The 139,793-nt window shown below is 35.5% G+C and overlaps 2 protein-coding genes across 3 annotated transcripts; both read left to right on the top strand.

The window, feature by feature from the left end:
* The first annotated feature begins 23,241 nt into the window (after positions 1-23,241).
* LOC138712577 (glutathione S-transferase 1-1-like) lies at positions 23,242-60,374 on the top strand. The gene is made up of 6 exons (XM_069844525.1): positions 23,242-23,398; positions 40,406-40,562; positions 42,997-43,055; positions 47,218-47,359; positions 59,680-59,844; positions 59,938-60,374. The coding sequence occupies exons 2-6, from the start codon at positions 40,422-40,424 to the stop codon at positions 60,079-60,081; spliced, it is 651 nt and encodes a 216-aa protein (XP_069700626.1). The 5' UTR covers positions 23,242-23,398; positions 40,406-40,421; the 3' UTR covers positions 60,082-60,374.
* A 9,208-nt stretch (positions 60,375-69,582) lies between these two features.
* Positions 69,583-91,442, top strand: LOC138712574 (glutathione S-transferase 1-1-like). 2 transcript variants are annotated; one of them, XM_069844522.1, is made up of 6 exons: positions 69,583-69,629; positions 75,783-75,931; positions 76,886-76,944; positions 77,023-77,164; positions 84,073-84,240; positions 90,077-91,442. In XM_069844522.1, exons 2-6 carry the CDS (start codon positions 75,791-75,793, stop codon positions 90,221-90,223), a joined length of 657 nt encoding a protein of 218 aa, XP_069700623.1. In that variant the 5' UTR covers positions 69,583-69,629; positions 75,783-75,790; the 3' UTR covers positions 90,224-91,442. The 2 variants fall into 2 exon arrangements, with proteins under 2 accessions (XP_069700623.1, XP_069700622.1); XM_069844521.1 differs by lacking the exon at positions 69,583-69,629 and adding an exon at positions 69,700-70,159.
* Positions 91,443-139,793: the final 48,351 nt, after the last annotated feature.

Here is a 139,793-nt window from a genome sequence, read left to right as displayed (position 1 = left end):
TCTAATTCCCAATATGCGCATTCAATTTTAAGAGAGCAGTGTATTATGATAATAAATGATAAGGACAATTCTAGTTTCGTTCTTTAAATATGCAGAAATTTGATCTGAACAAATGTAAAATTGTAAAATTTCTTTTCTGAATGAATCATATTTCCAATAAGTGATATTATTACATATCGCCCCTATGACAGGTAAGCAGGTGTAATTTTTAAGCAATCACGACAACGTAATCCAAACCAAGTTAGATAAAGCCATTAAATCCGGATAAACATGTCACGCGTGTTTATCTTCTGCCGTTCGTTTCTTATCAGTTACGGCGCTACCGCCTACGTATGTTTTCAGAGAAAATTACACAATGTAACATATCTTCTGCGTTTTCTGGAAGTTTCTAAGCGTATGGGTAAATATTATATGTAGGAATTGCAAATCACATTGTATGCCGAAATGTTTACAACGATCCACTAATTGGAATCCGGTGTGACTTGCTGAAAACCCGAGTTCGGATCCCGGTGTCCGCTCCACCGATCCTTCATCATATGATAACCGGGATTCCTGCACGGAAATATCATATGTACTTTGGTACATCGCAATAATAAGATAATAGGCCTACTTGTCGGCAATTTATTCCAATTTGTATGCAGAATAATCATTGCAGTTAAAAGCGTCGTTACATAAAATAATTCTACATGAAAAAAACTTCTAATGTGTATTCCTAAAATATTCTTGCTACATAACATTTTGACAGTATTTGTCTGCTTTTGGTGAGTACATTGCCATAATAGCAGCGTTTCCTTGCTGACAGTTATTGTTTATCTATCTTTCAGTAAACTTTAAAATATTGGTCAGAAAACATTGTGTTAATATTAAGGGAAGACTCCACTGAAAATCATGAAAATTTTTCCAGATTTCTTTTTAGCTATTTCACTTATTCAGAATTTATATTTTCATACCCCAAATGGATTCAGCTCAATTCTGATTAAAAATACTCGTATGTTTACACTTTTTAAATTAAGGCTGGAAGGGGGCGTGGAATTTAAAGAGCTGTCAAAATTGTTTTTCATCGAAGAATTCTTCTTTAAAATTTCTGATTACAAACCTAGTAACTTTTTGTTGGCTCCCTGAAGTTACTAGATGAATGTAGCGGAGGAGAATATTAATTTACATAAATATTCATTTTATTTTCAAATCTATTTTTCTGTGTTCATTTTTGTTGATTCAACACCAACTTTCTTATGCCAAATATTAATCAATCTGGATGAAATTTTTACTGCAAGTATTTATGAGGTAGCTGCATGTTTCTATGCATTTATTTTGTGAGAAATGCCGCTAGTTTATTTTATTAATATTTTTCTTAAGAAAAATAATAATAAAATAAACTAGCAGCATCCAGACAGAGACAGACATACAAACAAAAATTTCAAAAGAGCGATTTTCGGTTTCAGGATGGTTAATTATACATGTTAACACCAATTATTTTTGAAAAATCGAAAATTACCGGAAAAATTTTGGCTACAGATTTATTATTAGTATAGATGATGACAGGTAACTGAAAAGGGAGGCAAGATAGGTAGGTGTAGAGGTGTGAAGGACTTGGAAAGGGAGAACAAGTGAATGAAAATGTCTACGTTCGTTAAGCCGTAGCCAGTTTAGAGTTTGGAAGGATGGGGTAATGTGGTCAGCACGACGGACATCGCAGACGAAGCGAACACAAGAATTATGAACACGTAATTTTTGCGACTGGTTGACATTGAGGTCAGTCAGTAGAAAATCACAATAATCAAAGTGAGGCATTATTAGTGTTTCCACTAGTATTTTTTCAGTGATAGCGGGAGAAATTTTCGAATGCTGTTTAAGGAATGTAGCATGGAAAGTACTTTTTTTGATAATATGAATTACTTGGTTATTCCAGTTTAAATGTGTATCGAAGTAAATTCCAAGGGTTTTAACACAGGGAGCAAAAGGGATTATTGTGCCGTTTAACTTGACTGGAAGAGCAGGAGTAATGTTGCATAATAGACGTTGATGTCCCACTAGGATTGCTTGTGATTTTCTTGCATTGAGAGTCAAACCAAAATTTCTGGCTCATATCTCATCCGAGAGACAAATTATTCAACATTCTTATTAAGAAACTAGCCGTACCCGTGCGCTCCGCTGCACCCGTTAGAAATAAATATAAAGTAATTACATAATTAAAATAGGACATTTAATCCAGGGAACATTCGTGTTTGATAGAAGGATAAATCGCTTAATATGTTACTTAATTTAAATTGCATCCAAATAATTAAAATGCGATCATTTTGATCCAGAGACACTCATTTGGTGCAATGACAATTCCTTTAACATGTTTCTTAATTTTTATTACATGCAACCATAGTTTAATGAAGATTGACATCATTTAGATTTAATGTGTAAATTTTATTTTACTTGTTATAGGTTTCCATTGAATTATGGTAATAACTTAATTTTAACCCTTGTTTTCTACGTATTCAGTAAATGGCGCTTGGCCCACTATGGTTCTGAACCCTTCAAATAACTTATATTATATTACATTATATTATATTATATTATATTATATTATATTATATCAGAAGTTACTGTAATAACATTATAGCATTATGTCCATTTAGAGAAACTACACTTTCCAATGGTGAAATAATAATTAATTATACAAATCGGTTAATTTAGCTTCCGATATTGCTTCATACAAACACAGAAGCATTCTCTGTAGGCTATCTTTCAAAGCTTTCGATTGTTGCTGTCCAAGGCCCCTTATAGACGAAGTCATTTGTTTTTTAATTCATTACACGGCCTTAGATGGCAGTTATTTTAATTTTAAAACTCATTTATCTCATTAAATATCAGTCCTATAAAAATTTTTCAAGGAATAAAACTTATCGCAAATTATTTTTAAAGAAACTTTTGTTATGTAACATTTTTCACAAAAATCAATAATAAGCGAGATATTTCGATTTATTTAATTCAGGCCCCCTTATAACCTCCCTTTTAAATAAAGTATTTTGAATGCCATATAGCCTAAAATCTAAGTTACAACGAACTTAATTTATATTCCAATTTTCATCGAAATACGTTCAGCCATTATCGCGTGAAAAGGTAACAAACATACAGACAGACATACAAACAAAAATTTCAAAAAAGCGTTTTTCGGTTTCAGGGTGGTTAATTATATATGTTAGGACCAAATATTTTTGGAAAATCGAAAAGTACCAGAAAAATTTCGGCTACAGATTTATTATTAGTATAGATTGTGAAAAGGCTAGACAGATCAGATAGAAACAGTTCTTTCTCTTAATTTAATAGGCACGAATAATACGTTCAATATTATATTTTGATTTGTGAGGCGCTATTCTCGTGGTTTACGTGCTGTGTATCATTGCCTTCATGTAATTTCACAATGAACTTTTAACTGCTGATAATACCTACTAACAACCATTTCCTCTTTGAGCTGGAAGTAAGATGGTAATCCCTACATTTTACCACAGGATGATACAGCGTTATTAATTTCACAATTCCTACGAGACTACATGCTGCAAAGCAAATGCTTTTTCCAGCGCACATTGTCTGCGATGTCATCTTCATTTAAAGAATGAAGACTACTCTGAGATTTAATAATTTATAAAATATGGAACCACATTTTGATTCTTCATTAAGATGACACGGAATTACCCATCTTCACAATGTTAAACTTTGTCTTACACGCATTGTATACTTCACCTGACATAATTAAGACCATAAAATCCAGACGTTTGAGATGCGCAGGACATGGGCGAATCCAGAAATGCATATAGAGTGTTAGTTGGGAAGCCGGAGGGAAAAAGACCTTTAGGGAGGCCGAGACGTAGATGGGAAGATAACATTAAAATGGATTTGAGGGAGGTAGGATATGATGGTAGAGACTGGATTAATCTTGCTCAGGATAGGGACCGATGGCGGGCTTATGTGAGGGCGGCAATGAACCTCCGGGTTCCTTAAAAGCCAGTAAGTAAGTAACTATGTCTTACATAAGGAACTTCTGTAGAAGCTAATATATCACAGCTCATGAACATATTATGCTGAAACAGTAGTTTTTCTTTATTTTCTTACTGAGAAATAATTTTTCTCAATTCTTATATTTTTTCCAGTACTTTACCCCCTGTGATCGGGACTCGAATACGGATTACCAGCGTAGAAAGCCTACGCTCCATTCCTTCGGCTAAGAAAATGAAATACGGTAACCGTTATAAATTCTGACAACTTTGTTTACTTGTTTTGTTCCAACAGAGGCTAAACTTGGAAACTGTGATTGTTTTTCTTGTTGTTTATCGTAAATGAAAGCTCTTGATTAACAGGCTCATCCGCTGCAGATGTAATGTAATGAGATCATCACTGAAAAAAATGTTCAGAGTTAATCGGCCACTCATGGTTGGCGTTACATAAGCTTTTATTTGGAATGAATTAGCATAAAATATTGGTCATCGTCTTTCAAGAGCATGACCCGTTTCAACAGTAACAGATACTATTCACAATAATTAAAGAGCACCTCGACTATTCCACTATTGTGATACTGTGCTTAAGCATAAAAAAATAAGAAATTATCATTATTAACATAATTATCATCAACATTAACAAGAATTAGATCTATTCAATGTGTTTGCTCACCCTCCAGACAAAATTTGTTGTTCCAGAGTCTTTTCGAGCGTCCACATGTCCCCCGTCTATTCTATTTTTGGTACTAACACCAATTCGTGATTTCAGTTAATCCTGTATTTCGAAATGGCACTATCTTTCATGTTAAGATAGGCCTACCATAGTTTTCTCATCTATTTTCTTTTTCTATACTTCAATCGTGTACAATTCTCTTCCTTTTTTTCTTACTTTACAATTCCCTGGGACCGTTTACAGAAAGAAAACACAATTTCACTGAACGATTTTTCGGAACAAATAAGCAATCGTTGAGCAATTTTTCGACATATTTCCCACCGGTATCAACAGAGAGGTGCAGACGGCTGTCACACACTGGTTCCGATCTTCTAGGACACAGGAATACAAAAGTTGATCCCACGGTATGACAAATGTCTTATTTTCAGTGGGGAATATGTTAAAAAAATAGCTAAAAAAATTGCTGTACCTGTTCCAATAAAACTTTCCATGAAATTGTTTTCTTTCTGTAAACGGCCCCAGAGAAACTTACTTTCTGTAAGGACCTCGTAGTTTCGTTCGAGTGGCCAAAATTTGTATAAGCACATGTTTTGAGATTAGGCTATTAACTAACTTTTTTTTTATCTGTTTGCTTGTTAGACCATATTTTTAAGGGAATGTTTGAAGTTGTATTCTTTCTATAGGCCTACATTGCAATCGGCTCTTAAGTTTCGTTGTGTTTTTTTTTTTTAATTCACTGATTCCACCCTTAACTCGGTTTATACTGTGATTGATAAATCTGGTCGCTTCCATTTTATCCAGTGACATCCATCCCAGTATTCCGCTCAGGATCTACAGGGGTAATTTTCAACATATACAATTTTCGTAAACACGCAGAAATTTTGGAATGGTTACTCTTTGTACTCGTAAAATTTAAGAAATGTTTCTCGCAGTACTACAGTATAGCCTACCTATTATGTTATAGTTTTGTTTACATTGTCAGCGACATTTCATTTCTCTGAATAAGAATGGAGTTCAGAATTATGCGAGTTCATTGGCTGTGGTAAGCTCTTCCATAGGTCTGGGGAATTACAACTTCCTCCATGAGGTTTCTCTAATCTCAAGAAACCACACTGCAAGTCATCGCTCTTTTGTTTCAGGATGTTGTCCTATCATACAGAAGAGAGGAGTGAGTTTCCGAGCAGTGGTGCATACAGGGGGTGGCCCTGGGGAGGGGAATTTCCTCTTCGCATTGTAGGATATCTTCCCCTGAGATTTGAAACATTTTTTAAATACAAACTTAATTTGTACAATATTAGGCCTACAATGCAACTTCACATGAATTTTCAGTAACTGGAATAAATTCCGTTTTGTAGGTTTATAGGTAGTTTTCTTGAAGATTGGTGATCTACCGACCGATCTTCATTTGTTGAAATTTAAACCGTCTAAATTTTCAATCTTGTTTCTTACTGTTAAGAAGACAGGTGCGCTATAGTTTTATTGGCATAATTTTCAGTATTAGTTTCGTTTAGAAAATATAATAATCTTGTTTACTGTAAAAGTTATAGCATATACAGAGTGTTTCCGAGGTGGTGTTACACACTTTCAGGAATGATGGCGAAGGGCACACGTATCAATTTGAGATAAGGAACCATGGTCCGAAAATGACAGAGTCGAAAGTTATAAGCAAAAATAGTTGTGTGGAAATGGAATTGTAATTTGGAACCACTTGCCCTCCTTCCCTTAACTTTTGGAACAGTCGTTGAAAAATGTTATGGGCTGGATGTCTCCTACGTGGGTGCTTGCCCCGATACAATCTGTGAGCTTGTCTACTGTTCCTATTGGCTCATCCGTATTCGGAAATCAAGTCTGCTTATTCCGCACTCTTGTACTCCTCTATTTCACTAGGACTGATCGACTGGACACTGCAACTTGTACACATACATTGCTGTCTACAGACGTGCATATCAGGACCGACCATGTCCGTTACACATCACGCTATCTGCATTGCTTTAGTGTAGTTTCCTGTCCCCATCCCTCAGACAGCGCACTGAATGGAATACTGTAAGCAGACAACGTTAGCAACGTCAGATGAATACAGTATGTGTAACATATACAGAGGAATAAAATTATTTCATTTCCACACAACTATTTTTGCTTGTAACTTTCGACTCGGTCATTTCCGGACCAGGGTTCTTTATCTCAAATTGATACATGTGCCCTTTGCCATCATCCCTGAAAGTTTGTAACACTACCTCGGAAACACCCTGTAGAGAGTGAACCGTAAATAATGTCTTTAATTTCAGAGGATTATTCTGTGAGATATTTCAAATAAAAAAGTCTCATACAGTTTTGCTCGTTTTTGTTTCCTTTTCGAGATAAAAATGGTTTTATATGAAACATTTCATAGTGTGTTTTGGGAAAGCCATTGATTTAATTCCCAATACGCTTAGTCAATTTAAGATAGCAGTGTATTATTATAATAAATGACTGAAATAATTTTAGTTTTCGGATCAAATTTCTACACATTTAAGGTCAAAACTAGAAACTATAAGAAAATTCTCAGCTCACTTTAAGTGGAAGTAAAATCTGTGAACCGGTAATTCCACCTGTGTTACCTTAATCTGGTGCTGATTAAATGGATAAAACGGTTGTTATAAAGATTCGATTGAAAAAAAAACTGCAATAGAACAGAGCGTTGTCACGGATATTGCGAATGCAGATTGTTGAAACTTGTATAAATATTTTAACACTGGAACATTTTCAGGATATTGAACCCGAGAATCTCAGATCAAATGACAGAAATGCTCACCATTTTCCCACCGACAGTCTGTTCATACTTGTCTCGAGCTTGGAGGGAGTTGTTACGTTAGTCAAACTTGTGTATAGACCGTCCGGACAGACTAGCAACCTTGAACTTCTCTGGATACATTCCACTAAGGTCATTTGCTCCAGCCTTGTTTATCAAATGAATGAGAAATTGTTCTCGGAGACAAAGCTCTACGCTGGAAAGTATGTTACACAGAATATGTTGCACGGGTGATGAATTCCCTGTTCTAGTTCCACACACAAATGAAAAAGTTGTTAAGGCCCATTCACAATGAAAATTAAACATAACCGTAACATAAACACAGAATAATTTCAAAGGCATATTGGTTCCGTTAAGTTCAATGTTAATTTAAAAATGAGTTCTATCCAGTCAATACTTAACATAAACACAATAAAACATGTTATAACAACATTTACACAGATTTTAAAAACAAACGTTTTCGCCAGTTTTGATTGGCATCTTCAGGTCGTGTAGGTCGAATGGAACATGTTATAAAAAGTGAACACTTGGTATACCTATGACGTTAAAAACCAAAGTTACAACTGTAATATCACTTAAAAACAGAGAATAGAATGTAGCAAAAAGCCTCCACGATGTGTGTACAATCACAGTGTTGAAAGAGGAGTGTGTGAAAGAGGAGTATTGTTTTAGAAGATTTAAATAGGCCTAATACTTAAATGCTTCTAAATATTCTTTCAGTCTATCCTTACAATTTACAGGATTTTTCCTGCTCTCCATAACGGCCACATGACCGACCTGTTCGTAGCATCTTCAAATCTATCTTGAAAACTGTATCTGCAATGACAGAAGAGTTTTGCTGTTTCCTTGGTTCACACACGCCTCTTTCAACACAGTGATTCTACACACATCGTGGAGGCTTTTTGCTATATTCTATTCTCTGTTTTTAAGTGATATTACAGTTGTAACTTTGGTTTTTAACGTCATATACCAAGTGTTCACTTTTTATAACATGTTCCATTCGACCTACACGACCTGAAGATGCCAATCAAAATTGGCGAAAACGTTTGTTTTTAAATCTGTGTGAATGTTATTATAACATGTTTTATTGTGTTTATGTTAAGTATTGACTGAATAGAACTCATTTTTCAATAAACACAGAAGTTTGCGGCCAGGCTACCAAATGGGATCATTCGCAATGATTCACATAAACACTGACATTAACATTGCCGTAAGACGTTAACATGGAAGTTTGCAAACTCCAAATTTTCATGCTTATGCTTACGTGATTTGCAAACAGAACACAATCGTGGAGCGCTGAAGTATACGACAGAATATGAGGAAATGGCGTCGTTGTTATGTTTCCATGGTTACCAAGTATGTTTGCGGTTATGTTTATGTTCCCATCGTGAATGATGGTATATGATGGTATGACTTCTTGATTTTACCGTAACGTTTACATTCTTAAGTTAACGCTTACGTTATGTTTAATTTTCATTGTGAATGAGCCTTTAGAAGTTTAACTGGTCTAGCCACACAAAGTCAGCGCTACTGTTTCATTAGGGCTTATGTATGTGGAACAATGGAGAGTTAACAATTATAGGCAAAGTCAGAGAAAGCGTAGTCTTCTGTTTAATTGCATTGATTATGATGTTTTAATAGACTACTGATGCTATAACTTGCTATAAAGTATAAACTGTCGTCGGTGAGCAAATAACGCCGAAATATTTAATAACTTCACAATTATTAAAAAAATAATTGTGGTTACCATAGGGTGAAGTACTAGTAAAAAATTCTTCAGTAATTTTGCCATTTTACTAGGCCTATTAATAACCTTACACTTTGAAGAATTAAGTTTTAAACCAATGGAAGCCAAGCTGTTAACAGCAAGGTTCAAAATCATCTGGGCAGAACTTTCGTCTTTACTAAAGACCGAGATATCTTACGTGAAGACCAAAGCAGATAAACCCCCCAATTCAGGGTGGATTTTAAATCACAGTTCAGGTGTTAATTGTGACACAGTTCGTCAATGCTAAACTTTCCCAGGCTATGGACTTGTCTTCTATAGCCTACATCTCCTACAGCTTGAAACACATTAATAGAAATAGACCAGATTCTTAGTAACTGAAATATGCTCTAAGTTTCTATTTAAAGATGTTCCGGTAATGTAGTGCTCTCTTGCTACAAGTCATGTTCCATTTCATGGGCAATGGAGCCGCACTAACAGCTGTCCGAAGTGTTGTTGGTTACATTAGTTGATTAGAAACTGCTTGTTCATGTCACTGAGAATAAAACGTGATTTGTATTCTGAGGACTGTAATAACTAGGGAACGGAATTTGGAGTAGTAAAAGCTAGTATTGGCATCTACACAGCCATTTGTTTACAACTCTTTATACCAAGTCCTCCCCTCCATGACATACTCACAGCTCTCTGCACGTCAACAACAGGTGAACGGGACAGTTGTCGCATAAGAACGTCAACATGCAGGTTTGCAGTTCAGAGTATGAAGTGTAGGTACAATGCCGAAAGTGAAACCAGCTAACAATACAAAATTGAAAGACTAGCCTATATTTGTAAAAGCTCCAGTTCGAGTATCAAAATTCAGGAAACAATTCCCGATGATGCCGCTGCGATTCAAATACTGCTAAATGATATAACAATCTAAAAAGAAGTCATGGATATTAAGTCAATTTTTTTATATTTACCGGATGCCATTATTTGGTTAGAAAAGTCAGGAGTAGAACTAGTTGAGCAAATAAATATTATAAGGACTATTGTAAATAAACTGAGTGCAGTAGAAGGTGAAGTAGGAAACCGTGTTGGTGAAAAAATGAACAGAGTTTGATTAAAAATGATAGGTATAGTATTCTTAGTCGGATTTCAGATATACTAACAAAGACGTGTCCCAATGACGCCATTCAACATGTGAATTTAATTGACGTATTTTGTTTCAAGTACTCTCCAATTGTCTCTGCAGATGTAGAGCGGAGTTTTTCCATATTAAAAAATTTCCTTTCTTGCAACAGAGCAAAGTAGTATTTTGAAAATTTGAAAATGATATTTACAATTTATTAGGGGGAAAAAATAAAGTAACAAGCTTTAAATTGGCATTATTAGTAAGTTATTAATTAAAAGTAACTTTAAACTACAGTATTGTTTAAGAGGAGGTGATGGGTGAAATTTCTTTTTCTACATTTTTCAAGCTACGGCCTTCATTTTTTGTACACATAATCATGGTGTGATAGGTAATGATGTGGTGAAGTTTCATTTCTCTGAGTCAGCTTCTGAGTTATTAATAAAAATATTTTGTAAAATTTGCATGTTACTCAGTTTTTCAGTAAAATGTGTGAAATTTTTCTTGAAAGACAGTGGCATATTTAGAAAAACATTACATATTAATTTTCCTGTATGGACTGGAAGGTCCGGGGTTCGATCCCAGGTAGTGACAGGATTTTTTCTCGTTGCCAAACTTTCAGAACGGCCCCAAGGTTCACTCAGCCTTCTATAAAATTGAGTACCGGGTCTTTCCCGGGGGTAAAAGGCGGTCAGAGCGTGGTGCCGACCACACCACCTCATTCTAGTGCCGAGGTCATGGAAAGCATGGGGCTCTACCTCCATGCCCCCCAAGTGCCTTCATGGCATGTTACGGTTACGGGGATACCTTTTTACAATTTATTATAACAAGGCACAGCAGGAATAATTGTTTCATCAACAAAACATAGCATTAATTGAAAATCCATTTCGTTTGGTTCTACATTTTGTTCAACATTTAATTATACTGTATTATGCTATATTGTAAATATTGTAGTATATTGTATATATTGTAAATACTGTAGTATTCGTTGTATACATATTACCATATTTCATAATATTGTAAATAAAGGTTTTAATTTAACACGCTCCTGACAGAAAAACATACATATTCAGAGGCGAGTTCCATACAGAAGACAACTGTCTATCAGGCATCAATATTGCCACTGACACGCGAGGATGCAGAGATTGATATTTAATTATGTATATTTGCAATGTTGTTTATTGGTGTCTTATGCGTTGGCAAGAAAAAGACATGTAGTTCAAAATGAAATGCAGATTATGTATGTAGACCACTATATGTTATTAAACTATAACATTTGTTTATTCTGAAATACGTTTACAACACGTTGCGTGTAAGTTTCTATGAAGTGGACTGTACTCGTCCATGCAGCTCGCTTGACAGTGACTGAGCTACGAATATCTATACTACGTTTCACCATTCGTTATAATACTCCAAATCCCTTTCCCTGGTAATAACTGTAGGAAACGTTACAACCTTGCCTCTATGTGGTACGCCGTGCCATTGTGTACGAGACCACTGCTTTCGTTCGGAAAGATGCAGCCTCTCCATCCGTGGCGGGGATCAAATTCATATCGAAAGACAGAAGTTGCAGGTATCATGTCGTGGCAGAGAAAGAATCGTCTCCAATACTTCGGAAAGAAAGTGGGATGCAAGAAAGGAAAAGGAAAGAAGCGTAGAAAGAGGAAGAGAGAAAGACAAAGGAGCAAGTAAGCAAAAATTGTCAGTGGGCAAGTCTTTGAGTGAGTGCATGGATATAATAATGGATATATGAATCGGGTATGTCAGATTCCATGATGTTACATGAATTATATGAACGAAAAATAAAACAAAATAAAATAAAAGGAGGAAAAGTGAGAATATACGTAAAGAAAAGCAGTTAATTATAAATAGTAAGAGATAATGAAAATGGAACAAAATATTAATAACTAGCCGTACCCGTGCGCTCCGCTGCACCCGTTAGAAATAAATATAAAGTAATTACATAATTAAAATAGGGCACTTGATCCAGGGAACATTCGTGTTTGATAGAAGGATAAATCGTTTAATATGTTACTTAATTTAAATTGTATTTAAAATATTAAAATGCTATCATTTTGATCCAGAGATCACTCATTTGGTGCAATGACAATTCCTTTAACATGTTTCTTAATTGTTATTACCAATTATTTTTGGAAAAGCGAAAATTAACAGAAAAATTTTGGCTACAGATTTATTATTATGTTTATATTATATTATGAAAAAGTGTGTTGATAACGGATGTACTCGAATTAGAAAGTTTTTGATTTGTTGTGGGAGCTCTTGAATCTCAGGAGGAACAACTTTTACAACAGCGCAACATAATCTGCTTGGCTCATTACCCAATTTTTTTGCATTGCATTTATGCATATGTATTTTAACACGATTCAATTGAGCATAGTTAAAATTTGAATTATAAAATAATGGATTGCTAAGCTAACGTACTATTACTGCATACTAAATCAATACACTCTCGTTCGTTAATTCTCTGAGATAAAAATGAATATGTTCATAAACATTATTATAAGAAATACAGGAAATGAATATACAGAATAATCTATCAAGTTTTCTGTGCATAAGAAGCTATTTTAATCTTACCTGTCCTCAATTCAATCACAAGTTACTGTAATAACATTATAGCATTATGTCCGTCCAGAGAAACTACACTTTCCAATGATGAAATAATAATTATTTATACAAATCGGTTAATTTAGCTTCATACAAACACAGAAACATTGTCTGTAGGCTATGTTTCATAGCTTTCGATTGTTGTGTCCAAGGCCCCCTTCTAGACGAAGTCATTTGTTTTTTATTTCAATACACCGCCTTAGATGGCAGTTATTTTAATTTTAAAAATCATTTATCACATTAAATATCAGTCCTATCAAAATTTTTCAGAGAGTAAAACTTATCAGAAATCATTTTTAAAGAAACTTTTGTTATGTAACATATTCCACAAAAATCAATAATAAGCGAGATATTTCGATTTATTTAATTCAGGCCCCCTTATAACCCCCCTTTTAAATAACGTATTTTGAATGCCATATAGCCTATAATCTAAGTTAAAACGAACTTAATTTATATTCCAATTTTTATCGAAATCCGTTCAGCCATTATCGCGTGAAAAGGTAACAAACATACAGACAGACATACAAACAAAAATTTCAAAAAAGCGATTTTCGGTTTCAGGATGGTTAATTATATATGTTAGGACCAATTATTTTTGGAAAATCGAAAATTACCAGAAAAATTTCGGCTACAGATTTATTATTAGTATAGATAGATACTGTAGCGTGGAAATTTTGCTCTCCTCTCTGAGTTTAAGATAAAATAAATAACTGAATAGTAGAGATCTACTAAGGAAATAATGTGAGAACTATATCTTAATATTAAATTATTCCACTTTTATTAACGCATAAGAAATAAAATACGAGCTAGTTAAGTGCTTTGTTCAAATTAAATTAAGTTGTTATCTTTTGCTACAATAGTGATTCTTACGTATTATAAATAGAAGTAGGCCTACTGTATTTTTGTTAACTTAAATTAAAATTTCTGTTATCAGACCGAAAAATTGAACGTCAGCGATCTAGGCCGCTGGAGTCGTCATGACAACCTTTAACATAATTAGGCAACATTGTTTCATTATGTTTATCAGGCGTCGGTGAGCATAAGAGAATTGACTGACTATGCCTTTTATAACTATATTTACTTTTACTTTATTTTATTTCATACAATTTAGAGAACTTTTACTAAAAACTATTGTATGCACCACGTACTCAAAACCTTTAGCGGACTCATCCCGTATTTTGGACTTGATTTCTGCCTTGTCCAAAAACAGTTAATTCGTCTGTTAAAACTTTATTTTGCGTACTTGATACATGAATAGCTATTATCAATAAAATTGTGTACGTTAATTTGTTTGCACCTACGTCATAGACTATGAATAGCAAATACATACATATTAACTTAAAATGAAATTGTATAAACAAAAGCCGCCCTAAATAAGGGTTCGATAGATCGGCCTACTAATCAATTCATAAAGAATAATAAGTAAACAAAACAATTTTGTGACACTTGGAAAGGAAAAAAAAAAACATTAAGATAAGAAAACGTAGGAAATCATTTACAATAAAAATTTTGTTGGGTACAAATGATTACTAATTATAGCTAAGGATGATTTTAACACGTGAGGTCCTATGGCATCAATCTTTGCATCAGAAATTTTATATTGTTTAAGTTGATTTAAAGTTTCACGTGGGATCGTGCCACGGGCACCGAACATGAGCCCAAAAACTGTCCAATGTGTAATGCGGTATTGTGCTCCAAGACGCTGACAACAAGGCTCATAGGTGACTTGTTTTTCACGACACACCTCTTGTGGCTGTTGCTCATGCATCTCAAAACGGATTGTGGGATCAAGAATGACACCCTTATCCTTCTGCCGATCAATTATGATGATATCAGCACGTCTAGTAGAGCCATCAGAAGAGACGCAACCAACCTCCTCATAAACCTCATAGGAAGCATTTTGACGGATTGAAGCTGCGATGAGAGAACGAACCGTATTATGTCTGTTGATTCGGAGCAATTCTCCATGATGGCAGAAACCCAAGACGTGAGGAAGCGTTTCTTGCTCGTTGCATCTTCTGCAACGGGTTGAGTCAAGAGTTCTACCAGGGAGAGTACGTACAGGTATTGATTACAGTTCATCTTAATGGCTTGCGTCCACTGACTGCTCGAAAGTCCCTTTTTGGTTGAGATCCACGAATTACCTTTCTTCCAGTGAGAATAGAAAACAACTCCCAAACCTTTACTTTTAAATTTGCTCCATTGATGAAAAGAATTTTCACGTAATGCTTTTCTTAGTTTTTGAGAAGAAATACGTTCAGAGCAATCGAAGGTAATTGGTAATTGTTTGATGCAATGTTCAATTTCGTTTGGAAGATTTCGAGTGGCTGCTACATGAGGGTTGTCAACGTGTAAAAGTATAAGTATAAGTAGGATAGGAAGTTAAAACTAGGCGTATGTATGGAAACTTGTAATGCACTGTAAAGTGGGATAAACTTGACCGTAAAATAAATAGCCTAAAAATTAAATCAGCCCTATTTGTAACTTAAAATAATGAAAAACACTTTAAAAATGGGGAGAAAATGAGATTTAAAAGTATGTTCACTGGATCTGATTTTCTTTTTAATGGTCAAGTTTACGGTAAGGAAAATGGTTCATTTCAGAGGGGAAGTACACCACGCGAGATACCCTATAAGATCTTCTCTAAAATAGTCTTGCTCACCCCCATAAGTAAAAAACTGAAAATATATATACAAACAAAAATTGAATAAAGGATCAATAACACATATAAGAGAAGAAAGGAAAACGCAAGAAAGTAAGTAAAAACAAAGAAAGTGCAAATAATAATTAAAGAAGGATTAACCACAGGAAGAATAAGAAAAATTAAGGCACAAATAAAAGTGAGGAGTTCGACAAGGCTACAGTATATCACCACTCTTTCTTAAAAGTATTATATATATTGAAGAAATTACCCTATGCAATGGATGCAAAAGCTAAAATTTATTCATATGATTTTAATAAAAATAAAAATATAATAGTACTAATAATTACTTTTCTTTGGATAACTATGGCCTTCGTCTTACTTGCATTTATCTTCATCCCATACTGCTCACAGCTGTCACTTAGCTCCAGTAGCATAGGCCTATCCCTTAGTATCATCTCCTCTTCTGCTAACAACGCCATATCATCAGCAAATCTTATGCACTTTATTCTTCTTCCTCCTACCATCATCCCTTCTATGTTCTGAAAACAATTTTTCACTAAATCCTCCAAGTAAATATTGAATAGGGTAGATGATAAAGGGCAGCCTTGACGTACGCCTCCTCCTATTCCAATTCCTTCTAACATTTTTTTCTTATCATGATTGACTCGATATAAAGATTACTTAATAGTCTCTTCTCTTCCCAATATACAGAAGAGAAGGCGAGACCTGGCATGTGAGCTGTGCGATAGGGGGAAGAATGACTCATCAGAAAGAGAGTTTATTTCATGATGGTCAATAATGTACGAATTACCGACACGGGAGTTCATCTTAGACTAAAATCTATTTCCCCCTCCATACCCATTGATGATATAGCCAGGACACATGAAAGTTACAGGACAGATGTTCCTTCTCTACTATATAAAAGAAGAGAGTGTATTCTAAACAATGCAGCCTGGCAGAAGACCTTAAATTTTCATTAATAAGAAATAGTAATATGCGTTATAAGAGCGGTATGTTGACGTAGTTGAGCTTTTTTAATTTCCGAGAACATGAAAACAAACATACCGCTCGTGTATCGTACATTATTTTGTGCGAAGATCGTTTATTACATACCTGAAAGAGGAATTTCTAATTAGTTGCAATGAAATCTCCATCTTGGTTTCTGTTCAATGACGGCAACTTTGGAAAGCAAATATATCCATCTTCAACATTGTTCCTATAAAATGTTTTCTGTGTTAACTATACTGCAGCAGGCCGTGATATACGTCTGTCTTTTTTTTCTCTCAGTCTATGATGAGTCTGGAATCTTGTTGATTTTTTCACGGCTTCCTTAATGTTACTTGCATTACAAATGCAGTAACTTTTGTGCGAGATCGTGCGTATTTGCTTGTTTTCTGCACAGAACCAATACGCGGTAAGTGTGAAATACCACATTCAGTATTCCCAACGTAACACACATAACAATTTCCCTCTTCTTACCGCTTAAGCGCGACATTCATTTTACTGCTTTAGGCTTTTAACATATTATTTTTAGAGACGTTTAGCATAGTAATAATTATAAATTGGAAACTTACCACTGCAATTTCACCTAAATTGCAATGTTAATTATTGTTTTTAAATATTTACAAAAATTAAGTAAAGTCTACTACTCCACGAAACTTATTGCATTCCTGATACAAGTAACATTAAGGAAGCCATGAAAAAATCAACGAGATTCCAGATGCCGATGTTATTACTGCAATATGTTATATAGATAATATTGTTAAAATATTAAAATGAAAAATAAATCATTACATAACCTTACCGTTTGTTTTAAGTTCGCATTTATAGACTGGGGGAAAAAAAAGACAGACGTATATCACGGCCTGCTGGAGTATAGTAAACACAGAAAACATTTTACAGCAACAATGTTGAAGAAAGATATTTTGGTGTTCCGAAGTTGGCGTCCTTAAACAGAAACCAACATGGAGATTTCAGTGCAACTAATTAGAAATTACTCTTTCAGGTATGTAATAAACGATCTTCGCACAAAATAATGTACGATACATGAGCGGTATGTTTGTTTTCATGTTCTCGGAAATTAAAAAAGCTCAACTACGTTTCGCTTTTTCCTCGACCATGAAAACGTCAACATACCGCTCTTGTAACGCATATTACTATTGTGCGAAGATCGTTTATTACATATCTGAAAGAGGAATTTCTAATTAGTTGCAATGAAATCTCCATCTTGGTTTCTGTTCAATGACGGCAACCTTGGAAAACAAATATATCTATCTTCAACATTGTTCCTATAAAATGTTTTCTGTGTTAACTATACTGCAGCAGGCCGTGATATACGACTGTCTTTTTTTCCCCCTCAGTCTATGATGAGTCTGGAATCTTGTTGATTTTTTTCACGGCTTCCTTAATGTTACTTGCATTACAAATGCAGTAACTTTTGTGGTGTTGTAGAGTTTACTTAATTTTTGCAAATATTTAAAAACAATAATTAACAGTGCAATTTAGGTGAAATTGCAGTGGTAAGTTTCCAATTTATAATTATTGCTATATTGATCGTCTTTAAAAATAATATGTTAAAAGTCTAAAGCAGTAAAATGAATATGACGCTTAAGCGGTAAGAATAGGGAAATTGTTGTGTGTGTTACGTTGGGAATACTGAATGTGGTATTTCACACTTACCGCGTATTGGTTTTGTGCGGAAACCAAGCAAATACGCACGATCTCACACAAACGTATATTGCAGTAATGATTGATAGCAAGCAGGCACCGGTACTTCAAAAGTTTGTGTCTTCATTTCTCATTAGTCATTATGTTTTCAGCACAAGTGGCTACCAGATGTGAAGCTCCTAATTATGCGCAATGCATAGCAACACGATATAGTTACGAAACGTTTAGGCCTATCTCGCCATGAACACGATCATGAAAATTTTCCGAGTACGACGACGTACGGAATGACATAATACTGGATCTGGAGCAATGGGCTTCCGTGGAGGCTGACCCCGTAACGAGAGAAGTGAGAACGGAAGGGTATGCGTCATGCAAGGCACGGATATAGGCTACGACCGAGGTATGTGGAGGTCGAGCGGAATTGCCGAGTCATTGTGGCAGTTTGGGGTTCTTTCACAAGATTTCACAACAGAGCAGCCAGTGCTTGTCATCGTGTTATCGGTTATGTTAGCAATGTTATTCTCGTTTCGTGAACATGCAATAAACAGCATCGCCGATAACTGAAAATATATACAGTATACTATTGTCGATTAATTTCGAGTGTAAATTATTAATTACAAATAATGCATACAGAGTGATGCAAAACTTGCAGGAAATAGAGAACGACCTACTGAACTTATTGAGTAATTTTCCAATAATTAAAGCATTCGTCTATTATTCAGTTTTTATCCTTCATTCGTTAGTTCATTCCTTCTTCCGTTTGTTCATTTATTTATTCCTTTATTCGTTCATTCATTCCTTCGGACTTTTGTTCGTCCATTTCTTCAAACGTTTGTTCATTCATTCATTCACTCCTTTCGTTTGTTCATCCTTTACAGTAGCGGCCGGTGATCGAAATCCTCGGTGAGGCCAGATGCAACTAGTTTTAAGTGCCTCCGATAGGAAAGGTTTGTTTATGATATTAATTATTATTGTTATTATATTATTAATATCATTATTACTGTATTATTATTATTACTATTATTAGTCTATTCTTATTACTATCAATGAAAAATAATAATTTCACTCACCAAATAAGCTATTATGCTCTGAGTTTCAGTGATTCTTTCAGTGTGATGAAGCATCCCATATTATGTGGTTAAAATTCCCCTTTCTTTCTTTTCTTTTTATTTTTTTTCCTTTGACAGCAGCAAACAAGGCCAAGAGAAGTTTATTTTGCATCACATTACCACATAACCATTTATGTTGCCCATACCAGGATGCAACAGAAACTCGCGTTTTAAGATTATCTGTGAGAAAAATTATCAGCGATGTCGTAGGTAACTCGGTAGTCTCTCTCTTTATTTAAAACTTCCTTTCTTTCAGTATTATTTCTTCTCGAAAAAGGACACTCTAATAATGAATTAACTGCACCAGCATTATTTCTCTCATTTGTTTCTGTTTATATTTTCCCAAAATACATAACAACATTGGCCCAGATTCACTACTGTACTTCCAAGTACAATAGTAGTACACCCTCGCTTATGTCATAAACTGAGACATAAGGGGAGAGAATCGAGTGGGTCTCTGCCTGCCAAAGAGCTGGAATTTTGTTATTTATGGCCTATTTAGGAAGGCAAGTCACCACTGCTATTCCAACCCCACTCTACCCTTGAGGCCGGCCCATGGATGGTACGAGTGAAACCTGACCAGGCCAGACGAATTGTGCCTCAGCTACAATGTTTTAAGCGCAAACTCAAAGTCCGCGAAAGGACATGAAATGCATTAGCCAGACCCGGCACGAACGATTCTGGCCTCAGGAACAAATTTTACTGCAAAGCAGGTCTATATACATCAAAGTCTTCAAATGCTTCTACAGCGATATATGCTTCATTCAAATAACTAATACATTATATAAAAATACAAAATTTGATTTCAGTTAAGCCAAGTGACTGAGGCCCGGCCTCACTTGCCTCAGTCAATCAGCCGCCACTGTTCCTTTATTCGTTCGTTCGGGCTTTTGTTCGTCCATTTCTTGAATCGTTTGTTCATTCAATCATTCACTCCTTTCGTTTGTTCATTTATTTATTCCTTTATTCGTTCATTTGAAAAGCAAAGATCTTTGCCTACCTTCGACAAATTCTAATGTAACGTCTCATGCCCACTGTAGCAACTAATGTAGCTAATACCTGTAGCATGGGAGAGAGAAAAATTTCTCCGTTGTGTATTCTAACCTCCTATCTTCCTATCTTCCTGACAAACGTTTTCGAGAGTCTATACCCCAGTAAAAATTCGTCCTGAGGTAATTTTTCGAAATCATTAATCATATAGGCCACACCTCTTTCTCAAAGACGTACTGTACATCAAAAGGTCAGACAGCTGTCCTGGATCTTCAGCGTAATTTACACCAGCCACAATTCAAGTTTTAAAAATTCTGTTAAGGTATCAACACAGGAAATGCTGATGTTAATTTAACAAACAGTTTAATAAATTGTTAAAACTAATAACATTGTTCATCAAACAGGTTTTGTATTAATTTTATAGTTATATTGTTATAAAAGTTTGTTACATTTTAACACCTGTTGGCGAAACCGGCAAATAGAGCTCTGTGACCATAATGTTGAAGACAATGCGATCAATCAGCCAGTCTGCAATTACAGCTTGATCCATGGCTGTGATAATAGTTCTATTCTGGTATCGAAATTAATAACACTGCCAGAACTGTCAACAGGATGCAGGAAAGCTCATAATGTTAAAGATAAAGAACTCCTACAGCTACGCATCACAAGTACGATAGGGACGGTGTGAAATAAATGTTCTTCATTCAACGGACAGCTGGAGACAGGTGTCCAAATCCCGATGTGTGCAAGTCAAAATGTTGGTAGGCACACGGCTTCCGCCCTCTTTAATCGCCCCACAATTTCTCTGTCAACACTCACTACCACCCCATAGTAGTAATTATATAACTTAGAGAGAGAGAGAGAGAGAGAGAGAGAGAGAGAGAGCAGTTGTTCTGTTTTAATTGCAAATATGTCTATTTGAAAGAAGCTTCAGTTATGAAATAAGTTATCTGGGAATAAGTATCGATCATCATCTGAAATGGTATTCCCATGTTTCTTGCCTATGCAGCAGATTACGTAAAACAATTTTATTTATAAATTCTTCATTGTTTGTCGTATCTTACTCCTAAGTATTTTACGTACAGTTTACTAAGTTCTTTTTCATTCCACCATCCACATCACTTCAATCTCGCCAAAAAATTGTATTTTTGTAAAATCTTGATTTGTTCCACATATTACAACTTCAATGCCAAGGTAAGATCTATTAAATACAATAAAATGTAATAGAAAAAGGAAGAAATATGTCATTATTTGAAGGGTAGAACTTAAGTTCTTTAAGGTTATATGTAAGTGAACGGCCACAATTATTGTCAGAAAATGCAGGCTCTAAATTTGTAAAATTTTATAAGGAAATGAACTCACAATTGGACAAAAATTACAAGATACAACAACAAGACTTATTATAACTTAAATATCTGATAAAAGTATAAAAAAAGTTACTAATAATATTTTTAAGAATTCACTTTTACTTCAAATTAAATTTTCCAAAATCTTAAAATTTTCATAACTCCACAGCCATTAGAGATAGAATATTGTACACTGATTTAACAAGAATTTATGCAAAAGGTAGACTACAATAATGCCCATTTCTTTGAAAATAGAAAAATTAGGTCACAAAACATTATGCAAATTTTAATATATTCTATATAGGTCAAATAAAACATTAATTGTATTAAGATAAACAACTCTACATGTCTGAGAGTAGTCTGCTTTTCAGAAATAAGTGTTTATTACATGCAGAAAAAATATTAAAGATGTCAGAGAGACCATAACAATGTTATGGTTACCAAATGATGTAACTGCAGAATTTTTTTTCATACTCTAATAAAACTGGTTTGAAAAATATTATTAATAACCTTTTTTAATACTTTTATCAGATATTTAAGTTCTAATAAATCTTGTTGTGGTACCTTGTAATTTTTGTGACTTCATTTTCTTATAAAATTTTAGAAATTTACAGCCTAATTTTCCGATAATATTTGTGGTCGTTCACGTACATACACTCTTAAATTTTCTAGGCATAATTAGTAAACAATGTACAACAGTTAGGGTCTATAACTTATTTTAAAAGTTCAAAAATAAAAGTTCATAAGAGTAGGCCTATAGGTGTCAATTTTCAAAGAAATGGCACTATAGGTGGAAATTCAATCTAAGGCTACGTAAAATGAATAAACTTTAAAAGAATCTCTCCTAACTTAAAATTTGGTGCATTTAATTCATCACCAATCTACACATGATTAAACGTTATAGTCTAATACTAAGGTTACATTTTAGGTTATTTGGAAGGGGTGCTGAATGGGGTGCGGGGATTACATAAGGGATGCGCAAGCCCCCTTCGCACCCCACTGTCGCCGCCCCTGCATGACCCGTAACTCAGTACTTGATTTATTGCAGTTGCATTCTAGTACTGAATAGAGGAATAAATAATGAACGAAACATAAAAATGAGTTCTGGGTCTAAAAGCCTGACTCTCAGGGATTGGATAGCTACCCATATTAGCTGTGCACGGACGAAATGCACCGTGAAACAGGTTGCAGCATTCTTGAAGAGAAGGCCAAGCGGAAACTAGACAATAATTATCATTATTACATTACAAGGCCGACTTGAATAGAATATGGCAACAGCTTATTTTTCTTTTCTCCTTTTTTTCCCGCTCGCAATCTCCACTGCGTCTGTGCTGGCTGCTCGTGATTGGTCGGGCAATTTGCCCCGCCTCCCGACACGTCTAGCAACGTTACTAACTTTTCAAGAAATATGATACAAAATCATTAATAACTATTAATTTAAAATATTTCAAAACTTGATTAAATATTTTTAATAAATGAAATCAACTCGAGAATTATGCGTACAAATAAATATATAGACAAAATTACTTGTTTTCTTTTTTTGTAATTTTTAGGACGTGCGAGAAATGTTTTTATGCAGAGAGTTCTAGGGGAAAGCGTCTGCACTCTGGGGCTTGTCAGAAAACTACGAAGTCATCGTGATCGCGGAGTATATACGAGTTGATTTTCATTTAAATTCGTTCAGTTACAGCCGGAACTTCCAGTTGAAGTGTAGCTTTAAGTGCATTCGCCGCCTAACCGTAAGTAAGATCTACATGATTAGCATTAATTCATTCTTCATTTTTTTTTGTGCAGCAACGTTGTCACATTATGCTAAACTACTTCTCAGGCAATTTCAATACAATCAGTCGACTTCATACGTCGGCATTATGGTAATAGCATGGACGCGTTAAATATGTACCGAAGTCTGTTATGTTATTACTTATTATGGTCGGCTAATCGCATTTCACTGCAGTATGACGCGTGAGTGATATGTAAGAAAAAGAAAACATTTAAATCTAAATATGAAGATATAGAATATTGTCAAATAGCGAAAGAAAGCTCTGTATTTCTAGTAAACAGGCTGTAAAAGCAAAATTTGACACTCCATGCCGATCATGTTTCTAAATAAAAAAGTCATTACAGTTTGTCGTAATCTCAGTGATCCGTCCACAATTACCTGCAATTTACGAGTCCAGTATTTTAGTAAAATTAGTACTAGAAACAACAGGAACATCAGTGTACATTATCTTTAGAAAGATCAATATTTGACTATATTTCCTTGGCTACGCTTTTATTTATTTAAATTTACTTATTTGAGGAATTAACAAAATGGTTTATTAATGCTAGTAACCAATCCAGATATTCTCTTTTGTCATTTGGTCTGTTTTTTTTTTAACTGAAAGTTATAATTGATAAAACAGTTATAATTAGGCTATATTATTACCGGTTATTCTGTATGGTTGTGAAACATGCACTCTCACTCTGAGAGAGGAACACAAGTTAAGGATGTTCGAGATTAAGGTGCTTAGGAAAATAATTGGAGCTAAGAGGAATGAAGTTACAGGAGAATGGAGAAATTTACGCAACGCAGAACTGCACGCATTGTATTCTTCACCTGACCTGACATAATTAGGAACATTAAATCCAGACGTTTAAGATGGGCAGGGCGTGTAGCAAGTATGGACTAATTCAGAAATGTGTATAAAATGTTAGTTGGGAGACCTGAGAGAGAAAAAAAATCCTTTGGAGAGGCCGAGACGTGGAAGAATAATATTAAAATGGATTTGAGGGAGGTGGGATATGAAGGTAGATTGATCTTGCTCAGGATAGGGACCGATGGCGGGAGTCTATGTGAGGGCGACAATGAACCTCTGTGTTCTCTAAAAGCCATTTGTAAGCAAGTAAGCAACACCTGTTCTGAAAACATGTGAATCTTAAAAAAAGCTTGTTGTAGATCTACCCATTTTATTCAATTATTTTCCAAAACATCTCTATCACTCGTAATAATTTCGGTACCTATACTGTTTATATTCTATATATACTTAAACATATTTGGTTTATATTCAAAATTGTCTTCCATTAATTCCTACAACTTTATAAGTAGAATTGTATTTCAAGCCTGGCGGTGACAGGATACTACTTTTTCTAGGCCGGCCGGCGAAGCCAGGACATACTCATGATTTTCATATTACCGTAAAATTTTGCATTTATAGGAAGTAATTTTTTTATTCGTATTTAAACAATTTCATAATGAGGTCTACTCCGCAGACCTAACGACCTCTTTATCTAGATTCGTATTTTCTGCTGACATTCCCACAAGTATTCCTGCGGAAATGGTGACTATAATGATGAAGACGATGAAAACTACTAGTGGTACTACCGAAATCCCAGAGCCAAGGAACTTTTTTATTTAGAAATACACCCCTGTATATAGGGGTGATATTTAGACTGTGCAATATTATCCAGGGAGTTGCTTTCAAGACATCTAATGTGGATTATTTGGACAGAGAGAATAATGTGGTTTCTCTTTGACCACTTTGCAAAACGCCGAGTTCCAAATCGTTGTCAGTAGACAGTCTACCTTATGTTTCTCCCATGTCCATGTTCTCTGAATTTCGCTTCTATTCTGCTCACAGTTAACTGAGAAATAAATGGCCGATTCGGTTGAGTTTCATTAAAACGTATGGGTACCTCTTCTTTTGTACGTTTTCTGTCACCAAATCCTATCATCATCATCATCATCATCATCATCATCATCATCATCATCATCATCATCATCATCATCATCTTGCCCCTTCCCCTCTGAAGAAAAAAATGAAATGCTCCTGTGTGCTTCGCTGTACACACAACACGCATCATCAGAGTCTCAAATCTCTCATTTTCTGTTAAGAATATCTAATATTATGCTGATTTCATATATATATATATATATATATATATATATATATATATATACACAAATAAAAACAAATTTTAATTACCAATCTTGATTAAAATATTAATTTGTTAACCTCTGACTTGATACTACGAGGAAATCTGAAACAGGGAATTCTTTAACACGGTAGGGCAAAGTTCAATGAAAAAGTAAAATCCCCCCCCCCCAAATTAAACAAAATGACAGCAGCTAAAAAATCAAAAGACTATATAAATCATAATTTCTGCCAGAAAATCCGTTACCCGTCAAAGCCATTCTCTTCCCGTCCGCTACGTTGAAATTCCGTCAGTTTTGACGGAATTTCCATCCAATTGGCAACACTGCTAGTCAAGGCCTTCCCATTCATATCAACACTACGACGTCTATAAATAAAACAGTTTATCTGTATCTTGGCCTATGGCAGAATTCGTTAGGTGAGATAGAACAGATCGTTTCAATGGTAAACATAAATTCCTTAAGATTAAAGGTAAGCGTTCACTACATCGTATCGCACTGATCGGACGAATCGGAAAAAGACAATCTTTGCTGTAATAATTGTTATGTAACCGCATTCACTACATCGTATCGCACGCATCGGCTCTCGGCAAATCCGTCCACGTTATCGGATGAGCAACTATTCCGATGCGTGCGATCCTTGCCTTCTTTAATAAATCAATTTTAATTGCTCAACTGTTACTATTATGTTGTGCCATGTTCAGTTTCGCGCCAAAATGGCGGACGGAAAACTTATTTCGCTTGTACAAAATTGCGAAGAATTATATAATTTGAGGCGTTCCCATTACAGTAATCAAGTCGTTTCTTACATATACATTATGTAACCGATATCTCTTTCGTTTCTTCCTCTTCAATTAAGACGTATGAAGCAATTACAAATTCTTATTCGCTAACACTCATAATTAATAGACCTAACCTCAAACTCCTCTGTTTTCAGCAATGTCAATTCGTTCGACGTCATGTCTTAAACAGCTATAGGGAATCCGATGAGGCGATGAGATGGAGCCGTTACAGTGAACGCACTGCACTTAAAATATCCATTGTGTGCGATTCGTACGAGGAGTAGGCCTACGATACGATGTAGTGAACGCTTACCTTAAGGGAACGTAATTTACATATAAGCTACAACATGTACAGGGACATCATTTTATTTTTACTTCAATTTTTATTGTACCTGAGTTTTTGAATGTACTTCACTCCCACCCCCTCTACTAGTAAACTTCCAACCGTTCTCCAAACATAACGAGGCCGCGTATGCAGTATTGAGTTACTGAGTATAGTACATTCCAGGAATATGTTCGCGTTTTCCAGTGACGAAACAGCTTTCAATATTGAATCATAATTTCGCACAGATACTGTCGTCCGTTTGCCTACGTCGCATCCCGGTTTCCCCCACCAGCTTCTGTTCGCCCCTCTGTAAAGTCTAGTAGCTGGGCTGTCTTAGCTCTTTTCTGAAAACATTAGTTTCTGTTAGGAATTGGACGTCTACGTAATATTATATCAACTGTTTAAAATAACTTAAATAAAAGGGCCTCAATAAATAATTGTCACGTGATTTCCCCCCTCTCTACGACCGTGCGACAAAACCACTTGAACGGACAGTAGATAGCATTTCTGAGTAATTTTATCTTTTTGGATCGGGCAGAAGTGAAGATTAAATTTACAGTACGTAAGGTACTTTTATAGAGTAGGTATAGAATTATTTCAAGATGAGTTACTCGTACGAAGGACGAAACTGATAATTGGAATTAGGTACAATAGTCTATAGTGTGATAATATGCACAAAAGAACTGAAGCCTGTATCGAAATGAACAGCCACCATTTTAAAAAATGTGTTTAAATATCCATATTATGATTATTTTTCAATTTAACTTCTTTCTCTATATTGTACGCTTATGTGCTGTAACAGTACAATATACACTACATAATTAAGACGTCCGAATGGATAACTCAGTTCGTGAGTAAAAACACACATTGTTAATACTAACTGTATTTTGATTAAACAAAAACCTAATCAAAATTATCAAACTCAAAATTGCGATATTTCCTAGTTTACGTAAATGGATGAACTACTTTTCTTCCCTCCTATACCTAGTAAAGTGATGTGTTTGTGTTTTACGCCAGTCGAACTCCAGTCTTAGAAGGGGGAGCAAGCGGAGTTTCCGGTTGTAGACCTTTAATCCAAAGGTATAGCCAGGTTAATATTAAAAATATTAGTAAAAATAAAATGATGTCCCTGTACATAAAGAATAGAAATCGTAGCTTGAACGAGGCGAAAACGCAGACATTCAGTATCCTCTAAAAACAATATTCAGATTATTTAATAGATTCAATGAAACAGGTTCTGTAAATGACTGAAAAGATGACAAAAGCGCCGTGTTCTTAAAGAGGAAAAAGTGCATGAAGTTGGTGCGGCATCAGAGCTCAGCCCACGCAAGTCTCTGAGACGTTTAGCACAGCAGACAGGGATTTCTAAAGCATCTGCGGAAGTGACACAAAATTATTGAATATATTATTATAATGTACCGAGGTACATAAGATATTTCCATGCAGATATTCTGCGTCATCATACGATGAAAGAGTAATGGAACGGAGAAAAATTCTCTCCGGCGCCGGGATTTGAACCCGGGTTTTCAGCTCTACGTGCTGACGCTTTATCCACTAAGCCACACCGGATTCCACCCCGGCGTCGGAAGAATCGTCTCAGTTTTAATTTCCAACTCTTGGGCTCCCTCTAGTGGCCGCCCTCTGCACTACGTCATAGATATCTATGAACCTAGGATCGAAGTCCACACATGTGCTGAGGTGCACAAGAGGGAACCCAAAGTTGGAACTTAAAACTGAGACGATTCTTCCGACGCCGGGGTGGAATCCGGTGTGGCTTAGTGGATAAAGCGTCAGCACGTAGAGCTGAAAACCCGGGTTCAAATCCCGGCGCCGGAGAGAATTTTTCTCCGTTCCATTACTCTTTCATCGTAAAATTATTGAAACTAAACCATACAGAATTCCATCATGTCATGAATTAAAGGCCCAAGATTACAATAACACACTTAGTTTTTGTAATTGGGTGTTAGAAAAAGTAAAAATGCAGAATTTGAATTACAATTTGTTGAGAAGGTGTGAAATATGCGTACAAGAAAAGGAACATCACATAAACCATTTTCTGTGAGCATGGGGAGTACCAAATGATGATGTGTTATCTATACCTAAGTTTTAATGTATTATTGTACCATCTCATCATTACAAATATTCCGCTAGATGGCAGTAGTGTGTTATGATCAGTGTTCTCTTGTTACCAGTTTGAACTCTATGGGGGATTAAGTACTAGTCAAGAAAGCTTTGTTGATTCAGTTTCTTTTTTATTAAAATTAGTTGCATTTCACTTCAATTAGCAATACCTATATATTAAACAATCTCTGATACGAGACTATCCATAATCTCATACAGCAGAAGCTATAACAGAACCTAAATAATATAAACAAGATAATTATAGAAAAAATTTAATTAAGGATGATGAAATAAACATGAATCATTTCAAAAGATACAATTATTGAAAGTCCAATGTTGGCAAACAAAGAAACAAATGCTAGGGAGGTGATAAAAAACCAATGCTAGGGAGATGATAAAATTACTGTAGGATAAGCAGCAGCGATTGGTTGAAACAAGTCGTTTTATTGGTCAAAAGTAGTATAACATAGTAAAAGTGTAATAGTCACGATGAAAATATCGTTAAATGTCAAAAAGCAACTTGGTCTCTGCGCAAAGAGCGTTTAGAGATTGATTACACTAGCCGACAGTGAAGATGTAACTGCGATGAAATAAGTGTTTGTGAACTATATCGACCACGCTGTTGCGAAAACGACAATCAAAAACTCGAATTAGCTCTCGTTTCCTAGTTAAAGGAGGGTGCATTTAATTATATTTAATTATAACACTGGCCAAAAAAAAAAAAAGTTTCCTGTACTTCATGAGTCAATTCTTACTAATTTTGGATTGAGAAAAACGAATATGACAATGAAAATTTTTTCTTAGCTCTAGTTTCTGTGATACACAATAGGTGGATGTATTTCAGTCTAACGGATTAAGATAAAACAATACATTTTAATTACATACGCCAACAACATTGAAAGTGCATTTGCATTTTTTAAAATGGCAGTTATATTCTAAGAGTTCTAAATTGATGGAAGAATACCTGGCAGATGGTTGGGTCTGAAGAGAATCATGTGGTGGCTTCATGAGATCATCGTCTTTTTGCTTGCCTCTTGTAAGTGAGTTCCGGAGCATCCCTACACAAAGACCAGCAGTAATCCGCAAGCATTGTTTCATTCAAACAGCCCTGATATCTTTGTTACATAACAGAAATATCCTGATAGAATCTTTCTCCGTGTTCATCACTGACGGCTCCACAACTAGGAGGGAAAAAGTCTAGGTGGAAATGGAGAAAATGGATTTTAAGGGACGTGTTGCATCCGAATTGATGGTATTTTTGCAGGAGCATTGTCACCAACTGAGTGTAGTTATCATTTCTTTTGTTGCCTAAAGTCCATGAATAGCTCACTTGAATGCTTCCCAAGCTTCCTTTCCTTTCCTTTCCCCTCCAAAACTTGATCAAATGCAGGATCCTTTACAAGTTCTCGAATTTGTGGCCCGACAAAAATACCTTCCTTAACTTTGGCATCACTTAATTTCGGAAATTTCTCTCTTATGTACTTAAAAGCCTGTCCTTCTTGGTTCATACTTTGACCAAATTCTTCATCAAACCCAGCTTAATATGCAGGGGTGGAAGAACATCTTTTGGGTCCACGAGTGGCTCGGCACCGACATTTTTCTCGCTAGGATTAAGATTTCTTGCAGGCCAGTCTGCTTGAATATAATGTGATTTCCTGTCCCTGCTGTCCCACATACATAAAAAGCAGCAATAGTTGCATTCCTAAGACTACTGGTTATTTTAGAGTTTATAAGTTGGCAATGTATTAAATTGACCATATTTTCAGTGCTCAATGTGATTAACTCCATAGTTCAGTAAAAAGCCCACAAAATTCTTCTTGGCTACATCACAGACTTAAGTATGCGTATTCAACTTTAACCTTGAATATCTCAAAATCTTTGGAAAAGGAGTTAATCATGTTGACTTCTGAATGCCTCAGTTATTAAACTTTCCTGTAAAACTGAAACGTATTGTTTATAACATTTAATATTAGCTTATTTAGGCTATATGTACTATATTTAATACAATTTACTCTTTTCTACTTTTTCAAGCTTCCGAAGATGGCTTGAATGCACCGGAATGCTATTCGAATTTAAAATTTTGATTGCTGGTTGCCGACATGGAGGGGTTGAACTCCAAAGTAACTGGCAGCAGTGTTTCCAACTGGACGGAAATTTCGTCAGTTCCGTCAAAACTGACGGAATTTCAATGTATCGGATGGGAAAAGAATGGCTTCGACGGGTGACGGATTTTCTGGCGGAAATTACGATTTACATCATCTTTTGACTTTTGTAACTGCTGTCATTTTTAATTGTTTAATTTTTTAGGGAACCCAGCACATCAACTGCAGAACTAGAGGCAGATGATGTGGATGAATTATTATTATTATTTTAATTAAGATTGGTAAGAAAGTGGCGTTAATATTTTTTTTCATTTTTAAATAGATATATTAAGTGGGTCTTATTTCTTTTTAATTTTAACGGATTCTGACGGATTTCCAGGTGTTAGACTGACAGGAATACAATTTATGTGTTGGGAACACTGATTGGCAGATTCTGCAGCATGAACTTCATACTGCTCCATTAGTGAATAGATCAACAAAATTTTAACGACTTTTTGGAAGTAAATTTCCCATATTGTAGCACACTCTCATTTTCAGCCACGAGCCGCCACTGACACCAAGGTAAATACATGCAATAAGCTTATATAGGCAATAATGTATAGTTATCATAACTTCAAAACGAGAGCTAATCTTGCATTTTCCCTATCATTTTCGTTATCAGCACACCCGAAAACATAAAGATTAGCTGTTTTCATTTCGGTTACACAAAAAAAGTAAAATTTTGTTGGCTAGTGTTATTAGGCCTATTTATTTAGTCTATTAATTTATTTAGTTAACTTATTGTATTCCATTTTTACTTATTGATTTGTTATTTATTTATTTATTCGTATATTTATTTACATATTTATTTATTTATTTATTTATTTACTTATACTTAGCACTTACAGGACCGTTAAAGGTTAAAACCAATAATTGCGTTCTTAGTGAGTTGCATGGTAGATGTATTCACGGCCACTTCAACCTCTATCAATATTCTAGACTCCGTTTGGTGTTCCGTTGCGTGTTGTGTCTACGGCGAAGCACACAGGAGCGTCATTTCATTTTTTTCTTCAGAGGGGAAGGGGCAAGATTTTTAGGGAAGATCTAATAGACTACATCGCGTGACGTACTCCCTCCCTATTTCCTCTGAAATGACATAATTTCCATTACTGTCAACTTGACCATAGGAAAAAAGTGTGATTTCAAATGCGTGAACATGTTTAAGTTCATTATCTTTTCTCCATTTCAGTATATTTTATGATTTGAAGTCGCAAATAGGGCTGATGTCATGGTTCATTCTTTTATGGTCAAGTTTAACCCACTTTACATTACATTTCCAGTTTTCACACACAGACCTAGTTTTAACTTCTTATCATACTTGGATAATAGGCCTACGTAATTTACATATACTTGCTGTTAATATGATGTAGGTAAACATACAGTTTTATTGATAAAGACATAATTTAAATTTCAGTGAACAGTATAATTTTATTTAAAATATGGAAACAACCATTAATGCAGCAAAGGGTAACACCTTCATTCCATTTGAGTAAGATCATGAACTAAGTCGTATTTAACACCTTCATTCCATTTGAGTAAGATCATGAACTAAGTCGTATTTAACACCTTCATTCCATTTGAGTAAGATCATGAACTAAGTCGTAAACGTATGTAACACTTACGTTTCATTTGAACAAGATCATGAACTAAGTCGTAAACGTATTTAACACCTACGTTTCATTTGAGCAAGATCATGAACTAAGTCGTATTTAACACCTTCGTTCCATTTGAGCAAGATCATGAACTAAGTCGTACTTAACACCTTCATTTCATTTGAGTATGATCATGAACTAAGTAGTAAACGTATTTAACACCTACGTTTCAATTGAGCAAGATCAACTAAGTCGTATTTAACACCTTTGTTTCATTTGAGCAAGTCGTGTTTCTTAAGCGTTTATAAAAGTGGGATATTTTAACATTAAAAGTACAGATTTCACATATTTCTTTAGTATTACTAAAGTTTTTAACTTAAATTGGGGGGAGGGGAAAACTGACGCCTTTAAAAGGTAACCATTTCCTGAATTGACGCTAGTCAACAACTCCAGGCATCGAACAGCAGTTTGGGAGCTGGACTCACGTCCGGAAAACAACAAGCGACAAGAAAGAAGGGTTGCGTAACATCTGTCCAGTGTCCACCCTAAATGCTCCCCCCAAATTAAAAATGCTATCGCAACTGAATTATACTTAATGAAATAAACTACAATTTCGTGAAGTGGGACGTTTAAGAATAGGAAAGCTTTAGCAAGAAAGAAGAATTATATTGTAGAAACGAGATTTATGTATATGCATTAATAGGATAATAGGGACATCATTTTATTTTTACTTCAATTTTTATTGTACCTGAGTTTTTGAATGTACTTCACTCCCACCCCTTCTACTAATGAAGTTCAACCGTCCTCCACACAGAATCAAGCCCGCATATAGTAAACAGCACTGAGTTAGTGAGTATAGTACGTTCCAGAAAAATGTTCTCGTTTTCCAGTGACGAAAGAGCTTTGAATATTGAATCATATTTTCGTATAGGTACAGTCCGTTTACCTACGTCGCATCTCGGTTTCCCCCACCTGCATCTGCTCCCCCCTCTGTAAAAGCTAGGCTGTCTTAAAAAAAAAAAAAATATTATTTCTGTTAGGAATTGGAGGTTTACGTAATATTATACAGCTGTTTTAAATCACTTAAATAAAAGGGCCTCGTTAAGTAATTAACTGTCAAGTGATTTCCCCTCTTTCTACGATCTTGCGGCATAACCACTTGACCGGACAGTAGATAGCACGTCTGAGTAATTTTATCTTTTCGGATCGGGCAGAAGTGAAGATTGAATTTACACCACGTAAGGTACCCTTTTATATAGTAGGTACAGAATTATTTCAACATGAGTTACTAGTACGAAGGACGAAACTGGCAATTGGAATTAGATGCAATAGTCTATAGTGCGATAATATGCACAAAAGAACTAAAGCCTGTATCGAAATGAACGGCCATCATTTAAAAAAATGTGTTTAAATATTCATATTATGATTATTTTTTTTTTAATTTAACTTCTTTCTCTATATTGTACGCTAATGTACTGTAGACAGTACAATATATACTGCATAATGAATACGTTCGCATGGATAACTCAGTTCGTGAGTAAAAACACTTATTCTTAATACAGTACTGTACTTTGATTAAACAAAAACCTAATGAAAATTATCAAACTCAAAATCGCGATATTTCCTGGTTTACGTAAATAGATGAACTACTTTTCTTCCCTCCTATACCTAATAGAGTGATTTGTTTGTGTTTTACGCCAGTATCATCGAACTCTAGTCGTGGAAGGGGATAGCAAACTGTGTTTCCGGTTCTCTAAAGGTATAGCCAGGTTAATCTATACTAATAATAAATCTGTAGCCGAAATTTTTCTGGTAATTTTCGATTTTTTCAAAAATAATTGGTCCTAACATATATAATTAACCACCCTGAAACCGAAAATCGCTTTTTTTTTTTTTTTTTTTTTTTTTCAAATTTTTGTTTGTATGTCTGTCTGTCTGTATGTTTGTTACCTTCTCACGCGATAATGGCTGAACGGATTTCGATGAAAATTGGAATATAAATTAAGTTCGTTGTAACTTAGATTTTAGGCTATATGGCATTCAAAATGCATTATTTGAAATAGGGGTTATAAGGGGGCCTGAATTAAATAAATCGAAATATCTCGCTTATTATTGATTTTTGTGAAAAATGTTACATAACAAAAGTTTCTTTAAAAATAATTTGCCTTGGACAGCAACAATCGAAAGCTATGAAAGGTATGAAGTAATATCGGAAGCTAAATTAACCGATTTGTATAATTAATTATTAATTCACCATTGGAAAGTGTAGTTTCTCTAGATGGACATAATGCTATAATGTTATCACAGTAACTTCTGAGTGAATCGAGAACAGGTAAGATTAAAATAGATTCTTATGCACAGAAAACTTGATAGGCTATTCTGTATATTCGTTTCCTGTATTTCCTAAACTAATTTTTATGACCAAATGAGTGGTCTCTGGATCAAAATGATCGCATTTTAATTTTTTAATTCAATTTAAATTAAGTAACATAATAAACGATTTGTCCTTCTATCAAACACGAATGTTCCCGGGATCAAATGTCCTATTTTAATTATATAATTGCTTTACATTTATTTCTAACGGGTGCAGCGGAGCGCACGGGTACGGTTAGTATTAAAAATGTTAGTAAAAATAAAATGATGTCCCTGTATAATTTTCATCCAAATATTCCTTTCTTGAGTAACCAAAATGCATGCAATATCATCCACTAATGAATGATTGGCAAAGAATGTCACGTGGAATACAGATTTAAATTCTGGAGGCATTTTGCACGCACAATCGTATGAATAAACAGTTTGTGCTAGATCTGAATCAGCGACATCCATTTTGGCGCGCTACTTGGACTGGGAAGAAGCTACAAGTTCAAGGTCATCATCAGTGGGCGGAGTGTTGTAAAGAAATAGGCTTTGAGCCGGAGAGACAGAGGGGGCAACCCGCTCGGTTGTTACGCAACACAGCAAACTCAGCACTTTCACTTTCCTTGACATATTTACTCTTTGACATGCATTTGAATGTGAGCGTCCGGAAAATCCTTGGCTGAAGTATTCTATACGTTGGCAAGTCTCCGCGTCTTATTTTTAGATCGCCCAGGTGAACGAACTTGAAGGACAAGCTATTATACTGTCCTTAATTATCTAGTCATGAAAGTGTGGGAAAATACCAAATGAACTTTCAATGTTGTTACATGTTCTTAATATCTGTAATAATAATTTTCGAGTTACGACCTAAAACGCGAGACTGTGTCAATTGGGTACAATTTTCCGAAAATTTTATAGGGATTTTTAATTTTTTGGATAAAAGGAATGATGAATCTTAAGGAATAAATGGTGGAACATATTCCTTTTGGTATTCGAAAATGATAAGTAAGAACCATTATTTTGCCATTTAAATATTCACGGAACTTCTCATTTTCTGTAAGTTTGTCGCTCGTTTGCCGTAAAGTAACTTTTTCAAATTCCTTCCCTTTATAACTTCCACAATTTTTAAAGATTCATTGAAATTTTGCATACAAGTGTATGGCATACTGGAGAATAAACTCTGCCTTTAGCACTGTTTTATGTTTTCAAGTTCTCTCTTCATTAACCCTCCAGTAGTCACGTGCGCAAATGTAACGTTAATTGTAGCGTGGGTCACAGTATTTTTTTTTTACAATTAATTTTACTTGTTTTTTTTTTTTTTACTTTTTCTGGTTAATTATCCACGATTACACATTAACAGAGACTAATTATATTAATTCTTCAAAATTAGCAAAGGAATTGTTTTGTTCAATTAGGCCTAAAATTATAATAAATGCTACAAAAAAATAAATGTTGACTCTAAGAACAGTCAACTGTTATTTGTGGCGCTTAACGCACAATTGGCCCAACTTACAAAATTATATTTCCACTTTATCTCTTTGTAACGGTGAGCGAAATGCGATAACAAACGAAACTTGAGCTGAAATCTAATGGAAAAATTGGAAGTGGCGATTAGGCTATTAAAAAAAAAAACTCTGTATAACAACAATCGGCCCGGCGCAAGAAGCACACGACTAAAATAACTAGCGATCTCTTTCAACGAAACTCGCACATTAAATTCAATTTATATTTACAACTGGAAAAGAAGACCTGCAAGCCTTGAAATATCACAGAAGTAACCTTTGAAAAAACTGTGAAGCCATATTTAGTTACCAGGACAACAAACTGAAGCCAAGGCTATGAATATATTGATCTTGGCGTTACTTGAGCAGGTGGTGATTAGCATAAATTAAACACTGAAACTGCACGTATTAGGAGAAACCACTGCGACCAAAAGAAACAACTTTTCAGCTTACTATAAGAGTACAGATGAGTGTTCAGTTCTAGCTCAGCCAGATAAGGACGACTTCCCTCAGCATTACTTCATAACTGTCTTAAGATAATCACAACGGCCTTTTTAGTTGTAATCTGACAAGAAAGAGGAATGAGAAAGTGAAATGGATAATGGCTGTGTGCAGTAAGTTGATGTGAAACAACAGACTGTCTTGTTTGAAGCCCAAGTAAAGCAGAGATGTTTCATCCCGCCAGAATTTCCAAAACGCTACTGGGATTAGAGATGGCCGATATTTCACAAACCGATATTTTGTCACAGATACACCTGTGACTGATGACGCGAAATATCTGTGACAAAATATCGCTATCGAAATCTGCTCCGTATTCAGTACTCTGTCACCGTTGCAACGTCTGTGACTGATAATTTCTCCTCTACGTCGTGAATTTGCGCATGCGCATGATACAATAACAGCAATCGGGCGGTGGTATTTGATTATTTTTTCGTGATATTTTGTTCAATATTATTTTTTTCAAGGTGATGATGTGTTGCAAAGTTATTAGCGGCATTATAATAATAATATAATCATGAATCTGACATTTTGTTTTCATATTTAGTCTGTATATATGCTTTATAAATATTTTATGTATTCCCCGAGATCTTCACATTTTCATATTACTGTGAATTTATTTTAATGTATAAGTATTTTCCGCTCAATTTTTACGCAGTAACAATATTTTTTTAGTTATACTATTAATTACAAACTGAATAGTTACAACATTATTTTAATAACTTTACCTGTACTTCTCTCATTTATATATGATCCAGTTTTAATGTATATCTCTAACACGAACAGTGCAGGGTAGTATTAATTAAAATAATTAAACCACTGATGTGTGGCGTGTATAGAGAAATCGTATTCACATTGCACTGCTCTTCAATATTTCCTGTTAATTTTTATCGGTGTGACAAAATATCGGTGTAATTCATGCGTATTGTGCTTACTTATCGATATAAAATATCGGTGTGACAAAATCACAGATAAAAGTCACAGATATTTAATTGTCACAGTCACAGTTGTCACAGATACTTGAAAATATCGTTTAAGCTCAACTCTAACTGGGATCAGTCAGTCTCCTACAAAATTAAGTACAGAATTTTTCTCGAAGGTCAAAGATGCTGATAGCCACGTCACGTTGTGTAAAGAGAATCTGCAGTTGAAGAAGACTGCAGTGTTGCAAAACTTCTCCTGTCTCAGCTGGCAATCCCACAAGGTCACCCACAACTCAAATCAATTCCAGTACGGTATAAACCTTCTCAGATTATCGGAAAATCCTGTCTTACATTCATAATAGGATGAGCCAACTTCACTTCAGCACAGACAAAACATTTTGTTTCGAGGAAGAACCCACGAAAAAGGAGCTGCAATATAATTCTTTGTTACATTTCGAAATTGGCGTTGGAAAAGCAACCAAAATAAGAAGAAGAAAGTGACACATGTTTATGCTTTTCACAACAATTCAATTCTCTTACCCTATTGACAACGATGTTATCGTTTCTAGTGAACTATTATTCGAGAGACAATGTATGTTTAATCAACAGTTCGAAGACTGGTTAGAACCTCAGAAGTGACACCAATAAGACATCACTCATGAGATAACTAGGCCTAAGCCAGGAAGTAATGAGATAGGGTGACCAGTTCCTTTCCCCTTCCATTGCATACATCGCTGGCTAGTAACATATTACACTAATCAGACTTCAGATGTTACAATCATTGTACTTCCCTGATACACACCGACATGTGAGATGTACTGCTTGATAATAGCGCTCTTACTAATAAAAACCCTATATACAGACGTTTAACTGTCTTATACAATGAGTAGCTCGTTTATAAGTCGTGTGTAAATTCCTTATTAATAATCACTACATACGTCGTGTATAACAGTATAGTTTCGTCATTACTTCGTTACGAAAGGTAATAGAATATCTGAGGTTCTCTATTGCATCCGGTAGAGCGCTCTAGTGTGGCGTGTTAAATATCGATATTACAACTGGCTCTAATCGATTACCACACTACATTTTGGTCAAAGAGTACAAGCTACAGCAATATTATTCTAATAATTCTATGATCTTTGGTTTGTTCTTCTGTTGTTACAATGTAACCATCATCATAAAATGACACTCGATACGAACAGCTGTTAGAGGGCGGCCATTTTTTCGCTGTATGCAACGCTTAAACAAGGGGTTTCGTGTATATAACTACTGCAAAGCAATTCCCATTGTATAGTTACAGCCTGTTTATACGTCCATAGCTTATTCACAGTTTATTAGTAACGTTTTCTGTCTCAACTCTGCATAAGTCTCGTATAAAAACTATACACGGTTTATTAGTAAGACTGTAGATGTACAGATACGAAAATAAAATTTGGAGCTCACTTATTGTGTAAGTTTCGCTTACAACATACTGCGCATGTGCAGTAAACAAGAGCCCTGTATATGCTATTTATGGAGTCGTTCGAAATATTGTTGCCTACATACAGGTGGATTCACATCAAGACCCGGAAATTCATTGCCGCCCTCACATAAGCCCGCCATCGGTCCATATCCTGTGCAAGATTAATCCAGTCTCTATCATCATATCCCACCTCCCTCAAATCCATTTTAATATTATCCTCCCATCTACGTCTCGGCCTCCTCAAAGGTATTTTTCCCTCCGGTCTCCATTTCTGGATTCGTCCATACGTGCTACATGCCCTGCCCATCTCAAACTTCTGGATTTAATGTTCTTAATTATGTCAGGTGAAGAATACAATGCGATCAGTTCTGTGTTGTGTAACTTTCTCCATTCTCCTGTGACTTTATCCCTCTTAGTCCCAAACATTTTCGTAAGAACCTTATTCTCAAACACCCTTAATCTCTGTTTCTCTCTCAAAGTTAAGAGTCCAAGTTTCACAACCATACAGAACAACCGGTAATTCATTAATTTATAGACTATTGTTCTAGACCTCTAACATATTTTAAGCATGTTTTCTTCCATAAACGCTAATCCTTGTCTAAAAGTTTGTGTTATTATGCATGCCATTTTGAACACTCGCTCAGTCCGTACAGCAGTGGATTAAAAAAACTAGCACAGTCCTTTGATAAAAATAGACTCAATGTGTTTTGGTATCACAAATTGTTTCGCTGAATCACATACATTCTCTAATGCGGACATAACAATGTGAAGAAATAAAGCCCATTTTCTGGTCAATAAAGCAGAATTAATGTCAATCTTTTAACAAATCTAAAGCGATTTCAGGAGTGTTATGAGTTTTGGATGACTTTGTCATCATAACCACACAAGTAGTCTATTTGAATAAAAAATTAGTATAGTATAGTATAGTATTTATTAGCTGTCGTTATAGCAAAAGCTAATCGAAGATGTAAAACAAGAATTAAATATTGACAACGCATTCAGAAATAGGAAAACAAGTGAACTTGCAAACGTAGCCTGCAGAGTTCCAGCAGTCTTCGTAAGACGCTGATATTAATTCGGTGGATGCCATTCTCTGCTGCTGACTAAATCATAGTATTGTTTGTTCACACAGTTGTCACTAGTCCAAGATGACCATCGACTTCTACTACCTGCCCGGCAGCGCACCATGCCGTTCAGTTCTCCTGGCTGCCAAGGCCATCGGCGTGGATCTGAACCTCAAAGTGACGAACCTCATGGCTGGCGAACATCTCACGCCTGAATTTCTTAAGGTTAATTTGCTTTCTGAATGTTATTTTTCTATTTATATTTAAATTTATATTTTTCTATTTATGTTATATTATGCTGATTGATTGTGAAAATATTTCATTTACAACGTTTTCATAGAGTAGGCCTATAGAAATCGATTCCAATACGTTTATTGAATAGAGAAAGTGTATATGTTGGTTAGCATGTCATCGATATTGCATGAGGTGCATGAAAATTATATATTCTGGCTGTTAATTAAAAATTATGTATTGGCTTTTAGGAAAATAATAGTACATTATGCAACGAGCCTATAATGATAGTAATTAAGAAGCGAGTATGGATGATAATTTTCATACGAGCTTCTTAATTACCATTATAGGCGAGTTTCATACGACTTTTTTATGCTCGACCATATTTCTAACTTGAAATTATTCAGATGTATACATTTTATTTGTATCTTACAAGATCGGAAGTGACCTTGTTCTAGGTCGTGAATTGTGAGATGTGCGCACACGCGAAAGTATTGATTTTTTCCGAGGAACAATAATGTCATGGGCCTTGTGTAATCCCGTTAAACTGGTATAACCTTGATTATTGAATTCGACATTGAAAAACGAGATGACAAATTGAATTTATTTGAATATTATTTACAATTAACGCTAATTATTATAGTAATAGAACATAACCTTCTGCGACAGTATTGGATTTCCAGGCTCCGTGACTTTTCGCTAATTCTCTTTCGATTGCATATCCGAGAATAATCGATACTTGCGGTTTTATAACGGTACAAAGCTGACTTGTCATTGGCTGAACACCTGTAAGCTGAGTTGTGATTGGCTGAAAACACCTGTACTTTAATGAGTAGGTGTACTTTAATGACATGCATTAAAGGACTGCTACCACGTGTATAATTACTACATTTCGGCATGGTCGAGCATAAAAAATATTATGTATCATAACACGACTTTTCAACATACAAAATTGGGGTTGCAAGTAACACATCAAACAAATCACGATCGTTCATGCGTTTAGCGTATTGAATTCTTTTTGAATACGATACGCGTTTTCATGCAACTCAATCTGTATTGAATACGATCCGATCCCATTTTTACGAGTATCGTCCTTGAGATTCAAATAGTTTAGAATACTCCATGAAAACATAGTAATTATATCTCTGCCGGTCAGAGACCGTTAAATCACAGTCTACTATATACAGTCGCGAAGCTTGAGGTGATTTTTTGCAAATCTCGTGATAAAGCGCTCCAAGCGGTTAGCAACTAGAAACAATAGACTGTCCACGGTCGACTTTGGACTGTGTCGTATTTCCATCGAGTGCTAGCTCGTTGCGTATTTCACATTGATGCTTGTGAAATGTTCGTTATTGGTTGTAATGAAAATGTTAATGGCTAAAATACAATAACTGGAATAATAATATTTTACTAGAGACGTAGAAAAATTAAGTTTGTTTTAATGAAATTTATTGATCACGTTTTATTTTCAATTCTGGTGGGATTATTATTGCTTAGGCCTACTTTTTTTTTTTTTCAAAGGATATGTTTTTAATTATAGCTGTTAATTTTGTTGTTATTTTTATTTGTTACTTTACTAGAGACGTAGAAAAAGTCTGTTACAATAAAATTTATTGATCACGTTTTATTTCCAATTCTGGTATGATTATTATTGCTTAACCTCATCCCACTTTGTTAACTACGTAAGCCTACACTACAAGTACCGGTACACGTAAGTTACTCCATTAATTCATATTTCCATTATTATTGCTGTAAAGGGAAATGCAAATTAATATTTATTGGTTTCATAGTTAATTATCGCTATAATCTTGAATGAGTGAAGCGATAATAGTAAATTTCAGTTCGATTTGCACAAACAAAAATAATATTAACCTATTTCTTGCAGGATCTTCGAGTTTATGGTGGAATTTAATATACTTCATTAAAATAATAAATTAACTTTATGCATTTAATATTTCAATAATGGAAGTAAGGTGTTAATTTTTCCAAAAGAACACAACGAAAGTGTAACATATTTTGTCTTCTACTAGGAGAGAGATCTGCGATGATGAGGCGATAGTAGCGATCCTAGTGGTGGGCAACTACCCATGTTTGCATTTCTACTACATATTGAGCTTCGCGACTGTATATAGTAGACTCTGGTTAAATTTCAAGTGGCTTGTCTTAGTCGTAGGCGTCAAAGTATTAAAAAGCATTGCAACTTTTCCTATCCCCTCCTTCACCGCAAACTGTGACGTTGCACAGAGGCAGAGATAAAATAAAAGATCTGTATATAGGCAAACTGTTGGACTTCCATATCATTTATTGTGTGTTCATAAATTTACATCAGGAACAATCTCACATATAATTTTCCTTTGTTAATATTATTCATGTGAACTGAAACGTACAATATGTCTCTAATGTTTTTTCTTCAATTTTTTTTTTTCAGATGAATCCTCAGCATACGATTCCAACCCTCAATGACAACGGTTTCTGTTTGTGGGAGAGGTGAGCTATGACATGAATTGCAAAGAAATCTTCCATGACTTCAGATGAAAAAAATTACAGATTTTTGTTTTATCTGGTCTAGCACAACTGTAGCGTTTAAATGTTTTGTGCATAACAGTTGGTACTGGCAGTGCCCCCCTCTTCCTGATGACTTCCCTTACCAGTATCAGTGCTACGCTGATAATGTAATTATAACATCTCTGCTACCTTGGTGCACTTCGCACTTTATCTTGATTTTTTCCCTGATACTATACGCTTATTTTCTACAGCATATGATTATTATTAGAGCATCATTCAGTGACAACGCTTATCTTTACTAAATTTATTTATTTATTTATTATTTTTCTAATAATTGTAACATAAAATATAATATATACAGAAAAACTTTAGCTCGCCCCTGAAAGAGTAGAACTCGTGCTCAGGGGCGGATTCGTGAATTGAAATTAATATTTATACAATACAATTTGTCTTATGTCTACTATGCAATTATAGTATATAAATTTAAGTTTAAAATTTTTCAATTTTTATAAAATCCATATACAACTTTTTAAATTTAATACTAGAACTATTAGAATCGACAAGATTAGGATATTTAAATATAAATTTGTTATATATTCTTGGGCCTAAATTATTATTATGATTAAATACTGTAACAGTGGTGCATTTTGGTTCAAACAATCTTAAAGAATTCATACCTTTTGTTTCATAACTATGAGAATACAATTCAAAATTATTAAGATTTTTATGTATGAATTTTATTAATACAATATAATAAATTTGTCTTACGTTAAGTACATTAAAGTCTAGAAACAAATTCTGAGATGGAAAATTAACAGGTTTATGAAGACATATTTTAATTATTTTCTTCTGTAATAAATAAAGTGGATTAAAACTGGATTTAAATGAGCTACCCCATCCTATATTTCCGTACATAATTACCGATTGAAATAAAGTTAAATATATTGTGCGTAATAAACTTATTGACAAGTAATTCCTCAATAAAACAAAATAATATACTATTTTACGTAATGTATTACAAAGGTAATTAATGTGTTGGTTCCATTTTAAATGATTATCGAAAAATTATGCCTAAATACTTAACTTCAGAGGATTCTTTAATAATCGGACATTTACACTGTATAAGACAACAATCAGAATTATGTAATTTAATACTTAATATAGATGTAGGAGGTTTGTTACATTTTTCAGATAATGAGAATGGAATAATTATGGTTTTATTTTCGTTGATAGAAAGATAATTTATACACATGGAGGTTCGATTCCTGGTAGGAAAAAGAGTTAACTATTCTACACAATTCAAAGTAAGACATATCGCTTTTGTAATCGTCTTATACTTACGAAAAAGTCCATAAATTAATTTCCGAGATAATAAATGACGCAGAGCAAAATTTCAGAGGGAAGGAAAAGATTGGGTAAACTAGAGGGTCAGGAACTCTGGACCTCTCCATTACCAAACCGGCACCTCCGGTCTGAGCCATTGGAGTTGATTAAGGGACGTGTAAAGAAATTTGTCACACTGATTAATGAGTCGGCAGACCACAAATTTAGCTATCAATAATTTTTTAATCTTTGATTGTTAATAATTTGAATTTCCTATACATTAACTGCAATTCGAAACAGTAGGCCTATAATCAAAATCGGTTATTCCGAATGTGTTTCCTTCTGTCTAAGACCTGAAAATGATGACATTCCCACTACTACTTTCTACTCACAGATTGACAACGTACGAAATGCAGAATCTTCCAGGCTTCATATTAATTTTATTATGTAATATCTAGACTTCGTTGAATTGCCACACGCAGCATGCAATCAGGTTGCCGATGTACGGTAGTATAGAGGAGGTGAGCGACTGCCCGGTCTCGTAGTATAAGCAGATCATGTTAAGAGTTGTGACCGGTCCAAATAGATAGAGGAGCTACAGTTAATGTATACCTAAGTAAGCACTTGTTTTTAGATTACTGTGGTTGGAATAGTCAAAGCTTAACATTTGTTAAGTGCAGACAAGAATTCAATCAAACATACTACAATGAGAGTGTCGCTGTTCCAAATAATTGTCCCGAATACCCTTACCCCCGCAGCCAGTCTTGACCCGTTGGGGAACGTGGTTGGATGCTGTTAATTATTATGCAGAACATTACGGCAAACTAATGGAGGTAATTGATGCATTGGATAGCACAGACAGTTCCGCTGTTGCAGCTATAAAACCATTGCCTTCTGAACAGCTATTGGAAGATATTCTGTTCATTGATTATAATTTTAAAATCGTGTCCAAAAGTATCATCTTGTTAGAATCGTCTAAGCTACAACTCTTATAAGCTCTTAATATAATGGATAAAGTATCATAAACCGTTATCCAAAATAACAATTCACTAATTTCAGAAAAAGTGAAATGTAAGTTGAGAAACATTATTGCTAAAAATTCTGCCTATTCACAACTTCGTATTATAAATGATGTACCATCAGGTCACGACAAGACATCTGAAGTTGATGTACTAAAAAGTAGTGATTTCCGTTCTTTAAATATGTAGATATTACATCGTGTGATGTTGAACGTACATTTTCCCAAAATAAAACCTGTTTAAGTGACCATCGCTCAAAATGTACGTAACTCTTCACTGCAATGCACATATTCAAGGATGATGTGAGTATCTTACATTAACTTTTAAGAGTTAATATATCTCACTGTAAAATAATTGTGTATTTAAATGTTTAGACATTTCCTACTTCAAAGATCATTCATTATACAGGGACATCATTTTATTTTTACTAACATTTTTGATATTAACCTGGCTATACCTTTGGATCAACGGTTGCTGCTCCCTTCCACGACTGGAGTTTGATGGCGTAATATACAAATAAATCACTTTACTAGGTATAGGAGGGAAGAAAAGTAGTTCATCCATTTACGTAAACTAGGAAATATCACGTTTTTGAGTTTGATCATTTTCATTAGGTTTTTGTTTAATCAGAATACAGTACAGTATTAAGAATGAGTGTTTTTACTCACGAACTGAGCTGTCCATACGGACGTATTCATTATGCAGTGTATATTATACTGTCTACAGTACATTAGCGTACACTATAGAGAATGAAGTTAAATTGAAAAATATTCATAATATGGATATTTAAACACATTTTTCAAAATGGTGGCGGTTCATTTCGATACAGGCTTCAGTTCTAATGTCTGTAATTCCAATTACCAGTTTCGTCCTTCGTACTAGTAGCTCATGTTGAAATAATTCTGTACCTACTCTGTAAAAGAGTATCTTACGTATTGTAAATTCAATCTTCACTTCTGCTCGATCCGAAAAGATAAAATTACTCAGACATGCTATCTACTGTCCGTCCAAGTGGTTATGTCGCAGGATCGTAGAAAGGAGGGAAATCACGTGACAGTTAATTACTTAACGAGGCCCTTTTATTTAAGTTATTTTAAACAGTTGTATGGGTATAATATTACGTAGATGTCCAATTCCTAACATAAATTAATGTTCTCAGAAACGAGCTAAGACAGCCCAGCCACTAGCCTTTACAGAGAGGCGAATAAAGCTGGTGGGGAAAACTGGAATGCGACGTGGGAAAATGGACGACAGTACCTGTGCGAAAATGATGCAATATTGAAAGCTCTTTCGTCATTGGAAAATGCGAACATATTTTTGGAACGTACTGTGGCGGTAAGGCTACTATGACTGTATATGCAGTCTTGGGTCTGTGTAGAGGACGGTTAAACTTCACTGGTAGAAGGGGTGGGAGTGAAGTACATTCAAAAATTCAGGTACAATAAAAATTGAAGTAAAAATAAAATGATGTCCCTGTATTTCTTGAATGCAGGATACAGGTTTTATTGTAACCGCAGTATAATGCTTAGTGTTTACATCAGAGGCATACTCCATCCTTTGCACGCCCCCTTCTCATACAGTCTATACCGCGTGCGCAGTAAACCTTGCGATTCTCGTGGCAATTCCACGAAGCCTAGTAATATCTCTGTACGATACTACAAAAATGCTATAATTGGCACGAAATATTTCGTGAGAAATTTTAAAGAAATATAATCATCCTTTAATATTGGAAATAAGATAGCTTTACTCTCATTACGGTTGAGTAGGACAACATCTAATCAATCCTATTTCCCAATTTACAGCCGCGCCATTCTCAGTTACCTGGCTGACCAATATGGCAAGGACGACTCGCTGTACCCCAAGGACGCCAAGAAGCGAGCTCTTGTGGACCAGAGACTGTACTTCGATATTGGAACCCTGTACCACAGATTCGGAGAATACTATGTAAGTATAGCGACGAGCGGCTATCCCTTCCACATCAGGCGGAGTATTACCATAGACAAGTAGCCAGTGGCGGTTCCTCGGGGGAGGGAAGGGAGGAACGTCCTCCTCACATTTTCTTCTTTTGAAAGTAAATACCAAATAAAATATGTGCCTTGAAATTCGAGGAAGATTAGATAATTTTTAAGTTCACAGCTATAAGAAAAACTCGGTTGATCGAGTTTTAAACGACGCGCGCTCATGTGCTGTAGAAAACTGTGAGAAAGATGCGAGATTGTCTGTGTGGAGGAAAGGCACTCCATTCCTCCTCTACTGCAGTTAACACACATAGACAACAGCGCACTAGCGGCCAGAGAAAGAAGCAGAGTTTTAAAGCAAGTAAATGAACGGAGAGGGAGGAGATCCTCCTCTGAATCAGTCATGGGCGAGAAATAGAAACCGACTGGTCGTGCAGCAAGCTCGCTACCGCTGCCACCTAACGATGTTGCATTTAACCGGACTATAACACATCTAGGAGGAGACACAACAAAAACAGTTTTAACGCAACGCTATGAAAGACACCATGTAAACTTTTTTTAAATTATAAATCAAAAATATTATTCATTGCACTTTATATAGGCTACTATTCATGGTTTGAAACTTTCGTGGATATTTGAAAGTTAAAGTCGGGTTTATGTAAAACAAAGAGGAAGTAGTTCTACGTAGTTGGCCCCTGAAATTCACTTCTATTCATTGTTTACTAGACAGGGCAACAGCCAAGTTGTCAGTTTTGTACAAATATATTTGAAACTGAAAGTAGGTACTCCAAACTACATCATTTTTAACATAAAAAATTAATCGGCCACCGGCAGCTTTGAACAATAATGGTAGTATGACTTTACAAGAACGGACATTCTTCAAAAGCATGTGATACTGAACTTGTAAAATGTACATGTGGCAACACAGACCACGTGGGTGGGTGCAGTGTTCTCGCTTTCCTCAGATTATTTCCCATTTCCGTAAAACGGTTCCGGTTACGAGTTAGTAGCTAGTCTCTTCCAACACGTGTGATGCGGTAGTGTGCTCGAAAAATGCTACGAGGTTGTGAATTTCCTTGTAATTGTTAATTTGCGCAATTATTCAACAATGAATGGAAGTGAAAACATAATATATTTTGGACAATTTAGGAAACTCAGTTTACAAGAACAGATTATTGCTATACAGAAGGGAAGGCCAACCCCAACACTACCTGGTCTTACATGTATGCATGTTGGCTAATTTGTAGCATGTTTCATCCAAGAAGGTGTCATTTCGTGCTGTTAACTTCTTTCCTCCTCTTAAGAAATATGCAGGAGCCGCCACTGACAAGTACATTAAAAATCTCCAATTCAATGTAGGCTACTGTATACGATCCAGAGACTATTGAAATTGTAAGTGCATAAATCAAAACTGCTCTCATGTTACACAGAGCTATCGGTTTTGCAGGTATCCATTATACCACCATTCTTTTTCTTCTTCTTCTTCTTCTTCTTCTTCTTCTTCTTCTTCTTCTTATTATTATTATTATTATTATTATATGCAAACTCCTTATATTATTCTTATTGGTTTGACATGTCTGTCTGAATATTAAAATCAAACAATGACAACACATTCCCTCTGCTATCCTATCGTTTTACAACAACGGCCTGTCATTAGTATTCGAACAGGCTATAACAGTATCGCCAACATTCAATCACTGACCTGCTGAACGAAAGGGGCTAATATGGATGCTTTGTCTCCGACTGCAATTCTGAATCGGCTAAAGAAAACACGATTTTATGCTTGAATAATGATATCAATTTTATAAAACTGGCAAAGTCTAGAAATAATATCTGTTTCAAATTGTCAGATTGGCAACACTTATACCCAGTTCCCTCCCCCCCCCCCCGATCAGTCCCATCGGAACACAGCAAAACTCCGGCCCCAATGCAGCAAACTGACGAACTTTCATGATGACAATGCTAGAGAAACAATAATCGAAACTAATTCAGGTCACCCTCAGCAAACTGAAGTAGAATCCAAATGGTTTCAGCTACGATAAGTAAATGAAACTGCTACCAAAGGAAAAATAGGCCAAAAAGATTATTCAACACAAATTTCTGTTTTCACGAAAATACATGTTTTTAACAACATTTATATCCAAAAAGTAATGTTAGGCTCGTCGTCTGTCTACAGCGATCTCGTAATTATTTGACAATTTTGTTGATAAGGTACCGTAATTTCCCATAACTATGATCCAGGCACCCAACTATGGTCCAAAACGCATTATGTACTACTTAGTCCCCCAAGAGTTCGGTGTTTGCCATTTAAGGCGCCACTGTGATGGAATTATGTTCCCCATAGATGCTTCTATCTACCATTACACGTGGCAATGATATGGATGCTTAACAAGGTCAGTGTGCATCGTTCTATTGAATCTGTGAAGACACGAAATCATTCAGTTTGTGATTGTCTGTTTTATTAAGCTCTCCTCTGTAGAACTGGTAAATTATAGATAAATGATTGTTTGTACAATTAAACCTGGCTATATAGTGTTTACTTTCACGTAATAATTAGACTGGCAGAGGTTAAGGACTCTGCGTGAAAAATGTTTAACCTCAAGGCTAGAAGTCAGTCCTCAACTATGTACCACAATTTTTCGTGGACCATAGTTGTATTTCATTTTGAAATATTTGTTTTAATGAAATGTGAACAATTTAATTATTTACTTCTGCAAATACGGTATCTCAGTATATTCTAAAACATCATTTAACATTATAGTCCAGTAAATAAAGAAACAGGCTGTTCCAGCATCAATGGTACTAGCATGAATAATGGTCCGGTAAAACGAAAACTTCAGGGTAGAAGGATCATAACCGTCCCTGTAAGTACTATGAGAGCGATGAAATTGAATTGGATACAGATTATGATGTTTCCGGTGTACTCTCCATATTTACAGACGAGTCAGATGTAGAAAAGAAGACGAAATCTGTTAAAATAATGCTAAAGGCACATAGTTATATGGTAGTTACTTATGAGGAGGAATTGTGGCCAGGGAAAGTTGTGGAAGTGAAGAACAATGGAGCTGTTGTTTCATGTATAGTAAGAAGCGGCAATTACTGAGGGGAGGCAATATCCGCTATTAGTAACATCTGGGTGGCCACAAAATCAGTTGAATATTTGGAAGAAAATTGAAAAAATTTGTTAGTTTTTACACCTTTTAATTATATCCATTGTTTGGCGTTGAAAATAATAGCGCAAGTGATAATAAAAAAGAGTTTTTTTTTTTCTGGGAAGCAATGTTTTCTTCATTTCATAATGGGTTTTCTGATTCTTACCTCATAAAAAAAATTGAGAAACTTTAGGTGGCCCGGTATTTTTGCCGGTGAGTGTAGTTGTTCATTATTCCAGGAAAATGACTTTCAGATTTTACTTATTTATTGTGTGTTTATGCAATGTGTACGAATAAAAAGAATCCATGTACTTTTCATTTATTTTTAATATTTCTGTGCTAGATTATGTTTCTACCCTTAAATTAGAAACTCGATGTATTGATTTACGAATAATTACAGATCCAGCTATAGTCAATTCATGCTTCCAAGCATGAATATATGAGTGGACCATAGTTGGGCAACTCAGAATACAACTATGTACCAATGCTTATTATTTTTTCAACACTTGTAATTAAATAATTTCAGACACATATGTCAATATTTATTTAATATACACTTACAAGAGTCCGAAGCCAAAATTCCACTTAATCTGGATGAATACTATTGAATATACAAAGAAAAATGTGACAAATGTGGACCATAGTTAGGGAAAACTACGGTATTCGGTATTTACGAGTCAATTTATCCATAAATTATGTATATAAAATATAATATTTTTATGTGAAGTGTAGGCCCCTAAATAAGTTATTAGAACTGAAACACACAATGATGACTCACTGTAAAGCACATGTAACGGTTTTTATTCTACAGGCATGCAGTGAAATGGTTGGTTTACACAAGGCATTATAAATTAATTCCTAGCTACTCAACTTGGCCGTTATTTCTGTCAAATTTCTACCTTCTTCTGTACAGAAGAATCAATAAAAGACAGCACGATGTACACGGCAGACAGGTTCAATCCCTCGTTCTTAAATGATTAGCTGTCTGGTTCAGGGACAATTTCAGTTTTGAACCGATCTTTGGTATTTCTTCTGCAAACGTTCTTCGTAGTTCATTTCCAGAAATGCCAATAAAAGTTGAACTTGCACGTAGTATCAGGAATAGATCAGATAGTTAATGGGGTTTAACAAGGGCGCGTCAGCTACTATGTCTATTTGCGCCCTTATCTAAAAATCTTACAAAAAACAAAAACACAAATAATAAAGCTGAATGCTAACACGAACTAAAAAACGTTGCCACATTAAAAACGAGGTACACAAATGCATTATCAACAAGGTGATTCGTAAAAAATCATAAAAATGAGCAGTTCTCAGACCCTAGGGCCCTAGGTAGTGTTTAAAAAGAAACAATCTATACTAATAATAAATCTGTAGCCAAAATTTTTCTGGTAATTTTCGATTTTCCAAAAATAATTGGTGTTAACATGTATAATTAACCATCCTGAAACCGAAAATCGCTTTTTTGAAATTATTGTTTGTATGTCTGTCTGGATGTTTGTAACTTAGATTTCAGGCTATATGGCATTCAAAATACGTTATTTAAAAGGGGGGTTATAAGAGGGCCTGAATTAAATAAATCGAAATATCTCGCTTATTACAGACTTTTGTGAAAAATGTTACGTAACAAAAGTTTCTTTAAAAATGATTTCCGATAAGTTTTATCTTTGAAAAATTTTCATAGGACTGACATTTAATGACATAAATGAGTTGTAAAATTAAAATAACTGCCATCTAAGGCGGTGTAATGAAATAAAAAAAACAAATGACTTCGTCTATAAGGGGCATTGGACAATAACAATCGAAAGCTATGAAACATAGCCTACAGAGAATGTTTCTGTGTTTGTATGAAGTAATATCGGAAGCTAAATTAACCGATTTATATAATTAATTATTATTTCACCATTGGAAAGTTAGTTTCTCTAGAATTCTAGATGGACATAATGCTATAATGTTATTAAGTAACTTCTGAGTGAATCGAGAACAGGAAAGATTAAAATAGCTTCTTATGCACAGAAAACTTGATAGGCTATTCTGAATATTCGTTTCCTGTATTTCTTAAAATAATGTTTATGTACACATTAAATCTAAATGATGTCAATCTTCATTAAACTATGGTTGTATGTAATAACAATTAAGAAACATGTTAAAGGAATTGTCATTGCACCAAATGAGTGCTCTCTGGATCAAAATGATCGCAATTTAATTATTTAAATACAATTTAAATTAAGTAACATATTAAACGATTTATCCTTCTATCCAGCACGAATGTTCCCTGGATCAAACGTCCTATTTTAATTATGTAATTACTTTATATTTTTTCTAACGGTTGCAGCGGAGCGCACGGGTACGGTAGTATAATAATAAAAGAAATACAAGATACAAATTGTTTGGCGGATTTCAAAGCAATGAAATTCTATAAAATATTTGGATGTAGAAGGCCCGAAATGGCAAGTGTAGGTAATGGATCAGATATTTACAACAATAATTCTTATCATAATTAAAATAAAAGACCAAAGAAATGTCACTCCGCGATAGAGCGGAGTGCATGACAAGTTCGTGAAATGGGAAGAAAGTCGCAGTAACGCTTCGTCACGGCCTTGAGCTTGGAAACAGCCTCACTTCCTGCATCCTCTTGAGCATTAGCAAACAACCCCCACCCTCCCTCTTCCTGCGAGGAAATGGCTTGTGGGAAATGCGGCAAGAAGCGATCTGATTCAATGCAAAAGCGAGTTCAAAATTTCACTTTGTCATTCTTGACGCGGAAAATCCTGGCCTTCAACTTCTGTTTCGCTTGAGTACCGGTAGGCAATATGTGATTCTGGCCTCTAGATTGCATTGTACGACAAGCCTTCTGCTAATTTAAGATAAGTTAGCCTCATTTCACAATGTTGCACACACAGACTATGAGCACGTGGTTATCAAGTAAACGCTGTTACTCTGGTTCGTGGAGAGTTACTGTGTTACTCGTAGAACAGATCTCTAGACCTGGCTTTATAATTTCTTACTACACTCGTGTTTGAGAACAGATCACGAGCGATCCGGTGGATGAAATCATGAATAGAGGATGTAGGCTACTTATTAAAACTAGTAGGCCTACGTGATCTGTTGAGTATCAATGCAATCTTCGATATAAATCAACATATAACGTGTTTTCATTTCAAAACTACTCACCTATTAAATTACAGTCTTCCTTAAGCTACGTTAGGCGGTCGAACATCTGTACCAGCGTCGTGGTACTACCACTGAAGATGGAGGAGCATTCCTCCGAAACATGTCTGGTTTTTAACCGATTTTAAAGGTCAGTCTTCCTTAAGCTACGTTACGCGGTCGAACATCTGTACCAGCGTCGTGGTACTACCACTGAAGATGGAGGAGCATTCCTCCGAAACATATCTGGTTTTTAACCGATTTTAAAGGTCAGTCTTCCATAAGCTACGTTACGCGGTCAACATCTGTACCAGCGTCGTGGTACTACCACTGAAGATGGAGGAGCATTCCTCCGAAACATGTCTGGTTTTTAATCGATTTTAACAATTTTATTCAATCATTAAAAAAGTGTTCATATAACTGTAATAAATTACTTCTATTGTATATAACTTTCTCACCTATGTATGTATGTATGTATGTATTATTAACCAGTGTTGCAAAAGAGAAGGATGGAAATCGGCTATCGGGAGATATGTTTCACATAAAAACCCAAATTTATTATTCTAATTATTATTATTATTATTATTATTATTATTATATTAGTGACAAATATCTATAAATCTTTTACAGATCAATTATTCTCTTTTCATTTCAGACGGTTTGAGATCCACGCACAAATTTCCAGGGAATGATACTGACAGTTTTTTTACATGATTGTATTTCTTCCATAAAATTAACTCCAAAGATTTGATCGAAATAGACAGGAATCAGAAATAAGACTCGATATAACACAATTTAAAATTGATTTGTGAATCACCAAATAGTTTTTGAACAATTTCAATTAAAATTTTCGTCGGCTATTAGCAAAAAGGGGAATGTCCATATTTATTGCTTTTGAGATATTAAGGTTTCAAAGTTTAAATATTTTGTACTTTTTTATAAAATGAATTTTTAGTTTTTAATTTATTTTCAGCTTATACCTTTATCAAATATACATATCTGGAACAGTAGGCCTAATTTTAGATGTGCAAGAGGCAAGATTTTGAGGGAAAACACGTGGATTTAGTTTTCGAGAGGGAAGGTGAAAACCACTACTGATTAAATTCTCTTTCCCACTCCTTTACCACCACTTTTGAATTTCAAATTGCACGCCCTGTCTTTCTTCTTTCTACTTGGTTATTTGACGACGCTGTATCAAATACGAGGTTATTTTGCGTCGATGGGATTGTTGATAGCGAGATGATACCTATTTGGTGAGATGAGGCCGAGGATTCGCCATAGATTGTCTGACATGCGCCTTGTGGTTGGGGAAAACCTACGAAAAACCCAACCAAGCCGTAAATGAGTCCAAGCGGGAATCGAACCCACGCTCGAGTTCATCTCGAGATCGGCAAGCAACTTAGCCGATTGAACTACATCATTTTAAAGGGGGTGATAAACCTCTCCATCTAATAATAATAATAATAATAATAATAATAATAATAATAATAATAATAAAACAATTTTATGGTAAGCTTTGTCTTTTAGGCAGCCTCAACTTGGAGGAAACTGAATAAATAAATTATAAATAAAAAATATGGTCTGTTCGTTTGTGAAATACAGCCAGGACGCAGTTACATAAGTTAGTTTATGCTATGAACACGCAACAATATGCGATAATAAGAAATTTTGTCCATTATTAATCTGAATTCCATAAATTGCTAAAGTTTCTTTTCAGACTGTCCCTTATTCGAAAATATTAATTTGCGATAGGAATAGGCTATACAGTGGTAGCTCTTAAGTTCGACAGAAATCAAGTTCTACATCCCATAGTTCGACTACTTCCTGTACGGCGGAGAATTAGACACGCCCTTATACGGGAACTAAGAAATGAGTTTGCCATTTGAATGGCCATTGGTTTTGTCTTGTAGTGATACTTTTGTTAAAGGTAAACAGAATATTTTATTGATTAGAATATCCATATTTAATCACTGATTTTAAATTAATGAACTCTTCTTTTTCTATTTGAGAATTGTGCCGTTTGTGAGACGGAACTTTTGAAACCCACTGTGGTACTAGAAGCGCATACCCAAGTCTCGGGGCGGGCAGGAAATGCAAGTACAGTACTGTATTCGTTGATGGATAACCAATAAGAATTTGTATTCATTTCACCTGCCACACCCACTACCCTTATTGGACTGAACTTTCAATTCTGTTCAGTCGAACTTAGGAGTGTCCACTGTAGTTTTTCCTGTTCGCGTACGTTTTTATAATGTCTGTTATTAGGAAGTAACACGTCCATTTTACGCCATGTACGGTATTTCTGCCAGAGAGTTGAAATATGTTCATAATTATTGTTTAGTTGTGTCAGTTATTCAGAGATGTCCGTTAGGAGAGAATTTTCACTGTAGGTATATTGGCAATAGTAATATACGTTACAAGAGCGGTATGTTGACTTTTCATGTTCGAGGAAAAGATTGAAAAAGCAACATGTAGTTGAGCTTTTTTAATTTCCGACAACATGAAAACAAACATACCGCTCGTGTATCGTACATTATTTTGTGCGAAGATCGTTTATTACATACCTGAAAGACGAATTTCGAATTAGTTGCAATGAAATCTCCATGTTGGTTTCTGTTTAGTGACGGCAACTTCGGAAAACCAAAATATCTTTCTTCAACATTGTTGCTATAAAATGTTTTCTGTGTTTGCTATACTCCAGCAGGCCGTGATATACGTCTGTTTTTTTTCCCCCAGTCTATAAATGCGAACTTAAAACAAACGGTAAGGTTATGTAATGATTTATTTTTCATTTTAATATTTTAACAATATTATTTATATAACATATTGCAGTAATAACATCGGCATCTGGAATCTTGTTGATTTTTTCACGGCTTCCTTAATGTTACTTGTATCAGGAATGCAATAAGTTTCGTGGAGTAGTAGAGTTTACTTAATTTTTGCAAATATTTAAAAACAATAATTAACATTGCAATTTAGGTGAAATTGCAGTGGTAAGTTTCCAATTTATAATTATTACTATGTTAAACGTCTCTAAAAATAATATGTTAAAAGCCTAAAGCAGTAAAATTAATGTCGCGCTTAAGCGGTAAGAAGAGGGAAATTGTTATTGTGTTTCGTTGGGAATACTGAATGTGGTATTTCACACTTACCGCGTATTGTTTCTGTGCGGAAAACAAGCAAATACGCACGATCTCGCACAAACAATTTTGCATCTCATTCCACTATGTGGCAACAGAGCCTCGATTGACGTCGACGCCAAGGTGTCACTTCTGGCTCAGTTGTAAAAAACAGGCGTAGTTAGACATTTTATTTAAAGCTAGCAATCTGCCTCTGCAGTATCGTTAAAGAAAACTAGAAAAATCTGATATCCTACTACTTGTAGGATGGAATTTTCCACGTATTTATCTCTGTACAAACCTAAATTTCGACCAGGGGCCTGTTTCATAAAAGTAACAAAGCTACAAGCAACATATTAATAGTTTAAGGCATACAAGCAACAATATATTCTTGTAATATCTGTTTCATAAAAATTCATCGTGCCCTTGTATCACTAGTACAATTCCCGTGACATCATTTGACAAGTAAGGAAAAATCACCAGCAGTTTAATTAATTTTACACTGACATTATTGCTAATACATAATGATTGATTAAATTTAATCTTTGATTATAATCGCATCGAGAGACTCTGTAAATTTATTATTATTATTATTATTATTATTATTATTATTATTATTATTATTATTATTATTATTATTATGGGAAGAGTTAAGAGGAATAGACTACCAAATTTAATTTCAAAATATCAACCAACGGGAAAACAGAACCAAAATAGTTCGCTTAGAAGAATTCTAGATGAACAATGAGACAGGAACAGGCACTGGGTCTAAATCCTTGATTTGTTTGATTATGATAATGATGATGATTATTATTTTTATATTTATAAACAGTTCAAAAAATAAAGGCTGGAATGCAGAAAACATCCCAAGTCACAAGTTTTTACAAAAGAAGAAAAATCATTCTTTCATTAAATTCACATAATTATCGGATCCAAAGTTTATTCTTGTACACTCTTCCACGTCGCATTTGAATAACATAAAACTCCTCATCGCTTTCTGAATCACTATAGTCGCGACGGTGTTATTCCCGGCGTGACTCCTCCTCTTTGCTTACGTCTTAGGAAGTGAAGGCTCTATAAAGTCTAGGTAGGTAGTACCGTTCGCCATTTTTGTTCTTTCGTTGCCTAGCTACCATACGAGGAATCTGTTTGCCACACCGTTAAACATTATCATGTCGTAGCTCCTATGATAATAAATCAAACGCATTGTAATTCAGCAAATAATTGAGCGGCAAATAACGTCTTCGTGTGCTTTCTGCGAACGCCAACGAAAAAGCCAAATTGGCGGGCGATTATATTAAGTATTTATCGAGCCTTAAGAAATGAATAACGTCTTCATAAGCGAATCACAAGACGCACACGTTTAAATGTGGCCGACCTGCAACGCGATTGGCTGCCGGAAATAAGAGCGACGGGACTTTTTTTTATAGATCACATTCTGAAAATATAAAGCGGACTTGTATCTACTTTGATACCCAGTAACAATTGGCATTCATACAGTCCTCTTTGTAGATTGAAAACTCAAAAAAGTTTCATATCCATTGTTCAAGAATTAAAACAGAAAATCAATATCCCGAATTTAAAAGAAAACTTACAAATTAAACCAAACCCTTTACACTCTATTAAATATAGAATATAATCTAAATTTAACAGAAGAAATACTGAAATCAGAAGTAAACGCTGAAATACTGAAACAATTGTCTTTAGAGACAATTAATATTAGGTACCCTCCACAAAACTGGCTTCATTTATACACCGACGGATCCTTCATCTCCAGAGAACAAGGTGCCGGTGCAGGTGTTACGTGCTGTCTCTTCTCACTTTATAGATCTCTTGGATAAGGAACAACAAGTTTTGATGGTGAAATCATTGCAATAAGTGAATGTCTCAGGAATCTTCTATGCCACATCAATAAATTTAGGAATGCAGTTATATTGTCAGACTCCAAAGCAGCTATTCTATCAATCACCTCTAAACACACACCTTCATCTCAAACAGCAGAAATAACTAAAATGCTCTCCCAATTAATATCACTCAATAAAAGAATTGTATTCCAATGGATACCATCCCACTGTGGAATCCTGGGAAACGAGAATGCGGATGCTTTAGCAAAGAAGGGCAGCACTGCTACTTACAGACCTGTTACTAAATCTACGTATTACTCTGTGAAGAGATTTATTAAATCTACATACTTAGACTTCAACAAACAAAATTTGATAACTCAATCCCAAGGGAAAAAATGGAACTCTCTGCATCAAAATCCACAGTTAATTCCCGATTTACCACGAAAATCGTCTGTAGCTGCATTTAGATTGGCAACAGGCCATGACTGTTTGGCCAAACACCTGCATAGAATTGGAATATATCAGTCCCCTAACTGTCCATTGTGCAACTCAAACCAAGAAATGGATTCGGAACACCTCAAAATCTGTGCTTCAGTGGCTAGTCATGATAATATCTTTGAAAAATACTGGAGTGCAAGAGGTCAAATGACTTTACTGTCAAACGCCTGGCATTAGAAAACAACAACTTTGATACCCAACTTCATACTAGTACGCTTTCACTAATATTATCACCACTTCTTTACAAGTAGTTGTTATTTATGGAACAAAACACTTGTATCTACACTGGCCTTAAAATACTTGTAACAGCTGATGAAACCTGTTAGTTGTAACGTACAGTTGTAGTTTTATGAAACACAATCTTGTAAAACTAGACAAGATAACAAGTGAAACACAGATGTTACAAGACTATTCCAAGTGTTGTAAAACCTTCTCAAATGTTTTCGCTGTGAAAGTGTTATTTCAAAATTACAATTTCGTAATTCTATGCTTTAATAAACACAAGTTTTGTTTCGTATGTAAAAAAAAAAGGTATTCTCTTTGCAGTATCCAATCTATTTCGCAAAACAAGCTGCAGACCCTGAAAAGATGAAGAAACTGGAGGAGGCCTTCGAGTTCTTGAATAAGTTCCTGGAATCGCAAGAGTTTGTGGCAGGAAATAAGCTCACCATTGCGGACCTGGCAATTGTCTCCTCTGTCTCCACTGCTGACGTGAGTAAACGTGTTTCGGAGATGAAGTTAGTATCATGAGGCCCTAACTCTTATTGTCTTATTTGTATTAACATAAATTTTCTTTGTTTTTAGATCATGGGCTTTGATGTAAGCAAATACTCAAACGTCGCCAAATGGTTCGAGAAATGCAAGAAGATAGTTCCAGGCTATGAGGAACTGAATCACTCCGGATGCTTGAAGTTCAAGGAGATGTGCGATAACCTCGCCAAGAAGTGAACCTTTCAGCACAGCAGACAATCTCCATGATTTTATGTTGCAAAAATATGAAAAATAACTAGCTGCACTCAATGTTTGCCGAAGAAGAGAAGCCTTGCCTCATCGTGGTCTAGACGATTTATGTATTTCGTACAGCATGAATTATTTAAAAGCTATTTTAGTACAGGACGAAAGTAAGAGCGCTTGTCTAGCAAGCACGGTTCAATGTCTGAAGTTGGTAAATACAGTGGATGCAGTTTAATTGTGTAGCTTGAAATAATTTTATAATAAAAGTACAAAACCACTTCTTTCGACTTTATTGCTTTTTAATTATTGATATATTCACCAGGGGCGGCTTTTAGGGTAGTGCCAGTATGCCATGGCACCACCAATGAAAGAAACAAAAAATAATACCCAAAAAAGCACCTGTAATAGTTTATTTCTACACATTTTATTCGTATTTCATTTGAACGAGCGCGCGCACAGATCCGGACGCACTCTTGCAGCATTTTGCCGAACGTTGGAGCCACTTCGGTGTGGCACTGCCTACATCCATATAACACTGTACAAAAGGCTACTGATTCTAGTTTATATGCGTTTCTTATGGCAGACTTTGAGCCGAATTCAATTTGACTCAGTAGTTAATATTACGCCCCGCCCGCTAGAGTACAGTAATGCAGAAATTTCGCTAGATGGCAGGGTTGTTGAAGACGTTAGGATGGGAACTATCAACCGCAGATCTTGCACGAAAACACAAGTTAAAGTTCCGCGCCAAATGTTGATGTAATGTTGCCAATTCAAAACTAATGCACATAACTTGGATTTGAATGTGTAAATTATTATCCATTTAATTATATTGAATGCAGAAATAGTCGTGGTTCTTTTTAGAAAGATAAATATTTTTTCATATTATGTAAAACTGTTTGTTAATGTTGTGTAAAATTTTGTTTTATTTTGCGGCAACTAAATATCGCTACACTGTTGCTAGTATTGATGCTTCTGTTAACGATAGATGAGATCTGTGCAGGACATGAACATGTGTTATTCAGGCCGCTGCCTTGGATTCATCGGCCTGTTAAATAAAGTGCAAACGTGTTTGTTTATTATCTATATCACTATTTATCTCGTGTATTTTTGCCAGTAATTTTACTAGTTATAAAAGTTATTTGTATTTGACTAACAATACTGTGAAAGTTTTGCATTATCTGTATCTGTAAATTTCGTTATTAGTTTCGGAAATGTAATTGTAACTGTTACTAGATGCATTATTAACGGCACACCTGGTAAAATAGCTGGTTTAATTAATGTGTTTTATTTAACATAATGCAAACGTGAGCTGCGATTATCAATTTCACTGGGGAATTTGCGTACAACCTTTTTTCATTTTTGGCACCACTACCAGATGCCTCACCGGCCGCCACTGATATTCACGTTATCAGATATATTATTTGTTACATGATATTAGACACTGGTTTTAGAGCACGTTTGCACTCTCAATACTTCCGTAGAAATGACTTCCTTCAGAACCATCGCTGTCATCCTCATCAGCGCAATCACAATGCTCTCTGAAGCATGCGGTACCTCGCCATCTTCTTTTGGGTCTTTCCAAATTTACTTCATCTATTTTACCCCACGTGTAAATTAGTTACCTTCCTTCAACCTAGTAATGCTAACCTCTTATTTTCACATTATATGAAGTACAAACACAGTGACGTCACAAGAAACACGTGTCTGTTTACAAGCTAAACACATTAAGACAAAATATTACTTCTAAAAAAAGGTGTTTGAATGATCTTGATGAAACAGAATCCTCAAAATATTAACTTACGTTTAGTAAGTTGCTTCACTTTATTTGTATTTACTTTTCCAATTCTAAGTTTGTACACGTATATTATGTACATTATACAGGGACATCATTTTATTTTTACTAAAATTTTTAATATCAACCTCGCTATATCTTCGGATTAAAGGTTTAGAACCGGAAACACCGCTTGCTCCCCCTTCCAAGACTGGAGTTCGATGATACTGGCGTAAAATACAAATCACTTTACTAGGTATAGGAAGGAAGAAAAGTAGTATATCCATTTATGTAAACTAGGAAATATCGCAATTTTGAGTTTGATAATTTTCATTAGGTTTCCATTCGGACTTATTCATTATGCAGTGTATATTGTCTGTCTACAGCACATTAGCGTACAACATAGAGAATGAAGTTAAATTGAAAAATAATCATAATATGGATATTTAAACACATTTTTTAAAATGGTGCCCGTTCATTTCCATACAGGCTTCAGTTCTTTTGTTTATATTATCGCACTATAGACTATTGTACCTAATTCCAATTACCAGTTTCGGCCTTCGTACTAGTAACTCATGTTGAAATAATTCTCTACCTACTCTATAAAAGAGTATCTTACGTACTGTAAATTCAATCTTCACTTCTGCCCGATCCGAAAAGATAAAATCATTCAGAAATGCTATCTACTGTCCGTTCAAGTGGTTTTGTCGCAGGGTTGTAGAAAGGGGGGGGGAAATCACGTGACAGTTAATTACTTAAGGAGGCCCTTTTACTTAAGTTATTTTTAAACACTTGAATAATATTACGTAGACGTCCAATTCGTAACAGAAATTAATGTTTTCAGAAAAGAACTAAGATAGCCCAGCTACTAGACTTTACAAAGGGGCGAACAGAAGCAGGTGGGGGAAACAGACGACAGTACCCGTACGAAAATATGATTCAATATTGAAAGCTCTTCCGTCACTGGAAAACGCGAACATATTTCTGAAACGTACTATACTCAGTAACTCAGTACTGCTTACGCGCCCTCGGCTCTCTGTCGTCAACGGTTGGAAGTTTACTAGTAGAAGGGGTGGGAGTGAAGTACATTCCAAAACTCGGGTACAATAAAAATTGAAGTAAAAATAAAATGATGTCCCTGTACCTGATTGACATGGTTACGTTTCTGTGATGTCGCATAGAGAAACGAAACCATGTCATTCAGGTACTACCATATGGTGGTAGATGAAAGAAACGCACTGTCCGTTACTACCCGATGTCCGATACTACCCGACTCTCCCCTAAGGTTTCCGTCCACAGAATATTATTTTGTAAAAGTTTTTATATGACATAAAAATGCCCCGTGGTCAATCACTGTAAAGTGAATGGCCGCAAACTACAGTGATTGGTCGTTTATAAATTATTTGTTAGAATAACGACCAATTTGCTCCAATTGTATATATGTTATGGGTTAAATGATGGGGATTTTTACAGGACTGATACTATATTATAATGCCTAAGTCAGGTAAAGTGCATTTATACAGAGGAAGCTTTACGAAATGCTATAGCATATTTCATTGTTTGATAGTGCATGAATGCATGCATATTTTGGGATTTTATAGTGCATGAAATTCTCGTCTCTAATAATAATAATAATAATAATAATAATAATAATAATAATAATAATAACTCACCAAAATTTATACAACTGGAGCACTTGAGCACTTTTGTTGACCAGATTAATATGCGCGATAGATAAAACTCATTCGCCGATTCTTTTGACTTGAAAATAAATCCATCATTTTTTTGTTGAAGTTGTCTATTTTGCAAACAAAACTCCTCAGATTCATCGTGCTCTCTTACTGCTAAATCTAGTGCCCCACAAAATCGTATGCAGTTTATTATTAAATTTAACACATATCTGTTTTTATCAACTTGCTCATTGTGTTTTGCAATCGCGAGTCTGTAGTTTGAATTTAACTGATTTTCAATGTTCGCTTTACCCAGCATAGACAAACTGAAGACGTTATTCATATTAACCTTTGACTTATGATGTGTTTTTATTTTACCCCATAAATGTACTAAATCTGGCACACCCACTTTTGACCAGCTAAGTTCACCTCCGAACAGAACACACGGGAAAAAGAAGAACGCATTTTTCACATCACATCCACACAACCAGTTCTTTTTTAAATAAATATCTGGGTTGAATTTGCGAGATGTTAACTTTAGCACTTTGCTGCTTTTGATGAATATTTAAGTGCGGTATAGGTCTGCCTAATTCTTTAACACGAAGTTTGTTTTCATATGTTAATGTTGAAAACGGAGATTTCAATAAAGCGCCAATCGATTTCATTTTTTCACAGTACACAACACGAACAGGACCACTATTACGATGACAACCTCACGACTTAACACGTTCGCACTACAATTGGTACTGTTGTAGAAATAATAAAGTGAGTAAGTAGTACGCTCAATACCTTAATACCAGTATATTAAAATATGTAGCAATAGCTCGTAAAATGGACGACACAGGTAACCCAGCCAAGGAGTGCCCGAAAGACGATATACATATTATTTTTACATAACTACACACAGAATTCTTGTCAAATAGTGAAATGGACAACCCAGGCACTGAATGGAAGGAGTGCCCTAAAGGCGACTTGTCTATTATTTTCTACATGATGATGGCGTTCATTGGTGGTATTGCTGACTGTATTATGTAGAGTAATCCGTGTTATAAGGCAGGTGTAACGGTAAGTACAGGGACATCATTTTATTTTTACTTCAATTTTTATTGTACCCGAGTTTTTGAATGTACTTCACTCCCACCCCTTCTACTAATGAAGTTCCAACTACACACAGAGCCAAGACCGCAGATAGTAAGCAGTACTGAGTTACTGATTATAGTACGTTCCAGAAATATGTTCGCGTTTTCCAGTGACGAAAGAGCTTTCAATATTGAATCATATTTTCGCACTGATACTGTCGTTTGCCTTCGTCGCATCCCGATTTCCCCCACCTGCTTCTGCTCGCCCCTCTGTAAAAGCTGGGCTGTCTTAGCTCTTTTCTGAAAACATTAATTTCTCTTAGGAATAGGGCGTTTACGTAATATTATACAGCTGTTTAATTTAACTTAAACAAAAGGCCCTCGTTAAGTAATTAACTGTCACGTGATTTCCACCCTTTCTACAATCCTGCAGCATAACCACTTGGACGGACAGTAGATAGGTCTGAGTAATTTTATATTTTCGGGTCGGGCAGAAGTGAAGATTGAATTTACAGTACGTAGAGTAGGTACAGAATTATTTCAACATGAGTTACTAGTACGAAGGACGAAACTGGCAATTGGAATTAGATGCAATAGTCTATAGTGCGATAATATGCACAAAAGAACTGAAGCCTGTATCGAAATGAACGGCCACCATTTTCAAAATTGTGTTTAAATATTCATATTATGATTATTTTTCAATTTAACTTCTTTCTCTATATTGTACGCTAATGTGCTGTAGACAGTATAATATACACCGCATAATGAATACGTTCGCATGGATAACTCACTTCGTGAGTAAAAACACTTATTCTTAATATAGTACTGTACTTTGATTAAAGAAAAACCTAATGAAAATTATCAAACTCAAAATCGCGATATTTCCTGGTTTACGTAAATGGATGAACTACTTTTCTTCCTTCCTATACCTAGTAGAGTGATTTGTGTTTTACGCCAGTATCATCGAACTCCAGTCTTGGAGGGGGGAGCAAGCGGTGTTTCCGGTTCTCTAAAGGTATAGAGAGGTTAATATTGAAAATGTTAGTAAAAATGAAATGATGTCCCTGTAGTACGCTCAATGCCAGTATATTAAAATGGACAACAGAAGCAATGAAGAGAAGGAGCGCCCTAAAGGCGACTTGCCTATTATTTTCTACATGATGATGGCGTTCATTGTTGCCATTCTGGTGGTACTGCTTTCCGCAGTATCCAGAATTACATGTTTTATACGTGCTGTTTAATGGTAAGTACCAGTATATTAACATAGGTAGCAATGCATTAACTCGTTTATTGTACACTTATGAATACTTAACCTATTCAGAAATGCTAATATAGGTGCTAATATTGTTAAAAAATGGCTTAATTCCAACTTCCTTTCTTTAAAATATATATAATATAAAATATAATATAATACTTGTACATTTGACACAAAAATAAGATAGAACGACATCTAAATATATTTTTTTTTTGTAAGAGGGTGGAAGTGCATTATATAGCGAAATTTATAAACTAGTACTTGCTATTTGGGAAAAGGAAATTGTACCAGAACAATGGAAGGAGTCCATAATTGTACCTATTTTTAAAAAGGGGGACAAAACCAACTGTGGTAACTTTCGAGGAATATCATTTTTGTTGACGTCGTACAAAATTTTGTCCACTATTCTTTTGAGAATATTAACTCCGTACGTAGATGAAATTATTGGGGATCATCAGTGCGGTTTTCGGCGTAATAGATCGACTATTGATCAGATTTTTTGTATTCGACAGATAATGGAGAAAAAATGGGAGTATAAGGGTACAGTACATCAGTTATTCATAGATTTCAAAAAGGCATATGACTCGGTTAAGAGGGAAGTATTATATGACATTCTTATTGAATTTGGTATTCCCAAGACACTAGTTCGATTAATTAAAATGTGTCTCAGTGAAACATACAGCAGAGTCCGTATAGGTCATTTTCTATCTGATGCTTTTCCAATTCACTGCGGGCTAAAGCAGGGAGATGCACTATCATCTTTACCTTTTAACTTCGCTTTAGAATATGCCATTAGGAAAGTTCAGGATAACAGGCAGGGTTTGGAATTGAACGGGTTACATCAGCTTCTTGTCTATGCGGATGACATGAATATGTTAGGAGAAAATACACAAACGATTAGGGAAAACACGGAAATTTTACTTGAAGCAAGTAAAGCGATCGGTTTGGAAGTAAATCCCGAAAAGACAAAGTATATTATTATGTCTCGTGACCAGAATATTGTACGAAATGGAAATATAAAAATTGGAGATTTATCCTTCGAAGAGGTGGAAAAATTCAAATATCTTGGAGCAACAGTAACAAATATAAATGACACTCGGGAGGAAATTAAACGCAGAATAAATATGGGAAATGCGTGTTATTATTCGGTTGAGAAGCTCTTATCATCCTGTCTGCTGTCCAAAAATCTGTAAGTTAGAATTTATAAAACAGTTATATTACCGGTTGTTCTGCATGATTGTGAAACTTGGACTCTCACTTTGAGAGAGGAACATAGGTTAAGGGTGTTTGAGAATAAGGTGCTTAGGAAAATATTTGGGGCTAAGCGGGATGAAGTTACAGGAGAATGGAGAAAGTTACACAACACAGAACTGCGCGCATTGTATTCTTCACCTGACATAATTAGGAACATTAAATCCAGACGTTTGAGATGGGCAGGGCATGTAGCACGTATGGGCGAATCCAGAAATGCATATAGAGTGTTAGTTGGGAGACCGGAGGGAAAAAGACCTTTAGGGAGGCCGAGACGTAGATGGGAAGATAATATTAAAATGGATTTGAGGGATGTGGGATATGATGATAGAGACTGGATTAATCTTGCACAGGATAGGGACCGCTGGCGGGCTTATGTGAGGGCGGCAATGAACCTTCGGGTTCCTTAAAAGCCATTTGTAAGTAAGTAAGTATAAAATATTATCTAGTAATGAAAAAAAAAATACTTCTAAAAATATCTATCTATCCATACTAAATGAAATTTCACTAGAAAAAAAGTTCGTCCTAAGGTCTGGACTCGGGAAGTGTACCCAAAACTCTCATTGCATTTCCGCGTTGAATTGCAATACTTAGGGTACGGCCACACGAGCTACATTTGTCGCAGGTTTTCTGCTACAAATGTAGCTGCCGTAATTGTCGCAAAATGGGTGGCCACACGGGCGCTACAATGTGTATTAATATAGTAAGATACAATACCCGACAGCTGTATACTAGCAGCATTGGCGTGAGTGCGAAATATCGCGGACTTGACATCTAGCGGAGAGTGATGGAATTACGTCCACATATACAAATATTAACATAGCGAGATTCGGACTATTGTTTAAAACGTGAGCTACTAATATGGAATAATATTTGAAACACTTAAGAAATGTTGAATAATATTTAATGTAAAATTATCTTATATCAAATCTGCATATTATGAGAAATATTGTACACTTTATATTACTTTCCGTAATTAATTGTTACATATTTCTTCTTTGGTTTACGGATACAAAATAAATCTGATATTAGGAATGAATTTACAGTAATGTTTTATATACACATTGCTGACAACTGCAAAGTTAAAATTGATAGTAATCTGATGCTTGTAATAATTAGTAAAGGCATGTGGACAACAAGAAAATTAATTTGATAAAACCTTAAAATCCAATACATTTTAACTTCTATTAATTTAGTAGGTCTAAATAAAGAAACTAATAATTTGTATTTTTCTATCAACACAAAGGCGAAGGAATTATGCCTACTAAAGAATGTTGACGACTCACATTTTACGAATTGTCGGAAATCGGAAGTACGATTTAGAGCAATTTGTAATGCTGCAATTGTCACAATTATAAACAGCACACATACATCCTGACATTTTAACACATCACTAATTAATAAAATTGAACGAGTTACATCAGCTTCTTGTCTATGCGGATGACGTGAATATGTTAGCAGAAAATCCACAAACGATTAGGGAAAACACGGAAATTCTACTTGAAGCAAGTAAAGAGATAGGGTTGGAAGTAAATCCTGAAAAGACTAAGTATATGATTATGTCTTGTGACCAGAATATTGTACGAAATGGAACTACAAAAATTGGAGATTTTTCCTTCGAAGTGGTGGAAAAATTCAAATATCTTGGAGCAACAGTAACAAATATAAGTGACACTCGGGAGGAAATTAAACGCAGAATAAATATGGGAAATGCCTGTTATTATTCGGTTGAGAAGCTTTTGTCATCTAGTATCCTATCAAAAAATCTGAAAGTTAGAATTTATAAAACAGTTATAGGCCCATTACCGGTTCTTCTGTATGGTTGTGAAACTTTGACTCTCACTTTGAGAGAGGAACAGAGATTAAGGGTGTTTGAGAATAAGGTTCTTAGGAAAATATTTGGAGCTAAAAGGGATGACGTTACAGGAGAATGGAGAAAGTTACACAACGCAGAGCTGCACGCATTGTATACTTCACCTGACATAATTAGGAACATTAAATCCAGACGTTTGAGATGGGCAGGGCATGTAGCACGTATGGGCGAATCCAGAAATGCATATAGAGTGTTAGTTGGGAGGGCGGCGGGAAAAAGACCTTAGGGGAGGCCGAGACGTAGATGGGAAGATAATATTAAAATGGATTTGAGGGAGGTGGGATATAATGGTAGAGACTGGATTAATCTTGCTCAGGATAGGGATCAATGGCGGGCTTATGTGAGGGCGGCAATGAACCTCCGGGTTCCTCATAAGCCAGTAAGTAAGTAAGTGTTATTTTTGAAAAATCTAAATAGGCCTAGCTGCACAGCGCACAAAGCAACCATTTCTTTTTACTGCAAAATCAACAATGCAATTGAAGGGTCACAGTTCAGTTTTGTTTTGATATGTACCGTTTATAGGCTCGCCTTATCATGCCATTAAACCTTGAACCGAATGTTTAAGGCTACGAGGAACATAACAGATAGACGTGAACTTCGCCTCTAGAAGTTGAACAGTTGCAGACAACGCTGTAGAGCTCTGGTAAGCAAGCTAGTCTGAACGAAAACATTTACGTTGCAATTAGAGCTAAACTTGCAAGTTCACTTCGCTTGACACTTCAAGGCCGATAGTAGCAACAAAAGAAGATCAACCTTGATGCAAAATGGGCGTTTGCATGAGTTAATGAATCTTAATTCTGTTTCATTTCTTGGAATTCATGTAATTAAATAAATTGTGCATAATGTGTGGTGATATTTATGACACAATCTGGCAGAAGCGAGTTCAGTTATTATGCAGTTTAGTTACTTTGTGTTAATTAGAGCAATTGGAAGCATCTACGCTTTATAAAAATGTTTACACATCTTCCTAACGCTGAGGTCTGCCTGCGAACGAATGCGATTCGGATAGGAACTGTGAGGTGCGAAACCGAGAGGTGAGAGAGAAAACGAGATGGCGTCGAAGGGACTTTAACACTTCCGTGTGCAGGAATACCAGTGGCTGTGAACTTGCAGACAAGCTTGTGTCAAGAAATGTTGAAACATTTTCGTACATAGGAATGTGGCAATTCATGAGTGAGTAAATAAAATGATATAATTTTCAGCGAACAAGTTCAAGTTTAAAAATATTTATCATGTAAGTAGATACGAGTGAAACCTTTCGTCAGGGAGGTTATTCTAGGATGGCTTAAAATTCTGGGAATACAGGAATTTAAGTGAGCAACTTTCAGTGAAGAAATTTTGTGTGACATGTCTTAAAACTTTCGGTGAACAAACTCAATGAACGAGTTGTACCTAAGAGAACTTTTAATATAGATGTGTGTGAGGAAGTTAGGCTTTGATTGGTCCCAACACAGGCCTAAGAATTTTCGTTAAATGACTTCGACTTTGAAATAACGTGGCTGTATATGAATGAATGAATGAGTGAATGAATCCGCAATGTCCCATGAAGGACTGGGACCTCCTAGGAGAGGGGAAGCTTTCTGTATCTGAGAGATCTTAAAAAGGAATGTGAGATTTGTCATTTTGCCAGAGGAAAGAATAATTTTTTCTGTCCCTTCACATCTCGCTCTCTCTCCTTTCCTCTGATGATCATCCAAAAGCTTTTTAAAATTCTAATTAGAATCTTGTTTTTCGTACTGTAGTAGATGTTAAGAAATAGCAATATGCGTTACAAGAGCGGTATGTTGATGTTTTCATGTTGGAGGAAAAGATTGTAAAAGCGAAACGTAGTTGAGCTTTTTTAATTTCCGAGAAAGCAAACATACCGCTCGTGTATCGTACATTATTTTGTGCGAAGATCGTTTATTACATACCTGAAAGACGAATTTCTAATTAGTTGCAATGAAATCTCCATCTTGGTTTCTGTTAAATGACGGCAATTTTGGAAAACAAAAATATCTCTCTTCAACATTGTTGCTATAAAATGTTTTCTGTGTTTACTATACTCCAGCAGGCCGTGATATACGTCTGTCTTTTTTTTCCCCCCAGTCTATAAATGCGAACTTAAAACAAACGGTAAGGTTATGTAATGATTTATTTTTCATTTTAATATTTTAACAATATTATTTATATAACATATTGCAGTAATAACATCGGCATCTGGAATCTTGTTGATTTTTTTACGGCTTCCTTAATGTTACTTGCATCACGAATGCAATAACTTTAGTGGAGTAGTAGAGTTTACTTAATTTTTGCAAATATTTGAAAACAATAATTAACAGTGCAATTTAGGTGAAATTGCAGTGGTAAGTTTCCAATTTATAATTATTACTATGTTAAACGTCTCTAAAAATAATATGTTAAAAGCCTAAAGCAGTAAAATGAATGTCGCGCTTAAGCGGTAAGAAGAGGGAAATTGTTATGTGTGTTACGTTGGGAATACTGAATGTGGTATTTCACACTTACCGCGTATTGGTTTTGTGCGGAAAACAAGCAAATACGCACGATCTCGCACAAAAATATATGAATTTCAACTAAAGTTGTTAGGCTACTCAAAATACAAAATCACGATCGGTATTCAGTACATGAAATGTAACCTGAAACTTCTTCTACGAATGATAATGTCTATTCATTTTGCGAACCTAGGATCTTTAGTATTATTAATAACAATGATAATAATAAAATTAAAGATTCTGCTTAATTATAAAGAAGATACTAACAGTAGCAATATTCAAACAGAGATCATTGCTGAAATACGAGTAGGCCTATCGATTTAATAAGTTAAAAAACAAGGTTTGTGTTCATGTAAATGATCACAGATTTTTTTTGTTAATATTTGTGATACTGGTGATTGAGGCGTTGATGAATCATGACATGTAAATTTCCAATTCGGCATTTGTTTTTGACTAAGGGAAATCATTAAAAAGAACCCAGTCAGAATGGTCAACCAAGCGATTTGAACCCGTGACCTCCCGAATGCGAGTTTCAAACGCAACCTTCTGAACCAACTCTCTCGGTTATTAATGAGTTGTTTTTTTAAACATTGTAATGAATAAATATTATGTCAGTATAGAGAATTGGACTCATAGGCCTATAGAAAATAAAGCACAGTTAAGTACTTTAAAATTAAAGCATATTAAATTAACTATAGCCTATCTGTCTTTATACTCCCCGCATTTATTAATCACACACATTTGTGTACGAATAATATTTTTTTATATAATTAAGATTCAGTTTAGTGCTTCGTTAAGCTTCACACGTAAAAAATAGTTCCATGTGAATCATTTCGAAGAGCCACCGGCGTAGCTCAGGCGGTAGCGCGTTTACCTGCCGATCCGGAGTTGCGCTCGGGCGTGAATTCGATTCTCGCTTGGGCTGATTACCTGGTTGGGTTTTTCCGAGGTTTTCCTCAACCATAAGGCGAATATCAGGTAATCTATGGCGAATTCTCGGTCTCATCTCGCCGAATACAATCTCGCTATCACCAATTACATGGACGCTAAATAATCTAGTAGTTGATAGAGCGTCGTTAAATAACCAAGTGAAAAAAAAAAACAATCATTCCGAAGTCCATCTGATACCGAAATCACTATCTACAGCAACTGTTTTTAACACTGCCCCCTTTGTGTAAGATATAAATCATTCAACTAATGAAGCATCAAGATATATTATCCATCAATTATATGTCATGGTTATTGTTGGAATTGCCTGTATAAAGAGACAACATGCCGGATGGCTGGGTGGTTTATTTCCGGAAATACCGCCTTGCACATAACCTCTCAAAATTTAAAAACAAATGAGGATGGACCTACTAACATAGGTTGCCCATTCCGTCTGCTCAGTGTTGTAGTAGAAGCATAACATGGGCCATGAATAAACAAATGAAGTCCTTTAACTAGGGAATAATTTGTGTTTGCCATCGACGCAACTCCCGTTTTTGTTTCAATTTTTCTGGAGTGGTACGCAGAAAACGTTTCATGTTAGAAACCCAAGCAAGCAACCCACCAGAAGCGGCCGGTGATTAAAATCCTCGGTGAGGCCAGATGCAACTAGTTTAAGTGCCTCCGATAGGAAATGTTTGTTTATGATATTAATTATTATTGTTATTATATTGATATCATTATTAATGTATTATTATTATTATTATTATTATTATTATTATTATTATTAGTCTATTCTTATTACTATCAATGAAAAATAATAATTTCACTCACCAAATAAGCTGTTATGCTCTGAGTTTCAGTGATTGTTTCAGTGTGATGAAGCATCCCATATTATGTGTTGAAATTCCCCTTTCTTTCTTTTCTTTTTATCTTTTTCCTTTGACAGCAACAAACAAGGCCAAGAGAAGTTTATTTTGCATCACATTATCACATAACCATTTATGTTGTCCATACCAGGATGCAATAGAAACTCGCGTTTTAAGATTATGTGTCAGAAAAATTATCAGCGATGTCGTAGGTATCTCGGTAGTCTCTCTCTTTATTTAAAACTTCCTTTCTTTTAGTATTTTTCTTCTCGAAAAAGGACACTCTAACAATGAATTAACTTCACCAGCATTATTTCTCTCATTCGTTTCTGTTTATATTTTCCCGAAATACATAACAACATTGGCCCAGATTCACTATTGTACTACCAAGTACAATAGTAGAACACCCTCGCTTATGTCATAAACTGAGACATAAGGGGAGAGAATCGAGTGGGTCTCTGCCTGCCAAAGAGCTGGAATTTTGTTATTTATGGCCTAGTTAGGAAGACAAGTCACCACTGCTATTCCCACCCCACTCTACCCTTGAGGCCGGCCCATGGATGGGACGAGTGAAACCTGACCAGGCCAGCCGAATTGTGCCTCAGCTACAACGTTTTAAGCGTAAACTCAAAGCCCGCGAAGGGACATGAAATGCATTAAGCCAAACCCGGCACGAACGATTCTGGCCTCAGGAACAAATTTTACTGCAAAACAGGTCTATATACATCACAAGCCAGACCCGGCACGAGCGATCCCGGCCTCAGGAACAAATTTTACTGCAAAACAGGTCTATATACATCAAAGTTTTCAAATGCTTCTACAGCGATATATGCTTCATTCAAATAACTAATACATTATATAAAAACACAAAATTTAATTTCAGTTAAGCCAAGTGACTGAGGCCCGGCCTCACTTGCCTCAGTCAGTCAGCCGCCACTGCAATCCACCCAAGTGGGACTCGAACTCACATCCGAATGACACAAGAATGCCCTGCATTCGCCACCCTCAGGTCACGTGGTTGCCCATTCATGTTAAGAAATTATGAAGACTCAGAAGTCAGTGGAATAGATTGATGTATCTGCACACGAGGAGACTGGTTGTCACTCCGTACTGCATCTTGGGAATTGTGTTAGTTCCAGTATATCGTGTTCCGCTTATTTACAGTGAAAGGAACTGAAATATGCTTAGTCATGCATCACCAATAGATCAGTAAAGTTGTGAAATCGGTCTACAAATTCTTATGGAATGTTCCTCATCATGCTCAGATGTTTCTTGGACAATCTACATGTAATGTAGATGGATATGAGGATCAGAGTGTAGTTCTTCGCACCCACTGCTGAACCTGGAAGAAGTCGCTGTATACAGTGTCGTTCGAGTGGTTCATACCCGGAATTTTACTGAGGCAACCACCGAATTGGATTTTTTCTTGTAACTTTTGAGAGGGGTGAAATACCGATTTGAAGTGATAACACGTGTTTTCTTAAGGGGACGCTTATATAATTTTTAAAACTTCTACAATTTACATCCAAAATTTGTGAAATTTAAACTACACAAACAGACCTACAATACTATCATGTTTACAAAATGTGGTGCAATTAGGGCTAATAGTTTTGACATTACTTACTTAAGGAACCCGGAAGTTCATTGCCGCCCTCACATAAGCCCGCCATCCGTCCCTATCCTGAGCAAGATTAATCCAGTCCCTACCAACATATCCCACCTCCCTCTTATCCATTTTAATATTTTCCTCCCATCTACGCCTTGGTCTTTTTTCCTCAGGTTTTCCAAGTAACACTTTATATAATAGTTTTGAAATTACATTTTTTTTTAAATATTTGTTAGGCTATATTACGTCACTAAAAATGCTCCTTGCGATAAAGATTTCAAAATTGTTAGTTCATATTTGCTGAAAAGCTTCAACATAGTCATGACAATAAAAATTAATTAGTTTTTGAGTTTAGTCTAAATAGAGAATCGAAATAAATTTCTTAATTTCATGAATTTACCATTATAGCATATTTTATTCTAAGTGCAATATGAATATGCCACTAAGAAACTTAATGTTAATACTTTATACAAATGCTAATTACATTTTTTTTCCAACATTTAATTGATCTCTGTGAGAAGTTTCAGACTAATCTAACAATAACTATTCTGCAACGAGCTTTTTTTATTAATTAATAAAATGTTTAAAATTTTAAAGTCGAGAAAATAGCATTAAATAAGTTTCTCTCACGCACACTATGTTTAGCCACATTTGATTACATGGTTAGATAATTTGAAACAATCCCAAATAAAATTACGATCATAAAAACAAAACAAAAAAAAAATGTTTTCTTCATTTCTTAGCATTATTTCACCGTAGTTTCACCTTAGGACTTGGGATTTTCTTTTTATGTATTGCAATATATAACTTAGCTTCTCTGAAAATAATATCCTTTCTTCAAGTTACTATAGAAATTTCAAAATGTGTCTTTTTTTCAATGATTGTATATAATTCTGTTTCAGGCTGAGACATGCCGAAGTGCTTGCACTATTTCCCATCGATCCCTCCCTGCCGCTCGGTTCTGCTGACCGCTGAGGCCGTGGGAGTTGAACTAGAACTTAAAGTCGTCGATCTCAAAGAGCAGGAACACATGAACCCGGAATTCCTCGAGGTAATTTGAAAATGTTAGGTTAACATAAAATTTAAAAGGACAGTTTACTAAACACAGTAATGGCCAGTTTGTCCAAGTATAATGTTTAATTTTGCTTAACGAATGTTAAATTAACAGTCTGTTTATTTTTAACGCTTTATTAACGTATTTTCCATTTGTTCAACATAATTTTGTTTAAGATAACCAACACTTAACTATAACGTCTGTTAGCACTATTTTAACTACTCAACAGCAGTTGGTAATGATTCTACACATGTAAGACAATTTTCGATTGGCTAAAATTAATCTTTAAATTCTTTATTATAGAGTGAGTCATGAAACTTGCATAAAATGACAACCTGTTATAGTAGGCCACGCTCCATAAACAAACAGTTGACAAATGAAAGTTCTAGGTGACGTGCTGAATAATAATTACAAAGCAAGGTTATATTTCCTCATTGCTATTATGGATACGAAATACGAAAGAAATAAAATAACACTGATGTATTTAAACAGTCAAAAGTATTTTTTAAATGTTATATTACCAGTCATATGCTAAACATTCCCTACAGAGAAACACAAAATATTAATTTCGCAACTTCTGTTCGAACAGCTGTGGAGACATCGGCCATATTTAACTAACTGTTAAACGAGTTAACTGCCCGATATCCTACATTTAAAATTAACAAACTGTGAACAATCTGTTAAACTAAACTCGTGTTGAAAGCATACAATTTTATTAATTAACAAACTGTTTAGAGTTTAACAGTCGTTAAATTTTCTAACAATACTTGGAAGAACCGGCCATAAGTAACTTAATTCAAACCAATAAATAACACACGAGCAAAAAAAAAAAAAAAAATGGCGAGAACAATTCTTCATGAATCAGAGCAAATAAAATAATAATAATAATAATAATAATAATAATAATAATAATAATAATAATAATAACAATAATAATAATACTTTTTTCAGATGAACCCGCAGCATTGCATTCCTACATTAAACGATGAAGGCTTCATTATATGGGAAAGGTACGTCACGTTCTCTGATTAGCATATAGCTTTTATAGCTATGAATCTGCTTGTAACCCCACGTTTTCTCCCCGACAGTCGTGCGATAATGGGCTACCTAGTCGAGCAGTACGGGCCGGACGATTCGCTGTATCCACGAGATCCCAAGAGGCGGGCTATTGTCAACCAGAGGCTCTTCTTCGACGCGGGAATTCTGTACCCAAGACTTGCCGCATTTTACGTGAGTCACGTGATCAATAGGCCTACTACAGTAGAACCTCTATTATCCGTGGTAATGAAGGGGATAGACTGAACGGTCAATCGAAAAAATCGGATAATCCGTACCATAAAAGATTTTGTAATTTCCTCGATTGTCTTGTATTTAACTCGCTATGTATTGGATCAGAATTTCACTAATTTAAATCTGGTTATAAACGACGGGTTTTTAAAGGACAAGAAAGTCCTTTGTAATGACTGTCTCAGGAAAGACAGGAATAAAGGAGGTCTCATGTTGTAGATTTACATACTTTTTTACACTTTATCCTTGTTTTTTTTTTTTTATTAAATCGCGCAGTTGTAACTCCAATCTCGTATTCTGATGCGAGATGAGCCACAGTTCTTCTTTCTCAAACCATTCAATTATCTCCATTTTTTTTTTTCGATACTTGTTTTCTGTTAACATCCGTGGAAGACATTTTATATACAAGTTATATTATAGAACGGCAATTCGAGCAATAAACAATCCTGTGTAACGATAAAGTCTTGTAATAAAACACTACAGCAAAAACATAATATGTAGAACCTACTAACACAGTCTAGTATATACAGTCACGAAGCTTGAGTTGTGAGGGTACTAGGAACAATAGACTGTGTCGGTACTGTTTCGTATTGTCTGTAATGAGGCGGTAGTAGCGATAGTCGCGATCTTAGTGGTTAGCAACTATCTATGGATGCATATTCCCTACTTATTGAGTTTCGTGACTGTATATACTAGACTGTGCTACTAATATGACATACAACACAGTACTTTATGTAAGTTATTTATTTCTGAAGAAGAACAAAAAAAAAAAAAAAGCGCGAGATATAGACAGTCGGATAATCCGTTAATCGGTTAATAGGGTGACGGATAATCGGGGTTCTACTGTACTACCATCACCAACACTAGTATCACCACTATTTCTGCAACTACCATCACCACCACTGTCACTGCTGCTTTCTCATTATGCGAAGTACTGGGAGAACAATAAGCAATGAATCTACGCGCTCGGCCCATCCATCCGCGGAAAGTCAATTCGATAGCCCCGCCATACGGCTAATTTAGAAGCGAGCTGCTACGTCATGTCACGTCAGTGTATATTAAAATTTCGCAGGCTAAGTGCGTGTTCTTTAAACGGCTTTATTTAGAGAGTGTTTTGTGTTATGTGCGTGCATCTGTATGTCAAGGTAATATGGTTCAATTCAAATATTCTGTTCCATAAAGTGTGTTTATATGCATACGTCGGATTGGGCTGTAAGCAAATTATTTCAAAAGAGATTTCAAGGCGTTAAATTTTCAATTCGAAACACGATTCATAGATTGGTAAGTAAATTTCGTGTGATTCAACTGACGAAGTTGAAAATAACTTACATCTTGATTACACACTTTTAACACTTTATATCATTTAGGGATATATAGTTATTTAATAATAACATTTATGTGTTAAAATAAACTAAATTGTGAACTACCTAGTTGACTAGGTTCAGTTTTCTGTCAGCCATCAATTAGTTCTGATGATGGTTGACACAAAGCTAAAACTAGTCAACTAAGAAATTCACAACATAGTTTATTTTAACACATGAAAATAATTATGATAACCATAACTCAGTGATAATAAAGTGTTAAAAGCTTGTAATCAAGATGCATTTTCAACTTCGTCAGTTGAATCTTATATTCATATATATAATATTTCTTCTCTAAATTATTTTGAATCCAAAGCGAAAGATACTGAATGTAATGAATTTAACCTTATTGATAAAGAAACTTCGTTATTTGCACGTTTCAAAATTACTATAATGGTGGAAAGAAGTAATAATATATTTGAAAAGTTTTCTCTACTTTTGCTTTTCACTTTGCGAACCAGTTTTGCGAAGTGATGGAGGAACAGAAACTGCAAACTTCAAAGTGAAAATTGAAAAGTTGAAGAGTTGAATGGTGAAATAGGCCCCCGGTGTTACATAAGCAGTGTAAAAAAAATATATGTTTCCATAATATCTTCTAAGACGAGGACATGGTTATCGGAAGAAAACAAAAAAGGTTTACGTGCGAATTGTAAATGAGGCAGCAGAACAAGTGGATTTCTTCAAATACTTGGAGTGTACTATAAGCAGTAACATGAGCTGCTGCCAGGGAGTCAAAAGAAGCATAGCGATGGCAAAGGAAGCTTTTCATAGCAGCATCTTCTGCGGACCTCTGGAAAAATAACTAAGGAGGAGACTAGTGAAGTACTTTGTGTGGAGTGTTGCCTTGTATGGAGCAGAAACATGGACATTACGACGAAGTGAGAAAAAAAAACGACTAGAAGCATTTGAAATGTGGATATGGAGAAGAATGGAACCTCTGAAGTAGACAAAATAAGAAACGTAGCTGTGTTGGAAAGAGTGGGTGACGAAAGAATGATCAGGAAGAGGAAAAGGAATTGATTGGATCACTGGCTGAGAAGAAACTGCCTACTGAAGGATGCACTGGAAGGAATGGTGAACGGAGAACAGTTCGGGATAGAAAAAGATACCAGTTGATAGACGACATTAAGATATGTGTATCATATGAGGAGACTAAGAGGATTACAGAAAATAGGAAAGATTGGAGAAAGCTGTAGTGACAATTTACCCCTGCCTCTTGGCAGAAAACTACGAATGAATGAATGAATCTAATTGCTACACCGATTGCTTAGTAGAACTAATGTAGTGGTGCCGTTCAGTAAGGCGGAAGACCCATTTTCCATCGCAAATATGTAGTGACAATTTCTTCCTAGCCACAGAAAACAATAAAATTTAATACAGAAGAAGCCACACTTCTGTCAGAATAGGTTAGTTTTAATCATCAAGGAATACCTGCTTTTTACAGTCGATTTTCCTCATGGTTTTAGATCAAAAATATATTGTTCAAAAAATATTTCCGTTGTACGGTTTCATTATTCTGAAATTTGATGACTTTCTGGATAATTCAGAATATTCAGGGGAAGATTTCCTGTAAGAACCGAAGATAGGCTATCTCAGCTTCAGTTTCAACAGACACTTAGACGATTAGGCACACTTATCGGTCTTCCTGTTCCAGATAATTTACAGCTGAAACGAGGTTAAATATCTTATCTGCTATTTGGGTAGAGAGGGCTTTAAACGCTACGAATTAACAGCGCTTAACAGTGGGCTACGTTTACACAACGGATGACATCAAAGAGCACGCAAAACTAAGGCTTCTATTTATTTATAACTGTGATTTAGGATTTGAGCGCTTAGGGATCAGGCAGATTTCACGGAGCTTATGTAACGTGACTAATAATTTCAGCGAATGTTATTAAAATGTATATACCGTGTGTTGTTTTTATAGGTTTAACTCCTGAGTCCTGAAAGTACAGTAGGGCTATACTATACCATATTTCATATATGATTATGATGTAAGATGTATGTGCAGAGACCCTAAATATAGTATAATATACCTGCATTTGTGCCCTAACTGTAACCTGCAAAATTTTTTCACATTTTTCCTCATGTCAATTAGGCTATTTTTTAAATTTGGTATTCCCAAGAAATTAGTTCGATTAATTAAAACGTGTCTCAATGAAATGTACAGTAGAGTCCATATAGGTCAGTTTCTATCTGATGCTTTTCCAATTCACTGCGGGGTAAAGTAAGGAGATGCACTATCACCTTTACTTTTTAACTTCGCTCTAGAGTATGCCATTAGGAAAGTCCAGACAACAGAGAGGGTTTGGAATTGAACGGGTTACATCAGCTGCTTGTCTATGCGGATGACGTGAATATGTTAGGATAAAATCCACAAACTGTTAGGAAAAATACGGGAATTTTAGTTGAAGCAAGTAAAGAGATAGGTTTGGAAGTAAATCTCGAAAAGACAAAGTATATTATTATGTCTCGTGACCGGAATATTGTACGAAATGGAAATATAAAAATTGGAGATTTATCCTTCGAAGAGGTGGAAAAATTCAAATATCTTGGAGCGACAGTAACAAATATAAATGACACTCGGAAGGAAATTAAACGCAGAATAAATATGGGAAATGCCTGTTATTATTCGGTTGAGAAGCTCTTATCATCCAATCTGCTGTCCAAAAATCTGAAAGTTAGAATTTATAAAACAGTTATATTACCGGTTCTTCTGTATGGTTGTGAAACTTGGTCTCTCACCCTGAGAGAGGAACATAGGTTAAGGGTGTTTGAGAATAAGGTTCTTAGGAAAATATTTGGGGCTAAGCGGGATGAAGTTACAGGAGAATGGAGAAAGTTACACAACTGCACGCATTGTATTCTTCATCTGACATAATTAGGAACATTAAATCCAGACGTTTGAGATGGGCAGGGCATGTAGCACGTATGGGCGAATCCAGAAATGCATATAGAGTGTTAGTTGGGAGACCGGAGGGAAAAAGACCTTTAGGGAGGCCGAGACGTAGATGGGAAGATAATATTAAAATGGATTTGAGGGAGGTGGGGTATGATGATAGAGACTGGATTAATCTTGTACAGGATAGGCGGGCTTATGTGAGGGCGGCAATGAACCTTCGGGTTCCTTAAAAGCCATTTGTAAGTACGTAAGTATTGTAATACTCGTATATGAATATTCTTGAAAATTCGAAATTGATTACCAATCTCATAGTCAAATAGCCTACATATTACAAATTATTGTATAAATACAAGGTAACTGGGTCACACCCGAAAAAGCAAGATACAATTGGATGGTGATGATGATGATGATGATGATGATGATGAAGATGCATAATAAAACCATGATTTCTATTTACACATCTTTCAATTCCCCTTACCCATTGCCTCCTGTACCCGGACTCAATTTGGTACTAGAATTGCGAAGCACATTCCAGTGACCTTCAATCGCATATTGGCTGATATAATATACTGTAGTTGTCATGACTCTTGAAATGACCCTCGTATAAGCTACTGTAAGTATTTCAAGTGCCGGCAGTCTACCTACTTTTGCTGAAATTAAAATTAATTTTAATGAAAGTGATGTATGAAACTCAACCACTGTTTCAAAGGTGTCTGGGCTAGCAGACTCGACTGTAGGCCGCACCTTTGTAGACACGAAGCCAAACCAAGTCGTGCTGCTTGTATAATTTTGGATCGCCCTGCACATCTACACATTTACATGATAGCGAACTGTTTGTAACAGAGAAGCTATTTTTAGACATCGGCAGAAACCTTATCAAGTCAATGACTTTGACATAATTCCAAACAAGAATTCCTGCGTTGAAACACATAAGTGTGAATGCTTTGCTGGAGACACGTGACTCTGGTTGAAAGATTGTAGCGTGACAGCCATAAAATTATGTGTAAATAGCGAGGGTTGTCCAAGGGGACGCGTGACGACGATAAACTTCATTGCCAATTCAAGTAATTTATTTCTTCTGAACTTCTCGAAGACGCGCAGTTTGTCCAAGGGACACGAAACAGACTTCCTATTCTGTAAATCCCACTTCAAATTCCAAGCCGATTTGTTGGACAAGGTCAGTTTACCAGCAGCAATTCTAACAATTTTTCCATAATCCGCAATCGTTCTTCTGACTGGAAGTATTGGGTATGTGTATTTTAAACATGTTACAGCAACTACTTTGTGTATGTGTATATTAATCATACTACAGCTACAGCAGCTACATTGTATTTAAGTAATCATGTTACAGCAACTACTTTGTGTATCTGTATTTTAATCATGCAACAGCAGCTACATTGTGTATGTGTATATTAATCATACTACAGCTACAGCAGCTACATTGTATTTAAGTAATCATGTTACAGCAGCTACTTTGTGTATCTGTATTTTAATCATGCAACAGCAGCTACATTGTACATGTGCTATAGCTATAGCAGCTACACTGTGTAATGTTATAGCAGCTACATTGTGCATATGTATTTTAATCATGCTTTAGCATCTGTATTTTTTATGTAGGCTATATGTTTCTGTAATGTTAGAAAATGTTTAATTGTCAGCGAGATTAATAATTTACACTTCCCTATAACAAAATTTGTTATATATATTTTTTAATTCTGACACTCTTTCTTATCCAGTAATTGTATCCTTCAGCTATTGGTCTACATTTATTTGAAGATTTGTACTTTATTGAAGCTAGTCACTGATTTGGTTTGAAGGTTAGATGTACCGTAAACTGGGGTAAAGAGGATCACATGTGGTAAAGTGGATCATATGTGTATTGTTAGATAAGTCAGCACCACATGTTTCACACATGCAAAGAAAACTATTTTTAGTGGCACTTATAGAAGAAAAGTTTTCTTTTCATGTGTGATCCATGTGGCGCTGCCTTATCTAGGCAATACACATATGATCCACTTTACCACATATGATCCTCTTTACCCCAGTTTACGGTACTGTATATGTAAGGTGAATAGCAAAAGCCCAATCCACTCTCTACCGGATCATATTTGGAACGGTTCCTGCTTTTTGTGTCTGAAAGTCTAATATGGGAGGGGCGTCATACCTATTTTGTAGTCCTGCGGCCATAAACGGCAGCCAAATATGCATCAAGCGTTTTTTCTAGTTAATTTTAGCATATTCATTTTACATTCTGTTGGCAATACTGACTCATTTCTGCACCATCTGTTCGTACAAGTAATAACTAATAAAGTTACACTTACACGAACAAATTATCAATCACTATCTATCATTAAGGGCCAGGTATCTTTACCTCGCACACTAACTCAAGGATTCTCTACGAGAGTATCCGATGTTGGAGATAACCAACCAGGCAATCAGATCAAGCGAGATTCAAACCCAGATCCTACCACGAGTCCCGCTTACTAACTCCATACTTAAAGTTGCTTTCGAATCTTGCAATAAGCAACATAACTGCGTAATTATACCGGTGGACTCCAAGCTCATAGGCAGTTTGTCTCACTCTGCAGTACCCGATGATGTTCTGTGACGCATCCGTGGACGCGGCCAGACTGGCGCGCTTGGAGGAGGCCTTCCAGTTCCTGGACATCTTCCTGGGCGGCGGCGACGACTGGGTGGCCGGCAGGTGCCTCACCATCGCGGACATCGCCCTCGTCGTCTCCGTCTCCACCGTGGACGTACGTTCACCAGCTACAGTTTATACTTCGGACTAAATACTGAAGGTTATGTTTGTAAACAAGTGGAGCTGGTGACTTGAAGAACTTATCTCTAACAACCTTCTTTCCCTCTCATTTAGTTTCCTGCGCTTTCTTCTCTTCATCCCTGTTTCATCTTTCCCCTTTGATCTTTTTCTCAAACCTTTACTTTTCAACCCTAGCATCTTCATCTCCTCTTTCATCTTACATAGGCTACTTCAAAGATCTGCGTCACTGGGGTTCAAGTCGAGTATGAGTAAAGGAATGACAGTATATACTCGCTTTGATATACAGATGCCTCAAACTAGCAAGCTATCTCATTCGCGCAGTCGCATAGAGCACATCTCCCCTACTACTGTCCGCCTACTGCTGTGCACTGTGGACTAGAACTGTACAGTTCAGTTCTACTAACAGTTGAGAAGGCTGTATTCTGTATAAGAACGTGTCTATGTGTGGCTGTCGTTTGTGATAAAAGCATTTCTTCTATTACGATGAGTAGTACATTATCGGGCAAAGTTCTCCATAGACATATGCTATAATCTATAATTTTGGCACATATAACTAGAATAATGATGGAACATTTATGTCAGTCATAATTTATAATAATGAATATACCTTTGCAATTAGAAAAAAAATCATGAACACCAGTAACATTAAACGAATTATTATGTATTGCAACACTGCTCAATATATTATAGGGAGAATACAACTTGAATACATTGCCAGGAAGTCAACTTTTCAGATAATATGACTATGCATGGGTATCTGAGCGTAGGTGGGCCCCCTTCTTTAGCTGTACTACCTCCCCTCTCCAGGCAGCTTCCTAACTTTAGTTATTTGTAAATAAATATTGTTGCAGTAGGGTCTCGGGTCACTAGCAGGTTTTTTCTGAGCGAAATAAGGGTATCAGAAACTGACTTAAGAAGTTATCAAGATTTTGGTATGATTTCTAGTAGCTTTCTGCAGTGTTAGCATGCTTTTTTATAGTCGGTTATTTAACGACGCTGTATCAACTAGTGGGTTATTTACTGTCGATGGAATTGGTGATAGCGAGATGGTATTTGGCGAGTTGAGGACGTGTTAGCATGCTTTTTTATAGTCGGTTATTTAACGACGCTGTATCAACTAGTGGGTTATTTACTGTCGATGGAATTGGTGATAGCGAGATGGTATTTGGCGAGTTGAGGCCGTAGATTACTAGACATTCGCTTTACGGTTAGGAAAACTTCGAAAAAATCAACTATGTAATCAGCCCAGGCGGAAATCGAACCCACGCCCGAGCGCAACTCTGAATCGACAGGCAAAAGCCTTAGCCGACTGAGCTACGTCGGTGGCTCTGTTGCATCATCATCATAATGCAATTATATGAATATAATTAAAATTATTTAATTTGTAAGATATTACACGAAATATTGATATTAAATTCAAAATCACATGAAATAAATTATTCGTTAACAAAAATTAACATACAATTATTTCAATAATGAATAATTGATCAGAAATACAGAATTACCAAATGCATGGTTTAAACAATAGTTTAAACTAATCTACCTTCAGGATAGTGTTGAAAGTATGGAGCATAGTTTAAACCATGGATTACATTTTTAGGAGTTTAAATTAAATACAGTTTAAATTACTACTGAGAATACGGCCCTTAGAAATTCAGATTGTGAAACTGATGTTTACAATTTACAAGCAAAATGTACAATTTACAAGAATAGTAAACATTGTGAAACAGGCCACTGCAGGCATTTTGTCATCGGTCGCTACAGTTGTTTGATTCATGTAGGATGCAATTTTGGTCAATAGCAGGCAGTGCCAGCTTCCTGGCGTCACATAGCCGCCGCCATTTCTTTGTTCGGTACCAGGAAGCTGTCTTGTTAACACCTGGAAGTTAGCTGGTCCAATGTGACTAGTACAGGGAGGCACCGATGTTGCATAATTTACGACCAACACAGAATGAATTGTCGCTTTGTGTGATCACACAATGTGCGTTGAAAACCTTCTATTGAAGTCGTATAGAATCAGTGAGTGAAGGAAGTACAGTAGGCCTATATCTTTTTAGGAAAGAGACGAAGAAACCTTTGTTCAAAAAGCACATAATTTTGACAGTTCCCTCCTTAATTGAAGACCTCCCAGGAAAAAGGATGTAACATCAGATTCTATAAATGTGTGATGTATAGAGCAGTGCAAAGGGAGCAGTTTTTCGACACAACGGCAACAGGGCAAGGGTTGTAAATTCACCTTGCGTACCTGCAGAGGTCTGACTCTGCGATACACAGGATAGCTGCAAGCAGTAGGTACAGCTTGGTAAAGCAAACGTCAATACTGAAGGAACATGAGAACAGTTCGGTTTTAGTATTACGATGCCTAAGGGGGAGAAAATTAGTTCGGCGAAGTTTAAGAGACTTATTTCCGAATATGGTGATATTTTTTTGTTGCAGCGAAGATAAACTATTCTGAAAATTGTGTAAAATATCAGTCTCAGTAAATAGAGCATGTAATATTCTAAGACATGTAAATAGGGATGTACACAAATGTGCCCTCATGAAGTTGAAAAAAAAAGGCGAAAAATGTGAGCAGGGTCATAGTTCTTCATCCGTGTTCCATGAAGAAATGTGTGATGCGTTTTGTTAAGCATTCAAGAAGATATGTCCTGGTGTATCTCTTCCTCCTTCTCCTATACTTACTCGATGGGGTTCCTGATTGAAGGCCCGCATTTATTACCGGTACTGTAAATATTTCGACCAGGTCCAGAATGTTATTCAATCATTTGATGTGAAAGATGCATTTACAATACCACTAGCCCAACGTCTGTTGGTTGATTCAAGCATAAAACAACAATTGGAATACATTGAATCGAATTACGGGTTTATTCCTGATTGCATAACAGCTTTAGAAAAGTCTGGTATAAAACTGGTTGATCGGTTTTTCCTATTGCGAAATATCTGGAAGAAAGTGACTCAAGTAGACGATAAAATTGCTAAAATAATATCTGCGAAAATAACAAATATGTTGAAAAAAATGGTGGATATTATAAACTTTGCAAGATTAGTGACAGTATTTCTGCAGATAAGGATTCCTTTGAAGAACTAACAGAAGTTCAAAAAAATATTGTACAGGATTTTACGTATGCCCCAGTTGTTTCAGCAGACGTAGAAAGAAGCTTCTCCACATATAAGGCCATGCTATCAGACAGACGACAATCGTTTTCTGTTAATAACTTATAAGTGTCATTTGTTGTGCACTGTAACAATATTTGGAAGAAAAGTGATAACGTATAGCCAACTTGTGCATTAATAACTCACACTCATTGCAAGGAAAAGAAAAAGACAAAAAACAATAGTTGAAGTGCCTTTGCGAATAGAATATCATGAACACGTTACAAATAAACAGTGATTTTGTTTGCGTTCTGTATGAAATCATACATGTAAAGTATATATTATTTGTTTAGGATGAAATGGTTAATTAGTTTTGCAATTTTGATATCTTATTAAAGTATCTGTAGAAAATTAATTGCAGAAACGTTAGGGAACTGTGTCATTTCTATTGTGTCGTCTGTACGTCAACACATCGTGTACACAGGGAACACGCCGAGTAACGTCGGAACCCTTGCTATGATGCCATTCTGTCTGTCATGTGCTCCGTCTGCACCGCTCTAGTGATGTAGATGGAAAAAGTAATTTTAAAGCATTTATTTATACCAATAAATTATTACGTGCTTTAGCTGAATAAACTTGTATCATTGTTCAGTCAAATGGTTGTGATAGTAAATATAGGCCTAATGAAATATGCGCTGAAATTATTTTCCTTCTCTGAAACATGAATTACAATTTTGTTGGTTATATTCTTATTCCAGGAAGGTCTTCAATAAATTAATCTCGAGTGTGCCCAGTAGCCTACGTATATAACTACTGCACAAAGTATATTCAAGTGAAATTCTGACTACCATTCATAGGCCTATGATACTCGTAATAAAATGCTGTTACTCTCTCCAAGCACACTACGCAACTTTTTGAGTTGTCTCCTCTTTACCTTTGTTCCAAAATTTTTAACTTTCTTCCGGCCAGCATTCTCGATCAGAAATCAAAATTTTCCTTGAGAAAATATGTACAAACTAAATACTAAATATTGCTACTCCTGGTCCAATACATTTTGTTACTGGTATTGAGTTCACATGGGTTTTCTTCAGACTTAACATATGTAACTTAAGAAAGAACACTTAATAGTTATATTTATTTTAATATTTCATAAAATTGTTTATTGTAGAACCAGTGTAAAAATAAGTATCCGATTAATGGTTATGTTACTTAAATATTTAAATTTTAATGTCCACACGCTGCATCTGTGTAATGGAAAATAAATTACTACTAGTGGCTTGTGCAGCAAATGCTGCGAACTAAGTTCATTACACGTTCAAATAAACATTTTTCAGATTTATTTTCAATGAAGAATACCAGACATTCGGAAAGTTATTTGCTTCCATAACAATGAAAGATACTCTCTCTCGAGCCAATACTGAAGAGAACCACGCATATAAATATCTACACCACACCGCCATTAAATATATGAAAAAGACCCAACCCCACTTGATTAATAACTATAAAAATATTTGATTTTTAATAATATTATTATCTTACGTTAAGTTTTATAGCTTTCAGTAACATATACTATATAGCCGCCATTCAGTAAAATATAGAAATCAAAATCTAATTTAAGTTGTTCTCTACATCTACTTATATAACCCCAAAACGTTTCACTTTCATATCATCAATATAGCATTAATATGTATAATTAATGAAAAATAGTCACATTATGGCATTAACTACAATAATATTTCATTTCTAATGGTAATAATGTCATCAAAGCACCTCAAGTTTTGTAGTTTTTAATATCCGATACACAGCTGTACCCAGAAAATTACACACCACAGAATCGAACCTGTAAATTATTTTTAGTAAGTTAAGTTTTTAATAACCAATTTAATTTGAGCTCTAAATATGTCAGCATTCTTGCAGATCAATTATAATATATTGTTTACTATATTGTGTGTTTTGTTTTATTCTGAAATGCAAATTAGCTAGTTTAGCTAGTTCTCAAAACTGACGACAGATGGATTTTGGAAAATAGGAAAATTATGTTGAAAAATTGACATTTCACTGAAAACTACTATTTTTCTGAAAAACTTTGATTTCCAAGCTTCAAAATGAGGGGTCATTTATTAAAATCCGTTCAGCCGTTTTCCCGTAATTTCCATTACCAGTTAAAATTACTTATATATATATATATATATATATATATATATATATATATATATATATATATATATATATATTACTATTAAGAAACTTAGATAAAATGCCCTTAATATATTTAGACTGTGGTAATTCCAAGTAGTGTGGAAGCTTCTCTCACTCCGAATAAGTAGGCTACGGCCTGAAGCTCGTTATGTGAAAATAGAAAATAATATGATCATTCAAAATTCCGAAAGTCAGAGTACATTTTATTTTCTTTTGGCACTACCCTAGACATTATTCCATCCTGACACAAAAAACTGCCACATGAAGGGATGATGTGCAGCCTTCTGTCGCACAGATACTTTATAACTCCCAGAAAGGAGGTAGTGCGCATGATCAGACATACAACGAAACAAAACTAATTTCATTACCTCAACTAATCGTTCTCTTGTGAACCAGGTCGCTCGTCCTTTCATCTTGCGCACTGCCTCCATTTTGGAACTTTCTATCCGTCCACATATCAGCTTTTTCAGTGACTATCCAAATCGCCAAGTCAGCAGACTGGGTTTATTCTGTTGCAGGCTCTGGGATTCGATGTAAACAAGTACTCCAAAGTAGCCAAGTGGTACAACCGGTGCAAGGCGACCATCAAGGGCTACTACGAGCTGAACCAGCATGGCGCGCTCAAGTTCAGGGAGCTGTACGACAACTCCACGCCTATCAAGTGACGGGGGCCGCGGTGACGAGGCGATGTCGTCTGGAAATCTATTCGAAGAAAACGCCATCGAGTGTAATCTGAAAGACTTCTATCAGCCACACACACGCAGCGAATAACACGTACAGCTAGATAGATGTACAGGGACATCATTTTATTTTTACTAACATTTTTAATATTAACCTGGCTATACCTTTGGATCAACACCGTTTGCTACACCCTTCCACAACTGGAGTTCGATGATACTGGCGTAATATACAAACAAATCACTTTACTAGGTATAGGAGGGAAGAAAAGTTGTTCATCCATTTACGTAAACTAGGAAATATCGCGCTTTTGAGTTTGATCATTTTCATTAGGTTTTTGTTTAATCAAAATACAGTACTGTATTAACAATGAGTGTTTTTACTCACGAACTGAGCTTTCCATTCGGACGTATTCATTATGCAGTGTATATTATACTGTCTACAGCACATTAGCGTACAATATAGAGAATGAAGTTTAATTGAAAAGTAATCATAATATGGATATTTAAACACATTTTTTAAAATGGTGGCCGTTCATTTCGATACAAGCTTCAGTTCTAATGTGCATATTATCGCACTATAGACTACTGTACCTAATCCCAATTACCAGTTTCGTCCTTCGTAACTAGTAACTCATGTTGAAATAATTCTGTACTTATTCTATAAAAGAGTACCTTACGTATTGTAAATTCAATCTTCACTTCTGCCCGATCCGAAAAGATAAAATTACTCAGACATACTATCTACTGTCCGTCCAAGTGGTTATGTCGTAGGGTCGTAGAAAGGGAGGAAATCACGTGATAGTTAATTACTTAACGAGGCCCTTTTATTTAAGTTCTTTTAAACAGTTGTATAATATTACGTAGACGTCCAATTCCTAACAGAAATTAATGTTCTCAGAAAAGAGCTAAGACGACAGCCCAGCCACTAGCTGGCGAATAAAAGCAGGTGGGGGAAACCGGGATACGACGTAGGCAAATGGACGACAGTACCTGTGCGAAAATGATTCAATATTGAAAGCTCTTTCGTCACTGGAAAACGCGAACATATTTTTGGAACGTACTGTTTACTATGACCGTAAGGCTACTATGACTGTATATGCGGTCTTAGATGTTTGTGCAGGAAGGTTGAACTTCATTAGTAGAAGGGGTGGGAGTGAAGTACATTCTAAACTCAGGTACAATAAAAATTGAAGTAAAAATAAAATGATGTATGTATTTATTTACGCTGCAAGTGGGCAAGCACCCGGTGGCAGTGGTATATACAATATTAACAATACACAATAAAATTTACAATACACAACACCCTGTAGAATACGTATATTATAAGGCGCGTTGTAAATAAAAACCTAATGAACTACTACACACGTAGTTACTTCTAACTTCACTTTTTCAGTCGTTGTTTCTCAGTCAACCGTCCGAAGACAGGTCTGAACCTCACAAGTGATACCAACAAGGCACCATTTATGAGGCAACTAAGCCAGGAGATAATGGGGTAGGTTGGCCAGTTCCTTTTCTCCTCCATTGCATAACTTACATCGCCGACTAGCTACATATTACACCAGTCAGACTTCAGATGCATACAAACAGTTGTTCTTCCTCTGACACATGTCGTCAAGTGGGAGTACTGCCTGATAATACACTCAGGGACAAAAAAAACCGGACACTTCTACATTTGCTCGTATTTTGTTGCCAATTATTTCAAAATGAAACAAAACCCATTTAAACAAAATAATGTTTCATTTAGCACCTTATACGACAACATTTGAAAAAAAAAAATCTCTGATGAGAAAATTAAAAAAAAAATTACAAAAGGCGTATAACTATGGTATCGTTTGGTCTAACTGTTTTTTCATTTTATGGTGCCTTAAACATTAAAAACTCTTTTTAGTAACGGGTATTACCCCCTCTGACTTGAATAACTGCATCCATACGTCTTGGCATGCTCTCAATTTGGTTAGCAATGTCTTCTTGAGGAATAAGTTCCCATTCTTCGCCAAGTGCTCGCCTCAACTCTTGTAACGATTCTGGCTCGGTCGTCTATTCTTAACACGCCGTCCCAGCATGTCCCACACGTGTTCAATTGGGTTCATGTCTGGACTCCTTGCTGGCCATGGAAGAACATGGATTCCCACTTCTTGGAGATAATCTCTGACCGCATGGGCAATATACGGCTGTGCATTATCATGCATTAAAACAAAATTATCGCCTACAAATTGGCCAAATGGCACAACATGATCACCAAACATTCATTTATATACCTATCAGCTGTTAGTCTTCCATTTTCAACAAAAACCAACTCTGTACGAGCATCCATATACACTTCTGCCCAAACCATCACTCCACCACCTCCATACGGCACATTTTCGGAAATGCAACACTGTGAAAATCGTTCTCCCCTCCTTCTCCAAACTCTCTCACGTCCATCAGGTGAGCACAGATTGAAATGGGACTCATCAGTGAACAGAATACAGCTCCACTGTCCATTTCTCCAATCCCTGTGATCATTTGCAAAACGCAGTCGTTCAACTCAATGCATTCTGAGAAGTCTGAGACCAGTTGCAGGTCTACTTGATATCAGTCCACTTGCTTTTAACCTCCTTCTAACTGTTTTGGCCGAAATTGGGCGTCCACGCATGTTAACAAATTGCTGGGCTACACTAGTAGCTGGCAGGTTGCGCTCCCTAAGAACTCTCAACACCATATACCTGTCTTCATTTGGATTTGTAGCTCTTGGACGACCCGAACCTGATCTTCTGGTATATTCTAGGGTCTCCCTATACTATTTTATGGCATCATGGGTTGTGCTTCTAGCCATATTCATGACATTTGCAATGTAACGTACACTGCGTCCATCATCGTAAAGGGCTACAGCTCGAGCCACATCTTCAGGTCGCATCTTGTTTTAAGACAAATGTTACAACCCCACTTAAACTCAGAAAATATAAAAATAAAGAAATAACGAATGATAGCGATAATGAAGCACAAAATGGTTGAGACAAAATTGTTATAGCTGAGACTCCGAAAGCAAAATTGGAATATTTGGTTGTAATGGCTTGTTTATAAAACAAAAAACAATCAACAATGTATACACGTCTCCATAACAACAGATGGCTACCATAATATTGTATGAGAAGATAATGTTTTGCAAAATACCAGCAAATATTAAAGTGTCCGGTTTTTTTTGTCCCTGAGTGTATTATGCTTAATTAAATTGCTGTATGGTCTACCAGGTGCGTCCAACAACTAGAGAAGACATGAAACAAAGAATTAGAAAAGCCTGTCTGCGCTGAAGTGCAATCGCGGATGTTAGGAGGTGATCAGAACATTGTTTAGCACAGGGTGGCGTGCATTTTGAACACTTACTATCAAGAGTGTACGTACATAAACAACGTAATAATAATAATAATAATAATAATAATAATAATAATAATAATAATAATAATTCTTTATTTATACTGGCAGAGTTAAGGCCATAGGGCCTTCTCCTACACTCTACCAGGTCACAAAGTATACAAGCAGTTAAAATTTAACAAAAAGTTAAAGAACAAAATACTAACATATTACAAAGAGAAATAATAATAGCATAATAAATCGACACTAAACATGAAAATAATTTACTTACTTACTTACAAATGGCTTTTAAGGAATCCGAAGGTTCATTGCCGCCCTCACATAAGCCCGCCAGCGGTCCCTATCCTGTGCAAGATTAATCCAGTCTCTATCATCATACCCCACCTCCCTCAAATCCATTTTAATATTATCCTCCCATCTACGTCTGGGCCTCCCTAAAGGTCTTTTTCCCTCCGGTCTCCCAACTAACACTCTATATGCATTTCTGGATTCGCCCATACGTGCTACATGCCCTGCCCATCTCAAACGTCTGGATTTAATGTTCCTAATTATGTCAGGTGAAGAATACAATGCGTGCAGTTCTGTGTTGTGTAACTTTCTCCATTCTCCTGTAACTTCATCCCGCTTAGCCCCAAATATTAAGCACCTTATTCTCAAACACCCTGAACCTATGTTCCTCTCTCAGAGTGAGAGTCCAAGTTTCACAACCATACAGAACAACCGGTAATATAATTGTTTTATAAATTCTAACTTTCAGATTTTTGGACAGCAGACTGGATGATAAGAGCTTCTCAACCGAATAATAACACGCATTTCCCATATTTATTCTGCGTTTAATTTCCTCCCGAGTGTCATTTATATTTGTTACTGATGAAAATAATACCATAATAAAAAAAAGAAAGTAAAATACAGTACATTGGAATATAGTGAAAGCAACTCATTTAGTACAAATGGTTAATATGGAAAAACGTAAGGAAGAATATATCAAAATGGAATGTATTAAAATAATAATAAAAAAAATACGAAAATTAAATAAAATTTACGATAAAAAGGCTATGATAATAAATTCATCGGCTGATAAAGAGAACAAAAAGGGGAAAGGAAGGAAAGAAATATATAGCCTATATTTTTACAAAACTATCGCAGAGGAAAGGGCTTATAACTGAAAGGAATCTAATTCAAAAAGTACAGCATTTCTCAAAAGATACCATTTTTGTTGCTTTGTGAGGAAACAATAAAAGTTTTAAAAATAAACAACTTTTACTGAAACTTTTTTTTTCTAACTTTCTAAGTAGTTTCCAATGGTACCGTCAATAACCCATGTTCTCACTTGAAATTTCGAAGTTGACCACAGGTACCTCTACTTCCGGTATGTTACGGGAAATGGTACAACCACCAATCTATTCTCTACATAGATTTGGGTTATCAATTTTTTTTTTATGAACAACCAGTATCATATAGTTTTCGAGAAAAAAGGCTCATACGGGGGGTCTGAAACACCCGGTATATATAAGGCAGGTCAAACACATTAATAAAATCCTTGGCTAAAAGTAAATTAAAATTTCTTGCATAGTATAAAACGGATTAGAGCGTGAATAGTAACCAGTTCTTGACTTTAAGTTACTTGGCAACCTATTGGTAAGAGGGATTCATGCATCAGATTGTAATATACAGTATTTAAATAACTCAACTCGCTGAAGGCGTAGGACGCCACAATTCCAAACTCGACGAAGAAAGCAAATTATTTCGTAACTCGTAAAACACGTAAGAATGCGTCGTCTCCTTCGTCATACCGTACTCTTTTGTTTTTGTTGTAACAAAGAAGTAATCTGAAGTTTGGTAACAATATTAAAGTAGACTTTATGCTCGACCATGCCGAAATGTAGTAATTATACACCTGGTAGCAGCCCTTTAATGGACCTCATTAAAGTACACCTGTTCATTAAAGTTCAGGTGTTCCACCAATCAGAAAACACCATTGTAGCAATATGAAAGCGCAAGTATCGATTATTCTCGGTTCTGCAATCGAAAGACGACTAGCGAAACGTCACGGAGGCTGGAAATCCAATACTGTCGCAGAAGGTTATGTTCTGTTACTATAATAATTAGCATTAATTGTAACTAATATTCAAATAAATTCAATTAGTCATCTCGTTTTTCAATGTCTAAATCAATTTCAAGGTTATATCAAGATTAATGTTTATTTTACTCTCTAGATTATATCAAGGTCAATGACATTTGTTTCTCGGAAAAAATCAATACTGCGCACATCTCACAATTTAGGAGATATTGCAACAGGTCAGTTCCGCTCCCCAGTCAGATAAGAATAACATGAATATTTATGAATAATTTCAAGTTAGAAATATGGTCGAGTATAAAAAGTCGTATGAAACATGCCTATAATGTACTATTATTTTGTTACCTCGGAACTTACTTACATCCCTCAAAGACCGAAACGTCCCGTTTTCGACTGTTTGCGTCAGGAGAAGAGTATGCAAATCTACGTACTTATCATTGCAAGTTACTTGGGAAAGGCGTGGAACCCAGGGGATTACAAATCACTGCACGGCAGCGTAACACCATTTGGTAAAGGGGTGGGGGAGGCGGTGTAATTGCTGAGCAGCTTCCTGCTTGGGCCAACTTCCGCCCCTCATACACAGGAGCTGGTGTGACCTTGCAGAGCGCCAGTCTCTTTGTGTGCTTCTGCTGTCGCCATTCATTAACAACAAATTAAGCGTCGGCATTTGTTTCCATAGCGCTATCAAAGTTGGACTTGAGGAAACAGCTGTCAAAAAAAAAAGGCCTCCTTTAAATATCGAAAGGGCCTGCTTTATAATATGAAGGCGGTGTAAAAGATTATTACGCGTGATTTGCATATTTTTTGTAAGATAGTGCAAAATCGCAGGTTTTCGTCCAATAAACCATTATAATACATATAAGGAGCACTCGAAAGAGTATTAAGTATGTCTTTTGTATAAAATGTGTCCGGGACAAAATTTACCAATAAGAAAGTTGAATAACTCGCGTAATAATGGAGATAGGAAAATGAAATTTGCGGCAAATGAAAGAGGGACATTTTAAGTTTTATGTGTGATGTTGGCAACATTTGGTCATTGTTGTTGACATAGCTGTAATTAAAATGGCGTTGACAGTGCAACAAAAAGTTCAATGCTGCTATTGGCTTGCCGAATTCAAGTATCCGAAGATAGTGGAGAGAAGATTTAGACAACAGTGGCCTGAGAAGCAACCACCAGATAGGCACACAATAACAACTTGGCATAGAAAGCTTCTTGAGACCGGTTCTCTTGTAGAGAAAACACCACGCGGGAAGAAAGTGACAGAAGCGCAAGTCGACAGAATTCAGCAAGCTTTCCAGCGGAGCCCGTGTAAGTCTGTTCGCCGTGCCAGCAGGGAACTTGCAATTCCAAAGCCAACTATCCACGATGTTCTGCACAAGAGGTTAGGTCTGCATGCATACAAGATTCAATTGGTTCAAAAGTTGAAACCAAACGACTTGCCTGCACGATATGATTTCGCTAGTGACATGCTGTTGAAAACTGATATTGAAAATGGATATCTGCAGAAGGTCGTGTTTAGTGATGAGTCCACCTTCCACGTCTGTGGGATCGTCAACAGGCATAATTGTCGCATCTGGAGATCAGCATGGCCTCCCAGATCCCCAGACCTAACCCCACTGGACTTCTTTTTTTGGGGATACATAAAAGACATTGTGTACAAGACTGTAGTGGCAGATTTGGAGGATCTGCGTCGGAGAATTGTCGCTGCTTGTGCAACTGTCACTCCAGAGATGTTACGAAACACATGGCAAGAACTTGAATATCGCCTGGACATCTGTCGTGTTACAAGAGAAGTTTATTAGTGGTCATTCGAAACTTTGGAAGTCCCTTTGTCAATTCCCGCAAATAGCATTTTCATCCATCAATTATTTGGTGAGTTATTAAACTTTCTTATTGGTAAATTTTGTCCCGGACACCCGGTATATTGATCTTGTTTCACACATTAGTCACTGTAGTCTCTTATGGATTTTGTTCTTTTTCCACACGTTATTATGTGTTAGCGTTCGCACTTTCGGTCGCACAGTGAGCAAATGCAGTCGTCGTCTGGATGGTGGAATCTTTGCGTCCTACATATCCTGTGGTGGAAGCCGTGGATAGCGAGTCTGGTTACCACGTGTCTGGTCCTGGCACGCCTCTGTCCACTTCCGGTCCGTCATTGCGCTTCTACAATAGAAGTCCGGGTCGATGTCTTCTTGCTTCCTACGCCGTGTCTCCAGGTGTGCTTGATACGGGCCCGTAGATGGCAGCAATAGTTCCAGCCTGAGGTTCTCTATGAAGAAACTCTCTTTGGCCAACACGTAGACGATCCTGGTAGGGGACTGCTTTCCTACTCCTAGGACTCTCTTCAGGAACCTTGCCTTCACATTTTCTAGCTTTGCAAGGTCGTTGTTCGTCAGTTTCTCCCATATTAATTCTATTCCATAGGAGGCAATCGGTGTTATAACTGCATGAAATAATGACATTGCTGTGATCAGGGAGAGTTTGCTGATGTTCTGAATTCTGTTTATGGCTTTCGTGGCTGCCGTTGCTCTTTCCTGGTTATGTATCCTGTAGGAAGTCATTGTCGGTTGCAGGTATACACCTAGGTAACGAAACGTGTTCACGGTCTCCAGCGTATCTCCGTGCAATGTAAATTTCTCGTCTTTTGCTGTTGTATAAATTTAGTAGGCTTTGTCATTTGTTTCTGATTATCTTTCCACACTGAGTTCTCATTTAAGGAATAAAAAGTAGCGCAACAAACCAAGGTAAGATTTCCATTTCGCCAGTCTGGCCGGACATTTTTAAGAGTCTCAACATAAGGTTGGTACCGGTACCAACCCCGTACCGGTCCTATTTGTGGCCGGTAATTTTATCAAATGAGTTTCAAAACTTGTGTTAAAAACTTTCATAAAATAGGCTAAAAGGGATTTTTCTCTATTTCGTCGGACATTTTAACTTTTATCTTAGAGTAGCTAGAGATATCGGAATTTTTAAATATTTTTCAAACTTAAAACTTGGTAGTTCTACACCAAAAGTGGAAGAAATTTTAAGTGTTAGACAAAAAACTAAGATTTCAACAGTATGAAAATACTCTCTATGATTAACTGTACTCATTAAATTAAGTAGTTTCTTCGTTTGTGAAAGACGAACATTAGACAAGTCCTGAAATACTGTGTAAATACACTATCTACCAAAAATAATTGGGCACCCAGGATTTTACGTGCTAGATGCCATGTTTCGGTGGCTACTATGCAGTGGTATGCAGACAATAATGTTCATCGGTTGGACTGGCCTGCACAGAGTCCTGATCTCAATCCCATTGAGCATCTTTGGGCCGAATTGGACCGGCGATTGAGGTTTCGGGAAATTCGGCCAACTTCCATTGTCCAACTGAGTGCCATATTGCAAGAGGAATGGCGACGCATTCCAGAGGATATCCTACACAAACTAGTGGAGAACATGCCTGACGGGGTGGCTGCTGCTATAGCAACAAGAGGTGGTACCACGAGGTTCTAAAGGGGAAAAAACAGTGCCCAATTACTTTTTGGTAGATAGTGTATTTTCAAGATAAGAGTGCCTCAGTTATCTCCATTAAATAAGAATGGTAGTTCGACATGTGTTTGCTACTTCTGCAAGCAAAGCTTTTGCAGAGCGAGTATTCAATATTATGAATAATGAGAGGAACCCTGTAAGCGTGGAAATAGTGAAACCTGAACTTTGTATCAGGAAAACCTTACATTTAGTTGTGGATAAATTTATCGCTTTATAGCAAAAGCAATAGAAGTTCTTAAAGCTGTGATGTCAAGCTCTAAACACAAATTTCAAAACTGAATTTGGAACACCGAAGCAGGATTGTGGTTTCTCAAATTTTCTTATTGATCAGATATCACCAATACATAGGATGAACAGTAAGTAATGTCATTAATTTCAGGGAGTTATTCATAACAAAAAAATTAATACAATTTTGCTCGTTGTTGCATCCTTTCCGAGATAAAAATTATTTTATATCAAACAATTCACAGCGTGTTTTGGGAAAGCCATTGATTTAATTCCCAACATGCCCAATCAATTTAAGATATTATTATTTACTTACTTACAAATGGCTTTTAAGGAACCCGAAGGTTCATTGCCGCCCTCACATAAGCCCGCCAGCGTTCCCTATCCTGTGCAAGATTAATCCAGTCTCTATCATCATACCCCACCTTCCTCAAATCCATTTTAATATTATCCTCCCATCTACGTCTCGGCCCCCTAACGGTTTTTTATTGTAGGGATTCGTAACAAGCTGTTTATTATTATTATTATTATTATTATTATTATTATTATTATTATTATTATAAATGTTTGGACGGATTTTAGTTTTGTCCATTAAATGTGCAGAAATTTGATCTGAACAAATGTAACTTTCCGTTCTGCAAACGAATTTTTCACAGTTACATTGGTCCGTACTAAATCAAGTATTCGCTAGAGAGCACGACATACAGATAGGCCTATATCACTGCTCAGTAAGGCGTATAAACTGGATTTTAGGTTAACATGTTTCGAAAGTAATAATGAATTATAGAGGTGCCATAAGGGGGAAGGGCATTGAAGGGGTGAACCTGAAGTGCAATTAACACTAGTTTCAAACTTCCCTCTTACGTGATTTTTGTTCAAATTTAATTTAATTAAGAGAAGTAATTATTTAGACTGAAAAGTTTTGAATTGAAAGCCCTGAGTCTTTCATAAGTAACGAGTCTAATCAACTATTTTGGATATTTTTTTGAAATGATGTTCATCCTCACGAGAAAGAACCTTTCCCGGTGCCGTACAATCGATTTGGAAACAAACACCCCCTCCCCTCGCCGCCAGAGGAAGCTACTTATCCATGTCTAATGTACATTTAATGCCAACTTAAAATACTCTGGAGGATGGCCTTCTATACGTCAAGAACTTACAATGACCTGGAGTATGGTCTTCTATACGCCAAGGATAATAGCACACCGCCATGCCTATACACATTGTTGTGAAAGACTGGAATGATATAATGCCAAGCAGGCACTTAACGTTATTGCAGAAAAATTGCTGCCTGGTTTGAACTTGTAAACAGTGTCCCTCAAATTAAGCGTTTATTCCGTATACGAAGTGTTTCCAGGCAGGTGGATCGGTCGCACAGGTCCAATTCGTTGGCCTCCGCAATCACCTGATTTGACTCCCCTGGACTTCTTTCTCTGGGTATTCATCAAGAATCGTGTCTACGCGACTAAGCCACGCACCATTCCTGAATTAGTGGAACGAGTTGAACACAAGATACAAATGGTTACGCCTAACATGCTCACCAGAGTCCATGAAGAGTCGCTTAAATTTGTGCATTCAGCAGAATGGAAGACATTTTGAAAATTGTACACCATAATTTGTGAACGATTGAAACTGCTTTATATTTTAATAAAGGTTTAAAACATTAATAATTCTTTTGGTTTAATACTGTAGTTCTGGCAACGAGGGGCCCCTTCCCTGTGTTTGTTTCCAAATCGACTGCACGGTACGGGAAAGGTTCTTTCTCGTGAAGATGAACGTCACTTCAAAAAACTGTCCAAAATAGTTAATTTTTCGATAGACTCGTTACATACATACATATATATATATATATATATATATACATATGTATAAATTCATTTACTCATTTATTTATATATATATGCATACATACTGTACATAATAATATGCAGTATAGAGTACATAATTATAGGCCTACGCAGACAGGCAGTAGCTTTGTTTCTGTAAAAGTTTTGGATATTTGTTTCGTGCTTAGTATGATTAATGGTATTTGCCCATTCGGAAGAATTTTAATTTTTGTATTATTTTTCTATCTTATCACCTCTGTGATTAGTGTTCTTCGTCAACATCAACACTATCAAATCCAATCCTGTCTGTTCTGAATACACAAAGGTTTTTAGTATTAGTAATTTATTTATAATAAATAAATAAATAAATTCTGAAGGCTCAACGCAACGCTAAAGTATACTGTATCATGTAATACAGCAGCCGTGGCGAGAACGTGACTCGAAAAATTGTGGCTCGCAATGATAGCTGTGCATTTCGCTTGCTTCTAACCTCCGCCAACCCCCACACTCTCACTCACTGGAGTCAAACTCCGTTCCATTTGTATTTGTCTCTGACCTGCTAGTGGCATATGTCTCCCTCGAAACCATGTACGAAAGTTCCAAATAGGATTTGAGGACGCATTTTTTTGCTGTCAATATGATGAGAATATTAAATGTATGATTTGTTCACAAGTATTACGAGGAAAACGGTTGTATAACATAAAACGGCATTATACTACATGTTACTGATGAAACATTAAAAGGTTAAGTGTTATTGTTGTTGTTATCATCATCATCATCATCATCATCATCATCTCTGTACGTCGATCCTTTTTCAGCAGATGTACGAATAATGCGGTTAGCTCTTCAATTTGAACTCACTGATTTACTATGTGATGTCAAATGAAAGCTAGGTATAAGGACTTGACAAATGTTGAACTTTCAAATCTTTGCCAAAAAATAGATATCCGAAGCTTCGTTCTTTCGCTTACTCTGTTGAAGCCATGTTCGCTACAACTTACGTTTGTGAAAAATTATTTTCAACAATTAAAATAGTAAAAACCAAATTTAGATCACGACTGACAGACAAATACCTTCGTGATCAACTACGACTGGCAGTAAGTGACATAATTCCTGATTTTGAAACTTTGTCGCAGAGACATTCTGAAGACAGTTAATTTTAGGTTGTGATATTGTTCATTTATTGTTCATTTCTTTCTTCGTTACACGTAGAGTTGAGCTTAAACGATATTTCCAAGTATCTGTGACTTTTATCTGTGATTTTGTCACACCGATATTTTATATCGATAAGTAAGCACAATATGCATGAATAACACCGATATTTTGTCACACCGATAAAAATTAACAGGAAATATTGAAGAGCAGTGCAATGTGAATACGAATTCTCTATACACGCCACACATCAGTGGTGTATATGGGAAAATGCAACAAATAAGTTATGTACATGTACCATTAACAAATAACAGAAACATGTAAAAAGTTAACCTCATATACCAGGAGGTTATATCGTAGTTGATTTTAGATATGGAATCAGTTGATAATTTTTTAATGTAGTTGGGTATGGAGAAATTGAGGTTACGTGATTATCCTAATCGTTTTAAAAATTGATCCTTTTTATTGCATATAATATAATGGATAAATAATGATTTTAAGTCGTGCGTTAACATTATAATATTGAGTAAGAATAAAAATTAACGAAACATCAGTATTCCGAAAAACAATGGAAAATAATTACGAAACAAAACTGTTGTTCAGACAGGATTTTACACAAGATAAAGTATTGGTAACCAATGGTATTCTTCTTCTTCTTCTTCTTCTTTGGCACTACGGCCCTTGTAGTCTAGCCTTGGCCTCCCTTAGGATTTTGGTCCATTCCTGTCCAACCAGAGCCTTCTGCCTCCATCTTCTCACGCCTAGAGTCCTTAAATCTTCCTCCACTCCATCCAACCATCTTAGTTTCTGTCTGCCAATATTGCGCCTGCCTTCTGGTTTTGTGTTTAGAATCTTTTTTGGTATTCTCTGATCATTCATCCTGATTACATGTCCTAACCATTCCAACCTACGGGCTTTGATTTCAGCAACAATATCTGGAGATTTATATTGAGTTTTCAGTTTCTGTATTATATCTAATCCTCCAGTGCCCATTCTCATATTTAGGACCATAGATTTTCCTTAGAATTTTCCTTTCCCATGTCATCAGTTGTTGTTCCATTTTCTTCGACAGAGTCCAAGTTTCACTGCCATAAAGCACAATTGGTCTTACGACTGTTTTATATAATGTAAGTTTTGCTTTTTTACTTATGCATCTTGCTCTCAAAGTTTTGTTAAGGGCTCTCAGGCATCTATTTCCCCCAGCAATTTTTTGCCTCATATCCGCATCTGCAGTGTTTTCTTGGGTAATTAGAACTCCTAGATACCAATGGTATTATTACTATTTAAATCGTGTAATCATTATATAATTTATAATAAGATGATGAAACTAGCGCTGAAGTAGTTTCGGCGAATTCGAATGTGAAAATCGTTGCATTTATAAGGATATATTTTTTTTTTGTTTTTTGTTTGTTTGTTTTTTTTTTTTTTTGAGAGACAGTTCCTCGGGTTAAACTAGCGCTGAGGTAGTTTAGATGATTTCGGAAGTGAAAATCGTTGAATTTGATTTTTTGTGGAGATGCAGTTGATCGTATATCCAAGGCATAACAAAGCCTAAACTAACCAAACCTAACCTGTCACAGATTCGTATATACAAGGTGTATATGCGGAGTACGAAGGGAACTATCTCAACTTTTTTTTGTATTGAATTATTATAACATCTGCATTGATTCACAGATTTATACCATGGAAAATGTTACTCGTGACTGATTCGTTAATTATGGGGTTATAATAAAGGTATTATATTAAATCCTGAATATTTTAACAATAAATAAATAATCATTACTATGTGGGAAATTATGTTCTTGTCGTTTAAGATCTAAATATTAATTTCAGATTTCATTATAATTTCCCAATATTTACTGTAATAAAAACTACTCCATCGTTGATTTTAAGATTATTGTTGATCGATAGAAGCATTGTTGAGCACTGGTAGCATAAAATATGGACATTATTAATTTGTTTCTGTATTAGTCTGACTTAAGATTTCGTTAGGTGAACACCTGATTATTTTACAACAAATTTTATTGATCATTTTGTGACAATGGCTCCACGAAAGGACTGAACACCTTCTAGGGCAGTCACACTTCGAGAAGAAGGCTACACATTCAAGGAAATTGCAAGAAAACTTGGTAATGGTGCTACAGTGTCTGGCGTCCAGAAGGTATGGCAGAAGTGCAAATCCACAAAATCTTGTAAAACAACACTTAAGATTGGTAGAAAACCTAAAGTAAGTCCAAGAGATGTGAGGCAGATTGTCGACTAGCATTTAAAGATCGAAGGAAATCTTCTAAAGAGATACAGGAAGTTCTACACAGCAATTGACTTAGTATTTCTGCAAGGAATGTTCGAAGGAAGTTATTTGACAATAGACTGAAAGCAAAAGCACCCAGAAAAAAGCAATTTTTCAACAAAGAGCAACGAGAAAATCGTGTAAATTGGTGCAAAAATCATCAATCATGGACCAATGATGGCTGGGCGAAAGTGATATGGAGCGATGAAACAAGGATTTCTATATTCGAAAGTGATAGAGTCAAATACTTTCGTTGCCGAATGTAGAAGCTTTGAATCCTGAGTGCCTAATCGAACAGTCCTCGCAGAAATACGAAGTCCACTGCTGTGTAGAACTTCCCGTATCTCTTTAGAATTTTCCTTCGATCTTTCAATGCTAATCGACAAATCTGCCTCACATCTCTTGGACTTACTTTGGGTTATCTATCAGTCCTAGGTGTTGTTTTACAAGATTCTGTGGATTTGTACCTCTGCCATACCTTCTGGACCCCAGACAATGTAGCACCATTACCAAGTTTTCTTGCAATTTCCTTGATTGTGTAGCCTTCTTCTCGAAGTGTGACTGCCCTAGAAGGTGTTCAGTCCTTTCGTGGAGCTATTGTGATAAAATTATCAATAAAGTTCGTTGTAAAACAATCAGGTGTTCACCTAACTAAATCTTAAGTCAGACTAACACAGAAACAAATTAATAATGTCCATAATTTATGGTACCAGTGCTCAACAATGCTTCTACCGATCAACAATAATTTTAAAATCAACAATGGACTAGTTTTTATTACAGTAAATATTGGGAAATTATAATGAAATCTGAAATTAATATTTAGATCTTAAACGACAAGAACATAATTTCCCACATAGTAATGATTATTTATTTATTGTTAAAATATTCAGGATTTAATATAATACCTTTATTATAACCCCATAATTAACGAATCAGTCACGAGTAACATTTTCCATGGTATAAATCTGTGAATCAATGCAGATGTTATAATAATTCAATACAAAAAAAAGTTTCCAGAATTATGGCCACCAGTGTATGCAATAGATTGCTATTTTACATTAGTAATTTTAATCGTCTGTGGAATTGCTGTTCCAATAACAAATGCATTCATATCAAGATATTTTTACAATACTCAACTGCGGTAAGTAATAACTACCAGTCATATTAAAATATTGGCAGATATTAATAAAACTGCTTGAGAGTGAGTGAGATGTATCGGACAACTCAGTGAGTGGTAAAGGGTCGAGTGAGTGATTAGTCTGAATTTCATATTAATAAATATTTTCCCCTCCTGGACATACCTCACTTGTGACTCTGAGTTGTTACATTTTATCGCCTAGACATAGCTGTGCAAGTTATCAATGTTTAGACTAGAGCTCCTTGCAGAGGGAAGTCTTCGTCACATTCGGTTAGAGATGAGCTTAAACGATATTTTCAAGTATCTGTGACAACTGTGACTGTGACAATTAAATATCTGTGACTTTTACCTGTGATTTTGTCACACAGATATTTTATATCGATAAGTAAGCACAATATGCATGAATTATACCGATATTTTGTCACACCGATAAAAATTAACAGGAAATATTGAATGTGAATACGATTTCTCTATACACGCCACACATCAGTGATTTATATATAGGCCTATATGTACATGTACCATTAACAAATAAATACAAACTTAACTGAACAGTAACATGTCGAAAATTAACCTTATGTACCAAGCAAGATGTTCTATTGTAGATATTGAATCAGTTGATAATTATTAAATGTAGTTGGGTATGGAGAAATTGAGGTTATGTGATTATTCTAATCGTTTTAAAAATTGATCCTTTTTATTATATATAGGTAATATAATGGATAAATTATTTTAAGTCTTGCATTAACATTATAATATTGAGTCGTAGAATAAAAATTAACGAAACATAAGCATTCGGAAAAACATTGGAAAATAATTACAAAACAAAACAGTTATTCACACAGGATTTTACACAAAATAAAGTACTGGTAACAATGGTGTTATTTAAATCGTGTAAACACTACATCATTTATAGAAAGATGGTGAAACTAGCGCTGAAGTAGTTTCGGCGATTTCGGACGTGAAAATCGTTGAATTTATAAGGATTTTTTTTTTTTTTTTTTTTTTTTTTTTTTGTGGAGAGTAGTTGATCGGGTTAAACTAGCGCTGAGGCAGTTTCGGTGATTTCGGAAGTGAAAATCGTTGAATTTGATTTCTTATGGAGATGCAGTTGATCGTATATGCAAGGCATAACAAAGCCTAAAGTAACCAAATCTAACCTGTCACAGATTCGTATATGCAAGGTGTATACACAGAGTAGGAAGATAACTACCTCAACGCTAGTTTAGTCGTTGATCGTGTATGTCTAGGCATAAAACCTTAAACTAACCAAACCTGACCTGTCGCAGATTCGTATATGCAAGGGGTATAGGGGGAATACGAAGAAAACTACCTTAAGGTTATTTTAGCCAAATAAGTTGCCCACCATATTAGCCAGTTTTGTTTCGTTCGGTTTTAATACCATAGGTACTGTTGTCGGCTTGTGAGAAATGCTTCGAAAATTCAGAAGAGCATAACGTTCAGTGACACAGAGTGAATTAACATGATTTACGTTTGATACCCTTTATTTTCAAATGTAATTAATTATCCCGTTTTTGTGTAAGCCTATTTTAAAAGTGTGCAAGGGCAATGAGAATGATTTGATGGAGCAGCGTCTGCTAGATGTCAGATCTTTTTGTAATTTATAAAATTGCCAATTTTTGCTAACTACTCCATATTGTTATATTTAAAAGTTGAAAATTACTTACAAGTTGATGATTTTAACAATATCTAGACAAATATCACTAAATATCAAGTTTAGAACATTGGTTAGGCCTATTATTGGGCTGAAATAACACTCCACATGAGTACCAATGTTAGGAAGCACTGTGCTATTTTCTAAGAGTTAATAACCATAAACAACATAATGAACATATTACAAATAATTTTATTTTAAGTTTAATTATTTTAATTAATACTAACATGCACTGTTCGTGTTAGAGCTATACATTAAAACTGGATCATACATAAATGACAGAAGTACAGGTAAAGTTATTAAAATAACGTTGTAGGCTCATTTAACTATTCTGTTTGTAATTAAAAGTATAACTGAAAAAATATTGTTACTACGTAAAAATTGGGTTGAAAATACATATAAGTTAATAGAAATTCACAGTTATATGAAAATGTAAAGATCTCGTGAAATACATAAAACGTTTATAAAACATATATACAGACTATGAAAACAAAATGTCAGACTCATTATTATATCATTATAATGCCGCTAATAACTTTGCAACAAAGCATCACTTTGCAAAAAATAACATTGAACAAAATGTCACGAAAAAGTAATCATATCACCGCCAGATTGCTGTTATTATATCATGCGCATGCGCAAACCCACGACATAGAGGAGAAAATATCAGTCACAGAGTACTGAATCAACACCACCTACTGAATACGGAGCAGATTTCGATAGGGATATTTTGTCACAGATATTTCGCGTCATCAGTCACAGGTTTATCTGTGACAAAATATCGGTTTGTGAAATATCGGCCATCTCTAGTTACACGTACTAAACATTAGTTTGTAGCCTTGTACTGTATAAAATTGTATTTAAGTGCTTGACGTAAGGAAAATGAAAATCCGTTATTAAGTCAGACAGTTGCTTCACTTCCCCTTCGGGTGTCCGCTTCCCTCCATAGGTGCTAGGCACGTTGCAGGTTACACAGTGGCCCGGCGCACGATTACATTTTCGCCACGGCTGTAATACAGTATTACACACGACGGTCAATGGATATTTTTTTCGGCAGACCTTGCACTCTCCAGAGTCCGTGGATGAAACACTCAAGTAACTGCTGACATCTCTAAACCATTAAATGAACGCATAAAATTGTATATACTGCCGGAAGATGGCAGCATTATAGCGGACCAATATCTTCTGCCATCTGGTGTCATACGGACTAACTAAGAGAATAAACGTGCAGACACGGAAATTGATTTGAAACCTGGAATAAAGTACGACAGGAACTGAAATTTGTATGTACTGACGAACGGGAGAGAGGCATGATGTCCTAGTTTCCGATGTCAAGCTCTCTCACACACATACACACACGCTATTGGCGCGTTATACAACCTAGCCGCTTAATGGTGACGTAGAGCCTTGCAAGTTCACGTAGGCTTTATGAAGCCTGCAGAGATTACGAACGGCTAAATTTTGTGCCTCTCACATTCCACTTCCTGTCCATCTATAATTAAATAAACTCATAATATGTGTAGTTACATCCTGAAATAAAATGGCACTATCAGCTCTATGTGGGTGGTATAAATAAATCGTGGACTAGCAACGGTGAAGACATGGGGAACTAAAAATTAAAAACTAATATGTTAATTTGTTTTGAGCGCTATAAACGTGAATAATTGTCATTGGTAATATCACGACACTTCTCATCTTGTCGATAACTCGTGAGAGCTTAGCGGAAGTGAATTATCCAATGGGATGACATTTCAATAAGACTATTCCGCGATTAATAAAGAAATAATTAATAAGAGTTAAGGTAACACAATATTACCGTTAAATAAGATATTTAAGTTGCTAACTTAGTATATTTCATTGGTCGAGAGGCCTTGGCCTCCTGCAATATGAAATTCACGGAAAAACATTTGATAATTAAAATTTTATAACACAATATCAAGGGAAAAATGGAACTCTCTGCATCATAATCCACAGTTAATTCCCGTTTTACCACGAAAATCGTCTGTAGCTGCATTTAGATTGCCAACAGGTCATGAGTGTTTGGCCAAACACCTCCATAGAATTGGAATATATCAGTCCCCTAACTGCCCATTGTGCAACTCAAACCAAGAAATGGATTCGGAACACCTCAAAATCTGTGCTTCAGTGGCTGACCATGATAATATTTTTGAAAAATATTGGAGTGCAAGAGGTCAAATGAGTTTATTGTCAAATGCCTGGCATTAGTAAGCAACAACTACTTTATGGCATTTCTTTCTTTGTATTATTTTTTTTTCATCTCAACCTCCCCTTTCCCCACAGGTTAAAAAAACATAAAGAGCTTCGCCACTGTAAACTGTCATGTCCCATCTTTCAATAATGAACTAATGCAGTATGACTTCATCTGTTGTTTCAGTGATGAGGCTGAAAGTAATCAGGCAAGAGGCATGCCTTATCAGGCAGGTCAAGCAGAAGGCATGCCACATCGCATGCCAAAGCGACGGAAGGTCTCACACTTTTGAAGTAAGTGAATAGAAGATTTCATTGTTTATCAATAACTTAGGAACAAACTGTTTAAATATGAATTAATTGGCAACAGGCCATGACTGTCTGGCCAAACACCTGCATAGAATTGGAATATTCAGTCCCCTAACTACCCATTGTGCAACTCAAACCAAGAAATGGCTTCGGAACACCTCAAAATCTGTGCTTCAGTGGCTGGCTGGCCATGATAATATCTTCGAAAAATATTGGAGTGTAAGAGGTCAAATGACTTTATTGTCAAACCCCTGGCGTTAGAATACAACAACAGCATTTGACAATAGCTGTAGAAATTATGATTAGTGAAACAGCAAAATGAAACAAATATTTGAAGTTATACTATTTCATTTTGAACCAGGTACTTCTTATGATAAAATGAACAAGATTATTTCGCGAATATATTAAAAAATAATTTATAAAACAGAATATCCCAAAATGGATCTTTATAACTTGGATGGCTAATAACTTGGAAACGGAAAGAGATAGAAAGTTGCGATTTTTTGCATTATGTTCTGGCACACTTGGAGTTTTCGTAGCCGCTTGCAAAACATCAATGTGTGCTCCATTCCTTTACACGCAGAATCAGGGCCCAAATCCGGCCCAGCATTTCCGCGATCCCAGAGATTACGTGAACACGATGGTCCTCACTGGGACAAACGCCTATAGGGGGCAGTGTCTGGTGATCTTGGGGGCCAAATGATAGGCTCTCCTTCCAATACAACGACCAGGAAATGTAGGAGCAGTATCTTGCTGAAGCATGATGTCAGATTCTAGGTGTTCAAGCTGCGAAAGTGCAAAGCATGCCAACCCAACATGTCCAGGTAAACATCTGAGGTTATTGAGAGCTCCGCAAAGAAAACAGGCCCAACACATGATCTCGAAGCAAACCGCACCAGACCTTTGGGCTGTCTCATACTATTTAGATGTTGAAGTGGGGATTCTCTGAGCCCCAAATCCTCACATTATGACGGTTTACCTTCCTTGACATATGAAAACTGTCTTTGTCTGTGAATTGGCTACCAAAACTTAAAGTGTGTAAACATAGTGTATCTCTTCCGTTTCCGTTTCTAAGTTATTAGCCATAAAAGTTGTAAAGATAATTTTGGGACACCCTGTATACAGAAACAGACTATATTATAAATTAAGATAGTAATTAATACCTATATTTGCTAGAACGGCAATATCATGGCCCACTGTATTGCTAAGAAAATAATGAAAATATTTAACATCTGAAAATTATGTGCAACAACATAAATTAAACAAATGCGCATCAGGTACGACATCTTTGTTATTGAATTTTGGGGTTCAGTATGAGGTAATTATTCACAAACTCTTCAGCTCTAGTCAGGACCGTGATGAAAATTCAGAGAAGATTCTGTGTTAATCTGGTACCTGCAGTTACAGATGGGAGTATGAAGAGAACTCAAGTTATTGTTATTGATTGGAGGTAGATCATTAACTTTACCCCGATTTGTCCCTGTCCTAAGAATGTGAGGCCCAAAGCCTTAGAATGAACGTGGTGTGCAAGGTGTTCTACATGGCCGCAGACAAGAAATAAATTAATTGAGATCTATCTTTATCGTAACGCCTAGTTTAACAGCATCGCATCGTCATAATTGGCCGGTTTTTCCAAGTATTGTTAGAAAATTTAACGACTGTCAAACTCTAAACAGTTTGTTAATTAATAAAATTGTATGTTTTCAACACCAGTTTAGTTTAACAGATTGTTAACAGATTGTTAACAGTTTGTTAATTTTAAATGTAGGATTTCGGGCAGTTAACTCGTTTAACAGTTAGTTAAATATGGCCGATGTCTCCACAGCTGTTCGAACAAAAGTTGCGAAATTAATATTTAGTGTTTCTCTGTAGGGAATGTTTAGCATATGACTGGTAATATAACATTTAAAAAATACTTTGGACTGTTTAAATACATCAGTGTTATTTTATTTCTTTCGCATTTCGTGTCCATAAAAGCAATGAGGAAATATAACCTTACTTTGTAATTATTATTCAGCACATCACCTACAACTTTCATTTGTCAACTGTTTGTTTATGGAGCGTGGCCTGCTATAACAGGTTGTCATTTTATGCAAGTTTCATGACTCACTCTATAATATAGAATTTAAAGATTAATTTTAGCCAATCAAAAATTGTCTTACATGTGTAGAATCATTACCAAGTGCTGTTGAGTAGTTAAAATAATGCTAACAGACGTTATAGTTAAGTGTTGGTTATCTTAAACAAAATTATGTTGAACAAATGGAAAATACATTAACAAAGCGTTAAAAATAAACAGACTGTTAATTTAACATTCGTTAAGCAAAATTAAACATTACTTGGACAAACTGGCCAAATATCTGGTAGGTAGTCAAACATTTCAACTGTGAAAAAGAACACAATTCTTCGGTATTAAAACCTTCCTGCAAGAAAAACAAACCGATTCTATTCACCGTTTCTCCTGCTAGAATTATAACGATGCTCTTCCTTTACGTCATCGATGCTAACTATACTGACCTCTGGTTTCTAGTTCCAATCCATCTGAGAGCGATGCATTTCAAAGGACGGTTCAATCTTTGGCATGACTTCCTCCGGGGAGAAAGTAAAGCTGTGGGTCCTGTGTCGTAGATTCATGGCGTGGAAAAAACGTTAAAATCTATAGGATGGCTTCCTCTGGGTAGGAAATAAAGCTTAAGAAATGTGTAATATTTACAATGGATCTGATATTGTGGTCACAATTAAGACAAGAATGCTGCGATGGATTGGAGATGTACTAAGAACTCCAGAAGAAAGAAGAGTAAAAAGGGTGTTCACACAAACTCCTGTAGGGACAAGACCACAGGGAAGATCTAGGCTTAGATATTTGGACAATATGAACGCGGACATAAATTTTTATACATTTATAATAACTGGAAAATTATCAGGACAGAATGCAGTGGTACTATATTGTAAATTGAGCAACAAAGAAATTGTGTTTTGGTATAAAAAAACAGGGTAAGAAGAAAATCTTATTTTATTCAGTGAGATTGTTCCAAATGGCTAAATTCGTTGCGAGTAGAAGAATGGGTGCCGACAATTCAAATAAAAATAGGGAAGAAGAGCTCCCCTTCTGTTCTCAGTTCTTGAGCTATGATATGAATTCTGCCCCATGCAACGAAATAAATTTGTAACTCCGAAACTCTGGGTATATCTGCATATTTAGTGAGTTATTTTACGACGCTTTATCAACTGCTGTGATTATCTAGTCTGAGCGAGATGGTGATAATGCCGGCGAAATGAGCGCAGGGTCCAGTGCCGAAAGTTACCCAACATTTGCTCTTAATGGGTTGAGGGAAAACCTCAATTAGGTAATTTGCCACAACCAGGATTTGAACCCGTCCCGCTCGTTTCACAGCCAGGCATGCTAATCGCTACTTCATAGCGGTGGACGTATCTGAATTTGACACGGCAAAGAAAAAAAATAAGAAAAAGAAACTTCGGTAAGCTCCGCGAAAGTTTTAAGTAATTCTCAATTTTTTTTAGAAGTCTACTTTACTCTAACAATAGATTAATGTTACATCAGATAGTCAAACATTACATCAAGCAGCTTTTCCTTATATTATGGGACAAAATGTTTTAGCTAAATGCCAAGGCCCGGTTGCAGAAACACCGATCAAATAAGATTGACGATCAAGGAGGGTTCTATTTCTGTTGCAGAAAGAACAATCAGTATTTGATCGGAGATCAATCTTCCATCAGATCTGATCAACAGATTTTTGCTGGTTAAGTCACTGATCACCAAAGCTCGGATCTTGGGGACTTGTGTGTCGTGTGCTTGAGTAAGGTTACAGGCATAACGTACACAAAGCTCACGCTGCAAGTGCTCAGGGACAGTCGTTTGTACTAAGAAAGTGGTCACATCGAATGGCAAGAAGACGAACGAATAAACTGTGTCACGTCGAAGCCAATGACATTAAGAGAATTACAGGTAAACGGTCTGTTTGAGGAATTAGAAAATACGTGTTATTCGAATGGGTGTTATGGAAGTTTGAAAATGCATTTCTTAAATTTTAGGTACAGAATTTCGTGGAGGAATTCTGAGGAGATACATTATTTTCTTCTAATGCAGAGTTTATATCTTGTAAGTTGTACCACACATAAACTAGAGCTGGAAACGGGCATTCATTGAAAGACATTGCAGTCCTTTAAATTGATGGAGAATTTGTCCATAGCCATGGATCAAGTCGTAGAGGGACCTTCCCTAGTAGTGATACACTAATTGAAAACTATTTGCGAGAAAAATTTAGGATATACTTATCTTTCTCAGATACGAGATCTGCTGAAAATCGAACAGGAAACAGTGACAGTGAAATATTCAGTATTTTATTTAGGCCCAAGACTTTATAATAAAATTTCAAACCATTTTCCAAATTTGAAATTTTTTAAAATTGAAACTTTTAAAAAAGAATTTTGTAAAATTATCCATGATATATAATAGTAACAAATGTACTTTTTTTACCTTTTATTTCTATCGACTATATTCATGTTTTTATTGAATATCACTGGCTTCTGTCGGATTGTCAATTTATATTAATTTTTCTCTCGTTTTCCCTTTCTTTTTTATTCTTGCTCTTGTGTTGTACTTATTGGTTTGAATTAAGTTAATTACTGTATTTAGTAAACTGTCCTTGTAAATTTTATGTTATATTATTCACTAAGACCACACCGTACACGAGCCTGACTCTTACGGTAGTGGCTAGAAACATTTTTATTTTATAAATGCAATTTGTACTCACTAGGTAGCTAGTTAAAATAAATAAAATAAAAAAATTAAAGTTTGCTCCCGTCACTTCATGTGACGTGGAAATAAGTTTCCTTCGTTTCAAATCATGTTTAACTAACAGACGAAGAATTTATGGGTTCGAAAATCTTCGAATGCATGTAGTCATACACTGTAATGAAATGTACAGAGCAGAACTGTAAATTTGATGTATTTTGCATGTTTATTTATATATATGCTATAAAATTAGATGTTTCAACCTATCATAATATTATCATTATGTTGTTCCAGCCAGGAACCACTTTTATAGCAGACCTGACAGTACCTCCGTGCTGGAAGCGGGAGTTTGTTGACATTGAAGTCCGGTCGCTTAGCCACGTTCAAAGACACAAGTCCCCAACTTCCGAGCTTTGCTGATCATTGATCAAGTATTAATGTTGTTCTCTTTATAGTGCAGTTACTGTAATTTATATAGTAAATAGTTATAGCGTAACAATATTCTTCCGATGAAGAAATTTTAGAATGAAAAAAAAATTATTATTATTATTAAGAAGAAGGCATTTCCATGATAGACATGAATTGTTTTTATGTATAAGAAAAAAGAATTTGAGCAGAGATTTAGGTTAAGTAAGGATTCGTGTGTTTAGTCAATTTCAAAAATTGAAACAAATATATGCAGACAGACAAATCGAAACCTTCCACTTTCTCCTATGAATCAAGTTCTAATAACGCTAAGATTTTATGCTGTTGGAATTTTTCAGGCAGTCTTGGAAATCAACTATTTGCCGAGTAGTTAGGAATGTTACGTATCAAATTGCTTTGTCATCGCAGGATCTCATAAAACCCCTAACTTCAGACAGGGAACGATTTGAAATGCAGAGAGAATTTTCTGCCATATCAAGATTTCCAAGAGTAATTGGTTGTATAGACTGCTCACATCCCCATCCAATCACCTGGTTGAAATGATGCCGAACTTTATCGAAGTAGAAAAGGTTTCTTTTCTGTGAATATACAGGCAATATGTAGCCTACACCATCATTGAAATTCTGAAATGTTGTAGCCCGTTGACAGGGTTCTACACATTACAACACAATATTTTTAATGAGTAGGTTACGAGCTCAATTTGTAAACAGATAGATGGGAAATGGAATTCTTTTGGGCTATGGAGTCTATGCATGTTCCAATTTCTTGTAGACTCCCCTAGCAAATCCCACAACAGAAATCCCCTCACGTTTTTTATTTGCTTAATTTTTTCACTATATTGTAGTCCAGCCTATGTACAAATAGAATCCTCCTGTTTCCTTTCTACAAAAAGCAACAAAACAGCAGAGCTTTCACTTGTTTTCCTAGTCACCGGCCACTTGATGCATTCGTTTTGCGACTTTCAAACAGCATCAAATTGGCTGTGGTTGCTAAATAGCGCTGTTGTCGAATGCATTTCTTTCTCAAATCAGCAATTAGTAAATCGAAACAAGTTGATTGGAGATTCACGTTTGTGCAACGCAATGAACAATCAAATCAGACATCAACTGATTGGCGATCAGGGACTGATTTGATTTGCGTTTCTGCAACCGGGCCTAAGAATTTTATTTATTGCAAAAATATTTATTTAATGTTTACTGAGTTATCTAACCGGGTTAGCTAGAAAGCAGTGAAACCTCCAGTAAACGATAATTATTGTCGTAAGTATATATAACACTTCCAGCCACATAATAGGGTCTCTTATAAGTACTGAAACTGAATAGGCTAATCGAAAAATTGACCAATTTTTACGATTTTTGACTATGTTGTACATATGTACATCTTGATAGTAAGAATCTTTCCCGGTGTCCTACACCTGATTTGGTTACTTATTTGCCCTCCAGAAATCTTCACTTTTCTATGTAGATAGAGGTAAATGAAACCATCGCTATGAAATTTAAAACCTAGAGTTAGTGTCAAAAAAGCACACATTACGATAAATTGCAATGAACTTACACTTACACTAATTATAGCTCACAGTTCTCAATATGTCTGCTGCCCCGAAGAATGTACAAATGCAATCAACGCACCATCATCTCGTGCACTCTGTAGAGCATTTCAGGAGTAACCGTCAGTATGTGTGCACAAACCTTTACATCAATTTCTGGGATGGTGCGAGGTACCCTTAACAAATCCCCATAAAAAAACCTGGAGAGTTAAGTCTGGAGATCGTGGCGACTAAGCAATTGAACCTGCGCGACCGATCCACCTGTTAGGAAACACTTCGTCAAGCAAGGTTCGAACATCCCGTGCATGCCGTTCATTTGTTATACCAATGCAAACACACATGGAATGAAAATGGCGCTTTTTGGTGGACACATTTGTAACTAGACCGACTTCTGGCGGGCAAACTCGTAACCAAATCGAGTTACCGGCACCGGGAAAAGTTCTTACTAGGGGAGATGTAGGCTACAACACAGCCAAAAATAGTAAAAGTTAGTGAATTTTTCTAGTGATCAGTTACTTAAGAAAGGACCTGTATTCTTGTACGTTATTAATGCATTCAATGACGCAATAGGCTTACGCAATCTTAACGAGGATCTTGAATCTATATCTGTATGGATGAGAAAGTTCGGATTGACTCTCAAATGCAGGAAAATCACAAGCAACCACATTGGGATACTAACGTCTATTGCAACATTACTTCTGTACTTCCAGTCAAATTAAACACAACAATAATCCCTTTTGCTTCCTTACTACTACATTCCTTAAACAGCATTCGAAAATTTCTCTCACTATCACCGAAAAAAAAAAAAAAAACTAGTGGAAACACTAGTAATGCCCCACTGTCGCAAAGATTACAACGTGTTCATAATTCTTATGTTCGCTTCGTCTGCGATGTCCGTAGCGCTGACCACATTACCCCATCCTTCCAAACTCTAAACTGGCTACGGCTTAATGAACGTAGACATTTTCATTCCCTTGTTCTCCTTTATCAAGTCCTTCACACCTCTACACCTACCTACCTTGCCTCTCGCTTCAGTTACCTATCATCGTACCATAATCTCTATACACGCACGCAAAATAGCCGCATACTAGCCATACCAACACATAAGACATCATCGTATTCATCATCACACACAATCTCGCTATCGCGCTTGTGGAATACCCTACCCAGTGACATCAGAGACTGTCGGAATTTAACAGTGCTCAAAAACAAACTTATTAGGGGAGAGTCGGGTAGTATCGGACAGTGAGTTTCTTTCATCTACTACACGATGATAGTACCTGATTGACATGGTTACGTTTCTGTGATGTTGCATAGAGAAATGTAACCATGTCATTCAGGTACTACCATATGGTGGTAGATGAAAGAAATGCACTGTCCGGTATTACCCGATGTCCGATACTACCCGACTATCCCCTAAGCATTTTCTTACTGCGTAGAGTGCGATGCAGTAAACTGAGTATTCTAACTTATTGCAAATGTTTCGAAATTGTTATTGTTTTGTTTCTCTTGATATTTATACAACCAGTTAATTATTTCTAGATATCTTTAATCACTGATATATTAGGTAGTCAGTAAATTGCATTAGTACTTTTTTTGCCCATTGTGATCTTATCTTCCTACATGTATTTTTTCTCCCCTCTCTTTTACATTTTTGCATTTGTGCTTTCGTATTTGTAAATTTATTTCTATTTCTCATTTACTTCTTCTCTCTGCATTTGTTTCTTGTACTGGGTATATGCCTATTTTCTATTTTCATTCTGCTGGTGTGGTAGAGAAGGCCTGTTAGCCTTAACTCCGTTGGATTAAATAGATAAATAAATAAATAAATAAATAAATAAATAAATAAACAAATGAATAAATAAATAAGTAAATCAATAAATAAATAAATAAGTAAATAAATAAAGAAACAAATAACAAATAAATAAATAAACAAATACATAAATAAGCAAATAAACAAATAAATACATAAACAAATAAATAAATAAACAAACAAACAAACAAATAAATAAGTAAATAAATAAATAAACAAATAAATGAATAAATAAATGAATAAACAAATAAATAAATGAATAAATAAGTGAATAAATAAATAAATGAAGTAACTCTCGAAGGTGGCAACTGCTGTAGTGTGTACTTTTCGGAATTAAATTTGGTTTGAGTAATAGCTTCATGGTTAATTCTTTACAAAGAGAGGGTAGACTACACTGTATAATATTATGAAATAATTTTATATCAGACTGAATCAACCCATCAAGTTAAACTACAGCCCGGCCTTCAGTGGCTGAGATAACACGCTCACTTCCAAACGTCTTCCTCCTCTTGACACTTAAATCGATTCAATTCCTTCCAATTTCTCGTTTTGTGTAACAAGGCTTAGAAGTCGGTGCGCTGCGTAATGTTGGTAGCATTTTACGACGAAGGAACAGGGTTTGAGTACTATTTTCCACGCCAGGCCGTTTAAATCGGTCGGCAGTTGGATTTGAATATTTTTAAGAGCGGCGCGGCGGTGGATTCCTACAGAATTACCCCCGGTCACATAAGAAGGCGCATAAAGCCAAGAACAATATTGTCCAGTCCCTAGCGAGTAGCGGCGAAGGAAATCCCTATCGTCCGAACCAATAAATCGAACGCTGACCCGAAGAGCAAGATACAGACTTATTTCAAGCGGATCACAGCCTGCTGTGTGCACAGTTATAAAAGTAGCCAGTAGGCTAGCGGTGTCAAAGAGGACGGAAGCTTTGTAGTTTCAATAATTTTAATTATGTCGCTGTCCATTGTCGTCAAGTCTTTTGAAGGCCGCTCCAATACTCCACGCGGAGTTGCAAATTTTAGCAGTGTGTCTTGTTCTAGTTCACAGTGAAAATTAATTACATTACAGTTCAGTGTATAATAAAAGTGTGGAGGCCGTGGGAAGCGAGTGAAGTGTCGGAACCGATACCCATGAACGTCAATAACGACGATGGTAATAATAATAATAATAATAATAATAATAATAATAATAATAATAATAATATATCAGATTTAAATAACAATTCAAATTCAAAAGCTAGACCAAAATTATGTAAGCAGTGTCAAACGTTTGTGTCCAATGCTCACACGTATGTTCTGAAAAACAATTTAGGTCAAGGAAAAATTTCGGAGACATCTAAAATTCTTAAATTAAATAGAAATACTGTAAGTAAAATTGTAAAAAAGGGACCTAAGACACCTAAAAAGCGTGGACACAAAGTCACAAAATTGAATAAAGTAGATGGTTTTACGTGTGATTACATTCGCCGTGAAATATATAGTTCTTACAATAAAGGCCAATCCTTAACAATAAAAGAATTATTACAAAAAGTCAAACTTTCCGGTTTTCCTTATGGAGAAACATTTAATTATTTCTTTAAATAATTAATTTAAAATAAATAATCTAAATAATCTTCAAATTAACTCATGCTTTGAGCAATTAAGCCTATCCCATATCCATGTTATATTAATATATAGCAGCAACAAACAAGACGTGACAACGTCGCATTTTCATTTTATTATCGGTGCATGCAATAAGGACCTACAAATCTTAAAAGGAATGCCGCTGCCTAATAATTAAACGAGACAACTTTAGTGTACAACGCCCGTAACCTGCAGATATAATATATTGTAACTATTATACAACAATAATGTGTGACTTTTATTTCTGACTTTGACCACACACCCGTCAACAATGGGTATTCCACTCAACACGGCGACACTGTAGTCGTTATTGCACTCCACAGAACGACAATGACTATTCACGTGTATTATTGAGAAGAACAACAATGTACACCTATAGTCCCGTCCCTCTAATTTCCGGCAGCCAATCACGTTGGCTGTAGCCTGTATATATTTTCGTTTGGTTTTATTTTATTTATAGTTTAATTTTTCTATTACTTTATTTGTATTTCTGGTGATGTGGAAGAGATGATCTGACGGCCTTAACTACGCCAAAATAAATAAATAAATAAACAAACACACACGTATATATATATATATATATATATATATATATATATATATATATACACACATGTACATTATACTATGTAAAGATTTCAACTTTATGGACGATGAAATCTTAGCAAAGACAATTCGTTTTGGTTGTCTATAATTAAGTTTATGAGATTTCCGAAAAGTCTAACAACCAGTTTAATTAAAAAAAAAGAAGCAAAAAGGACAACCCGGGCAATGCCGGGTACTTTCAGCTAGTATAATATAATATAATATAATATAATATAATATAATATAATATAATATAATATAATATAATATAATATAATATAATATAATATAATGTATATTTATAAATAAGTATACCTCAGACATTTTTCATCTTTTGAAAATAGTGTATTTGCTAAATTGTAATGTACCGGTACCGACCCAATACAATGCAATATAATATAATATAATATAATATAATATAATATAATATAATATAATATAATATAATATAATATAATATAATATAATATAGTATAATACAATATATAATATAATACAATACAATACAATACAATACAATACAATATAATATAATATAGTATAATATAATACAATATAATATAATGTATATTTGTAAATAAGTGTACCTCAGACATTTTTCATCTTTTGAAAATAGTGTATTTGCTAAATTGTAATTTACCGGTACCAACCCAATACAATACAATATAATATAATATAATATAATATAATATAATATAATATAATATAATATAATATAATATAATACAATATAATATATAATATAATATAACATAATATAATATAATATAATATAATATAGTATAATAAAATATAATATAATATAATATAGTATAGTATAGTATAATATAATATAATATAGTATAATATAATATAATACAATATAATATAATATAATATAATATAATATAATATAATATAATATAATATAATTTAATATAATAGGCCTATAATATAATATAATATAATATAATATAATATAATATAATATAATATAATATAATATAATATAATATAATACAATATAATATAGTATAATATAATATAATACAATATAATATAATGTATATTTGTAAATAAGTATACCTCAGACATTTTTCATCTTTTGAAAATAGTGTATTTGCTAAATTGTAATTTACCGGTACCAACCCAATACAATATAATATAATATAATATAATATAATATAATATAATATAATATAATATAACATAATATAATATAATATAATATAATATAACATAATATAATATAATATAATATAATATAATATAATATAATATAATATAATATAATATAATATAATATAATATAATATAATATAATATAACATAATATAATATAATATAACATAATATAATATAATATAATATAATATAATATAATATAATATAATATAATATAATACAATATAATATAATATATGGCATGATATGGTATGGTGTAATACAGGCCTGGTCGCTATTACTTCAATCGAGTCACTGCAGATTATCTCTTAACTCCCCACTCCACCTTCCCCGGCTGAGACAGTTATGTTTCGTATCGATACGAGTAGGCCTAAATAGGAATGCAAGCTTTACTGAATGACGGATTGTATAAGGCAGGCATCATAGCTTTACGAACTTTCGGCTCTCGCTGGTCGCCTATAATCCACCACTGATGCACAGTGCCTTACTGTGTGTTTGTTTCTAAAGCGGTGTAATCGAAAAGGACTTGGACGGAGGTATCTCCTTTCGTTTTCTCTTCGCCTTTATGTCCAAGTATGATATGATATGATATGATATATGATATGATATATCAATTATAAATTCATATTATGATACATCCGTACCCGCGCGCTTCGCTGTACTTGTTATAAATAAATAACATTGACTTAAATCTGTTATATTTCCAAATACAGCTTTGTTATTGTTAGTTAATAATTAATTTATTATCAATTATAAATCGTTTGCTCCTGAATTACTTTCAAAGTTGTATTTAGAACTATGAATGTAACTCTTATTACCATGCAATAGGTTATGGAGCTGTTCGATTAATTCTACTTTTAAGCTTGATATTATGTTAGACCTAACAGCGTCTGAAATAGAATTTATTTGTAAGAACTGAAGGTTGTTACTCTCAGCTGGAAGAAGGTTTTGTCACCAAACGATATCATTTGAAATAAGGTGTTGTACTGCCCTATATTATTTAAAACGTGTGTTGATAACGGATGTACTGCTAACGGATGTGCCTAAGCTTTTAATTGGTTGTGGAGGCTCTTAAATCTCAGGAAGAAACATTTTTCCAGCAGCGCAACGCATTCAAGACTAATTTACAAACATGTTAACCGAATTATTCTTGCACGAAAACGGACGCTCCCTAGACCAGATAGTCATGCTTTAATTATGTACAATTACTTCATTGTTAAGATGATCTACAGAGATCTTTGTATTATTTAAATATTATCTCTCAAGAATATGATTTTATAATTTCTACAGAAAAAAAAACTAAAATTTTAGCATTTTGGGGAAAATCACAAATACGTTCTAAGATTATTTTAGAAGGAAGATCGCTAGAACAAGTTGAAAATTTTAACTATCTGGGTTGTGACATAAATACAAGAAATAGATCTGAAGATGATGTTAACAAAAAAGTATCAAAATTTCAAATGATGTGCGGCACTATCCATCGGACATTAAAGAATAAAACAAGGAAAGATACCAGAATTAAATTTGATAAAACAATGGTTACCCCTCTTCTTCTTTATGGATCAGAAATTTGGGTAAACACAAAAAGAATTCAAAATAAAATACAAAGTGCTGAAATGACATTTCTAAGGAGAACAAAAGGATGTACAAGATCTGATCGCTTTCGCAATGAAGATATTGGAGAGGAACTACACATCTTTAGCATGAATGGAAGAATAGAGGAGCATAGAGATAGATGGTTCCAACATATAAATAGAATGGAGGACACCAGACTACCAAAACTCTTATTAAATTACAAAGCGACTGGAAGAAGAGACGTAGGACGACCTAAGGGACGATGGAGGGATAAACTGTGAAGCTGGAACAGGCAAGATTGCCTACTCCGTGTAGTGAAGATGATGATGATGATGATGATGATACTTCATTGTTTCATGTGGTATTGTATGACGTTATAATTGAAATACCTATATTGTTAATTGTTTTTATTGTAACATTCGACCATAACTGACCGAGTATATAAGATCTCGCGCTCAGAGGGGTGAAGTTTGGGGTTTGAGATGGCTTACAAACCACAAGTCATGCTAAAGATGTTGGCTTGTTAATTATTCAATATAGAGTTTTGTGCACTATATAAAACTGTTACCTATTATGTATACATTACCGTAGCTCACACAAATACGTAATTAAGCAATAAAATATGTAGTCATGTTACTGAATAATTTAATACTTAATATGTGCCGCGTGTATATTTGTAAAATTATTCCATCTCTGGCTTTCATTCTTTTATAAAAAACGCAACGCAAATCAGATATCAAATTTCAGTGCTACTGTACCTCCAAATAGCATTAAATTTAACGGCAGTACATATAGATAATTATTAGTGTCAATATTATATAAAGTTTTCTATGCGTAAAGTTCTGTATAGTTCTACCTTATCTGTCTTTGTGCCCTGTCCTCGATTCACACATGAGCTTCTGTGATGATATAAAGCCTACGTCCATCTAAAGGAACTACACTCTCCAATGATGAAAGAATTATTTAAACCTATTAAATAGTTTCTTGAGATTGCCTCATACAAACACACAAACACTGCCTCTTTATAATATAATATTTAGCATATTATAAACACATATCATCCGTATATTAATCCGATTGTTGTCCAAGGACTCCAAGGCCGCCTTAAATAGATGCAGAGCCTTTTATTTTATCTTTATTACCGGTATATTCGTGGCCAATATATAAAAAGCATTGTTATTTTAAAACAGAAATATCCCGCCATATACTATTGCAGAATTCCTGCACGAAAAATGTACCTACTTCGGTACGTCATAGTAATATCAGTCCTATCAAAATTTTGCATAGAATAAAACTTATCGGAAATCGTTTTTAAAGAAAAATTTGTTATGTAATATTTCTCATAAAAATCAATAATAAGAGAGAAATTTCGATATATTTAATTCAGGCCCCCTTATAACCCCTCTTTTAAATAGAGTATTTTCAATGACATATAGCCTATAATCTAAGTTACAACGAACTTGATTTATATTCCAAAATTTTATATAAATCGGTACAGCCATTATCGCGTGAAAGGTAACAAACATCCAGACAGACAAACAAAAATTTCAAAAAAGTGATTTTCGGTTTCAGGATGGTTAATTATACATGTTAACACCAATTATTTTTGGAAAATCGAAAATTACCAGAAAAATTTTGGCTACAGATTTATTATTAGTATAGATGTGATATGATGTAATTAGAATTTATAATAACTTGTAATTAAAATTTAGATAAAGTAGCTATAACAGGATAGGCATCCTAAGTTCTTGCGTTTTTTTACAAACATTAACTAGTTGTCACGTGTCCCCCAGCCGACAGTAGTGACGACGTATATGCAGTTCCTATCACCTGTGCTGTTCATTCACTGATGTTTTAGTTAGGGGAAGGAGGTAATGTTTACTTAGTCTGAAGCAAGTCAAGACTCTATCCTATACAGCTATGCAGCCTATCCTGATACAGCTACTTTACCCGAATCTTACTTATAAATTATAAGTTATAATACAATATAAATTATTGGGGATCATCAGTGCGGCTTTCGGCGTAATAGATCGACTATTGATAAGATTTTTTGTATTCGACAGATAATGGAGGAAAAATGGGAGTATAAGGGTACAGTATATCAGTTATTCATAGATTTCAAAAAGGCATATGACTCGGTTAAGAGGGAAGTATTATATGATATTCTTATTGAATTTGGTATTCTCAAGAAACTAGTTCGATTAATTAAAATGTGTCTCAGTGAAACATACAGCAGAGTCCGTATAGGTCAGTTTCTATCTGATGCTTTTCCAATTCACTGCGGGCTAAAGCAGGGAGATGCACTATCACCTTTACTTTTTAACTTCGCTCTACAATATGCCATTAGGAAAGTTCAGGATAACAGGCAGGGTTTGGAATTGAACGGGTTACATCAGCTTCTTGTCTATGAGGATGACGTGAATATGTTAGGAGAAAATACACAAATAGGGAAAACACGGAAATTTTACTTGAAGCAAGTAAAGCGATCGGTTTGGAAGTAAATTCCGAAAAGACAAAGTATATGATTATGTCTCGTGACCAGAATATTGTACGAAATGGAAATATAAAAATTGGAGATTTATCCTTCGAAGAGGTGGAAAAATTCAAATATCTTGGAGCAACAGTAACAAATATAAATGACACTCGGGAGGAAATTAAACGCAGAATAAATATGAGAAATGCGTGTTATTATTCGGTTGAGAAGCTCTTATCATCCAGTCTGCTGTCCAAAAATCTGAAAGTTAGAATTTATAAAACAGTTATATTACCGGTTGTTCTGTATGGTTGTGAAACTTGGACTCTCACTCTGAGAGAGGAACATAGGTTAAGGGTGTTTGAGAATAAGGTGCTTAGGAAAATATTTGGGGCTAAGCGGGATGAAGTTACAGGAGAATGGAGAAAGTTACACAACACAGAACTTCACGCATTGTATTCTTCACCTAACATAATTAGGAACATTAAATCCAGACGTTTGAGATGTAGCACGTATGGGCGAATCCAGAAATGCATATAGAGTGTTAGTTGGGAGACCGGAGGGAAAAAGACCTTTAGGGAGGCCGAGACGTAGATGGGAGGATAATATTAAAATGGATTTGAGGGAGGTGGGGTATGATGATAGAGACTGGATTAATCTTGCACAGGATAGGGACCGCTGGCGGGCTTATGTGAGGGCGGCAATTAACCTTCGGGTTCCTTAAAAGCCATTTGTAAGTAAGTAAGTAATACAATACGCTATAATCACACGGTTATTTTCCGATTCCACCAGAGTTCTTTTACGTGCCGTAATTTTACGACACGCGACCCACAGCTTTACTTTGCCCTCAAAGAAAGCCATGCTTCAAATCCACCGTCCTTGGCCGGGAATCTTGTGTAGTACGGCAGCAGGACAATCGAGGCATACTGGCTGTGTAGTAAGTAGTAAATCTTTGCAACGAAAGATGTGTTTCCTCAGTCAGTAAATTTTATTAAACCTGATGATGATAATGATGGCAATATAAACATGTTAGAGCAGTGTATGAGCTCTTTATACTAACTTTACAGAGCCATTTTCACAAATTTGAAACGAAATTCCATAGCGTTGTTGATAGAACATCAGACAGAATTCTACATGCCGATATTGCGATATAATACGGAGTAATTGTACACACAGCGCCGCTCCTGTCAAAGCGGAAGATAAATTGCTGAAAGCAATGAAACATTTGTTGGCTGCAGCCCGCGCATTCAAGATTGGCTCTGTGAGCATTCATGATATCATAATCGCGAACGAAAAGCGGAATGCAACTCGCTGTGTTGAAGATACCTGCTACGAGTCTGCGAGCAATCAATACAACATAGAAATTCGCTGAACTCTTAAACAAAATCCCTAGCTACATAGATCCTATAATGTATTCATTATTGAATCCTTAGTACGTTTTTACTAATGAAATTTAAAGAAAAACTCTACGGACATTATAAATACTACTACATTTTTCGTAAATGAATGCATAAGTTTTAGCAAACATTTCTAAACTGGATAAGTATATGTAAAATTTCGTAGGTCGTCAAGAGTTGCATTTTATAGGCTTAACAGTCATGTCAATTGATGCCCATAGGAGCAAGTGCGCGCTTTAGAGCTCAGGAGAGCCTGAGCGCTTTACAGCGGAAAAGAAAGAGACAGACGAAATAGGTAGTATATGCCGCTTGGTCGAGCTATATTCAGGGATGGCCAGCACTGATTCAATAGATAAAGGGAAGAGAACTTATTAAAACTGTATACATGTTAATTTTTAGATTTGCCTGAGAAGTATAAGTGCATTATAAGAATGTAAGTTTTAATTTTAATGCTCATTTTTCACAAGTTTGATTTTTATATTTAAAAGAAATATTTTCTCAACTTTTCGTATAGAAAAGTGAAATTTTCAGGTATAGGCCTATTTATTTAGTAGCCTTACAGAATGTTTTCGTAAATCTAATATACCGTATATACGTATTACTCAAGATAGTGTATTGAAAATTTTGAAAATATTCGCATGGAAATTGTTTGTAAGGAAATGAATTAACAAAGCAACTACTGTTACATCATAAGCAAAAGATACGTGCCCATGTGTTGTAAAAATGCCAGCTCTATAGCTTCAGCAGATTTCGAGAATATAATTTAATATTCTGATGATAGGAAGTTGCTCACAATATCACCTTAAAAGCATAATGCGATAAGAGTTTTGTTATGTAATATTAGTTACACTTAAAACAGATACAGTACCTAGGTAACTTTGCTTTGTACTGTAATATTGCTTTGATTAGTTTATTGATTACTTTTGTAAGGCTAAAGATACCATCAATATAAATTCCAACTTATCATGTCATACTCAATCTCTTTCTTTGGAATATCACTTTCTTTATGAATGATGTGTTTCATCCACTTAATACACTACAATATGGAATTCAAGTGAATATTCCTTCTTAGCTCTCTATTATGTTATTAAGATTTAAAACGTGCAATATTAAGAAATCAGTTATTATTTTTGTTTGACAGACAATATAGATAATATTTAACAGAAAGAAGCCAAATAAAAATAACGACATAAAATTTCACGTTCCGTTAGAAGTTTGTGCACCACTGTTTTCTTAATCCAGCGGTTGCTTATTCATATACACAACCCTTCCTCTTTCCATAGTTAGCGCTTGCTGCCCGCGCACGACGTCAAAGTCAGAAAAATGCGCTTGCTTTGACATCACTGGGCTATAAGGATGTAAGAGACAAGAGACAGTCTATAAACTCTCTTAAGATGTGGAGTGAAGAAAATTGCTTGGTTTATTCTGGCTGTACATCTTTATAGTGAGAATGAAGTGTCGAGAAGAACTTGTGTCCATCGGGTCAAATGCGACGTTTAAAAAGAAATTGTTTTTAGCGGGGTCGCCCTCAACGCGACGGCAGAAGTTTCAGCAACTTTGATCACAATATCCATCACGTAAGACACACTTGTGCTCCGGCGATGGCGAAGGAAGAAAAACACTTTTACAATACTGAAGAAGGAGAAGAGAAGAAGTCCCACTGATGTCGATCGCACTTCTTGTCCTTTCTGCTTTGCTCATGTTTTAATTCTTGTTTTATGTTACAGCGAGCTAAGTCTGAAAAGTTACTTTCCGATAAAAGACAACATAGTGCTCATACAGCTGTTATATAGGCTATTTTCTTCAACTTTATTGTATTTTATCAATTTTAATAAACACTGTTATAAAATTGACCAAAAACGTGTATTTTATAATTACTTTCCGATCTTGAATAATTTCATAAGCGTCATATGATTGATAAGCTGTAAGATTCTGGTACTGCGCTGTGATTCACAGGTCAACGTACTATATTTGGGGTCTGTAGTATCAGGGGCACTATAACTGTAGGTGTATCATAGAAATACATTTATGCAAAGACGTAATAAAAGAGAAAATTTAGGAGTGAAGTGAAGAGGAAAAAGATAAATACGTAAATAACCAGAGGATAGAATAGTAGGAAAAAAATAAGTGGAGTGTTGTAAAATTGAGAAAATGAAAATGTAGACAAATAATTTAGGAGAAAATGATGACTAAAAGTAGGTAGATTTGAGTGTAGAGAAGAAAATAAATAAATAAATAATAAACAGATAAATAAACAAATAACTAAGTAAATAAATGAATGAATGAATAAATAAATAAGAAGTTACCTTTTCTCATGCAGAAGAAGAGCGAATATGTCAGTTCGTCAGCCACCTCCACCACAGTGAAAGCGTCTGTCCTCTATCAAATTCGTCCATTTCGATTTAAATTTTCTAATTACGAAACGTTTTTTTATAAGTTATCACATTCACAAAACAAAATGCTTTATTGAATCATTTTAACAAAAGCCAATTTTCGTCATTTTGAAAACGGTCTAATTCACATTCATATTAATAAATTAAATGTATCACACGAATTTTATTTTATAAAGTTTGCACAGGGACATCACTTTATTTTTACTCGCATTTTTATTGTACCTGCGTTTCTGAATGTACTTGACTCCCACCCCTTTTACTAATGTTCTTGCTCCCGTCAGCCACTCAAACTTACGGCCGCTGTTACATTCGAAGTCTGCTAGCAGTGAAGTAAACACTACAGAGTATAGTGTGTTTCAGAAATATGGTTGCGTTTTCTATAGAAGGAAGAGCCTATTATTAAAGCTAATTCCAGGGGCAGGTACTTATGGAGATTAATTTTATCATTTGTGTTTTTTTTAATATTGGTGTCGGCGGAGATTGTTGGAGATTGATTTCTACTCTTGTTGGATATTAATGGAAATTTTGGAAAATACAATTGTTTTGCAAAATGGAGTATTGACTCGATATAAATATTACTTTCCAAATAATTAACATTAAAGGTTCATTGGATTATGGTAAAGGTGCAGTATGGCCAATAGACGATATCTGTTGGATTGAAAATGTATTTAATACACATTCATTAAAAAAAAAAAAAACTTGCAGCCCTCAAATTAATACTTTCAAATTATTAGTGAAATGTTGAATTCTCCGTCTTTTCAGTTCACTAATGTAATCGGAACACCTGGAATACCATGTAATGTAGCCTAAATGAAAAAAATGTCCGAAAAGGAACTCAGAATATGAAATTCGCTATAAAACGACGCAATAATAATAATTCGCGAATGTATTCATATTTCGCTATTAGAACTCTATTTCGCGATTTGTCGCGATTGTTTTATGCGTATATTATTAATCATAATCACTTAATTCGTAAAGATTAGTAAAAATCTATTGTCTATTATGTCGTGATTTTCGCGATCTCCGTAAATACCCGCCCCTGCATATTTCGCATAACTTTATCTGTGTGGACTGAGCAGAAGTGACGATTAGAGTTACCGAAAGTACGGTAATATGCTGAATAAAGTAGCCATTAGGCTATATAATGAATAAAACCGCTTGAAGAGTTTAGTTTGTGAAAAAAATGTTACTACTCTACTGTATTTTTTATAAAATACCGTAAAAGTAATGATCGAACTGAAAATCGTAATATCGTATTTCCCTGTAACATAAGTGGATACACTACTTTTCTCTCCTCCTATAGCTAGTAAAATGATTTGTTTACATATTGCACTAATAACACCAAACTCCTGTAATGGAAGGGGTTAACAGTGTTTCCGAGTATAGCCAGGTTAATGTTAAAAATGTTGGTAAAAATAAAGTGATGTCCCTGTATTATAAGTTTGTTTTATTGACTGCATTTGTGCAGGTACTGCTATAGTGATTAGGAATGTGTCAACACACTTCCATAAAGTTTTGATTACTTATGCGTGTCCTCGACTCTTATAGAAACAGATGAACTTTGGCAGTGTGGAATGCTTCTGAGGCCGAATGTGGTTGTTGGAAAGTTCCACTGATGTAAGCAGCACCATGTACTCCAGGATGAAGGTGAGCAGTTTGTCTCTGCCTACCCAGCCCAGCCACGAACTGGAAGTCTCAGAGCCAGCTCGTTGAGAACACCGCACTTTGACTAGGTCACTTAGGGTTACGTAGCATTTATTGGGCACCTCCCCTCCTATACTGTCTTTGGTTATAGATCGGGGATCTGTCGGATTCTTTATCTTGACAGTCGACGTCAGGGTGGTTAACGACCTCACAGAGGGCCATACAGCTCATCTCACTCCCCACGATACTCCGCCCCCAACTGTATCCCATGGGGCTGTATGGCAAACTCACACTCAGTTCGATGGACAGATAGATGCCATGGCCAAACAGGGAGTTCTTGTTAAGATGTTTCTGGAGGCCATAGTGCAGGATAGAGTGGAAGTTGTAGAGCCTGCTGACACGGAATGCATAGCCCTTTGACACCTGCTGGCAACGGACCTCGTTGGTGCCTTGAGGGTTGCTGACCAGCTGGAAGATTCGGTTTGGGGCTGGAGCTGCTGTCTCGCAGTGCACTGTGTCGAACTCCGACTTTGGCACAAACAAATGAACGAGGACCCAGTGTAGAAGATCAATCACTTGTGGATTGTCTGGCTCACTGAGGTGCTGTGCCAGCAATGACAATGCTGGCGTTTTATCTACAACTTCACGCAAGGAATCAATATCTTTAGCACCATTAATAAGGAACTGTGGTGAAAAGAGTTTCAAGCATGAGTCGTATCTGTAACTCTGACATGCAGCAACAAACAAACTCCATTTCAAATATGCTGCTTGTGAATCCATTTCTAGGACACGTTGTAATAATACAGATTTCTTATCTCCAAAATTTGTTCTTGCAGATTGAGTACCGGTGGTCACATTAATACCATCTGCTGCTCTGTGGTTTCGGTGAAGTGTTGAAATTTCTATCAATGTTTTACTTTGATCACTCTGCATTGTCTTTAATCAATGATCAATCAATGAATTAGAGTGAATCGAATGTCCAAAATATTATTTCATTCGGTATCCGTATACATACAACTTCTAATACACTTTTTAATTTCAGACAGTGTTTAAAGAACATAAATGAAATTCGGATTCGTATAGAACTATAGGTTCAATTTTGAGATGTAATCAGGGGCGGCTCGTCCTTATGTGCTACAGTACAATGATAACTTTTGCTCAAATAATGTATTTGTCATACCAAAATATTTGATCTGTCATTTGACAATTTCCCGTGGTTATGTTCATGATGCGTTATAAAGTGTTTAGTCTTCGCTCTTTGGTGCCTCAGGGGGTTCGTTGTGCTACTCAAAACTCCACATGAGAATGTAGATAGTTACGCGCATGTGCGAAGCTGAAATCATTGCTCTGATTGGCTATTTTTACGCGGGAAAGAGCTGTAGTCAGCTTCAGCACAACACAGCTTGGAGATTGCAAAAGTAAAGCGTAACGAAAGAATGCTTGTTTGTGAAGGAACTCGGAACTATTTACAAAGTATTTGGTAATTCAAGTGTCCGACTGAAGTTGCTGTCAACAGCTATACTAATCTGAACAAAAGAGTGTTCCAGATACAACTTGGATTTCTATACCGAAGATCTGACTTCCGAAATATCGATGGCTGTTCAATTGTTTCAATACATAGTCTCCAACAATTTACAGGATCCATTCTGTAAAGTAACGAAGTTGTTCAATATTTTGGTTACAACACCAATAATCACTGCTGAGCCAGAAAGATGTTTTTCTTGCTTGAAACGCATAAAAACGTTTTTAAGGAACACTATGTCCCAGGATCGTCTCACTGCTCTTGCAATACTGTCAATAGAAAAGAGTATGATGTCCAAGTTGGAGGGATTTAACACCAAATGGCAAGTTCTGCAATACGAAAGAACGTCGTATGGACTTCGTATTTCATCACTAGGCGAGACTCAAATTAAGATAAATATATATATAAGTGTAGGCCTATACAGTAGGCCGGTATAGAGATTGTAGCAATCCAATTCAGATGGTAAAAGCACACGTCGGTCACTACGGCAACGAGGTGGCAGACCAACTGGCTAAGAAGGCGGCGAGTGACAAAGATCTTGAAGTGTGCTACAATAAAATCCCTAAAAACGAAATATCCAGCCAACTGAGAAATTTAAGCTACGGGAAATGGGAAACACAATGGCAATCGACATCAAATGGCAAAATAACAAAGTCTTTTTTTCCTTCTCTTTACGACAGATTGCGAGCAAAGTTTACATTAACACCAAACCTAACCACAGTTCTAACAGGTCATGGAAGAACAAGATCATACTACCACAGATTTAAAATAAATGACGATCCCATGTGTATCTGCAACGAAAACGAACTGTTGACCACTCACTATTTGACTGCACTAGGTTAAACAAAGAAAGATACAATTTAAAAATACAAATAAGAATAGCAGGCGGAACGTGGCCATCACCTAAAATAGATTTATTGAAGAAACATAAAAAATAATTTATTAGCTTCGTCAATAGGATAAATTTCGATAACCTATAGAGTACAGTGGTTAAGACACAGTAACGCTTACTACAATTTACAAATGGCTTTTAAGGAACCCGAAGGTTCATTGCCGCCCTCACATAAGCCCGCCAGCGGTCCCTATCCTGTGCAAGATTAATCCAGTCTCTATCATCATACCCCACCTCCCTCAAATCCATTTTAATATTATCCTCCCATCTACGTCTCGGCCTCCCTAAAGGTCTTTTTCCCTCCGGTCTCCCAACTAACACTCTATATGCATTTCTGGATTCGCCCATACGTGCTACATGCCCTGCCCATCTCAAACGTCTCGATTTTATGTTCCTAATTATGTCAGGTGAAGAATACAATGCGTGCAGTTCTGTGTTGTGTAACTTTCTCCATTCTCCTGTAACTTCATCCCGCTTAGCCCCAAATATTTTCCTTAGCACCTTATTCTCAAACACCTGAACCTATGTTCCTCTCTCAGAGTGAGAGTCCAAGTTTCACAACCATACAGAAGAACCGGTAATATAACTGTTTTATAAATTCTAACTTTCAGATTTTTGGACAGCAGACTGGATGATAAAAGCTTCTCAACCGAATAATAACACGCATTTCCCATATTTATTCTGCATTTAATTTCCTCCCGAGTGTCATTTATATTTGTTACTGTTGCTCCAAGATATTTGAATTTTTCCACCTCTTCGAAGGATAAATATCCAATTTTTATATTTCCATTTCGTACAATAGGGATACGTAACAAGCTGTTTTTTACGGTGATGGGTTGTTAGCCCTTCGCCCAACCCCCAAGCTGGAGGACCACCCCTTATCGGCTGTCCACGACTGCTTATTCAATATATTCGCAGCTACCCTCCATATCTGGAGGCCGTCTCCTCTATCCGCAACCTGAGGACGCGCCGTGCCGTGGTGATAGGGACCCACAATACATGGAGTAACGCTTACCTGACATATTTTAAAAGTGCATTATGTAACCCAATGTAATTTTTATTTAGCTTTCTTACGTTTTTTTATTTATTTATGTTCTGTAAATAATATTGCTTTGATAATGTGATACAATTATATATTCAGCAAGGAATAATGCTTCAGATAGAGTAAAAATTAACGCACTGCCCTGCCATAGTGTTAAGAAACTGTAATTCATAATCATGTACTATTGCAAATAATATTGTGTTAATAGAATAAATTTCAATAAGCTGTAAAGTATAATATTTTAGGCAGTATAATTAATGAACTTACCTATAATCGTACAAAAAAAATTGTATTATATAAAACGTGGCATTAATTGTAAATAATACTATTTGCTAATAGGATTAAATTTGATAATTAATAAGGAATAATGTTCAAAAGGGAGTATAATTAATGTACTTAGATCTACCTTTCATCGTATAAAAAAATTGTAACATATTGTATTGAGCGTAAGTAATATTGTTTTCATTGTATTAATCTTAAGTAATATTGTTTTGATTGTTTTAATCTTAAGTAATATTGTCTTGAAGAAATGATACTAATGGCTCCTCTAGACGCATTGACATCATAGCGTATTCCCAGACTACCAAGAAAGGATATATAATTGATCCTACCATAAGGATTGAAACGGGGAGTAGCCAGCCGGAGGATGTCAATCAAGAAAAGATCAACATTTATCTGCCAACAGTTGATTACTTCAAAGCAAAATACCAGCTTGAAGACATTGAGGTGATTGGTCTTCTTATTGGAGCTCGTGGTGTGATTCCCAAGTTCTTTGAGAGCTTCAGGAAGACTTTTGAACTACCACAGACACTTACTGCTGACATCATAACTTCAGTTTTGAAACGCTCTTGCCAAATTCTGAGTCATCATATTCACTCTGTTTAATTTTTTTATTCACTTTCTATTCATACATGTTTATTTTAATTTTCTTTCTACAAAATTTATGTAAACATTTAATATTGAAAAATTCATGTAGGAGAGTATACTGAGTCCTTCTGGGCTACCTCCAATGGGAAGCAGTTATTAATATTTACATTTATAATGAACACATTGCATTAATATTAAGTAATAGTATAATTAATGCACTTACGTGCCTTATTGTTTAAAAATATTGTATTATATAGCTCATTGTACTCATTGTAAATACTATTGTTTTTAAGAAAGATTCAAGCATGTAATATTACAACAAATGTAATGGGACATGCTGTTAAATAAAAAAAACACTCATTATTTTAACCACCAGCCGCTACTGGATGTAATTATTATTGATAATGTTGATAAGACTTCGAAAAACAAATGTAACTCGCGAATGCAACCATGAAAATAACTCCAAGACTAGTCTAATATAATGTAGGCTACTTATATCGAAAACAATTTTAAATCCATCACATGATATACACAGTTTCGTTACCTCCAGTGTACTCGCGCTGAATGTTGGAAACGTTGTTTGATAAGTTTTCATAGACCATCTCTACAACCAAATGTTCAATACAGTATGGATTCTGAAATGTTTTTTTTTAAATAGGTTATTTTACGACGCTGTATCAACATCTTAGATTATTTAGCGTCTGAAAGAGATGAAGGTAATAATGCCAGTGAAATGAGTCCGGGATCAGCACCGAAAGTTGCCAAGCATTTGCTCAAATTGGGTTGAGGGAATACCCCGGAAAAAAAACCTCAACCAGGTAACTTGCCCAGACTGGGATTCGTACCCGGGCCACCTGGTTTCGCTGCCAGACGCTCTAACCGTTACTCCACAGGTGTGGACAATTCTGAAAATGTCACCCGTGTTTTTTATATTAAAGATCTAGGTTTAATTCTTACAAACAATTTAAATTTTCAAAACTACATTAATTGGGAAATGCGTGTTATTATTCGGTTGAGAAGCTTTTATCATCTAGTCTGCTGTCAAAAAATCTGAAAGTTAGAATTTACAAAACAGTTAAATTACCGGTTGTTCTGTATGGTTGTGAAACTTGGACTCTCACTCTGAGAGAGGAACATAGGTTAAGGGTGTTTGAGAATAAGGTGCTTAGGAAAATATTTGGGGCTAAGAGGGATGAAGTTACAGGAGAATGGAGAAAGTTACACAACGCAGAACTGCACGCATTGTATTCTTCACCTGACATAATTAGGAACATTAAATCCAGACGTTTGCGATGGGCAGGGCATGTAGCACGTATGGGCGAATCCAGAAATGCATATAGTGTGTTAGTTGGGAGACCGGAGGGAAAAAGAGGCCGAGACGTAGATGGGAGGATAATATTAAAATGGATTTGAGGGAGGTGGGATATGATAGAAACTGGATTAATATTGCACAGGATAGGGACTGATGGCGGGCTTATGTGAGGGCGGCAATGAACCTTCGGGTTCCTTAAAAGCCATTTGTAAGTAAGTAAAACTACATTAATGATAACGCAGAAGTACTCGTACAAGCAGGATTTATTTTTTCATAATTCCAGATATATTTTAATGATTAACACATTTTTCAATTACTTTGTAATAGTTTAATATGTAGAAAATTAGAATATGATTTACTGTAATTGTGTGGACAATTGTACATAAAGATAATATGAATTACCGTATGATGTTTAGTCAACTGTTCGAAGGCAGGTTTGAACCTCATAAGTGACACCAATAATGCATCATACATGAGGTAACTAAGCCGGTAGGTAATGGGGTAGGGTGGTAAGTTCCTTTTCTCCCTCCGTTGCTTTATCGCTTACCAATGACATATTGCAGTAATCACACTTCAGATGTATACAAAGAAACAAATTCAGAAGCGTTTCCTTCGCTATGGCATTTATGCAGTGAGAAAGCATGTGTTATTATAATGACAGACTTGTTCATACAGTAATTGAGAGTAGACAAAAACCTTCGTAATAGTAATATTGCACTTGTTATGATATCTGAAGAGAGTAACAGAATCTAATACGTTTGCCGTAAGTGAATTCTTCACCCATACTTCCACGAGATGTTGAGAAGAGTTTTCTGTTTCCGACCTTGCAGTCCCCAAATTAGGAGCGCGCTCGATCAGAAACGAGCATCTATCAGCATAAAATGGAGGAGAAAGTTGCTTCGATACCAACCATCAATCTCTGGGGAAGGTCGATGCAGTCAGAAAGTTAAGAGAAAAATGTTTTCTTGGTTAAAAACAAACAAAAGAAAAGAGCTCCTTCTTTTAATTAGAATGGAACAGAAGGAAGCAAATCTTTGACGCTCCTTTCTCATCAGTCACGTATCTGAACATTAATCAAAACTGTCTTTCAATTTTGATAGGTTCCTGGCTCCATAAATAACAATTGAAGTTTAATTTCTCATTGTCATGGAAACCGAATGAAAAATCGACAAATGTGGGAACTTGAATCTTGAAATGGTTTCAGTAAGGCACTTTATTTAAGAAAATAAGAATACATTTTCGTGAGTAAGTAATTATGTACAGTATGTATGTATGTATGTATGTATGTATGTATGTATGTATGTATGTATGTATGTATGTATGTATGTATGTATGTATGTATGTATGTATGTATGTATGTATGTATGTATGAAGTGAATGAAAATAGAGTATACATTATGTAATGTAATGTTCGAACGTGAGAGGGCATATCAAGATATATTACAAACTTTGCCCTACTGGTTAGGCATCCAACGATACTATAAGTGAAGCATGTAAAATAAAATAAACTGTATAAGGAAGGGGAAAGATTGAACTAGCGCAAAGCAAGGTTCGGTTCTACAGGGACATCATTTTATTTTTACCAACATTTTTAATATTAACCTGGCTATACCTTTGGATCAACACCGTTTGCTATTCCCTTCCACGACCGGAGTTCGATGATACTGGCGTAATATACAAACAAATCACTTTACTAGGTATAGGAGGGAAGAAAAGTAGTTCTCCATTTACGTAAACTAGGAAATATCGCGATTTGGAGTTTGATCATTTTCATTAGGTTTTTGTTTAATCAAAATAGAATATAGTATTAACAATAAGTGTTTTACTCACGAACTGAGCTGTCCATGTGGACGTATTCATTATGCATTGTATATTATACTGTCTACAGCACATTAGCGTACAATATAGAGAATGAAGTTAAATTGAAATATAATCATAATATGGATATTTAAACACATTTTTTAAAATGGTGGCCGTTCATTTCGATGCAGGCTTCAGTTCTAATGTGCATATTATCGCACTATATACTATTGTACCTAATCCCAATGACCAGTTTCGTCCTTGTAACTAGTAACTCATGTTGAAATAATTCTGTACCTACTCTATAAGAGAGTACCTTACGTACTGTAAATTCAATCTTCACTTCTGCCCGATCCGAAAAGATAAAATTACTCAGACATACTACCTACTGTCCGTCAAAGTGGTTATGTCGTAGGGTCGTAGAAAGGGAGGAAATCACGTGACAGTTAATTACTTAACGAGGCCCTTTTATTTAAGTTATTTTAAACAGTTGTATAATATCACGTAGACGTCCACTTCCTAACAGAAATTAATGTTCTCACAAAAGAGCTAAGACGACAGCCCAGCCACTAGCTGGCGAATAAAAGCAGGTGGGGGAAACCGGGACACGACGTAGGCAAATGGACGACAGTACCTGTGCGAAAATGATTCAATACTGAAAGCTCTTTCGTCACTGGAAAACGCGAATATATTTTTGGAACGTAGTGTTTACTACGACCGTAAGGCTACTATGACTGTCTTGGATCTGAGTGCAGGACGGTTGAACTTTATTAGTAGAAGGGGTGGGAGTGAAGTACATTAAAAAACTCAGGTACAATACAAATTGAAATAAAAATAAAATGATGTCCCTGTACAGAGACTCGGCAAACTTGAACCGAACATAAGGCTTCTTACCGGTTTTCAACTGACTCGGTTATTTTAGTTTACATGCTTCATTTCTACG

Source organism: Periplaneta americana, chromosome 13 (genome assembly GCF_040183065.1).
Source record: "Periplaneta americana isolate PAMFEO1 chromosome 13, P.americana_PAMFEO1_priV1, whole genome shotgun sequence".
Taxonomy (NCBI): Eukaryota; Metazoa; Arthropoda; class Insecta; order Blattodea; family Blattidae; genus Periplaneta; species Periplaneta americana.
This window is presented reverse-complemented; position numbering and strand designations above follow the sequence as displayed.

Coding starts and splice junctions, on each gene's coding strand:
- LOC138712577 (XM_069844525.1), top strand. CDS start 40,422: ATGACCATCGACTTCTACTACCTGCCCGGCAGCGCACCATGCCGTTCA. Junction 40,563..42,996: donor TCACGCCTGAATTTCTTAAG/GTTAATTTGCTT, acceptor TTTTTTTTTCAG/ATGAATCCTCAGCATACGAT. Junction 59,845..59,937: donor CCTCTGTCTCCACTGCTGAC/GTGAGTAAACGT, acceptor CTTTGTTTTTAG/ATCATGGGCTTTGATGTAAG.
- LOC138712574 (XM_069844522.1), top strand. CDS start 75,791: ATGCCGAAGTGCTTGCACTATTTCCCATCGATCCCTCCCTGCCGCTCG. Junction 76,945..77,022: donor GGCTTCATTATATGGGAAAG/GTACGTCACGTT, acceptor TCTCCCCGACAG/TCGTGCGATAATGGGCTACC. Junction 77,165..84,072: donor CAAGACTTGCCGCATTTTAC/GTGAGTCACGTG, acceptor CTCACTCTGCAG/TACCCGATGATGTTCTGTGA.